The sequence below is a fragment of the Gorilla gorilla genome, chromosome 18 (assembly GCF_029281585.2).
Source record: "Gorilla gorilla gorilla isolate KB3781 chromosome 18, NHGRI_mGorGor1-v2.1_pri, whole genome shotgun sequence".
NCBI classification, from domain to species: Eukaryota; Metazoa; Chordata; class Mammalia; order Primates; family Hominidae; genus Gorilla; species Gorilla gorilla.
In genome coordinates this window covers 112546084-112690262 of record NC_073242.2, presented here as the reverse complement: position 1 = coordinate 112690262, position 144179 = coordinate 112546084, and the positions used below count along the sequence as shown (strand labels likewise).

General features: G+C 41.3%; 2 protein-coding genes across 4 annotated transcripts; one reads left to right on the top strand and one right to left on the bottom strand.

Annotated features, from left to right (window-relative positions):
* Nucleotides 1–10243: 10243 nt before the first annotated feature.
* On the top strand, nucleotides 10244–32466 carry MPHOSPH6 (M-phase phosphoprotein 6). 3 transcript variants are annotated; one of them, XM_004058059.5, is made up of 5 exons: nucleotides 10244–10919; nucleotides 16435–16547; nucleotides 29114–29204; nucleotides 31231–31325; nucleotides 31764–32466. In XM_004058059.5, the coding sequence occupies exons 1-5, from the start codon at nucleotides 10869–10871 to the stop codon at nucleotides 31894–31896; spliced, it is 483 nt and encodes a 160-aa protein (XP_004058107.1). In that variant the 5' UTR covers nucleotides 10244–10868; the 3' UTR covers nucleotides 31897–32466. The 3 variants fall into 3 exon arrangements, with proteins under 3 accessions (XP_004058107.1, XP_063556430.1, XP_055222737.1); XM_063700360.1 differs by lacking the exon at nucleotides 10244–10919 and adding an exon at nucleotides 10998–13111; XM_055366762.2 differs by lacking the exon at nucleotides 10244–10919 and adding an exon at nucleotides 13156–15977.
* Nucleotides 32467–78840: 46374 nt separating this feature from the next.
* On the bottom strand, nucleotides 78841–141975 carry HSD17B2 (hydroxysteroid 17-beta dehydrogenase 2). Its single transcript, XM_019012880.3, has 5 exons — nucleotides 141491–141975; nucleotides 109121–109333; nucleotides 106378–106563; nucleotides 86464–86601; nucleotides 78841–79292 (listed from the first exon to the last, which is right to left on the bottom strand). Exons 1-5 carry the CDS (start codon nucleotides 141753–141755, stop codon nucleotides 78931–78933), a joined length of 1164 nt encoding a protein of 387 aa, XP_018868425.2. The 5' UTR covers nucleotides 141756–141975; the 3' UTR covers nucleotides 78841–78930.
* Between the last annotated feature and the right edge of the window lie 2204 nt (nucleotides 141976–144179).

Here is a 144179-nt window from a genome sequence, read left to right as displayed (position 1 = left end):
TGAGAGTCTCTTCCCTACTCACAATATCAATTGTAATAATTACTTTAAATACCACAGTTCTTGATTTGCGATATATGCTTCCAACCTTTTACAAGTTTAAACAAATATAGATATCATTTTTATAATTTTTTTTTTTTGAGACAGAGTCTCACTCTGTCGCCCAGGCTGGAGTGCAGTGGCCCGATCTCCACTCACTGCAAGTTCTGCCTCCCAGATTCACATCATTCTCCTGCCTCAGCCACCAGAGTAGCTGGGACTACAGGCGCCCGCCACCACGCCCAGCTAATTTTCTGTATTTTTAGTAGAGACAGGGTTTCACTGTGTTAGCCAGGATGGTCTCGATCTCCTGACCTCATGATCCACCCGCCTCAGCCTCCCAAAGTGCTGGGATTACAGGCGTGAGCCACCGTGCCCAGCCTCATTTTTATAATTTTTAAAATAGAAATAAGCCATGTTATAGAATTTATTGCTACTTCCTCTTTCACTTAACATATCCTGCATATCTTTCATAATATGTTAGTAGGTGTAGATTTCTGCTGTTGACATAATCTAATATTAAATTTTAAATGATAAGGAGATAAATGATAAGATAAATGATGAAAACAGAAGGATCATTAAAAAGTGTTCTTTCATTGTTGCTTAGCTTTTAAGTGAGATGATGGCATTGGGATTATGTTTCGTTTTAAGTCCTTACCTTTTAGAGATATCTACTGGAATATTTACAGATAAATTACACGATGCCTAGGATTAGTTTCAAACTGAAAGAGGGGTGGAAAGAGGAAAACTTGGAAACATAAATAAAACAAGATCGGCCATAAATTGATAATTAAGCTGGCTAATGACCATGTAGGGATTAAAGTATTCTCTTCTTTGTACTTTTGAATATTTTTGAAATTTTCTATAGCAAAAAGATTTAACAGTTTCCCTCCTTAAAACTGATCTACTAAATGCCAAATAGCCATATCTTTAAACCACAGCAATTAATTCCTCCTGACTGGTTAGATAATAATTTAATCTACGAGACTAATCATTCCTAACACACATCCCCTAAGCAGCACAAACCAAATACAACTCAGCTTTCTTATAGTTTGAATGATGCTATAAAAATTCAAATGCAATAGCGAAACCATAGAAGCTGGTTACTGTATTTCACCAATGTTAAGTGAGCTATTTATCGACAAATGCAAATTATAAACTATTATAATTTTTTTTTAGAGTTAATGAAGTATTTTCCTTTTCCTCTTACATTGGAATTATTGCAGCTAGATGAAAAAAACAAAAACAGTTGTTTAGTCTAGGTACAGTCAAGAAATCAAGAAGATCACATGGAGTGTTCTGTTCACCCAGCTAGGAGGACACATACAACCTGGAGTGTGCTCACCAAAATTTTGCCATGCTGAAGCCAAAAGAAGTTCTTTGTTATGCCACTGGAGCAGAATAATGTTTTGAGTTTCATGTTTTACTCCATGCACACCTCAACACTTCCAGGAAGGTGGCCAGGGACTTTGTATGTCTTATCTCTGGGGCAGGAGAGGAGGTTTATAGGACATAGAGGGGAACTGCCTGAATCCTATAGCTCCTCTTGGCTTTTGTAAAAGTCTACACACACTGAAGAGGTCTGTCCCTGACACCCAGAGGCAGACAGGAGAGACAGTACTTTCTAGGGCAGCAAAAGGGAAGAATAAGTTTTTTCAATAATGGGTAGAGGTCAGCGTTCGGAAGATCCAGTGAGACAAAGAATCTTACAAGGCAAACAGTGTCTGTATTGTGCACCCAGCAATGTTGGATGCTAGACTTCCAGTCCTCTCGAAGATTTCTGACACCGAACGTGGACTGGAAGCAAGGGAGAAGCAGAATCTAAAAAGATTAAGGTGAATGGAAAATGGATATCTCTGCATTATCAGTGAGATAAGGACATAATTCATGATCAATGACAAGGAGATCTTCACCTATGATTTGGCATCATTTAAGACCCTGAACCCTTGGACTATGCTTGGGGCAGGACATCACTAATAAATATTTAAATTTAATTTCTGCCAGCCCATAAGTATAATTAGATGTTAGATTTAACTTTAAGTGGATTTAAAGAAAATAAAAATGTCCAATAGTACAGATCTTAGTTTGTGGTAGTTAATTCACACAGGCTACTCCATTAAAAATCCACCATGCCAATAAAGAGACTATAGAAGCAATCTACCTCCATTCTGTAATAACCATCCTTTACATCTTCACAGCTTTGTATTTGTAAGGTGTTTTCACACACGTTGTCTCATCTGATCCTCACAGTGTTCACAGGGTTCAGCGGCTCTTGAGCAGTTGAGAGTAGATGGGCAGGGATGAAATGGCTCAATGGAAGACAGGACTTTCTCAACTGGTCACTAGTCATTGCTTTTGCTCACTCGCTCTCTCACTCTCATGCTTGCTAGAAACAAGAGGAACCATTTATTCAACACTTCATTTAAAAACATCTGTGCAAAACTGTCACTTGTAAGATGGATTTTATGGAATCTATTGTCAAGGATGAATTCACTTCCTCAGGGGTCGCAATTTAGGCTGCCATCCAGTGGTGGTAGTTAAGTCTTGGCCAAATGTTACTCAGCAGAGAAATATTAATATAACAAAACAATTGTTTGTAGGTATATTTAAGAAGGAAAAACAATTATAGCACTTTGCAGTGCCTTCTTACTATAAGAAACAGATACTTTTCTTAAAACAATTCAACAGAAAAAAAAGTTCACTTAAAGAGCATTCTTTTAGTGCAAATTTTTGAAGCCAGAAGATTTAATGGAAGTTGCCTCTAAGGAATGGGAGTTGGGGAAGTGAAGTAGGTGAGACTTTCATTTTTCTAATTTGTACATTTCTTTATATATATATATATATATATACACACACACACACATATATATATCATAGTTTGGAAACTAATCTTTTTTAATCAAATGAATCTAATATCTAATTGGATTCTTTTCCTCTTTATCACATCATTGCTAACAAAATATCTACAAACATAAGAATTCCTTAATAACTTACAGGGCTTTAAAAAGAGAACTTTGATTCCTAATTATTCACTTTTGTCACAAAAACCCCTGCCCTGGTTTGTCCATGCTCTTTAGGCCAGCAATTTCTAACTATGGTAAGAACACCAGTGGGATAAAGGAGTCTTCAACATCAGCATCAGGATTAAGAATTCACTTTCCATCAACCTACGCCATCTGGTGAGTATGCAAAGTTTAATGCACCTGCCTTTGATTTTTCAGGCATATTCTCAGCATACAAGTAGTAATCCAGGAGAACAGTTTTTTGTTTCTATTTTAAAGTTGTAACAGGAAAAAATTGTCCGAAAGACAAAATGCATTTTTAAGTCTGCAAAACTTACTACAGGCTTTCATGGCTAGAAATCCTAGAACCAATATTCAAATTCAAGTCTTTCTATTTCTAAAGATTATGTTCTTTCCACTCCACCATACAACTTCCCCTAGAGATCATTTTCATAAATTTAGTTTTCTTTAAAACAGTAAATTGGATTTGCAGAGTTTTTTTCAGCCCCTGCTGCTGTGTGAAACAGAGAAAATGTCTCATTGTTAGGGTCAGCAGTGCCTGGGTACCACCAGAATGTGCCGGGATGATTTGTGTCCAGGTATATGTGATGGTATCCTTCTCCAAAAGGTGTGAGCACCTGCATGGCTTGAATTCGGCTTATGTGGAGCTCTCCAGTAGCCACAGAACAAACAAGCCTTCCCAGCACAACTAATAAAAGAAGAATTTAAAAAAAAAACTTACTATAAATAATAAATAAAATAACAAAACTTAAAGACATGTAATTGTCCTTATAAGAAAAATATTGGCTTTCTGTTTTTTAATGGTGGGAGGCATATTCTTAGAGTAGTAGAGGGATATAGGAAAGTGAGAGCAAGAGCCCTTGACTCAGTCCACAGGCCCAGCAGCCTTCTTTTCAGCTGGCATCGGCTTCTATAACCTGCTCTCTCCTTTTCTAGGAGTAAGGATCCGTTGTAGGTAAAGAGAAGACTGTTTGGCCTCTCCAGTCCTCTGATTTAAGACCTTTCTTTTGTTCCTTCTCATTAGTAAATACGAAAATTACTCCCTTTCCTTGGGAAAGTAACAACCCTATGTCAGCTGTGGCCAGGTTTCCAGTTATAACATATTCCCCTAACACTTCATTTCCATGTGCTTCCTCTTTCTGAGAACCTCCTCCATCCCTCCCAAATGTCTTCCAGGTTTAGACCTTTTGGCTTCATTTGCATGAATTGATTATGTTTTTTAAATTGTTTCTCTTCATAATCCCCATAGCAACTGGCTTCTTTAGAAATTTCCTCACAGGCCAAAGATATCATACCTTTTAACTGAAAATAACATTTTAAATAGAATTAGTACAGGAAAATAAGCTGTTTTTTTACCTCGTCCTTGACTTTTCATTTCTTTAATTTTCTTTGGTAAAATTAAAAATTAAAATAAAAAACCTGTCAACTCAGCTGGATGGAATTTGTTGGGTATTGTGGGGCCTGTAAGTTATTAAAGGATGTATATAATTTTTTAAATGCTGTCACCCATTTTACAGAGCAGGCAGTTTTTCACTTATTCATTCAATAAGTGTTTTTTTAGTATCTTAAGAACTGTGTTTAAAGCTGTGAAACATTTAAGGTGAGTATAAAACCCAGAATTGTCCTCCTGCACCTGGAATCGTTTTAGATAACAATAAAACGTAGTGTGTAATTAAACACTGAAACTATAAAACAGCCCTATCATCATTTTCAGTTGATGTAAGAAGAAGGTGAAATTTGAATCGGGCCCTGAGGAGTAGGATTTGAAAAGCTGAAAGAACACCAAAAACATTATTCCAGGCATCATTCCAGAAGAGAAGGCAGTATGAAATTTATATGAAGGATAAATATGGAATGTTTGGAGGGACAGTAAGTAGATCAACTTGGCTAGAGGAGAGTACGTTGAGACATATAAGACAGATGAAAAGCTAGAAGATAAGGTTAGAAGGCAGGTGTAGAAAGTCTTACCCATCAAGTCTCGACCTGGGTTTGGATTTTATCTCAAAGGTGATAGGATTAACTAGATAAAATGGAAGATTAATCTACAGGAAATTACGAAGTGTAATCTAAAAGAATCTTTAAAATGGCTTGAGGGTCAGGCTTTCTCCTTGTCTTCTGCTTTGTTCTTCCTTCCTCCATTTCCCTTCTCCACTTTTAGCCAGTGATCTTAAGAATCACACAGTTCTATTGTGCAATGTTTAAACGGTGTCACTCTACTGCTTAAAACAGTTCAATAGCCTTGCAGAAACTTTCAGATAAAATCCTACCAATTTAATACATGGCCTTTAAGATCTGGCCCTAACTTGCCTCCCCAGACTTGTCACCTATACAACAAGCATCACTTTAACCCTTTTCTATTGAACTTCACTCCTCCATGCCCCTTTCCATTTTTTTGTCTCACAAACCTGTAACTCATCTTGAGGTTTCGGCTTAGCTGTCACTTTCCCAAGGATGGATCTCAGAGCGTTTTAAATCCAGATTATGCTGCCTTCCACATCTTTCATCTCTATGACAGTACTTAGGATCCATATCGTTGTCTTGGGCATACCCATGGAGGGGGTGGTTTCCCTAGTACCTAACAAAGCACCAGAAACATAAGAGATGCCTTAACATTTTTGGTAAATAAAAGAATAAAAAATGAAGAAGGCAGAAGAAAAAATAGGAGCCTATGGCAATCAGACAGTCATAACATAGTAAGATTTAGGCATAAATTCTGGGATAGGCTTGCAGCAACGGAAAAGAAGGGATGGATGGAGGCACAGTAAAAAAGAAAGCTACGTGGAATGCTAACAAACCTCAATTCTGACTGAGCTGACATAATTTGGTATACATAATTAAAAGGTCCATCTAACTCTATATAGTTTCCAAATACTGGCTGATCATCAGAATCATCCAGAGAATCAGGAATGTTTTTGGTTTTGATGTGTTTTAATTTTTCATGATCTTTCTCATAACAACTTACTGATGTTTACGAATTACCTAGATGTCATATAAGGCCATTTCCAGCACTAATGTTCTGATTTAACCAAGACATCCATGAAAAGGTAATAAGTAACTGAAGGTAAGAGCAGAAGGAATGTCTTATACTACTACATTGTTAGGCTGGTTAACCTGGAGTAACAATTTGCATGTAACAGGCAGCCAAAAAAAAAAAAAATACTTGATGAATAAATCAGGGAAGCAGAAAGAGGGAGCACATTTTGCGAGATGGATTTGATGTTGGACATGAGTTCCGAACTGACACTCAACCATTTGTGTGTCCTTCCAGCTGTCTCAACAGAACTCTCATCCTGCTTTAAGTGGATATGTCCTTGGCATTGCTGTTGTGGGTAGTATAGTGACTATCTCTGAGGAACAGCACCCAATTTCTCTTTAAAGAATTACCCTCCCCCATTGTGTATAGTCTTCTTGAAATTGTAAATCAGGTCCTGCCCTCCCTTAGCTGAGACATAACAAAACTCTCTCCTTGATTTTGAAAACTTGAGTAAAGTGTCCAAAGAGCAGAGAAATCAATTGGTGCTCACCATTCTTGCTGTGTCATTAAGTTCCTTGGAATGCCCTGGTTTCTGTTCTTCTAACTTAGCCTTGTTATCAAGCCTTCTCAACACCTATGAACTACCCAGTATCCTTCTAAATCACCATTTTGTTTAACAAGTCTTTTCAATATCTGGTACCTACAAACAGACAAATGAACAAAAACTAATACTTAATATACCACCTTCATTGTCTCATTGCATAAAAGAGTTCCTTCCTGTGCTCACCCCAGATTCTCCTCCAGTTTCTGCACTAGGAAGGTATGCATAGCCATTGCAGTATTTAAAAAAAAAGAAAAAAGAAAAAATGCAAGCCACACATGTAATTTTATATTTTCTAGCAGCCACATTTCAAAAAGTAAACAGAAACAGATGAAATTAGTTTTAAGGCTATATTTTATTTAAACAAATATATCTTTATTATTAATATATAATATGAAAAAATATTGAGTTTTTTTTTTTAGTGTAAGTCTTTTGAAGTGTGGTATGTATTTTACACTTACAGAACATCTCAATGCAGATGCTAAGTTTTGAAAGGTTAAAGTGATATATGTTCCTTCCAAAACAATATAGCCTCATATACAGAAAAATAACTCACACTGTTACTTTTAACATTTAAATTGCTGGGCATGGTGGCTCAAGCCTATAATCCCAGCACATTGGGAGCCCAAGGCAGGCAGATTGCTTGAGGCCAGGAGTTCGAGACCAGCCTGGTCAACATGGTGAAACTCCATCTCTGCTAAAAATTCAAAAATTAGCTGGGTGTGGTGGTGGGTGCCTGTAATCCCAGCTACTCAGGAGGCTGAAGCATGAGAATTGCTTGAACCCGGGAGGCGAGGTTGCAGTGAGCCAAGATTGTACCACGACACTCCAGCCTGGGCGATAGAGCAAGACTCTGTCTCAAAATAATAATAATAATAATAATAATAATAATAATATAATAAAATTTAATTTAAATTAACTAAAATATTCAGTTCCTCAGTTGCACTAGCCCCATTTCAAGTGCTCACTAGTCACATATGACAAGCATCTATGTACTAGGCACCACAGCCTTAGATCTGCTGCAGGAGTGAAGAGTCACAGGGAACCTTTTCTTGATGGATATAGTAGTTGGCAGGAATTGGAGGCTTTCATACTTCCAACAAATTCCATTATGACAGGACTCAAAACTGTGTGAAGACCTATTTGAAACATTTCTTCCCTCAAAATGATGTTTCTTTGGCTGGGTAACTACAACAGGTTAACACATTATTGATTGTGAGATCTATCCTCTGTGCTCTGCAATTCAGGTGCATAGAAAGATCAAGGAATTATCTTGTCAGGTAGTTTTCAAAGTTAAAATTACACTATTACTTTTAAATCACTTCTCATTTATAACATGTTGAGGGGTGGGAAGAGACTTGGGGGATTCGTTTTAATTATAAGGATTTTCACCATCAAATAGAAAAATAGAATTTTGAGTGGCAGGTTGAAGAAGGTGAGCTTTATCTCTCAGACAATAACAGATATTGTAAATTTTAGAGTGAAATAATAACATAATAATGTCAATGTTTCAGAAAAACAAATCAGAACCCAGACTGGTACAACAGGGGTCCATAGAGAAGGTGTGGCGCTACCAGCATTCTTACATGATAGATATACGCTCTTATTTCGCCGGGAATGCTGTTTTCCTCTTCTGAAGCTGACAAGACATGTGTTCATCCTAGTTCAGTCGCCCCTTAGTTTCCCAAGTGCAGATGGCAGACTGAGTCACTTCTCCCTTCACCTCTACTCTCACAGCAGTTCTTTGAGAATCCCACAGAAAAACCAAATTTATAGAGACAGAAAGTAGTCGTGAGGAGCTGAGGAATTATTGTTTAATGGGAACAGAGTTTTCATTTTGCAAGATGAAGAGCCCTGTGGTGGTAAAAGCAGCATAACAATGTGAATGATTGGTGGGCCTTTTCCCTGATTAACTCCTCTCTACGATTAGGAAAGTCCTCATTTCCAGGCCAGAATGGTTTAGGTACCCTCGTTGTACCCTTTCATGACCCTCAAACTTTCCTTACCGGGCTCTCATCACAACTGTCATCTACAGCTAATTGTATGGTATATTAGTCTGCTAGGGTTACTATAAGAAAACACTACACACTGGGTGCCCTATACAGACTGGCTGTGATTTTCTCACAGTGCTGGAGGCTAGAGGTCTAAGATCAAGGTGCTGGCAGGTTTGGTTTCTCCTGAGACATTTTTTAAATTTTTTTTTTTTTTTTTTTTTTTTGGCTTTCAGATAGTCTTTCCTTTATGCAAACACAACCTTAGTGTCTGGGTCCAAATTTCCTCTTCTTATGACGACATCAGTCAGACTGGATTAGGGCTCACCCTAAGGGTCTTGTTTTAATCACCTCTTTAAAAGCACTGTCTCCAAATATATTCACATTCTGAGGCACTGGGAGTTGGAACTTCAACATATGAATTTTGGGGGATGCAATGTGGCTTATGATTAACCTCTACTGTTTCCACTTGTAAAACTTTTAACACGGACTTTGTCTTGTTCATATTTGAGGACGTTTACAGTTGCTGCTGTCTTCTGAGCACACTTTACCTCCAACTCTTCATACAACACGTTTTTCTCAACTTTCAAGCCTTAGCACCAACATCTGACAAGGGCCGTTCCAAACCACCTTGTCTAAAGTAACCCTAAACGTTACTCTGTCACATCACTGTTTTCTGTCTTTCACAGCAGTCGCCACTTACTTACGTCCAGAATATCAGCTTCAGGAAAGGTGGGGATACGTGTTTTTACACGCTATTATACCCCCGGCATCTCACACACAGTCACAAGTGAATGAGATTCTATAGCCACTTAGTACATTACAATGATTTTATTTACCCCTGGGAAAACCTAAACGGCTTTTAACATCCAAATCGGTGTTTGAATTTCAGCTCTAACATGGATTAGCTGTGTGAACACCAAGTGCCTTACCCACTCTGTGTCTCAGAATCCCTAACAACACGATGACAATACCTTCTTTCCGGTTCTTATGGGGATTAAGTGAACTAATTAGCCCTAAGGTGATCAGGTCAACAATCTGACGTAGAACTCATGGTATCAGCCGAGATGCTATTAGCTTGAGGGTGTTCCAAAGCGTCGGACCTGGGACTGGTTTTCCAAAACGTGTTTAGGTGGTACCCAGAGCATTAAACACCAGGGTAGGAACGCTACCCTATTTTCAGTGGTTTTTAAATTCTTTTTTGTTTTGTTGTTTTGTTTTTGAGACAAAGCCTCGCTCGGTAGCCCAGACTGGAGTCCAGTGGCGGGATCTCAGCTCCCTGCAGCCTCGACCTCCCGGGTTCCAGTGATTCTCCAGCCTCAGCCTCCCAAGTAGTGGAGACCACAGATCCATGCCACCACACCCAGCTATTTTTTTTGTATCTTTTGTACATTTTTTTGTATATTTTGTATATATTTTTTGTATGCATATTTTGTATAATTTTTTTTGTATATATATATATATATATATATTTGTTGTTTGTAGAGTTGGGGTCTCCCTATGTTGCCCCTCGCTATGGTCTTTTCAATTCTTTAGATCAAAACCAGGCCTTGTTCTCATTCATGTGTCTTTGGCACCCATCCCTGCCTCCATCCCTTGCCATTTCTTGAGATTCTTCTGTTTAGCAGAGATCACTCGGCCAGACACGCATCGGCAGCAGCCCGGGGATGAAGCCAGCCTGCCTGGGGCGGCCCCCGCCGCGCTCCCCCGGGACTCCGGGCTGCTGTGAGGAAAGCAGCAACTCGTGAGGTCCTGGTGAAGAGAAAACGACCTGGACCCTGCAAAGCGACCCAGAACAAAGGGAGCCCGCCACCCACGTTATGAAGACAAAACACGTGGGTAACACGGCCCAGGCGGATGGCAGGCGTGGCGGAAACCTCTCAGAGGCTGGCGAGGACTACTGAGTCTGGAGGGGGTCCCTGAGGAAGGGAGTCCCCGAGGGAGGATGGGCCTCCGAGGGGGCCAGGCCGACGGCCCGCGGCTCGGGGAAGGCAAGTTCCGGGTCGTCCTCTGACTTCGGCTTTTTTGCGGTCTGCCGCGCTCATTCCCGCGCCGCCACCCCGCGAGCTTACCCGAGCCTCTCAGTCAGCAGAGCACCCGCTGAGTGGCCGCGCCCGCGCGCAAGGGGCGGGGCGGGGCGGCGCGGCGCGGCGCGCACTACGCGAGGGACGCAGCTGCGCACGCGGCTCCGCGCATGTGCGGTGAGGCTCGCGTCCGGAGTGCGGCGCTGGGCGGAAGCTACCATGGCGGCCGAGCGCAAGACAAAGTTGTCCAAGAATCTGCTGCGCATGAAGGTGCGGGGACGCTGAGAGAGCCACGCCGGGCGGTAGGGGCATCCGGTCCTTCCAACCTGGCCGGGGCCGAGGCGGCGGGCGGACAAGGGACACCAGAGAGGCCTCAGAGGGCTTCCAGCTCTCGTGCTCATTCATTCACTTAGCATCTGCTCTGAACTGTTTACTGGGAACCAGCTTGCGAATTAGGCCGACTCTCTCAGGAGGCCCGCGGGCGAATGGGAGCTTGCGTACACAGAAGCAGTCAGGGTACAGCTTACCCAGTGCAGTAAGGGTAGAAGCGCTGGGGGCCTTGGGGACTCACCGAGCTTCTCGCAGGGTAGTGGTCTCTAGGTTACTGGGAGGGTGGAAGGCACAGCGCCTAAACTAGGAGAAACTGAGTTCAGAAGTCTGAGAGGCAAGAAAGAAAAAGAAAACCATGGAAATTTCCAAGAATTAGAGACAATTCAGTATGTCTGGAAGGCAAGTACTAAGAAATGGGGTTGCAGAGTAGGCAATGGTCACAACGTGCGGGGAATTTGAGGCCAGATTAAAGATATTTTCCTTTATTTTGTGAGCAATGGAAAGCTATTGACATGGGGAACAGTATCAAAAAAATGGCAAATATTTATAGTACTAGACAATGTTTGAAGTGGTTTGCGTATATTAACCTATGCAATTCACATAATGACACTTTGAGGTGACTACAGGCAGTAACTCTCTTTTTACAGCTAAGGCAACTGAAACAGAAATAAGTAACTTACCCAAAGTTACACAGCTAATAAGTAGTGCAGACAGGACGGGAATTCAGGCAGTCTGGCTCCAGAACCCTGGCTCTTTATTAATACTCTGTACTCTGTGGTGCCTGTCACTAAGCACTACTTCTAGAGAGTAGTAACCTGTTACATGTCATGTTTAAAGAGGTGGAATTTCCAAAAGAAGGAAGGAAGCATTCATAATGTTTTGAAAGATAGGCCATTCGCAGTGGCTCATGCCTGTAATCCCAGCACTTTGAGCGGCTGAGGTACACAAATCGCTTAAGCCCAGGTGTTTGAGACCATCCTGGGCAACATGGTGAAACCCCATCTCTACAAAAAATACAAAATATTAGCCAGGCCTAGTGGCACGCACCTTTAGTCCCAGCTACTTGGGAGGCTGAGGTGGGAGGATCACTTGAGCTTGGGAGATCAAGGCTGCAGTGAGCTGAGATGGTGCCACTGCACTCCAGCCTTGTCACACAGGGAGACCCTGTCTCAAAAAAAAAAAAAAAAAAAGAGAGAGAGAGTAAACATTATATGGGCAAGATGTGAATGGAGTTGAGCTAGGATGGAGTTAGAGATGAATGGGTGAATGAGGGTGGAGGACAAATTGCAGCATAACTTAGAGTTTGTCAAGCACTTTCATGCATATTAGCAAAATTTGAATCTTTACTGAACAGAGTTTGATTTTATGATTTGTAATAACATTCATTTCAGAGAAGTGGAGTGAATTGGCCAAGCAGATATTGGAAAGATTTTAGCAGTTGTTTTAGCTCTTGGAATAAGCCAGATGATGTACTGGGTGACTCAGGCTCAAACTAAATATCCGAGTTGCAACTAAGAAGGAAGAAATTAACTTAAAACAAATGTCCACCCCCACCAAATGGGGAGACTCAACTGGACGTTGGAAGCAAAGGAGAAGGAAAAAGATCACCCAGATTCTCTATTTGGTTTAGCAGCTTTGGTCATTGATAAGAAAAAACTTACTGGCAAGATAGCAGGAGACACTGTCTATACTGATAGAACAGAGTATACTGTGAGAAGGCATGGAGCAGCTGCACTTAGGGTGCCTTAACCAGAGCTAAGTCCTATATAGCGGTTGGGTCCCCAACCGCCAGGCCACGGACCAGCACCAGTCTATGACCTGTTAGGAACAGGCTGCACAGCAGGAAGTGAGCAGTGGGCAGGCAAGCGAGCGAAACTTCATCTGTATTTACAGCTGTTCCCCATAGCTTGCATTACCACCTGAGCTCCGCCTCCTGTCAGATCAGTGGCAGAATCCTAGATTCTCCTAGGATCAAAAACCCTACTGTGAACTGTGCATATGAGGGATCTACCTTGCACTCTACTTACGAGAATCTAATGCCTAATGATCTGTCATTGTCTCCCATCACACCCAGATGGGACTGTCTAGTTTCAGGAAAACAAGCTCAGGTCTTCCACTGATTCTGCATTATGGTGAGTTGTATAATTATTTCATGACATATTATAATATAATAATAGAAACAAAGTGCACAATAAATGTAATGCGCTTGAATCATCCCTAAACCATCTACCCTTCCCCTCTCCACCACCCGTGGAAAAATTGTCTTCCAGGAAGCCCATCCCTGGTGCCAAAAAGGTTGGGGGCCACTTTTTAGGCAAATATGAGAGGGTTGAGGATTTAATCCTGACTCACTTCAATGCCTCTGACTTGGTCAGCCATTGCAGGGTGATCCTAATGGGAAGCAGAAAAAGAAGGATGTGGATGGAAGGTCTTCCAGTATGGAATGGTTCTAGAGGGTGCTTATTTGTGATTTTGGCACTGTTAGACTCTCAGAACAGGGCTTGGCAAACTTTCTGTAAAGGACCATATAATAAATATTTTGGTCTTATGAGCCAGACAGTCTCTGTTACAACTGCTCAGCTCTGCCAGTGTTGTTCAAGACCGAATGACCATGGCTGTGTACCAGTAAAACTTTATCGATGACAACAGACATCTAGCCTGAGGACTGTATTGTGCTGATGCCTGCTCTGAGTCCTCACTAGTTTTGGAATGTGTTCTGAAATGCTCTAGAGTAGGAGAATCGAACTTGTACCTAAGTCTGGAGGTGCTTGATTCATATTCACAGGGAGTTCTGTGCTTTCTATGTGTACAGAACATATGTATATGGCTGTTGTATACCAAAAGAATAGGTACATGACTAAATGGGAGAAAAAAGGGCAGTTGGGCAGTATTGATGAGTTTTACCACGAGGAATATTAGTGATGAAATGAGGCATCTGCATTTAAAGAAAACCATCCCAGAAAGAGAGTCTGGAAAAATAAGACAGGTCTAGGTTCATTTACATTCAGAGAACTTTCATTGAGTGAGCTCTTTTGTGTACCAGGGGTACCAATGATCCAAGATGAACAAGAGTCCTGGTCTATTCAGAATCGTAGTCTTGGGAGACACCAAAGCAGCACGATGGTGAACAATATTCCAGTGTTGATGAGGCTGTCTTGAGAAGGTGTTTCTTTATAGGAGCAGACCTAGGAAGAGCCAAGCCAAATGCCAACCAGGAAGTCTTACCAAAGGACACACACTGTAGGCTTAAAAGAGTAAATATTTTGCCAAGCAGAAAATGGAAACATGTTAAGTCGCAAAGGCAAAAGGACTGGGAAGTATAGCGTGCACATTCCAGAAACTGCAGTTCTTTCCTGGGAGGAGGATGTACACACAGGTAAAATGGATGAGGACTGCAAAACACTAGTCTGCAAACTTGTTTTCTTTTACTTTTTATTTAAAATAGTGATAGATTCACAGGAAGTTGCAAAAAGTGTACAGGGATATCCCGTGCGTCCTTCATGCCACCTCCCCTAGCGGCAACATTTTACAACACTAAGATACGATAAAGAGCCAGGACGTTGACAGTGAGCTGACGCAGATTTCACCATTTTACATGCACTCACTTTGCGTGGACGTTTGCTGGGTCATATGGTAAGTGTATGTTTAGCTTGCTAAGAAACTGCCACGCTGTTTTCCACAGTGGCTGTACCATTTACTTTCCCACCAGCTATGTTTGAGTGATCAGTTTCTTCACATTCTCATCAGCACTTGATGTTATCACCGTCATGTGTTACTTAACACATGATTTAACAACAGGGATACATTCTGAAACATGCATTGTTAGGTGATTTCATCATTGTGAGAGCATCATAGGGTTCATCTACGCAAACCTGGATGGTATAGCCTACCACGCACTTAGGCTATATGGTACAGCCTGTTGTTCGTAGGCTGCAAACCTATACAGCATGCTACTGTACTGAATACTGTAGGCAGTTGTAACACAGTGGTATCTGTGTATCTAAACATATCTAGATATAGAAAAGGTACAATAAAAATGCAGCATTGTAATCTTATGGGACCACTGTTGTATATGGGTTCCATCGTCGACCAAACGTCATTTTGCAGCGCATGACTATTTTATTCGTGAACGTTAAGATTTTTTCATTTAACTTAGTAGTCATTTTTAAAGCGCTTATGCCTAAAAAGGCTTATGTTTGGAAAAGCTGGAATAGAAGGAGGAGAAATATGGGACCTGGGCCGAGCGCAGTGGCTCACACCTGTAATCCCAGCACTTTGGGAGGCCGAGGCAGGTGGATCACAAGGTCAGAAGTTTGAGACCAGCCTGGCCAAAATGGTGAACCCCCGTCTCTACTAAAAATAGAAAAATTAGCTGGGTGTGGTGGCAGGTGCGTAATCTCAGCTACTCGAGAAGCTGAGGCAGGAGAACCACTTGAACCTAGGAGGCAGAGGTTGCAGTGAGCTGAGATCGTGCCACTACACTCCAGCCTGGGCGACAGAGTGAGACTCTGTCTCAAAAAAAAAGAAAAAGAAAAAGAAATATCGGACCTGAATAAGGGAAAGAAATGGGGGATACATAGAAACCAGTGGAACCTGAAACCTAACTGCTAGGAGGCTTCTGGGTATTTTCTGATTTTATTTTCTCCAGTGTTGATATTTTATCATGTTGCTATGGTTAGCCTCTTAAGTTTGTTCACTTGTTCCCTGAAGAAATACAGGTATTTGTGCTAGTGAGAGACTGGCAGCAGGACTCTTATTTACTGCCATATTTTGAGTCAACTTTCTGCAGATTTGATAAGAGCAGCTCAAGAGTTTAGCAGCATTCAGAGGAAAAATAAAAACGAAGAGCAGACTTATAGACGTACCTTTGCTTCTGCCTACATTTATCGGGCTCTTACTGTGCTTCAGTCATCATATTGGGACAGATGAAGGAGATGACCCAGACACCCAGTCCTTAAGGTCTCCAGAAAAGATAGATGCTCAAAAAGTTAAGATGTGGTGAGTCTATTGGAGGGAGCCATGGAAGCATTTAGGACAGAGGCAATGATTTTACTGGCACTCACAGAAGTGTAGTAGCTTTACCTATGTCAGACGGGCGAGGAGTTGGCCAGGTGGAAGAGGATAAGAAGAGCATTTCAACCCCAGATCAGCAGGTGCCAAAGCCAGTGGGCTCTGTGGGTGAGCACAAGACCTTCGAATGTGGTGTCTTAGCCCTTAAGTTTTCCGAAGGAAATATACATTGTGCATTTTCTCATTCCCTGACACAACCCCTCATCGTCTAGTGTAAAGTTGGAAGGGTAGAGCTAAACCGTTTGATTACTTGCCCCAACCCTCAATCTTGAGATGGGTTCCATAGATAAATGAAGGAGAACAAGTAGAAGAAGCAAATTATTTGGGGTTTCCTCAGTTCTAAAATGGGAAAAGTTTCTGACATTGATTTTGTTTGTTTTCACAGTTTATGCAAAGGGGACTGGACTCAGAAACCAAGAAACAACTAGAAGAAGAAGAAAAGAAAATCATTAGTGAAGAGCACTGGTACTTGGATTTGCCAGAGCTTAAAGAGAAAGAGTAGGTTTATTAAAATTGATACTGTTGATGCTTGTGGCATTCAGAAGGAAACTCCTGGTAAATTTAACTCATCATTCCAGTGACATAAAACCCATGAAATAGTTTCTGTTCAGTTTATTGATTTAGTAGCACAACTAAAAAATATTAAACCTATAGAAGTTGTACATGGATTTATACATTTTTACTACTCCCCCTCCCAGCCACTATTTATCACATTGTCCTTTTTTACATTGAATGAAGGAACCTAGCCCACATATCTCTTGATAGTAACAGCAGACCTTTGGGGAAGCTGTAATTTTCTCTCTATCACCTTAAGTTCTAAAGATTAGGTGTGTACTTCAGGTCTCTCCAGTTTTGTTTCGGTTACAGAGTTCATTAGGTTGAGCATTTTAAGGCAGGTCAGGAGTTTTTGTTTCTTCTTTTATTGTTACCACTTGTAATACCATCCATTTTAGCTAACAGTTACTGAATCTATAGTGTGTACCAGGAACTGGGCTAAACACTTTACATCTGTAGTTATTGAATCTTCGTAGCAAACTTAGGAACTGCCTGCTATGATTCTGTCACTTTGTAGTTGAGGAACTGAGCTTAAGGGAGGGTAACTTGCCCAGCTTCACCCAGCTAGTCAGTGCTGAAGCTAGGGTAGACAGTTTCTGGCCCACCCCTAAGCTTGGCTGGTGCCTGATCAACAATTTTGAATGAAGGAGTGTTGGATTTATTTCATCCATTAATTTAGCTGAATCCTTCTGGAAGCTATTTTTCATTTTTCCCTGATACTTTCCTCACCTTAGTAAGTTCTGTTGTATGGTAGTTTTACTTAAACTTTGGTCAAATGACTGAAGATGCTGCTTACTGTCTTGAGGCACATTTATGTCTTTCCATTCTGTACCTGATGTTTGGGCTTTGATTTGTAATGTTATATTCCCCTGTTCATTTGGCTGACCTCTGGACATTGTTTGAAGGTTAGATACCCTTCTCTAAAGATAGAAAGTATGTCCCACCAGGAGGGATCGGGGGAAGGTACTTTTTTTCTCTACTTCTCAGAGGAAGCAAGATGTTGGTGAGGAGGGAGAAGATAATGCCAGGGGCAGGGTCACAGGGAGGAAGGGACCTTTGCTGCTGAGGAGCTATAATTTACTTTTATGCCTTAAGTTAACTTGCCAAAGTGTTCCTTCCAGTTGTTTTTTAAAGAGCAGGACTGTTTCTATCTTGTTTCCAGTATTTTTCCCCTAAGACAGCATATTATTCCCAGAAAATGACCTTTACATTTCTTTCTGGGAAGGTAAATAATACCTTTTTGCCATTACTCAGCATCCTGTTTATGTATAGGTGTGTATATCAGCTCAGGATGTTGGCAGGAGATGATGACACTCTCAGACTGAGGAGAGACTATCAAGGTGTGGGTGGGGCATAGGGGAGCCCCTCGGGGCAGTGCAGCACCTCCTAGCATGTGTAGTGGGAGTGATTACCACCTGAGCTTGCAGAGTCAAGGGGTGGGTGGGGAATAGCTGCTACCGAATCTGGAGATAAGTTGTGTAGAGAGAGCACCTTACAGGAGCTGCTACCTCCATTCACGGGTACGGCCAGCCCAAGGTCATCCTAGCAAGGGAGCCAGGTACCTGGCAGCAAAGGAGCCCTTCCGTGCATTACATTCAAGTCAGCCTCCCAGGCCAGAGAAACAGGTGAAGACGGGAAGTAGGTCTGGAGGGGTGAATGTATGACATGTCCTTGGTATACGTGTTGTATTGAGTTGTTGTTTTTAACACTCTAAATAGGGAGATCATGGAATGGATTGGTTGATTAAGCATATGGGCTCTGAAGTCAGGCAGACCTGGGTTTGATGCCCAGCTCCGCCACTTGTTTACCTGTCACCTTGGGTGAGTTACTTAACCTGTTTTGTGTCATTTGTGTATTGGGTATGATGATAGTACCTGTCCAGTACATTCCGAGAAGTAGATGAGGTAATATATGTAAAACAGTCAGCATAGCACCAGGCATAAAGCACAGTGATTGTCGCCACTGTGTGTATTTCCTTATATTTGAATATATGAAGTACACCCATTCCTTTCTACTCACTTATGTTTGTGTATCCTTTTTTGCTAGTGTTGTCTTAACTATTCTGTGAAGTTGGAGATTGCATGTGTCTGTGCTCTGAAAGTCTCGACTTTCCCATTTTTAATGTCAGCCGTATCAGTCTGTAATTCAGTGAAGATAATTAGGGCTATTCAGTGTTAACACTGCCTCACAGGGCACACTTTTAGCCAGTGGCTAGACTGTGTAGGGGAATGATGATCTAGCTGCTGTGCCTCAACTTGGAACAACTGAAGGGCTTTCCTGACTCCAGAGCTCTCATATGTGGCTGAGGCCTTAGTGTAGCCACATTGCCCATTATCTTCTCCCTCTGCCCAATCCTTCTTTCTCTGTTTTCCTAGAAGGGCATCTGCTGAACAACACTGCCTGCTAAGTTTTCTGCATATATGTCTGTCTCAGAGTCTGTTTCCAGGGAACCCGATATAGTGTGAATTCCTAGGAGTGAAATTTACCAGATCAAAGATTTTGCTATGTATTGCCTTATTGTTTTTTTCCCCAAGGATATGGTCCAGAATGAGTGTGCAAGTATAGGCAGTTTAATTACTCCTTTGCCGTAGCAAGTTGTTTAAGAAGTATTTTTGGCTATTGTGCGTCTTATGCTTGTGTTTTGTGGTCTATTTGGAGTCAGAAGCTATAGGGACCTGAAACTAACAAGTTAGCCTGCCACACTTTCACTGATGCTGGTGGAAGATAGGAACCTTCTGGGTCTGAGATGTAGGGGAGGGACAATAGCCTTTCCTTCCACCCATTTGAAATGCATTAGTTGGGGTCCCTGTAACAAAAGACAGATTAACAAGAGAAAGGTATACACTTTTATTTCACAAAAGTTTTAGGTGACACAGGAGCCTTCATAAGAAAATGAATACCGAAGAACTGGTTGAACCTGAGTGTTTTTATGTTAGGTTTGATGAAGAGTGGAAAGTTGTGAAGAAATATGATAGGACCAAGGGGTATGAGCGAAGAGTAATAAGCCAGGAGAAACTTAGCAAGTCTTTTGTTCAGATTCCTCTCTCTGTCCCTTCTTCTTCTGACATAAGGATGTTGCTTTCCTCTGAGTGTAGGGAGGGCACCTCTTATGTGAGGGTTTTATGACCTGCTTCGGGACGGTCAGAAAATCCTACCTGCACGTCATTTTTCAGATTCCTCCAGTGTAAAATTTTCAGTATGCCAAGATGCCATATTTTGGGGGTAGTGTGTCCTGAACACCATCAGAAACAAAGGACTTACTGCACAGCAAGCAGCACAAGCATCAAGTTTGCATCATTTCTCTTTTGTCCCCAACTCCTATGAGGGATGGCATGAAGTGGCCCAGGTGGATGCTGTGCATCCAGTGGATTTGCATCGTAACTGAGATCTCCTGAGCTTAGAAAACTGGAACCTTGGATAACGGACCACAAGCAGACTTGCCTTCGGCCCCAAGAGAGGCATCTGTATTATGCTGGACAGTAAGCAAATCTGCCCTTCGCTTTAGAGGAAGACTGTTTTTCAAGGCTGCTCGCTATGCAGATATCCTTGCAAAGATAGTCCAGAGCAACCGGGCAGTTAGTGCCTCACTCAAAAAATGTGCAGGAATGTGAGACCCACTGAGAAGGGTTTTCTAACTGGAGTTTTGCCATGGTATTTGTGGCTTTAGGCAAGTCCAGCTTTTTCTGAGCAGTAGTTTCTCATCTGCGAAATTTATGAAATAGATAATTTTGTGGGTGTGTTTTAGCCCGAAAATTATAGAACCTCATTAATGAAAATTGGATAATTAAAATACAAAAACAGATAAGTTTTGAAATATTTCACTTGCTTGCCAACTCTGTAATTAATTTTTCTAATTCTTAAAACCATGCATGTAGATACAAAACACCTGTGCCCCTTTTTATATTGAAGTTACGGTGTCAATGCAAACCCATGGGAAAAACCTCTGAGGGGCCAGTAGTCCTGCTCTGAATCCAGTCCTGACCTCTGGAGGTTGTCTTTCTCTGGGTCCCTCCTTTGCCTTAAGTGAAAGCTTTGATATATGGTGCTTTCCTGAGAGAGATGATTTACTTTGGAACTGAGGAGGTCTCATCAGCTGCTCCCTCTATAAGGAATAAGATTGGGCAATTGAGAGGGAATCCCAAGTTCGTAGAAAAAGCTGAACAGCAAGTTCTGTGCCCAAATTTAGATTCCCTCAGGGAGAGGCGGTTCTGAAGTAAGTGAGTTTCTGGCCAGACTAGAGGGCCAGTGAGAGAGGAACCAAAATCACAGTGGTTCTCAGAGTTTTGGAACTCAGAAGCTATTTGCATTTATAAAAATTACTTAGAACTCCTAGGCCGGGCACAGTGGCTCACACCTGTAATCCCAGCACTTTGGGAGGCCGAGGCAGGCGGATCACGACGTCAGGAGATCGAGACCATCATGGTTAACATGGTGAAACCCCGTCTCTACTAAAAATACAAAAAAAATTAGCCAGGCATGATGGCGTGCGCCTGTAGTCCCAGCTTCTCAGGAGGCTGAGGCAGGAGAATCACTGGAATCCAGGAGGCGGAGGTTGCCTTGAGCTGAGATCGCGCTACTGCACTCCACCCTGGGCAACAGAACGAGACTCCATCTCAAAAAAAAAAAATTTATTTAGAACACCTAAAGAGTGTTTTGTGTGATTTATATTTGTTAATATTTACTATGTAAGAAATTTTAAAAATTATTTAAATAACAAACTCATTACCTAACACATTTTTAATGAAAAATAACTTTTTCAAGACAAAAAATTTAATGAGAAGAGTGGCACTGTTTTCTGTTTTTGCAAATCTCTTTAACATTGTGGCATAATAGAAGACAGCTAGACTCTGAACGCCTGCAGTCAGCCTGTTAAAGCATGTAGTATTGGTTGAAGTATATAAAGAAAATCCCCCTCACAGAGGTGATACAGTTGAAAAGAGAGGAGTATCTCAATGGCCTTTTCAGATAATTCTTTGGTACAACTCCAAAACTCAATCAATAGTAGTTTCTTCAGAGTAAATTACAACATGGAATCTGAAAACACCAGTGAATTTTTCATGTCTTGGTCTGTCTTGTATTCCAAATAGATCTTTTACCTGTATATGATTTCTTAACATCCTGCATCTGTCATTTGGAAAATGAGTTGTATAGATTTTCCCAGTGTTAACTCATCTTGTTATACAATATCAAAAATCACATTCATTAGTATCACCGTGGGTTTCAACAGAAAAGTCTTTTAAGTGTTGGGAAGCTATCAAGCCCAAGATGACAGATAAAAGCTATTCGGAATTCTAACTTTTGCTTGAAAGCTTCAATTTTGTTATTGGCAATGAATAGCGTCAGTTGTTCCCCTTGAAGTGTCAGGTTCACTTTATTTATTTTCAAGAAAATGTCTGCCAAAGAACCCAAACCCGCAAAACCATAGTTACGGTGTGACATTGAAAAAAAGTGTCTAATTCATCTCTCAGTTCAGTCACACAAGAGCAGTTAGATTATTTGACTATGATGAAGTATCTTTTTTTTTTTTTTTTTTTTTTTTGAGACGGAGTCTCGCTCTGTCACCCAGGCTGGAGTGCAGTGGCGAGATCTCCGCTCACTGCAAACTCCACCTCCCGGGTTCACACCATTCTCCTGCCTCAGCCTCCAAAGTAGCTGGAACTACAGGCGCCCGCCACTATGCCCAGCCAATTTTTTTTTTTTTTTTTTTTGTATTTTTTTAGTAGAGACAGGGTTTCACCGTATTAGCCAGGATGGTCTCAATTTCCTGACCTCGTGATCCTCCTGCTTCGGCCTCCCAAAGTGCTGGGATTACAGGCGTGAGCCACCGCACCCGGCCAAGAAGTATCTTATATATATAGTTACAATTTCGTATACCGAATATTTTTTAAAGTAATTGAGGGCTAAGATTAACAGAAATAAATTTGTGCTGTGTCATCAAGAACATTCTAATGTGAAACTGGCATTTTTCTTTGAACTGTGAGGGCCTGGCAGTGAAGAATGTAACTACCAGGGTAGTCGGGTATCACTGCTGCTTTCACTCATGCTAAGATTCGTTTTACCCAGAGTTGCTTTTGCACGGTCTGCAAATGTCAACACAGTGAAAGATGACATCTTAATGTTATCATGCAAGTAACTCTGACCTCCTGCTACTACCCTGCATTGTCTCCATTCCAACTGCAGGGGCTTTATGTTTCTCAGGCCGGTTAGATTCCCTTCTCAGGGCCCCCACTTATGACGGGGACTTCAGGTGTTCTTCACCTGGGCATCCTCATATCTTGCTTCCTCACTGCCTCCTGGTCGTGGCTCAGATGTCACCCCCGACAAGAGGCCTATCCAGACCGCTCTTTTAAAAGACGCCTCTCCTCTAGTCTGCCCTCAGTATCTCCCCTTAAACTGTGTGCGGGTGTGGGTGTGTGGGTGGTGGTTGCATTCAGTGGAATGTACTTAAGTCTGCAGCTGTCTGTGTTTTGATAGTGCATGCATCTTTGTAACGCATACTCCTATCAAGGAAACATTTCCATCATCACGTAAAGATCATCCCTCTTTCTAGTCAGTCTCTCTCCTGCTCTGACGCAAGCACTGTTCTGATTTCTTAAACCATAGATTAATTTTGTCTGTTCTTGAACTTCATAAAAAGGGAATTGTGCAATATGTGCTTAACTGTGTCAGCAAAATGTTTTGGATATTCATCCTTGTTTTGGAACATCAGTAATTTGTTTCTGTTGGTAAGTGGTATTTCATTTTACAGATACACCACGGTATATCTATTCATTCTTCTATTAATGGACATTAATAGAGAAGTGTTATAAGACTTTCACTAAGGAGTATGAGAGTTCAACATTTGGAGTTAGATATCTTTTTAATTTTATTCTAGTGGCATCTCATTGTGGTTTTTAATTAGCATTTTCCTGATGACTAATAATGTTAAAGAACTCATGATTGGGTTGTTTCCAGTTTTTTATTTTTTTATTTTTATTTATTTATTTTTTTTGAAATGGAGTCTCGCTCTGTTGCTCAAGCTACAGTGCAGTGGCGCAACCTCGGCTCACTGCAGCCTGCTTCCCAGGTTCAAGCGGTTCTCCTGCCTCAGCCTCCCAAGTAGCTGGGATTACAGGTGTGCACCACCATGCCTGGCTAATTTTATTTTTAATAGAGACCATGTTGGCCAGGCTGGTCTTGAACTCCTGATCTCAGGTGATCGCTGGCCTCGGACACCCAAAGTGCTGGGATTACAGGTATGAGGCACCACACCCAGCCTGTTTTTTTACGCTTACGGATAAAGCTGGTATGACATTCATACTCAAGTTTTGTTTTGTTATGTTTTCATTTCTTTTGTAACTGTGGAATTGTACTTTAATAGAAATTTTCAGACTAGTTTGTTCTATGATTTTAAACTTTCACTAAGGAAGTGTGAGAGTCCAATATTTGGAGTTATGTATCTTTTTACTTTTAACTATTTTAGTGGCATCTTATTATGGTTTTTAATTTGCATTTTCCTGATGACATAATGTTGAAGAACTTCTTCCTTTTTGGCTATTTCCATATCTACCTTTGTGAAGTGCCTTTTCAAATATTTTGGCCATTTTAAAAATTGAGAAAGTTTTGTTTTTGTTTTGTTTTTTTAAATATTTTATATCACATATTTGTTCATCCCCCATCCAGCCATCAGTTTATTGTATTTTTGATGCAGTAAGTTGCAGACATCAGTATATTTCTTTCTGAAATATTACAGCATGCACATCATTAACTCAAGCTCAGTGTTTCTAGGGTTTTTTTGAGACAAAACTTACATACATCTGTGCATGTAGGAGTTATTTATGTTCTGAATACAAGTTCTTTGCCACATATATATATATAGTGAATATTTTCTTCTAGCCTGTTAATGTTGTCTTTTGATGAGTTTCTATTTTATCAGTTTTTTCTTTTATGGTTAATTCCTTATGACTCTTGTCTAATGAATCATTGGCTATGCCAAGATGGTAAGATATTTTCTGTTTTCTTCTAGAAATTTTGTAGTTTTAGTTCTGACATTTTTATCCATGGTTTGCCTCTAACTTTTTGTGTACAGCATGAGGTAGAAATCAAAGGACATGTCTTTCATAGATAACCTGTGATCCTATTAACTTTTTTTTTTTTTGAGACAGAGTGTCACTCTATCACCCAGGCTGGAGTGCAGTGGCGCGATCTTGGCTCACCGCAACCTCCACCTCCCGGGTTCAGGCGATTCTCCTGCCCCAGCCTCCTGAGTAGCTGAGATTACAGGCGCCGCCCCACCACACCCAGCTAATTTTTGTATTTTTAGTAGAGACACTGTTTCTCCGTGTTGGCCAGGCTGATCTTGAACTCCTGACCTCAAGTGATCTGCCCACCTTGGCCTCCCAAAGTGCTGGGATTACAGGCATGAGCCACTGCACCTATTAACATTTATTGAAAAAATTTTCTTTGCTTATTGCATTGTTTATCTCTAAGTATGTCATAGTTTTATATATCATAAATAGTTTTTTCAAACTTATTTGTTGTGTGTATGTATGGGGTGGAGGGGTGTGTAGAAATTGAAGGTTGTACGTTGACTTTGTATTCTGTAATGCTAAATTGACTCACTGACAAGTAATTTTTTTGCGGATTCCTTAACATTGTTTACATGCATAATTATGTCATCTGCAAAAAAAGACAGTTATACATTTTATCTCCTCTTGTTGATTTATTTCATGGCTAAGGACCCAATACAGTATTGAATAGAAACGACAAGAGTAGTCCTTGAATTGTTTCTGATCACAGTTGGGAAAGCATTTACTTTCTCTCTATTACACATGAAGTGCTGTTTTCGTCAATGCCCCTGATCAATGGTCAGAGATACTCCTTTATTTTCCTAGTTTGCTGAGGGTTTTCATCATAAATGATTTTGAATTTTGTCAAATAATTTCTTATGAGAAGGTCATGATTTTTATTTTGTTAATGTGTTGAAAACTATTGACTTTTGAATATCAGAAGAGCCTTGTATTTCTGACATACACTCTACTTGGTCTTCATGTGTAACATTTAAAATTTTTAAATTCAATTTGCTGACATTTTATTAATGATTTTCACATCTATATTTTAAAAAGATATTAGACTGTAGAGTTATTGTAATGTCTTTGGTTTTGGCCATAAAATGAGTTGGAAAGTGTTCCTACCTCCCCTTCTCAGTTCTTGGTTTGTGTAAAATTGAAATGATTTCTTCCTTAAATGCTTGGTGAAATTCACCAGTGAAGCCATCTGGATCTGAAGCTTTCTCTGTGAAAAGATTTTTAGTAATGAATTCCATTTATTTGATAGATATAGGACTAATCCAGTTTTTTTTGCAGTTATATAATTTATTTTTTTAATTGTTTTTCCCTTAATTACATAAGTTCTATTGGTGTTTTTTTGCAGTCTCTATTTCTTAATTCAGGCTTTCTGTTTGTTTCTTCATTGCATTCATGTTTTCATTTAAATCCTTGAATAAATTTACAGTAACTGTTCTAAAGTACATTTCTACTAATTTCATTTTCAATTGTTTTCTTCCTTTCTATGAGGGGATTACATTTTCTTGCTTCCTTGCATGTCTAGGAATTTTTTATTGTGTGCTGTACATTTATATGTATTACATTGCTGACTACCTGGATTTTGTTATTTTTCTTAATAGAGTGTTGAATTTTGTTTCATTAGGCAGTTGACTTACATGCCAATCAGCTTGATTTTGTTAGGGTGTGTTTTGTAGCTAAATTGTCTCTACTCCTAAGGTGTGGCCTTTCTACTAAATATCACAGAGTGTTTAGCTTGTTCTCTCCTCTCTGGCTAGGCAGAACTCAAACATTTCCTTGCTCTGTGCAAGCTCTGTTATTTCTTCAACATACACAAATTGCAGGGTAAATTTTTTTCCCCCAGGTATGGTAGGCTGGAAAATGGTCCCCCAGATAATATCTAGGTTTTCATCTCTGAAACCTGTGAGTGTTACCTTATGTGGCAAAATTTACATTGCTGGTATATGAGTAAATTACAGATCTTCAGATGAGAGATTATCCTGGATTATCTGGGTGGGCCCTAAATGTAATCACTTTTCCTTATAAGGAGGAGGTGAGGGAGATTTGACACACAGAAGGCCTTGTAACCGTGGAAGCTTCTGGAGGGATCCCAGGCCTACCAACATCTGGATTTTGTACAGAACTGTAGGAGCATAAATTTCTGTTGCTCTAAGCCACCAATTTTGTCAGCTTAAATTTGTTACAGCAGCCACAGGAAGCTAATGCAGCAGGTGTTCTCCCAGAAATCATCTCTCCAGCAGTTACTTTTTCCCCAAGTCTAAAGACTCATCCTGCACATGTGCAGCTTCGTGGTCAGCCAAAGATTCAAGGGAACCCAGTATGCAGGTCCTGAATTCCATGGTGTAGCTCCCTTTCAGTGGTATCCTCACCCAGATATTCCAGCCACCGCCATAACCCCAAATTTCAGTTTGTGCCTTTATTTTTTTCAACTAAAGCCCCAGTGAAAGAGTTTGTCTCTTAAGCTCAGCAAGACAGGGTTTTGTGTGAGTCCCCCACTCCCTGCTCCACAATCTGGAAATTGCCTCCAGGCAGAAAGCTCCGCATTCATGGGGCCCACTTCATTTGATTTTCTTCTCTCAGGCATCACAGTCATATGCTTGGACTTGTTCATTATCTGAAAATGGTCATTTTATATTTTGTCCTGTTTTATATAGTTATGGTGTGGGAAAGCTAGTTCCATACCAATTACTTCCCTACAGCTAGGGATGGAATAACCTGCTTTATTTCCATCCACTGTGTGATATAAATGTTTCATGTTTCATTCATTATTTGGCCCCTCTTTCTATAGACTGCAACCTCCAGGAGAGCAGAGGCTCCCTTTTTTTCTTTTTTTTTTGGAGGTGAGTGTTTCACGCTGTCACCCAGGCTGGAGTGCAGTGGCACAATCTTGACTCATTGCAACTTCCACTTTTGGGATGCGAGCAGTTCTCCTGCCTCAGCCACCTGAGTAACTGGGACTACAGGCATCCGCCACTGTGCCCAGCTGAGGCTCTTTTATTGGTGGCTGTTTCCGCAGTTTGATTTAATACACACAGTTTGGTTTAATAAGTGTTTGTTGCATGAGGGAATCTTTATGAGAATCAGAGCCTACTCCGGCAAACAAGCCTTAAAAGCCACATGTTTGCTTTCCTGCCATGCTTTAGGGTTTATGGCTAGGCTGGAGATAGATATGTCACCTTGGATTTACAGTCATGTGGTGGTGACTCAGCAGAGAAATTCTACTGGAGACAGAAACATCCTGGTCCAGGGAACGCAACCTGCCCCAATGCCATCAGTGGTGTCGTGCTCAGCCCCGTCAGCAGCAACAGTGGTTTTCCTAGGGTCATTCTCTAGCATGATTTTGGTTCTGGTGCAACCACCTAGCGACCGTTATTTCTGCCCATCTTCCAGTTCTGCCCCTTCAGCCTTCCCGGTGGTTCTGAGATGCCCAGTACAGCTGGCTCTTTGTATCACAGATTTTGATATCCACAAGGGGTCCTGGAACCAGTCCCCCTTGGAAATGAAGAGCCTACAGTGTTCTTACAGTAAATTCCTTCTCTGCTGAAGTCATCCAGGGTCAGCCTTTGGTGTTTATAGCTAAGAGCTCTGACTGATAACACTGTTAAAGCTGCCCAAGCCTCTGATTTCCCACTACTTCTCCTGGATTTGTAATAAGAATTTGGTGGGGGCCAAAATCTCAGAAGTCACCACTAAAGAACTTATCCATGTAACCAAAAAACCACCTGTTCCCCAAAAACTATTGAAATTTTTTGAAAAAAAATCTGTGTATAAGTGCACCACACAGCTCTGACCTGTGTTCAAGAATCAACGTAAATGCAAGTACAAAAAAGACTGGAAGGAAATATTCAAATATACTAATAGTCCTTTTTAACCTCTTGGTAAGGAACAGGCAGTTTATAAACTCACACTTTATTCTGCTTTCCAAATTACGTTCCTTAAAATGTGCTGCTGTGATAATTAGAGAATGGAATTTTTGAAATCCCTGAGAACGAAAGACAAAATATGCCAGAAACTTTAGTAAAATGATTTGGAGTAGTGTGTCATTGTATACTGTATGTGTATTTTTACATACATATATTTCCTTTCTGAAAAAGAATTGGAAAAAAAATATGGTGAGGGGATGTAAACACAAAAGAAACTTTGCTTCAACTTTGGCAAATTCAAGTTTATTGTCAATACTTTAGATCTTTATATTATGTAGATATTTATGCAAATTAAATGTGGTGTTTAAGAGAGGCTGTGCCTCCAGCCTGCTGCTCTTGTCTCCTAATGCCTTTGCTGACCAAGTTAATCAGATTTTATTTTTAACCCTAAGTTAGAAATCTTACTGTATTTTTACTTCATTCTACTGAGAACCATAGGATGATTTTTTTTTTATTCAAAGTGTTGGCTTTTGTTTGCTGTGCTTTATATACGGAGAAATGCTATTTTTATTTTCCCATTTAGGAGTTTCATAATAGAAGAGCAGAGTTTCTTACTATGTGAAGATCTTCTCTATGGAAGAATGTCATTCAGAGGATTTAATCCTGAGGTTGAGGTATTAAATATAATTGCTTCAAATTAAAAATTTTTCCAATTGAATTTTTTTCTGCTAATAATTGGGCTTAGGTGTTTCTCCACCAGGTACCATTTCTACTCATTATATAGAAAATAACAAGTCTTGAAATATCGCCATAGCTATTTAAAGAAATTGGAGGCATTGCAGTCTAGTTTTATGGTAGAGGTGAGTAGATAATTTCGTATAGCAGTGTACAGCCCTTGACAGAGCCACCGTAAATATTAAAATTTCAAGTTGTGTCTTTTACAGGAATGTCAAGATTTTATTCATATCATGCTATTATGAAAAGTTATTTTCTGGCACCTATACATGTATTTTTTCTAATGGAAAAATGTTACTTTAGAATTGTGTAATTTGACTTTTTAATGGACTGTTTTAATCCAAGCTTCTAAGTAGATTTTTAAATGAATCCTTTCGACAGTTTGTTTGAAAAATGAATATTTGCCTTATAACTGAGCTATTCATTAGAATTTTCCTGCTCCAGGATAGAGAAGCAGACCTTTATTTAACAAATATTCATTAGAACTCTGGCTCATATGTTAAAAGCCATCCTATCAAGTACTTGATGAACCAAATGGACACTTGAGATATAAATCTTTAGTTTGGTAAATATTACTTGAAGCCAGTGTTTCTTGCCCTTGGCAGTGTTAACATTTGGGGCCAGATAATTCTTTGTGGTGGTGGCTTTCCTAAGAGAATGATGAACCACATCCCTGTCCTCTGTTCTCTACCAACTAAATATCAGTAGCACACACACTCCCCACCTTCCAACCCAGTTGTGACAACCAAAAATGTTTCCAGACATTGCCACAGGTTCCCTGGTGGGGAAAATCATCCCCAGTTAAGAACCACTTCCCAGGAGCCACAGTTAACTAAGCCAATTGCCAGAGTTTATTGAAAGATTCTAGGTTAGTTTTCCTTTTCTTTTTTGGCAGAGTGGGAGGAGGCATGTGTGATAATTAAGGTGTTATATTAGAAGTGTTTGTTTTTAATATATGCTGGTCTCGCTTTGACTTGCTTTAATTAAGCTTCAGATTGAGAAGGAGAGGGGCTGGGCAGTGGGGTGAAGAGGGAAGAAAAAGGCAGGGATTATGAAGATGGGGTGTTCAAAGAGTAGGGTTTGGATAGGCGAGCATTCCAAAGTACGTCTGCTGCAATGGGAAAGGAGAGGTGCCACTGCCCGCAGAAATTGATGGGGGGCAGGGATGGGTGTTAGAAAATGGCCCTAATTACTGGATTCTGAAACACTGAATACACTCCCCCTAGGAAAAGGTTTTGAACTATTACCACTCTTTTAAGCCTTAGAAAAACTAGTTGAGACTGATTTCTCATCTTTTATTCCTTCTCCTCTTGCTAAAAAGAAGAGATTACACATTTTTAAAAAAAGAAAAAAAAAGGTCAGGATAATTATCATAAAAAGGTTTATGTGAAAGAGTTGGAGGAGAGACCCCGTGGTGCATGGATGTTACATGGGATGCATTATCCACTCTAAAGTTTAGGAGGGTAAGGCTGAGGTGCAGATTCCCTCCATTATACAGGGCCAGCCTTCCACTTCTCCCACCTCCTCCACCCACCACCACCACCACCAAGAGATGCATTTAAAATTATTATTGACGACTAGTGTTTCTTCCATTTGGCTTAAAGATGGGGTGGGGGAAGTTCAGAGAAAATCTGAAAGTTTATTATTTCTTCCCCCACTCACTGGAATGTGTCAGCAGTATGCCTGCTTTAAATATGAGTAACTAATACTAAGATTTATGATCTTAAATACACTTTAAATTCACACTAAGTATAATTCAGTGGGGCTTTGCCTTACTATTTTTTTGACTCAGAGCTTACTTCTCTTACACCATTGTGGTATCAAGTATTACAGAGAGTCCCTTATCAATTTTGACTAGTTCTCTAGATTATTTGACTTCAGTTTCTCTGCCTTCAGGTAAGTTTGACATCAGTTCCTTTCACAAGCGTTTTCTAGCCTGAAGGTCAGCACTGGTGTATTTTTCAGAAATTGATGCTTCAGATGAATGCTAAGCACAAAGCAGAAGAAGTTGAAGATGAAACAGTAGAGCTTGATGTGTCAGATGAAGAGATGGCTAGAAGGTAACCGTGCTGCGCAGCAGCTTTCTAATCTGGACCTAGCATTCATTGGCTCTCCCAGGAATGCTCCTCTTACCCCACAGTCCACGGCAGCTTTCAAGGGAGTCCCCCAGTAGGATGATGACTGTGATCGGCCTTCTCTTAATGGCCTACGGGGGCCGCAGACCTGTCTCAGGCTGCCAGTTGAGGGCCCATTTCCAGAGCTGCTGGAAATGTGTATTTTAAAATGTACATCTCTATTTATTTAGGTGCAAACACCAAAATGGCAAGGAATTTAATCACTCTTAGAGAAGTTCATAAATTGTTAAATCAGATGGTTTCTTTTAATGATAGTTTTCTTTTTCTTAATCTTTATTGCATATTTGGTCTGATATTCTTGACGAGGCTTGATCCCTACCTTTTTATTTGAAATTAAACGTGTGCTGCCTGTCCTCTTGACAGATATGAGACCTTGGTGGGGACAATTGGGAAAAAGTTTGCCAGAAAGAGAGACCATGCCAATTATGAAGAAGATGAAAATGGAGACATAACACCGATTAAAGCAAAGAAGATGTTCTTAAAGCCCCAGGATTAAGATGGATGCCTTAAGCGATGGCCCAGGGATGCTTGGTGCAAGTCAGCAGCGCATCTGGAGCTCATCCCAATGGTGTCTCTATAGTTATTAATACTGTAACGTTTACTTGTAAAGAGATTATCATTTTAGAAACATGCTGTTTTTGAAACAGATGTGTGATGGATGTTGTACATCCTTTGCTTCTTGGTATTCGTTCAGAGTGGATTTTTAGCCCCTGATCTACAAATGTACGTTGTTACAGGGCTGCTTCCTAAAGATTTTTTTTTACCTCAGGTTTCTCTTAATATAGTTCTCCAGTCACTGACCTTGAATTGACTCATATAAATTACTGCCAATGTTTAAATTGCCCTTGTGTTTATATTTATTATGTCAAGCCAATTCGTACGTACAATTTGGAATCAAATGTCATAAGAATTTATTATATAAATTTATCAAGAATAAAAATGCCTCTCCAGCCTTAAGTATTTACATGCTCCCAGGTCATTGTCAGTTTATGGTATTATGTTGTTTTATTTAAAGCATTGAATTAATAGAAAAAATTGCTCTGTAATAAAAATCTACTTTCACATACTTTTTATATTTTCTTGTACTTTCAAATAACAATTTTAGTCTAATTCAGTAATATAACTTTTTTCCAAATAGTAACTTTAAAAAACAGCCATTGATCAGAATATAGTGATGTATTAGGTTGAGCCATAAGAAATTGCCTTTTACAGGTCAAAAATAACCTTTAGTTTCTTACGGTATAACCCAATAGAATTTACCACTGACCAATGGTACCATCTCCTAGTCTGAACTCTATTCTAAATGCTAAGTACAGAAAGAAGCACATAGAATTAAGTGTGTGTATGTGTGTCTGTCTGTCTGGAGATAAGTACCTAGGACTTCTGAGAACTATTGATTTCATTTCGCTCCCAGGAAATGAATGAGGTACATGTCTCCTCTCTCCTCAAATCTCTGTAAGGAAGGTTTTATTGCTCTGTGACCTCAGTTCTCTGGTGAGTTATGAGAAAAGATAGGAATTTGAAGTTAATCTGGCCTTTTTTTTTTTTTTTTTTTTCATTGTGAGTATGAGAATGATGCACCTCCCAACTCTGGGAAGTAATGAGAAGTTCTTCCCAGTGCCTTACCAGCACCACAATCCATGGACTTACTACGTGTCTTATGTACCTGTCTGCACAGTACGACTTCTGATTGACAAACTCATTTCACCATAAAAGAAGTGGGGTAATGGGGGCTTATGCCTCTCCAGTGCACTGGTCTTAGCATATCCCCCATCACCCAGGAATAGCGGGCATAATAGGACGATGGAACGGTCTGCTGAAGACTCAGTTATGGCACTAGGTGGAATACAACTCCATCTGACAAATGTAACGTGTGCTTTGATTGAGTGACCACTCTGTGGGACTGTTCTTGGTCAGAATGCACGGTCTGGAATCAAGCAGAGGTAGATGGAGTGGTCCCACTCATGGGTGATTTGTTTCCTGCTTCTCTTGAGTTCCCAAGGGAGGAGTGCTCCCACTAGGGGACACAACAATGGCTCCATTGAGACAGGAATTGAGACTATGCAGTCATTTCAGCACTGAACCAACAGGCTGGAGTTTACTGTTTTGGCTGGTGCAAGTGATCCTGGCAACAAAGGGGCATTTATGTCGTTCCTACACAGTGGATGGTGAGAAAGGCATCTGGAACCCAAGGATTCTCTAGGGCATTTTTAGCACTTCCCATGTATGCCAGTAACTTCTAAGGGACAGCTATAACAGTCTCAAAGAGGGGAATGATTGAGGTCCTTTAGGCAATGATGTTTTGGTACACCCCACCCCGTATAAATCCTGAGAAGATGGAGCTCCAGTGGCGCAATCGGTTAGCGCGCAGTACTTATATAAATCCTGAGAAGCTGAGCTACTGGCTGAGGGAAGAGGAACCATGGGATGTGTAAGGAAAGAAGGAAATTTATTATTTCAGCCTTATGACTAGCCAGTTACAGAAACAAGTTACTGCAACTGTTACATGGAGGGTTGGCACTCCATATCAGTGAGTTCCAGATATGGACTTGACTAACCACAGAAAGTACTCAAAAAATAAAAATACAATAAAAAATAATATAAAGTACAATACAGTATGACAACTACATAGCATTGACATTGTATTAGGCATCATAAATCATCTAGAGGTAGTCTAAGGGATACAGGAGGATGCATGTAAGTTATATGCAAACATGCTGTCTAAGGTAAGGGGTTTGAGCATCTGTGGATTTTGGTATCTGCAGGAGGTCCTGGAACCAGTCCTTGGATACCCAGGGATGACTGTTTTCTTCTGCGTGTGTGTGTGTGTGTGTGTATGTGTGTGTACTAATTTCTTCTCTCACCTCCTTATTTTGTTTTCTTAGGGCGTTAATTTCGCTAATTTAGTCGTAGGGTAAGAATATTAGGTGGGTTTGTGATTAATTTTAGGTGTAATTAACTAATAGAATGTCTGCTGGGACTTTGTGTCTCCTCATTTTGGAGAAAGGGTGAGGGTATCTTGTACAAAGGATGTTTGCAGTGTATTCGGTAGAAACAGTTGTTTTCCTTGTTGCAGGAAGTTTAGGTTAGAAGTGTGTGGATGCTAAATGGCCGAAAGGGCAGGTTGTGGCAGATTCAAAGCTGTTGCTTCACAGAATCAAACTCAACCTCTGTATTCAGCTTTTAGTGCCGGGCTGGGACTGAGCAAACCCCGTGTCTCCTATGCAGCTGACTTAATTAGGATCAGCCAGTGGAGGCCCAGCTGGAGATGGCGAGGCTAGAGGAAGAAGACAGGATGTGTCCCTTCCCTCTGCTTCCTCTTCTTTTCCTATTTCTTTGTCACCCTCAAAACACCTGCACCCCAGCAGAGCCTGGTATTCCAGGAAGAGTTGTTAATATGAGTTTAGTCTTCCCAACACTTGCTGCAACAGCCTCGTAGCAACTCCTCAGAGACATCACCAGCACCAACCACCCTGTATTCATTCCGACATCTGTCCAGCGCCATGGCCACAGGGCTCCCCCACCCAACCCGGAGACACTGATATTAACAGAATAACAACTTAATGTCAGAGGTCTGAGTTTTGGCTCTTTGGGGCCCCTCCCAAGTTTCAAAAATTGAACAATTTCCCTCTCTTCCCTAGGAGTGGCAGCTTCCTGCATGATACCTCAGTGTTTTCCTTTTGCCTCGTTTAGTTCTATAATACCCAATTAACAATTCTTAATATTTAATTTCCTCTGTTAAAATAAGGGTGGCTTTTAATCTCCTGACTAGATTTTAACTGTTACTGACATCCTAAAGCAATAATATCTGAAATCATGGGTTTGCTAAGCTTAAAATGCTTATTTTTCTAATCTGCATTCAAGCGTATAATGATTAAAGTTGAAATGTTTATCTATCTACAACTTCCTGGAAGTTATCTCATGAATCCAGGAATTAGTATGCACTTTTTAAAAAACACTGCCTCTGTATTTTTTTTTTTAAGTTTGAGTCAACTTTTTTTTTTTTTTTTATACTTTAAGTTTTAGGGTACATGTGCACATTGTGCAGGTTAGTTACATATGTATACATATGCCATGCTGGTGCGCTGCACCCACTAAATCGTCATCTAGCATTAGGTATATCTCCCGATGCTATCCCTCCCCCCTCCTCCCACCCCACCACAGTCCCCAGAGTGTGATGTTCCCCTTCCTGTGTCCATGTGATCTCATTGTTCAATTCCCACCTATGAGTGAGAATATGCAGTGTTTGGTTTTTTGTTCTTGCGATAGTTTACTGAGAATGATGATTTCCAATTTCATCCATGTCCCTACAAAGGACATGAACTCATCATTTTTTATGGCTGCATAGTATTCCATGGTGTATATGTGCCACATTTTCTTAATCCAGTCTATCATTGTTGGACATTTGGGTTGGTTCCAAGTCTTTGCTATTGTGAATAATGCCGCAATAAACATACGTGTGCATGTGTCTTTATAGCAGCATGATTTATAGTCCTTTGGGTATATACCCAGTAATGGGATGGCTGGGTCAAATGGTGTTTCTAGTTCTAGATCCCTGAGGAATCGCCACACTGACTTCCACAATGGTTGAACTAGTTTACAGTCCCACCAACAGTGTAAAAGTGTTCCTATTTCTCCACATCCTCTCCAGCACCTGTTGTTTCCTGACTTTTTAATGATTGCCATTCTAACTGGTGTGAGATGGTATCTCATTGTGGTTTTGATTTGCATTTCTCTGATGGCCAGTGATGACGAGCATTTTTTCATGTGTTTCTTGGCTGCATAAATGTCTTCTTTTGAGAAGTGTCTGTTCATGTCCTTCGCCCACTTTTTGATAGGGTTGTTTGTTTTTTTCTTGTAAATTTGTTTGAGTTCATTGTAGATTCTGGATATTAGCCCTTTGTCAGATGAGTAGGTTGTGAAAATTTTCTCCCATTCTGTAGGTTGCCTGTTCACTCTGATGGTAGTTTCTTTTGCTGTGCAGAAGCTCTTTAGTTTAATTAGATCCCATTTGTCAATTTTGTCTTTTGTTGCCATTGCTTTTGGTGTTTTGGACATGAAGTCCTTGCCCATGCTTATGTCCTGAATGGTAATGCCTAGGTTTTCTTCTAGGGTTTTTATGGTTTTAGGTCTAACGTTTAAGTCTTTAATCCATCTTGAATTGATTTTTGTATAAGGTGTAAGGAAGGGATCCAGTTTCAGCTTTCTACATATGGCTAGGCAGTTTTCTCAGCACCATTTATTAAATAGGGAATCCTTTCCCCATTGCTTGTTTTTCTCAGGTTTGTCAAAGATCAGATAGTTGTAGGTATGCGGCGTTATTTCTGAGGGCTCTGTTCTGTTGCATTGGTCTATACCTCTGTTTTGGTACCAGTACCATGCTGTTTTGGTTACTGTAGCCTTGTAGTATAGTTTGAAGTCAGGTAGTGTGATGCCTCCAGCTTTGTTCTTTTGGCTTAGGATTACCTTGGTGATGCAGGCTCTTTTTTGGTTCCATATGAACTTGAAAGTAGTTTTTTCCAATTCTGTGAAGAAAGTCATTGGTAGCTTGATGGGGATGGCATTGAATCTGTAAGTTACCTTGGGCAGTATGGCCATTTTCACGATATTGATTCTTCCTACCCATGAGCATGGAATGTTCTTCCATTGGTTTGTATCCTTTTTTATTTCCTTGAGCAGTGTTTGTAGTTCTCCTTGAAGAGGTCCTTCACATCCCTTGTAAGTTGGATTCCTAGGCATTTTATTCTCTTTGAAGCAGTTGTGAATGGGAGTTCACTCACGATTTGGCTCTCTGTTTGTCTGTTGTTGGTGTATAAGAATGCTTGTGATTTTTGTACATTGATTTTGTATCCTGAGACTTTGCTGAAGTTGCTATCAGCTTAAGGAGATTTTGGGCTGAGACAATGGGGTTTTCTAGATATACAATCATGTCATCTGCAAACAGGGACAATTTGACTTCCTCTTTTCCTAATTGAATACCCTTTATTTCCTTCTCCTGCCTAATTGCCCTGGCCAGAACTTCCAACACTATGTTGAATAGGAGTGGTGAGAGAGGGCATCCCTGTCTTGTGCCAGTTTTCAAAGGGAATGCTTCCAGTTTTTGCCCATTCAGTATGATATTGGCTGTGGGTTTGTCATAGATAGCTCTTATTATTTTGAAATACGTCCCATCAATACCTAATTTATTGAGAATTTTTAGCATGAAGGGTTGTTGAATTTTGTCAAAGGCTTTTTCTGCATCTATTGAGATAATCATGTGGTTTTTGTCTTTGGCTCTGTTTATATGCTGGATTACATTTATTGATTTGCGTATATTGAACCAGCCTTGCATCCCAGGGATGAAGCCCACTTGATCATGGTGGATAAGCTTTTTGATGTCCTGCTGGATTTGTTTTGCCAGTATTTTATTGAGGATTTTTGCATCAATGTTCATCAAGGATATTGGTCTAAAATTCTCTTTTTTGGTTGTGTCTCTGCCCGGCTTTGGTATCAGGATGATGCTGGCCTCATAAAATGAGTTAGGGAGGATTCCCTCTTTCTATTGATTGGAATAGTTTCAGAAGGAATGGTACCAGTTCCTCCTTGTACCCTGGTAGAATTCGGCTGTGAATCCATCTGGTCCTGGACTCTTTTTGGTTGGTAAACTATTGATTATTGCCACAATTTCAGCTCCTGTTATTGGTCTATTCAGAGATTCAACTTCTTCCTGGTTTAGTCTTGGGAGAGTGTATGTGTCGAGGAATTTATCCATTTCTTCTAGATTTTCTAGTTTATTTGCGTAGAGGTGTTTGTAGTATTCTCTGATGGTAGTTTGTATTTCTGTGGGATCGGCGGTGATATCCCCTTTATCATTTTTTATTGTGTCTATTTGATTCTTCTCTCTTTTTTTCTTTATTAGTCTTGCTAGCGGTCTATCAATTTTGTTGATCCTTTCAAAAAACCAGCTCCTGGATTCATTAATTTTTTGAAGGGTTTTTTGTGTCTCTATTTCCTTCAGTTCTGCTCTGATTTTAGTTATTTCTTGCCTTCTGCTAGCTTTTGAATGTGTTTGCTCTTGCTTTTCTAGTTCTTTTAATTGTGATGTTAGGGTGTCGATTTTGGATCTTTCCTGCTTTCTCTTGTGGGCATTTAGTGCTATAAATTTCCCTCTACACACTGCTTTGAATGAGTCCCAGAGATTCTGGTATGTTGTGTCTTTGTTCTCGTTGGTTTCAAAGAACATCTTTATTTCTGCCTTCATTTCATTATGTACCCAGTAGTCATTCAGGAGCAGGATGTTCAGTTTCCATGTAGTTGAGCGGCTTTGAGTGAGATTCTTAATCCTGAGTTCTAGTTTGATTGCACTGTGGTCTGAGAGATAGTTTGTTATAATTTCTGTTCTTTTACATTTGCTGAGGAGAGCTTTACTTCCAAGTATGTGGTCAATTTTGAAATAGGTGTGGTGTGGTGCTGAAAAAAATGTATATTCTGTTGATTTGGGGTGGAGAGTTCTGTAGATGTCTATTAGGTCCGCTTGGTGCAGAGCTGAGTTCAATTCCTGGGTATCCTTGTTGACTTTCTGTCTCGTTGATCTGTCTAATGTTGACAGTGGGGTGTTAAAGTCTCCCATTATTAATGTGTGGGAGTCTAAGTCTCTTTGTAGGTCACTCAGGACTTGCTTTATGAATCTGGGTGCTCCTGTGTTGGGTGCATATATATTTAGGATAGTTAGCTCTTCTTGTTGAATTGATCCCTTTACCATTATGTAATGGCCTTCTTTGTCTCTTTTGATCTTTGTTGGTTTAAAGTCTGTTTTATCAGAGACTAGGATTGCAACCCCTGCCTTTTTTTGTTTTCCATTTGCTTGGTAGAGCTTCCTCCATCCTTTCATTTTGAGCCTATGTGAGTCTCTGCATGTGAGATGGGTTTCCTGAATACAGCACACTGATGGGTCTTGACTCTTTATCCAGTTTGCCAGTCTGTGTCTTTTAATTGGAGCATTTAGTCCATTTACATTTAAAGTTAATATTGTTATGTGTGAATTTGATCCTGTCATTATGATGTTAGCTGGTGATTTTGCTCATTAGTTGATGCAGTTTCTTCCTAGTCTCGATGGTCTTTACATTTTGGCTTGATTTTGCAGCAGCTGGTACCAGTTGTTCCTTTCCATGTTTAGTGCTGCCTTCAGGAGCTCTTGTAGGGCAGGCCTGGTGGTGACAAAATCTCTCAGCATTTGCTTGTCTGTAAAGTATTTTATTTCTCCCTCACTTATGAAGCTTAGTTTGGCTGGATATGAAATTCTGGGTTGAAAATTCTTTTCTTTAAGAATGTTGAATATTGGCCCCCACTCTCTTCTGGCTTGTAGGGTTTCTGTCGAGAGATCCGCTCACTGTTAGTCTGATGGGCTTCCCTTTGAGGGTAATCCGACCTTTCTCTCTGGCTGCCCTTAACATTTTTTCCTTCATTTCAACTTTGGTGAATCTGACAATTATGTGTCTTGGAGTTGCTCTTCTCGAGGAGTATCTTTGTGGCGTTCTCTGTATTTCCTGAATCTGAACGTTGGCCTGCCTTGCTAGATTGGGGAAGTTCTCCTGGATAATATCCTGCAGAATGTTTTCCAACTTGGTTCCATTCTCCCCATCACTTTCAGGTACACCAATCAGACGTAGATTTGGTCTTTTCACATAGTCCCATATTTCTTGGAGGCTTTGCTCATTTCTTTTTATTCTTTTTTCTCTAAACTTCCCTTCTCGCTTCATTTCATTCATTTCATCTTCCATTGCTGATACCCTTTCTTCCAGTTGATCACATCGGCTCCTGAGGCTTCTGCATTCTTCACGTAGTTCTCGAGCCTTGGTTTTCAGCTCCATCAGCTCCTTTAAGCACTTCTCTGTATTGGTTATTCTAGTTATACATTCTTCTAAATTTTTTTCAAAGTTTTCAACTCCTTTGCCTTTGGTTTGAATGTCCTCCCGTAGCTCAGAGTAATTTGATCGTCTGAAGCCTTCTTCTCTCAGCTCGTCAAAGTCATTCTCCATCCAGCTTTGTTCCGTTGCTGGTGAGGAACTGCGTTCCTTTGGAGGAGGAGAGGCGCTCTGCGTTTTAGAGTTTCCAGTTTTTCTGCTCTGTTTTTTCCCCATCTTTGTGGTTTTATTTACTTTTGGTCTTTGATGATGGTGATGTACAGATGGGTTTTTGGTGTGGATGTCCTTTCTGTTTGTTAGTTTTCCTTCTAACAGACAGGACCCTCAGCTGCAGATCTGTTGGAATACCCTGCAGTGTGAGGTGTCAGTGTGCCCCTGCTGGGGGGTGCCTCCCAGTAAGGCTGCTCGGGGGGTCAGGCATCAGGGACCCACTTGAGGAGGCAGTCTGCCCTTTCTCAGATCTCCAGCTGCGTGCTGGGAGAACCACTGCTCTCTTCAAAGCTGTCAGACAGGGACATTTAAGTCTGCAGAGGTTACTGCTGTCTTTTTGTTTGTCTGTGCCCTGCCCCCAGAGGTGGAGCCTACAGAGGCAGGCAGGCCTCCTTGAGCTGTGGTGGGCTCCACCCAGTTCGAGCTTTCCCGGCTGCTTTGTTTACCTAAGCAAGCCTGGGCAATGGCGGGCGCCCCTCCCCCAGCCTCGCTGCCGCCTTGCAGTTTGATCTCAGACTGCTGCGCTAGCAATCAGCGAGACTCCGTGGGCATAGGACCCTCCGAGCCAGGTGTGGGATATAGTCTCGTGGTGCGCCGTTTTTTAAGCCGGTCAGAAAAGCGCAATATTCGGGTGGGAGTGACCCGATTTTCCAGGTGCGTCCATCACCCCTTTCTTTGACTCAGAAAGGGAACTCCCTGACCCCTTGCGCTTCCCAAGTGAGGCAATGCCTCGCCCTGCTTCGGCTCACGCACGGTGCGCGCACCCACTGACCTGCTCCCACTGTCTGGCACTCCCTAGTGAGATGAACCCGGTACCTCAGATGGAAATGCAGAAATCACCTGTCTTCTGCGTCGCTCACGCTGGGAGCTGTAGACCGGAGCTGTTCCTATTCGGCCATCTTCGTTTGAGTCCACCTCTGTATTTTAATGCCCTTTGCCTTGGTTGCCAAGTCATCCCGTTCATCCCCTTAGTTGCCAAGTTACTGTCCTCTAGGGTAGGGCCCGTATCTTATTTCATTTGCTCCTGTGTCTAGCAAGGAATATGGCCTATATTGAAGCTTTTAGTAAATATTTCTTCAGTAAGTGAGTGAATGGCAGTTAGAATGATTTAGAAACTGGCTCACAAAGTCTATTTAAACTATAGTATTGAACAAAGACCAAAGGAGAAAAGCAAAGGCTATCGATTCTGAGCTTGCTATAGCAAAGGAGTCGGCCACCATCACTAGCGTTTGCGCAGAGACTCAAAGGCAGGCAGAGGAATGCAAAAGCTTTAAGACCCGCAGAAGAGAAGGCTCAGGTGTGCTCTGATTGGACTGTTGGTGTGAAGAAGCTGGAGGTAAGCTAACTACGTGCAGGGCACCCTGTGTGATAGGTAAGAGGTACATGTTTGACTTTCTCTAGTTGGTCCTAAGTTGAAAGCAAGGGCAAAATTAGGGAAACTGTCAGTTATTAAGTCCTGGCCATCTGGGGCCGATCGTTACAGAAATTATTTACCTTCCAAGATAGCAATCTGGCTTCCTGCAAGTGTGGTTTATATAGCAGATTGGATTCCTGGGTTGCTTACAGTAAATAGGAGTTGGTTTCTTGGGCAGGTTGCTGCAGGTGACAGGTCAACATTCTATTTTTATTTATGGTCTGCTCATTGTATATTCAGTTTCTCAGTCCTCAGGTTTATTTCTAATCATAACATGCAATGTTTGATCATGTCTGTATGGAAATGTGCACCCAACTTAATAGGAAAATGCCACCAGTGGGATCAGGAATGTTTGTGGCTCTAGCCGTGAGCAGAGGTGCCTACTCTGGAGGCAAGTACTTCAGCAGTTAACACCACAAAGACAAAGCCCACAGATCAAGGGAACTTTCACTATCCCAGATCTTGAGGGAAAAAACTGAACACCACATGGATATAAAATTCAGTTTAACAGATAACCATTGTTTCACGCCGACATACAACCATCCAATCACTGACATTCCCATTGGTTGATGAGCTTAATCCAAGTGGGCTTTCTGGGGAAAGAGAGATGATGTAGCTTTAATGGTAGATTCAAGAAAATCCCTAGAGACCTCTCACTTTTTAAGTTGTCTTTTATAAAGGTATCAGTTTCCCCCCTTGCCTGCTGAGACACATTTTCCCATTCTTGGCCTCAGAGAATACGCAGATGCCTTATTATCTGAGTCCAGGGTGTCTTGGCGGCCTCTTAAAGAGAGACTGGAGTCTGACCTCCCATAGAAATAGCCTTGCATAAGCAGTTTATTAAAATTATTTGATGGTTCTGTAAGTTCCTGCAGGGCTGTAAGCTCTACTGCAGAAGGTTTACATTTTAATTTTAATAATTATGGAAGCCATTAACCCAGAATCTTACCTTGTTCAGCTCTGTTTGGAAAAAAAAATCATTTGCGCAGAGAGGTCACTGCTTTTCAAACCAGCAGCTCAATGTTATATACCAGAGTTTCCTTCCAATATATTTTGCTTGTTTTTTTTGGATGGCTTTGTGTTTTCATTTTCCCCAGGGAAAAGATGCACTGGGTTTCAGGATACTCATGAAGTAAGAGTCCTGGACTCTTACTTCGTGCAAAGTTGGACTCATTCGTGCAAAGTTGCACTGATCTCTGTAAGATATATGTGATCTGGATGGTATCTCTTGCTAATATCTCTTTCATCAGCATTGTCTGGAGGGGGAGAGCAAGGGTGACCCTACATAATTGCAAAATTGCGGCAGGAACTAACAAGGCCATTGAGGTCATGAAGATGACAATCTGCCAAATATTAGCAGACTGCATGTTACTGTGACATCCCTCCCTCCTCTCCCAATCATTGCAGGTTATTACCTCCACCACTCTTCTCTGACCTCTGCTCGGATCCCTGTCCCTGATGGATAGTTCATCATGTATAACACCTGTATCAAACAAACGCTCTCCCTGAACCGAATCCTTCCTGCTTTCACCTCAGAGCTTCATTTAACCTCACTAGGATGGCCACAAGTCAAACAGAGAGAATGACGCAGGAACAGGTCTACAGTTCAAACCCTAGAGCAGGTTCTGTAGTCCATAGGAACAGAAAACGAGCTATGTCAGGAGGGTGAGGCACAAAGCCACACTTAGCTATCTGAGCTCCTATCAGGCATTCAGTCAAGAAGTTAGCAGATAATGACGGGAACAGGACATTATCTGCAGGAAAATAAAGCAAGGTGGAAGCAGCTGCTCCGATGGGTGCTCCCCAAAAGAGTAACCATTGTGACAGCCATGCAGTGGAGACCTGTCTGTAAATGCCAGGAACATTTGCAACATCATTCACCGTAACGATAATAATAGTAACAACTCAATAGTAAATACTGAGTTTTGACACTGGGCCAGGCACCGAATTATGGGCGGGGGATGTAAAGTATTGCCATCATTTTACCCATGAAGAAACAGAGGCACAGAGACATTTGGTACACCCAATGTCACACAGCTTTTAAGTGATAGAATCAGGATTTGAACCCAGATCAACTGATTACAAAGCCAGTGCTCTGTCTCTTATGTCATGCTGTTCCCGACCAAACCAAGGGTCGGGCTACTTATTCTCGCAGCCCAATAACGAGATGCAGATGAACTGGGAGAGAACCGAGTTTTTATTTCTGTAACCAGTTACAGGGAGAAGGCCTTGAAACTATCCCCAGACCAACTCAAAACTACAAAGTTTTCCAGAGCTTGTATACCTTCTAAGCTATATGTCTACATGTAAGTGTGCATTTGTGCATTCATCTAAAGACATAAGTGATTAACTTCTTTTCATCTATAACTAAGGTCTGAGTCTTGAAGCTCTTCCTCTGGAACCTCAGTAAATTTACTTAACCTAAATTGGTCCAGGTGCTGGGGTCAATACCTTTGTCTTGTCTCCTGCTAAATCATGGAGGTTTGCGGAGTTTCTTTAGTACCCAATAAGGCTTGTTTGTGGAGGCCTGGGGAGTTTCTTTGGACCCCCCAATAAAACTTATTTACTCCTAAACGGGTCCCGTTAAGAATTCCTTCATTATCCTGTCATGATTTAAGGCCCAGGAAAGGCCCAGGCAAAGCTCTTGATGGGCTTTTGTGACATTCCAGACTTTGCAGAAGGGCACTGACTCTCTCAGCTTTTAATATTTGATGGAACCACTCGCTCAGTGCTGAAACCGTTGTTATGGAAGCCTGCGTTAGTGAAACCTGGCCTGCCACAACGTGGTGAAGAAAGCAAAAGAAAATAACTGGGAAACAGGTATAAAACCTAGCCCCATAAAACGTTTTTTTGTTCGTTTGTTTTTTCCAAACAGAATCTTTCAGAATCCTATTGTTCTGGCAGGTATTTTTTAATATTTCCTTCTTACAAATTTCCTTTTTACAGATGATATTCGTTATATTGACATTAACAATCAATCTTAGACACAAGTGATTGTTTTTATAAATAGGATCTCCTCAATATTAGTGATCCTATATTAAGAAAGATAGTACATGTGAACCAATGGTAACCAAAAAGAATTTGAAAAGCAATAATTTAGTGGGAGCTCACTTGGAATATAACTGTATGTCATCATGTATTTATTTAAGTCATATTCTATGAAATATCCTGTTTGAAAGCAAGGACACCCTTTGGTTGCAACCCCAAGTTATTCATGCAGTACTTCATAAAAAAGAGGTGTTGGCTGGGCGCAGTGCCTGTAATCCCAACACTTTGGGAGGCCAAGGCAGGCAGATCACTTGAGATCAGGGGTTCGAGATCAGACTGGCCAACGTGGCGAAACCCTGTCTCTAGTAAAAATACGAGAATTAGCCAGAGCAAGATTCCATCGCATAAAAAATAAAAAAGTATGTGTTTAACAGATAATAGTGAATTGAATGAAAATATCATTCTATTTACCCAACCTCATATAAATGTTAAATGTTTCCAGTGAGTCTCTTCTGTAAATTCATTTAACAAATATTGGACTCCTCAGAGGTTTTGCATGTTTCACTGTTTCCCAAGGTAATCCTGTCTGACAGCATATATTCACAAACTCAACCTCTCCAGTTGTTCAAAGCTCAAGAGTAATGGAGTAGAATGTCAGTATTTTCCCTGGAGACCAGCGTTATGAAATTCGTGGTTTGGGATGTACCGCTCCCTTCTCGTTGAATCCTGGCACCAGACTCGATTCCCTTCTGACACGCAGAAGGCACGAGGCAGTTGAGGTGGTTTCTTCCCAGAAATTAACGCTACTGTTCATTTGATCTGATAAGATCTAGCTAGGGAAATTTCCAGGCAGAATGTTAAACATGACAGATTGCTTTCTCTGGCTTCCTATGGTAAAATACAAGATAGAAAGGAATTGTTTCATTTTTTAGCAGAATTTCAAGAAACATTGAGGCCCCACGGTGGTCTTTCTATACTAGCAATCAGAAAGTTCTCAAAGGCAGAAAATTCAAAGATCAAATCCAGCATGTTGTCAGCAAAATTTGGTCTAAGGATAAATATCGAGGTAAATCCTCAAATGAAGATGCAGCTGTTAAACCATTTTTTGAGATGTCAGAAAGATTTAAGAATGTGCCTCCTAGACCCTCCTTGCTACGTAAAAGAGATGTCATGAATCTTAAGGGCATTGTCATTAATTTGGGGGATAGTTTGTTATGCAGCAATACATAACTAAAACACCAACTTTTAAACGTTTGCCAATCTTATGTGTACAAGGTGTAGCATCTCAGTGTTACTTCATTTGCATTTATCTGACACTAATAAGCTTGAGAAGCTTTACATGAATCCCTGTGAACTCCCCCACCGCCAGAATTGAATGACAAAGTTTGGAGGGGAATAAAGTTTTTCTGAATTAGCTAAGATAATTCAGAGAAATAACAATAAATCAACAAAAGGGGATAAACTATAGTGCAGTTACTGCTGGAGAGAAATTTCAAGGGAAGAAAATAATTCCAGAATGTTAGGTTGCCCTCTGGCACTGGTGCACCTTATACAAGATAGTGGTAACATTGTACCTGCTTTCAAGAGAACACTCGTTCAATGGATTATGGCCTCTGTCTCCTTGATTCTAGGAAAATTGGTCTCTGGATTGTTTGAAAGTACAGCTCAAAATGGCCAAACGCACAAGTCTGAGGTTGCTTCTGTCATCACCAGCAAAAGTGGCAGCAGTACCTGAGAGCCTCCTACAGAAATCTAACAGGAAACCACAGGATCCTAAGTTTCCTTGGTGAAAGGAAGTGAGGTTGAAATCTAGCCTCATGATGAGGGAGCGAAAGCTGGGGTATTAAGGCTGGGGACGGCAGAGGGCTTAAAACACCTTTCTCCAGCCTGGGCAACATGGTGAAACCCCATCTCTACAAAAAGTACCAAAAAGTTAGCTAGGCATGGTGGTGCACACCTGTAGTCCCAGCTACCCGGGAGGCTGAGGTGAGCCTGGGAAGGTCGAGGCTGCAGTGAGCCGTGATTGAGCCACTGCACTCCAACCTGGACAAGAGTGAGACCCTGTGTCAAAACAAAAAAACCAAACAAAACAGAACATAACAAACAAACAAATAAAAAATATCCTCTAGCACTCATGGATTAGCAGCTAATCATTTTTAAATCTGAAATTGGATATTTCCAATATTTATACCTTGGAGCAGTAGAGCTAAACTAAGAAATGCCCGTGCTGGGGCCTGGCGCGGTGGCTCATGCCTGTAATCCCAGCACTTTGGGAGGCCGAGGCGGGTGGATCACAAGCTCAGGAGATCGAGACCATCCTGGCTAACACGGTGAAACCCTGTCTCTACTAAAAATACAAAAAATTAGCCGGGCGTGGTGGGCGCCTGTAGTCCCAGCTACTCAGGAGGCTGAAGCAGGAGAATGGCGTGAACCCGGGAGGCGGAGCTTGCAGTGAGCCGAGATTGCGCCACTGCACTCCAGCCTGGGCGACAGAGCGAGACTCTGTCTCAAGAAAAAGAAAAAAAAAAAAAGAAAGAAAGAAATGCCTGTGCTTACTTCGCTTCCCAGATAAAGAGATTACAAAAAAAAAAAAAAAAAAAAAACGAGAAAGCCACTACATATATACCAATAATTTCAAATGTGGGAGAAAGTAATAATTATGAAACTAGTAAGAGCTCTCTCTCGAATATGAATTATGCATATTGGAAACTCATTGGTTTTAATACATAAAGTGCCAGAATTAGTAGTCTTATTCCAAAAATTCTAATTCATATTAAATTAATTCTTAGAATAAAAATTCAAATACAAACTAACTCATTTTCCATTTCCTTGATGAAGAGTATTTTTATTCTTAAAAAGAAAAAGGAGAAGAGAAAGAAAAGGAAAAGAGGAGGAAGTATGGAAAGATTTTACTGAATTGAAAAGGAGCTAAGGAAGAAATGGGCTTCACGTTGAAGATTTTAACAGTAACCCTTTTGAAAATATCAGAAGCCGGGGGAGGTGGCTCACACCTGTAATCCCAGAACTTTGGGAGGCCGAGGCAGGTGGATCGCCTGAGTTTGGGAGTTTGAGACCAGCCTGACCAACATGGTGAAACCCCATCTCTACTAAAAATACAAAAATTAGCCGGGCATAGTGGCGCATGCCTGTAATCCCAGCTACTCGGGAGGCTGAGTCAGGAGAATCCCTTGAACCTGGGAGGCGGAGGTTGTGGTGAGCTGAGATCACGCCATTGCACTGCAGCCTGGGCAACAAGAGCAAAACTCCGTCTCAAAATAAATAAATAAAATAAAAATATCGGGACCAAATCTTTACCTTATAGGTCTCTTTTATCTTAAAGCTCTGTCAACTGGCAAAACAAATTATGTTGTTTTTAGTCAGCATTGAAGTATTTATTTTGCATGCAATAAGGTGCACCCATTTTAAGTCCCAGGTTTTATGAGTTTTGACAAATGCATTCACCTGTGTAGCTATTCCCATAATCAAGACATAGAATGTTTCCACAATCCCTGGATTTCCCTCTTGCCCCTCTGTTGCCAATTCCAGAGCCTCTATCCTAGGCACCCACTGATCTGCTTCTATTATATTATGTTAGCTTTGCCTATTGTAAAATTTCATATAAATGAAATCTTACAGTATGTAGTTTTTCTACCTGTCTTCTTTTACTCAGCATGATGTTTTCCTATTTATCCATGTTGTTGCATGTTTCTGGAATTTTACTCTTTTTATTGCTGATTAGTATTCTATACCACCACTGTACAAAATGTATTTTGTCCCTTTATCTGTTGATGGTCATTTGGTTGTTCCCAGTTTCCTTCTATTATAAATAAAATGGTATAGACATCTGTATATAAGCGCTTGTGAAAATATATTTTCATTTATCTTGGATTAGGATCTAGAAGTGCAATTCTTGGATCTTACGATGTGTACTTATTTGTATAAGAAACTAACTTTTCCAAAGCAAATATGGCCTCCTAGACTCCCATCCTCAATATATGAGAGTTCTGCTTGCTCCTCATCCTCATCAGCAATTGGTGTTGTCAGTTATATTTGATATTAGCTATTCCAGTTGTACTTCACAGTGGTTTAATTTGCATTTCCCTGGTGAACAATACTGTTGAATGAACATCTTATCCTACGCTCATTGACTATTCTGTATCTTCTGTTGTAAAGTGTCTGTTCAAATATTTGCCAATTTTAAAAAATCCAATTGTCTGCCTTCTTGTTAATTTTCAAGTATTATTTAAATATTTTGGATAGTTAAGTCTTTTCAGACATGTATTTCCAAAAATTTTTTCCCTAGATCATGGCTTGCCTTTTCATAATTGCAATGCTATCTCTCCAAAGGCAGAAAGTTTTAATTTGATGAAGCCTGATTTGTCAGGATTTTTTATGATGTATATTTTGTTTCTTATCTTTGCCCACCTCAAGGTTATGACAGTTTTCTTCTAAAAAGTGTATAGGTTTAACTTTTACATTTATGTCTATACTTTATTTAGAGTTTATTTTTGTTTATGGTATAAGTAAAGGGCTGAGATTCCTGGTTTTGTTTTGTTTTGTTTTCATACAAATGTTCAGTTTTGCTCTAGTGCTACTGGTTAAAACACCACACTTCTCCCTACTGATTATCCTTGGTACTGATTACACTGCTGTGGATTTATTTCTGGACACTCTATTGTGCTCCATTTATCCATATGTCCATTCTTACACTAATATTTACCGATCTTGATGACTGCAGCTTTATATTAAGTCTTGAACTACAGTAGTGTATTTATCCAACTTTGTCCTTTCTTTTCAAAATTGTTTTGAGTGCTCTAGGTAATTTACAATTTCATATACGTGTGTGTGTATGTGTATATATGCACACGTGTATATATATACACACACGTGTGCATATATACACATATATACATATATATGTACACACGCATGTGTATATATACACATATATACACAGAGTGATAACTTCTCATTATCACAAGGACAGCACCAAGCTATTCGTGAGAGAATCCACCTCCATGACACAAACACCCCCCACCAGGCCCAATCTCAAACACTGGAAATTACACGTCAACATGAGATTTGGAGGGGACAAATATCCAAACTATATCAGTGGCTGGGATCCAGAAAAGTGTTAATCAGTGGAGTAAGGTTTTTTTCCCTTGATTCAGGGAAATTGACACCTAGATTTTTAGAAATTAACAAATTTACAAGATTACTTTTATCTAATGTGACCCTGGCACCTGAGAATCTTTGGCACTGAAATCAGAAGCATTGTTGATTAGAAGTGAGGTTGAAATCTGCTTTGGTGGTGGAGGGCACAGGGATCAATAACAAGAATGGTACCAGTCTGGGATTGGATAGTCAATTGCTGAGCAGATGTCCTCACAGAAGTATTTTTGTGTAAGGTTGCGATGGCCTTTGTGCAAGGTCGTGGTTTTTGCAGAGTGTTTGTGATAGTTTTATCAGGCACTTAGTCAATGAAAACCCTCCCTTCATGACCTTTCCCAGTTCTGTCAGGATTTTCTTTCTTTTTTTTTTATTTTTTGAGACAGAGTCTTGCTCTGTTGCCCAGACTGGAGTGTAGTGGCATGATCGTGGCTCACTGCAACCTCCGCCTCCTGGGTTCAAGCAATTCTCCTGCCTCAGCCTCCACAGTAGCTGGGATTACAGGTGCGCACCCAGGCCCAGCTAATTTTTGTGTTTTTAGTAGAGATGGGGTTTCACCATGTTGGTCAGGCTGGTCTTGAACTCCTGACCTCATGATCCACCTGCCTCGGCCTCCCAAAGTTCTGGGAATACAGCGTGAGCCACCACGCTCGGCAGGATTTTCTTAACACAAGTGACTCCAATGATTCTGACAACTTTCACATTCCCCTCTTTTTATCAAGATATTTCTTTAATAGCATCGCTGATTGATCATCCTGTGGTTAGATTTTGATTTTCTCTTGGTGTTGGGATGGACCTTTCCTGGGTTTTTGGTATGATCCCACATTGGAGGGAGTGATTGGCAGTTAGGGGTCAGTGTCAAAACCCTTTAGCCACATTTGAGCAACAAGAAAGGTTTGAAGGAAGTGGTTCTCAGGCTAAGTGTATCTGGAGCCCACTATTAAGTTTAATTTTCTCTGTTCCACAGTCTTTTGCAATCACCTCAAAGTGCTGGGCCAGCAGTATTTTTTTAAGGAGGTGTACTTACACAAAAGTTTAACATGTAACAAATGCAAAGTTTAAAAAGAGAAAATACAAAATTAATAGTAATATGTACATGTTGGAGTGTGGTGGCACAATCACAGCTCACTGCAGCCTCCACCTTTGCGGGCTCACCTCAGCCTTCCAGGTAGTTGGGACTACAGGTGAACACCACCAGGCCCAGCTAACTTTTTTGTGTTTTTTGTAGAGACAGGGTTTCACCGTGTTATCCAGGCTGGAGAAGGGTGTTTTTAAGCCCTCTGCCATCCCCAGCCTTAATACCCCAGCTTTCTCTGCCTCATCATGAGGCTAGAAGATTTCAACCTCACTTTCTTTCACCAGCAAGACTTAAGATCCAGTGGTTTCCCGTTAGATTCCTGCTGGGTACTCTCAGATACTGCTGCCACTTTTGCTGGTGGTGACAGAAGCAACCTCAGACTTGTGCATTTGGCCATTTTGAGCTGTACTTTCGAAAAATCCAGAGGCCACATTTTCTAGAATCAAGGGGATAGAGGACATAATCTGTTGAACAAGTCTTCTCTTGAAAGCAGGTACAGTGTTGCCACTATCTTCTTTTGTAAGGTTCACCACTGCCAGCAGGCAACCTAACATTGTGGGATTATTTTCTTCCTTTGAAATTTCTTTCCAGCAGTGTCTGCACTATAGTTTATCCCCTGTTGCTGATTTCCTATTATTTCCCTGAATTATCCTGGCTAATTCAGAGGAACATTTTTCCCCTCCAAACTTTGTCATTCAGTTATAGGAGATGAGGGGAATTCACAGGGATTCATGGAAAGCTTCTTAAATTCATTAGCAGTCAGATAAAAGCAAATGAAGTAACATTGAGATCCCATACCTTGCACACATAAAATTGGCAAACATTTAAAAGTTGGTATTTTGGTTATGTATTGCTGCATAACAAACTACCCCCCAAATTAATGACAACATCAGGTATTCACCTAAGTAAATACCTTAAAATTAAATATATGGGTATTTTATCAATAACTCAGAAGATTTATTCAACCAACAATATTAAATTAGCCATATGTATGAGTTACACAAAAAAATACCCTTCTATCTTTCAGAGGGGCTTATAGTTTTATTTTATTCTATTTTTATTATTTTATTTTATTTTTTGAGATGGGATCTCTCTCTGTCACCCAGGCTGGAGTGCAGTGGCATGATCTTGGCTCACTGGCAGCCTCCGCCTCCTGGGTTTAAGTGATTCTCCTGCCTCAGCCTCCTGAATACCTGGGATTACAGGCATACACTACCACACCCAGCTAATTTTTGTATTTTCAGTAGAGACAGGGTTTCACCATGTTGGCCAGGCTGGTTTCAAACTCCTGACCTCAGGTGATCTGCCCACCTCAGCCTCCCAAAGTGCTGGGATTACAGGCATGAGCCACCGCATCCAGCCAGGGGCTTATAGTTTTATAACCTTACGTCAGCTAGCAGGGACAAATATAAAACTATCTGACCAGTAATTCCAGGCAAAAATGTATGTGGACAATTTTAAAGACATTTCTATTTTTTTAATCAATAATTTTAAAATCAGCTTATTCATTAAAGATTTGCTTCAGCCACATGAACTGAAAGCTATTTGGGTTAATTACTATATATTTTTAAAATTTTTAGGAACACTCATTTGTTTGAACCTATCTGAATAGAATTCCTTAAGGGATTTCTGGCCAACTACACCAGATTTTACCGTGTAAATACACATACAACATAATAAATGTACATATGCATAAACACACCTAAGTGTATGTAGGTACACATACACACACACAAGAATCTTAGAGCTCTTTAATTTTATCATTTTAGTCATGAAATAGTAATATAAACACACTAGTTTGTAAAAGATAATTGAATCAAAATTATATTTCTGACAAAATGGGACAAGTTCATATGGCCAAATTTTCATTGCCCTGATAGGTAATCTGATGAAGGCTGTGGACCAAATTTTTGAGTAAAGCAGCTTGCATAGCAGGTTGACTTCTTAAAAAGACATCTTTTTTTACCTTTTTATTCCTTCTTCTCAGTTTCAAATGAGTTTATAGTTAAATTATTAATGTTTGTATTAATATTTTAAGTAGGACTGCCTGAATTCTATAAAAAATAAAATTTCCTTGTGGCCTTGAATTTTTAGTAACAAATCTATCTTGTTTGCTCCTCTGGTTGTTTTTGACTAGTCAGTGCAGGTGAGGATGCAATTAAACAGGATGTTTTGCTTTTTCTGGCTCCTGTACAGCACACAAAGCAACTTTTATATCAAACAGCAATACCATGTATTATTACTCCAAGCTCAAGATTTTGACCAGTCTGATCTGAGAGCCTTTTAAGAATATTTATCCGGTTCTTTTTCTCTTAGACTATCAATCCTTCAATTAACAGTTCCATCACCCTAAGCAATTGTTAGTGAGGCAAACCCACATTTACATTTCCAAAAGGTATCTAGGTTGTTGGTTGCCATGGAGCTGTTAGAATTTGCGAATACATTAATATGGAATCCCTTTAAGACTTTTTAACAAAAATCGTGGTTGAAGTGCCATAAGCAGTGAGTTTTATCTCAACACCAGCAGAAAAGTCAACAGTTTCAAAGTAGGAGGGGGGAAAAAAAAGAAAGAACTTGGAAGGCTGAGGCAAGCGGATGGTTTGAGCTCAGAGTTTGAGACAAGACAGGGAATAGGGTGAAATCCCATCTCCACAAAAAATACAAAAGTTAGCCAGGTATGGCTGCACACACCTGTAGTCCTCTCTACTGGGGAGACTGAGGTGGGAGGATTGCTTGATCCTGGGAGGTCAAGGCTGCAGTGATATATGTTCATCACACCGCTCTACTCCAACCTGGGTGACGAAGTGAGACCTTGTCTCAAAAAAGCAAAAACAAACAAACAAAAACTTAGAACGTTCTACATGTTAAATGTAAAGTCAGTTTCTTTTTCCTCAGAGTTTCTGATTTGTGTGTCAGGGGGGTTACATAATAGGCATATATATGTATAGGCTACATAAGATATTTTGATACAGACATGCAATGCATGGTAATCACATCAGGGTAAATAGACTATCCAATACCTCAAATATTTATCCTTTCTTTGTGTTACAAACAATCCGAATATACTCTTTTAGTTATTTTTAAATGTACAATAAATTATTCTTGACTATAGATATCCTGTTGTACCATCAAATACTAGATCTCATTCATTCAAACTATATTCTTGCTGGCATTGACTATCCCCCTCCCACCACCACATTACACTTACCAGACTCGATAACCATCATCGTACTCTCTATCTCCATGAGTTTAATTGTTTTGTTTAGCAGCCACAAATAAGTGGGAACATGTAAAGTTTGCCTTTCTGTGCCTGGCTTATTTCACCTAACATAATGGCCTTCCAGTTCCATCCATGTTGTTGCAAATGACAGAATCCGATTCTTGTCTATTCTGATTCTTTTCTATGGCTGAATAGTACTCCATTGTGTACATGTATCATATTTTCTTTACCCATTTGTGTGTTGATGGACACTTAGGTTGCTTCCAAATCTTGGCTATTCTGACTCGTGCTTCAATAGTTATGGGATTGCAGATATCTCTTTGATATACTGATTTCATTTCTTTTGCATATATACCTAGCAGCTCTATTTTTAGTTTTTTTGAGGAATCTCCAAACTGTTCTCCATAGCGGTTGTACTAATTTACATTCCCACCAACAGTGTACAATGGTTCCCTTTTCTCTAAATCCTCACCAACATTTGTTATTGCCTGTCTTTTGGACAAAAATAATTTTAACTGGGATGAAATGATACCTCAATGTAGTTTTCATTTGCACTTCTCTGATGATCAATGAGGTTGAGTGCCTCTTTATATGTCTGTTTGCCATTTCTATAGCTTCTTTTGAGAAATTTCTATTCAGATCTTCTCCCCATTTTTAATCAAATTATCAGATTTTTTTCTATTGAGTTGTTTGAGCTCCTTATAAATTCTTGTTATTAATTCCTTGTCAAATGCGTAGTTTGCAAATTTTTTTTCATTCTGTTGGTTGTCTTTTCACTTGTTCATTGTATTCTTTGCTGTGCAGAAGCTTTTTCACTTGATGTGATTTGTCCATTTTTCTTTGATTTCCTGTGCTTATGGGGTATTGCTCAAGAAATCTTCGCCCAGTCCACTGTCTTGAAAGGTTTTTGTAAAGTTTTCTTGTAGTAGTTGTATAGTTTGAGGTCATGGTTTTAAGTATTTAATCCATTTTTATTTGATTTTTGTATATGTGGGAGACAGGAGTCTAGTTTCATTCTTCTGCATATAGATATCCAGTTTTCCTGGCACCGTTTATTGAAGAGATTGTTTTTTCCCCAATGTATGTTATTGGCATCTTTGTCAAAAATGAGCTCACTGTAGATGTACAGATTTATTTCTGGGTTCTCTAACCTGTTCCACTGGTCTGTGTGTCTGTTTTTATGCCAGTACTATGTTGTTTTGGTTACTGTAGCTCTGTAGTATAATTTGAAGAGAGATAATATGATTACTCCAGTTTGGTTCTTTTTACTCAGGATAGCTTTGGCTATTCTGAGTCTTGTGGTTCCATATACATTTTAGGATTTTTTTCGGTTTCTATGAAGAATGTCATTGGTATTTAGATAGAGATTGCATTGAATCTGTAGATTGCTCTGTGTACTATGGACTTTTTAACAACATTTATTCTTGCAATCCATGAACATGGAATAACTTTCTTTTTTTATCCTCTTTGATTTCTTTCATTGATGTTTTATAATTTTAATTGTAGATATGTTTCACTTCTTTGATTAGATTTATTCCTAGGTATTTAATTTTATTTGTAGCTATTATAAATGAGATTACTTTCTTGGTTTCCTTTTCAGATCATTTGTTCTTCACATACAGAAATACTACTAATTTTTTATGCGGATTTTGCATCCTGTACTTCTACTGAATTTATTGCTTCCAATAGTTTTTGTGTGGAATCTTTAGGTTTTTCCAAACATAAGATTATATCGTCTGTAAACAAGAATAATTTTTTTTCCAATTTGGATCCCCTTTATTTCTTTCTCCTGTCTGATTGCTCCAGCTGAAATTTCCAGTATTACGTTGAACAACAGTGATGAAAGTGGGCATCGTTGCGTTGCTCCAGATCTGAGGAAAGGCTTTCAGCTTTTCCCCGTTCAGTATGATACCAGCTGTGGATGTGTGATATATGGTTTTTATTGAGTTGAGGTATGTTTCTTCTGTACCCAGTTTTTTTGAGGGTTTTTATCAAAAAGGATGTTGAATTTTATCAAGTAGTTTTTCAGCATCAATTGTAATAGTCGTATGGTTTTTGTCCTTCATTCTGTTGATATAATGTATCATATTGATTGATTTGCATATGTTAAACAATCCTTGCTTCCCTGGGATAAATCCCACTTGGTCATGATAAATGATCTTTTTAATGTGTGGTTGAATTTGGTTTCCTAGTAGTTAGTCTAGAATTTTTGTATCAGTGTTCATCAGGGATATATTAGCTTGTAGTTTCTTTCTTTTTTTTTTTTCTTTTTTTTTGATATGTCTTTGTCTGGTTTTGGCATTACGGTAATACTGGCCTCACAGAAGGAGTTTGGAAGCATTCCCTGCTCCTCTATTTTTCACAATAATTTGAGTAGGGTTGGTAATAGTTCTTCTTTAAATATTTGGTAAAATTCTGCAGTGAAACCATCGGTTTCTGGGCTTTTTTTTTTTTTTTTTTTTTTTTTGCTGGTAGACTTTTTATTACGTCTTCAATCTCATTAGTTGTTATTGGTTTGTTCAGGTTAAGGAGTTCTTCATGGTTCAATCTCAGTAGGTTGTATGTGTCTAGGAATTTATCCATTTCTTCTAGGTTTTCTAATTTATTGACATACAATTGCTCATAGTAGCCTTTAATGTTGCTTTGAATTTCTGTGGTATCAGTTGTAACATCTCCATTTTCATCTCCCATTTTATTTATTTGGATCTTCTCTCTTTTTCCTTAGGTAATCAGGATAAAGTTTTGTCTATTTTGTTTATCTTTTCCAAAAACCAACTTTTTATTTCATTGATCTTTCGTAGTTTTTTTTCCTGTTTCAATTTTGTTTATTTCTACTCTGATCTTTATTATTTCTTTTTTTCTACCAATTTTGGGTTTAATTTGCTCTTGCTTTTCTAATTCTTTAAAAGGTTGTTTATTTGAAGTTTTTCTAGTTTTTTGATGTAGCCACTTATCAAAAGAAGCTATCACCTTCCCACTTAGTACTGCTTTCACTGTATCCGATAGGTTTTCGCATGTTGTGTTTCCATTTTAATTTGTTTCACCTTAGGCCTCTTACTAGCAATGGAACTCAATCCTTAAAACCAATAACCTTAAATTAAAGTACCCACTACAGACATTCAACTTCTCCAATATACTAGGTTTTTGTTTGTTTGTTTGTTTGTTTGTTCTTTTTTTTTGAGACAGAGTCTCGCTGTGTCGCCGAGGCTGGAGTGCAGTGGTGCGATCTTGGCTCACTGCAAGCTCCGCCTCCCGGGTTTACGCCGTTCTCCTGCCTCAGCCTCCCGAGTAGCTGGGATGACAGGCACCCGCCACCACGCCTGGCTAATTTTTTTGTGTTTTTAGTAGAGACAGTGTTTCACCGTGTTAGCCAGGATGGTCTTGATCTCCTGACCTCGTGATCCGCCCACCTCAGCCTCCCAAAGTGCTGGGATTACAGGTGGGAGCCACCACGCCCGGCCCAATATACTAGGTTTTTATTCAATCACAATTCACCATACAATTCACCCACTCAAGCCTATTCACAAGCCAAAATATGGGCTCACTTCTTCTAGACCTAATTTTACTAGAAAAGTGTATGCCAAAGACCATTTCACAAACCCAAGTTTCAGCCTCCATTACCATACTACTCAAAAAGTCCTAATTAAACTCTTTCTCTCTTTTTTATCCCATCCCTTCTAACCTACTCTTAATTAATCTATTACCCCAAGTAATTTCAATTGCAACATAAATACTAACAAATAATGATCAACCAGCAACTACCACCAATCAACACCCATAACTGTACAAGGCAGCCACACCCACAGAATCCTCATACAATAACCCCACTCCCTCACCCTCAAAAATCATTCAACTCTCTATGCTATTAAAATCAGTCATAATTACCACCCCATCATACTCAACTATTCACCGAACCAACACCAACTCTATTAATAACCCTAATAATAAGGCCCCTCAAATGTCAATATTTGACTCTCATGTTTCAGGGTATTCCCCAATAGCCATCGCCGCAGTATAACCAAAAACAACCATCATACTGCCCAAATAAATAAATAAATAAAAACTATTAACCCCACGAAAGCTCCACCAAAATTCAACACAATACCACAGTCCACAGCACCACTAATCATTAACCCTAGACCTCCATAAATAGGAGAAGGTTTTGAAGAAAAACCTACAAACCCTGTAATCAAAAGTACACTCAATAAAAATAATGCATATGCCATTATTCCCACATGGACTATAACCGTGACTAATGACATGAAAACTCATCATTGTACTTCAACTATAAGAACACTAATGATCAATACCAGCAAAACACACCCGCTAACAAAAATTATTAATTACTCATTTATTGATCTTCCCACACCATCTAACATTTCTACATGATGAAACTTTGGCTCACTTCTTGGTACCTGCCTAATTCTCCAGATCATTATGGGATTACTTTTGGCCACGCACTATACATCAGACACCTCAACTGCCTTCTCTTCAGTTGCCCATAATAGCCGAGATGTAAACTCCTGCTGGATGGTCTGCTATTTTCATGCTAATGGCCCTTCAATATTTTTCATCTGCCTCTTCTTACACATTGGCCGAGGCTTATACTACGGATCATTTATATTCCTAGGAACCTGAAATATTGGCATTATTCTCCTATTCACAACTATAGCAACAGCATTTATAGGATGTGTTCTCCCATGAGGCCAAATATTATTCTGAGGCACTGCAGTAATTACAAATCTACCATCAGCCATCCCATATATTGGAACTGACCTTATACAATGAATCTGAGGCGGATTCTCAGTTGACCAAGCCACCCTTACACGATTTTTGCCTTCCATTTCATCTTACCCTTCATCATTACAGCTCTAGCAACCATTCGCCTTTTATTTTTTCATAAAACAGGATCTAATAATCCTTCAGGGGTTTCATCAGACCCTGACAAAATCACTTTCCATCCCTACTATACAACCAAACATAATCTAGTTTTCATTTTTCTCTTCGTCTTTCTAATAACTCTAGCACTATTTTTGCCTGACCTTCTGAACGACCCAGATAATTACACTTTAGCCAACCCCCTCAACACCCCACCACACATTAAGCCAGAGTGATACTTTATGTTTGCATACGCAATCTTACGATCCATCCCTAACAAACTTGGAGGCGTACTGGCCCTTGTATTCTCCATTCCCATTCTAGCAGTTATTCCCATTCTTCACATGTCTAAACAACCAAGTATAGTATTCAGCCATTCAGTCAATGCCAGTTCTGAATGTTAGTCACTGACCTGTTTACACTCACATGAATCGGAGGGCAGCCAGTCGAATGCCCTTTTATTGCCATTGGAAACACAGCATCTATTATGTACTTCTCTACCATCCTCACACTCATACCACTCACTACCTTAACTGAAAATAAACTACTTAAATGAAAATGCCCTTGTAGTATAATTCAATACTCTGGTCTTGTAAACCAGAAATGGAGAATTCCCTCCCCAGGACACTCAGGGAAAAAGCATTCCCATTTCACTGTCCACACCCAAAGCTGAAATTCTAATTAAACTATTCCCTGAACTTTTCTCAGCACACACTTCAACTACCATGCCAGTCCTAATCAACTAGCACTAATACATTAGTGCTTTTATGTACTTCATGCATTACTGTTAGTCCCCATGGGTAATATATAGTACTATAATGGCTTATTTGTACATAGTACATTCATATATGAGAGTACATTATAAATCTAGTCCACATACATATAAGCACATGTTAACAATCCCTTAGCCAATTATTGCACATCTACTATTTTGAACTGTACAACAAAACCTAATCCATACGTATATTGACCCGTACTAAAAATCCTTAATATTACATAGTATATACATTCATTCATCGGACATAGCACAACTCAGTCAAGAAATCCCTCACCAACATGGATATCCCTTACCAAATTTTGGTCACTTAATCTACCAACCTCTGAGAAATCATCATCCCGCTCAGGAGTACTACTCCTCGCTCCAGGCCTATAACACTTGGGGGGTGACTGTTCTGAAACTATAGCTGGCACCTGGTTCTTATTTCAGAGCCATAGCATTAAGATCGCCCACATGTTCCCCTTAAATAAGACATTTCAATGGATTAGTGACTACCACCCTGTTAACCAATCACAGGAGCACTGTCATGCATTTGGTATTTTTAACTTTGGGAGATGCTATCACTCAGCATCACGGAAGGCCTTGTCTCCTCCGAATCCACTGTAGACAAACTCAGGTTTGATTCCTGCCGAATCAATTGTAGAAGCTGTTCCCCTAGTCCTGGGTAGATCCAGAAATTCTGTACAAGAGCCAGGGCCTGAAGTCAAGAACCTTAGGAATCTACCTGGTGCTCTATTCTAGTGTAGCTGAGCTGTCACCCAACCCTCAAGACAAAGCACTTCCCACTCTTCCCTCCCCTTTCTTTAAGCAGAGGGAGTGCCTCCCCATTGCCAGCACTACCCCAGGCCTGCTGCAAGTACTTACTGGCTACGGCTGATGTTCACTCAAGGCCCAAGTACTCTTTAGGAACATAAAAATAACCAAAAGTAAATTTACCACAGAAGACATGCCTTGCAGACAGATGTAAATTCTACAGAAACCAGAGTACTCAAACCAGAAGGGCACTTATCTTTAAGCCAGAAAAGACAAAAAGTCTTTTATCATCCCAGGAGTGTTTTAAGGTCCTTTATTAAGGCAGCCTTATCACCAAAGCAAATCCAAAATGAAGCCAAACACCTCTACCAAAAAGAGGGAGGCTTGGTATGAAAGAAGACACCAGGGCAAGAAAGGCCAGCCATAAAAGGCAAACCATGGAAGTGGAGCTCCAAGGACTCAAGTGACTGCTGAACACTAACTCCACGAATTGCCAATTCCTCCTTACAGTGATATTTCTTCAGGTTCCCCTTCCAACACCATTTATGTCAACCTAAATCACTAACAGAGAGAGCCTCTTTAAAATAAAATTATATTTATTTGGAAACAGGGCATTGCAATGGGAATGTATATGCCATAGTAAACTATTAAGTTGGTGCAAAACTAATGAAAAGCAGTGGCAAAAACCGCAATTACTTTTGCACCAACCTAATATGTGCATACTCAGGGAGGAAAAGGAAGATAGATGTTTTTAAAGGAAAAATCAAGAGGATTACATAATTCTTTTGAGATAATAATCCTTGGCTAAAAGGATCAATAACAATGGTGGTGCCAGTTCAGGACTGGACAGGTAGTTGCTGGGCAGATGTCCTCACAGCAGGTTTTGGGTTTTTGGTTGTTGTTGTTGTTTTTGTTTTGTTTTGTTGTTGTAAGATTGCAGTGGCCTTTGTGAAAGATTGTGGCTTTTGCAAAGTGTTTTGTGATTGTTTTTATCAGGCATTGATCCATGAGAACCTCCCTTCATGGCCTTTTACGGCTCCATTTGTCAGTTTTTTTGTTTTTTAACACAAGTGACTTTATGTTTATTAATTTATTTTGTTTTGTTTTATTTTTTGAGACAGGGTCTTGCTCTGTCACTCAGGCTTGAGTTCAGTGGCCCAGTCTTGGCTCACTGCAACCCTCCGCTTCACCGGTTCAAGTGATTCTCCCACCTTAGCCTCCAGAGTAGCTAGAATTACAGGCACACACCACCACGCCCAGATAAGTTTTGTATTTTTAGTAGAGATAGGTTTTCACCATATTGACCAGGCTGGCCTAGAAATCCTGAGTTCAAGCAATCCTCCTGCCTCACCCTCCCAAAGTGCTAGGATTACAGGCGTGAGCGGCAGCACCTGGCCATGTGACTTTATTTTTATACTGACAACTTCAACAGTGCTATCTTTACTGTAAAATTCTAATTTATCTATCTTCAATTACTCTTAAAGAATCCAATGATGCCTAGTTTACTCTTTATTTTCTTACTGAACACCAAACAGAAAAATAAAGAAATGAATGCAAAGGGAAGAAGACAGGAAGAAAGAAAAGAAGAAAGGGAGGGGGAGAGAGGTAATAATAGAATGAAACAGAAAGAAAGAAAGGAGGAAAGAGCCATCAGAAGGAACAAAGAGGTTCTCATCCCTATTTTACCCTCTCTGAATACCTGATCCACCAACTCATAGGTTGCCAGAGACTTAACTTTTTCTGGGAATAGCCCTCAAGCAATTACCAACCCAACTGATATCAAAACATCCCATCAGGTGGAGAAATTCGGAGATGTGTGTTTAATACCATTTCATAGGATTTTCCTAGTGATTAAGCTGCAGTTGCCCTCAGTGCTGGCCTGCTTGATAAGACAGCTTGTAAGACTGCTTTCTCTTCTCTTTACGCCCTTCCAAATTTCTCCTACACCACCAGACGAACTGCTGGCACGTGAATCCTCATCTCAAGGTCTACTTCTGGGGGATCTCAAATCAAGACAGCAACTCTGAACCAGACATTTGAATAATAGTTATTGGTAATGTAATAATGGATCGACAGGCAGATTAATAGATCGATAATAGCATGGGCAGATGGATGAAATAAATGGATAAATGGGGATAGATTATTAATATATAAATCAAGAAGAGAATCTTTGGAAAGGAGAAATATTAGAGACATTTTTATGTGGAAGTTCATATTAAGTAAATTCATGTTTTCTTACTGAATGCTTTAAAATTGCTTTCTTTAAAATTATCTTTGAAAATTTTAACACTATACAATAGTAGAAAAACTACTAGTATCATAAATTTCCATATATCCATCTTCTAGGCTTCAAAACTTATCTACTCATAGTCATCTTGTTACATTTCTACCTCCACCCACATATCCCACTCTGTATTATTTTAAATAAAATCACAGATGTCATACACTTTTATCTGAAAATATTTCACCATATATGTATAAAAAATAAGGACTCTTAAATAAAAATCACAGTATTATTATCACATCTCAAGTAATTAACAATTTCTTAATATCATAAAATATCCAATAAGTATTCAATTTTCAAATTGTCCAATTTATTTATTTTTTTCTTACAGTTTTTAAAAATCATGATCCAAACAAGTTCTCTACATTGTGGCTGGTTGATGTTTCTTTGAATTCTCTTTTAATCTGTGTATCTCTGCTCCATCTCTCTTTTTTTCTTGTAATGCAGTTCTTGAGTAATTACTTGATACATTTTAATTTAACAAAAACTTGGCCAAATCGAATGCAAATTACATTTTTGCTTCCTATGAGTCATGCAATTTATAACCCAGGGTGAAGCCAGTGCTTTGACTTTATTTCTTACTGTCTGAAGACTAATAGTGGAAACTGTTATTTATATTGTGGAAGGCATTCTTGAAATGTAAATGCTTGGAGGCTGTGGAAACAGACATATGTATATGAAAGTAAAATTAGGAATTCTCAGAAGCTGGATAATTAAAGAGAATGAGAAAGCCAGCAGTAAATGCCAAATTACTGTGCTTTATAAATCTGGAAATTGATCATGCCATTTCCCTGCTTAAAATACTTCTATGGGTTTCCATTACGTTGAAAAGACGCTCCAAACTCCTTATCCTGACCCTGTGTGATCCTGGCCTGTCTCCCCATCTGCAAGTTCTCCCTCTCCCTCACTACGCTACAGTCACATGGCCTTCTCTGTAAACCTTTGATCACATTGTGCACTTGTATTACAGGCCTGGGTAGCGTTGTTTCTAATTCTAAAAATGCCTGCTCACAATGGAGAACTAAAAAAGTGCAGGGTACTTCTCAAGTTTAAAAACATATAGCCAAATGTGATATATATATATGTATATATATATGTAAATACATATATAGTATATATATGTAAATACATATATAGTATATATATGTAAATACATATATAGTATATATATGTAAATACATATATACACACATATGTATATATGTAAATACATATATACACACATGTATATATGTAAATACATATATACACACATATGTATATATATGTAAATACATATATACACATATATGTATATATATGTAAATACATATATACACATATATATGTGTATATATATATATCACATTTTCTTTATCCACTCGATCGATGGACATTTGGGCTGGTTCTATATTTTTGTAATTGTGAATTGTGCTGCTGTAAACATGCGTGTGCAAGTGTCTTTCATACAACGACTTATTTGATTTGAAATTTTACAGAACCTACTAAGTGCTAGTTACTATGCTGGGAAGGTGGGGGGGATGGTCACAGCAATTAACTAGATGCATATATATACGTATATATGTGTGTATATATACGTATATATGTGTGTATATATATGTATATATTTGTATGTATGTATATATACACATATATGTATACATATCACATAGTATGTATGTATATATAAATTACATAGTGTGTGTATATATCATATATATGATATATATAGTGTGTATATATGTATATATAGTGTGTATATGCATATCACATACTGTGTGTATATATAGTGTGTGTATATATGTACATATATAGTGTGTGTGTATATATATCACACAATATGTGTATATATACATACATATACATATATATACACACACACTATGGAATACTACTCAGCCATAAAAAGAAACAAAATAATGGCATTTGCAGCAACCTGGATGGAGCTGGAGACCATTATTCTAAATGAAGTAACTCAGGAAGGGAAAACCAAACATTGTATGTTCTCACTTATAAGTGGGAGCTAAGCTATGAGGACACAAAGGCATAAGAATGATACACCCATTACCCGATGTGTAATATTTTATTCCTCACCCTCCTCTCACCTTTCCCCCGGACTTTAGGGACTCAGGGGAAAAGGTGGGAGGGAGGAGAGGAATAAAATATTACACGTTGAATAATGGGTGCGCCGAAATCTCCGAAATCACCACTGGAGAACTTATCCATATAACCAAACACCACCTGTTCCCCAAAAACTATCCAAATAAAAAATATAATAAAATAAAATTTCAAATCAACTTATTGGTCATGTCGGCCTCCTCACCGGCAGATGCTTGGACTACTAACTAATCTCCACACCTTCAACTCTACAATACCATCAAGTCTTCACTTTCCTTTATTTCATTCTCATTCAGGCCAAGTAAACTTAGCCTGGGGCCACATGTAGGATGACCTCCCAAACTAGCTGGGTCTTGGGAAACATGGAAGGGCTTACAGAAATAGTCTTGATTCCCTAAACCTAGGTACTATCTCCAAGGAGGTTACTGTCATAATGTTGGGAAGCTATGGGACAATGTGGTCACTCACTCGGCAAAGTGCCCATTCAGAAATTTCATCCTCTCAGCCGTAGGAATGTCAACCCACTAAAGAATCTGCAGGCATGGTAGACTGATTGCATTAGTGGCCCCAGTTATATATCTTTCACTGCATACATGCCCTTTGCCATGTGACTTTGCAGCTCCTGTCACTGAAGAGGCAGAGTGTCTCTTGACTTGCTTTGGACAATAGAATATGTTGATCATAGCAGGGTGCCAGCTCTGAGCCCAGACCCCACGGGGCCTTGTGTGCATCCACTGGTTGTCCCTCATGCCTCTGTCATTACCATGACCTAAGGCCCGGGCTGGACCTCTGGAGAATAAGAGCTATTAGAAGCAGAACTGAGTCATCCCAGTTGGTCCTGCTGAGGCCAACCTGCCTCAGTCAACAACCAGTCTACTCTATATATGCGAGTGAGCCCAGTCAAGATCAACAGAGCCACCTAGCCACATAACCCCACAGACCTGTGAGCAGACGGGGCTTCTTGTTGTGTGTTTGTTAGGAAGTAATAGTGTGTCAGTTGACAACCTAGTCAGCAGGACAAGAAAATTACATTGATTAAGTGCCTGTTACGTACTAGGCACTCTGAATGGGTGCTTTCAATATATTTTCACACTCAATCCTTTATCTATTGTAGATGAAAAGGTTTTGCAAACATTATTTGCCTACAACCCACAGTTAATACATAGCTCAGCCAGATCTGGACCTAAATCTATCACCAAAGCCCAGGCTTTTTTCTCTATTTAGGAAGATCTGCTGAGTACTCGTCAGAAGTGCTCTCTTAAGACAAAGTTGTTTGGCGTTTGAGGAAGTGTCCCCACACAAATGCACATGGACCCAGATCCTGTGGGTGTGACCTTATTTGGAAATAGGGTCTTTGCAAATATAATTAAGTTAAAACGAGGGAATACAGGAGTAGGGTGGGTGTTAATTCAGTGACTGGACACAGAAAGGGGAAATCTGGACATGAAGACACACAGACACAGAGGGAAGGATATGAAGTGAAATCAGAGGTGGAGGCCTAGTGCAGAGGTTCACACCTGTGATCCCAGGTCTTTGGGAGGCTGAGGCCAGCTGATCACCTGAGGCCACGAGTTCAAGATGATCCTGGCAAATATGACAAAACCCCATCTCTACTAAAAATACAAAAATTAGCCAGGCATCATCACACATGGCTGTAACCCCAGCTACTCAGGAGTCTGAGGCAGAGAATCACTTGAACCCGGGAGGCGGAGGCTGCAGTGGGCTGAGATTGCGCCACTGCACTCCAGTCTATGAGACAGAGTGAGACTCCATCAGAAAGAAAGAGATAAAGGAAAGAAAGAGAGAGAGAGAGGAAGGGAGGGAGGGAGGGAGGGAAGGAAGGAAGGAAGGAACGAAGGAAGGAAGGAAGGAAGGAAAGAAGGAAGGAAGGAAGGAAGGAAGGAAGGAAGGAAAGGGAGGTGGAGATTGGAGTGATGCTACCACAAGTCCGGGAACATCAAGGATGGCCAGCGTCCACTGCAGCTGGGTGGCAAGCAAGGATCCCGCCCTAGAGACTTTAGATGGCATGGCCCTACAGACACCTTGATTTCAGACTTCTAACCTTCAAAAATAAATTTCTGTTGTTTTAAACCACCAAGTCTGTGGTTCTTTATTACAGCAGCCCCGGGACATTAACAGAGTGTCTTCAAAACTAGTAGCTTTAACACTTCTTTTGCTTTTGTTTTTGTATTTGTTTTTTGTTTATTTGTTTTGTTTTGTTTTGTTTTGTTTTTGACAGTTACCAATGGTAAGAAATAGAAACCGTTGCAAAGAGGCAGAATAACAGAGTTGCTAAGAGCATGGTTCCGGCTCCGGAGATCTCTTAGGCTCAAATTTCAACTTCCCCACTTGCTAATTGTGTGATCTAAGGCAAGAGACACAATCTCTTTGTGCCTCAATTTTCCTCTCCATAAAATGGGACTGATGCAACAAATTGGATGAATCTCGAAGGAATCATGCTGAGTGAGAACTGCCAGTCCCATAAGCTCACGTGCTCAATCGATTCCATTAATATAATATTCCAGAATTGACACAATTTGAAAACTGGAGGACAGATTAGTGGTTGCCAGGGTTGGGGACACAGAAATGTGGTTGATATGACTATAAAAGGGCACCATGAGGGATGCTTGTAGTGATGGAAAGGTTCTGCATCTTGACTTTATCAGTGGCAATTTCCTGGATGTGAGACTGTGCTAGAGTTTTGCAAGATATTACCATCAGGGGAAACTGCGTCATGGGCACAAGGGATCTCTCTGTATTACATTTCATAACTGCATGCGATCTGCACTGATTTCAAAATAAATACGTTAACTTTTAGAAATGGAGCTAATAAGAGTATTCACTTTATAATTTGTGTTAGTTTGTATCCTGATGAGTGAATGAGTTAATACATGAAAAACAGGTTGGACAGGGCCCAGCAGAAGTGCTCATGGGTCTTTATCATTATCAGTTATTTTTCAGTACCACATCCTGTTTCAGAACCTTTTTCAGTCTTGCATCTTGAAATGTACCTGTGCATGTGACACCTGGACTCAGTCTCTACTTTCTCATTGCCATGAGGCAATCTGAGTAGATGGTCATTCATACAGGTGAGTCACAGGTTATGACAATTGTCTACAGGGCCCAGAGCCTTTTGAGTATCGTTTCATCCATGCAACTCTGGAAAGAAGGTGCTTTCCACACAGTGAGGAATCCAGCAGCTGTGTGTGGATGCTTGCAGCAACCAGTCAAGGGCATGTCAGCATGGGTCTGAGCACACTTGGTTCTCATGGTGTGAGATGCAGTCCTTTACTCTCAGGGATTATAGCATTATAATCAGGGATTGTAGAATACTCTCAGGGATTATAAAGTAACCATCAGCTGCATGTAGCCGTGAGACATTTCAAATGTGGCTGGTGCTGAATGACATATGCTGTAAAGTGTAAAATATACCCTAGATTTGGTTGAGTTAGTACAAAAATAAAGAAGCATGTAAAATGCTCAATAACTTTTTGGAGGATACTGCCTACTTCCCACAGCAGCCCATGGAATTACTGAGCACAGAGCTTTGCAGGCAGCACATGGCACGTGCCCTGTAAATGGTATTAGGAGTACTTAAGGCAGTCTTCCAAAGTTGGAAACACGGTTGTAGTTTGAGACATTCATTTTCTATCCACCCTTCTCTCTTCCCCTCCCCATTCCCAACCCCAGTGTCTGAGAAGTCTTTGTAATTTAGGAGTACCCATGTTACTGGGTGGCCAAACCCGAGGGGGCTGGTGTTATCTGAACTCAGCACTTGTTTATATTAGAGAACTAAGTCAAAATCTCCATTGGAGACACAGACCTTATACTATTGCTATCATGTCAGCACAGAGACCTGGAAGTTTTAAATTCCATGAAATCCTATGATTAATGATTCCCTCCTTTATAAACTTTTTATTGAAGTACAAATCATAGCGTAAGCCTCAATGAATTTTCACAAAGCGAGCATGCTTGTGTAACCAACGTCTGTACTTAAAACAAAACCAGAACATGGCCAGCCTTCCTGAGGCCCCCTCAAGTCCTCATCTAGTGAAGATTCCCCTCCACCCAAAATAACTACTATCCTGACATTTATTTATTTATTTATTTGAGGTGGAGTCTCGCTCTGTCACCCAGGCTGGAGTTCAGTGGCTCAATCTCGGCTCACTGCAACCTCCACCTCCTGAGTTCAAGCAATTCTCCTGCCTCAGCCTCCCATGTAGCTGGGATTACAGGTGCCTACCACCATGCCTGGCTAATTTTAGTATTTTTAGTAGAGTCGGGGTTTCACCATGTTCGTCAGGCTGGCTTCGAACTCCTGACCTCAGGTGATCCCCCCACCTTGGCCTCCCAAAGTGCTGGGATTACAGATGTGAACATGAATTAGGTTTTTCTTTTTTAAAAATGTATATGAATGCTTGGGGTTAAAGCAGAACTCCCTTCTTTTATAACAGTGTGGGCCAGGTGGGTAGAGGGGATGACTAGGGCTTGGCTTGGCCTTTGGCTGAGCAGCCAGGAGTCGCAGGGCAGAAACACTGGAGCTCCCGCTGGGGTAAGTGGGATGTATCATGTACGAAATAGTGAAGTTATGAAAAGCTTCATCCCTTAGCGTCTATTTTGGCTGGTATGAGTGTAGCTACACCAACTTTTTAAAAAATTAGTTTTAGCACAGTATATCTTTTTAAAAATGTTTTTACCTTCAATCTTGGGATGTTTCTCTTGGGGACACTCGCTTGTTTTCACTTTCATGGTGGACATTGACCCTCAGAAGTTTGAGGAAAGTGCATTCCTGTTCACTACAAAGTGAGTTCTGGGAAGGGGGGTGGTGTTGTCTCTGTTCTGACCTTCTCCAGCTTCTCACCCAGTGCTGCTGCTTTATGATTTACCAAAGTGGGGCTGCCTCCCATCTTTCACCAAGCCAGGAATCTCACTCTCAGTTACAATGAAGCAGAAGTCACAGGACACAACGATATAGAGATGGGTCAGGATGTTGCACTCTCCTTTTACCGCACAGCAATTATGATGCCAGGTGTTACTGGCTCTGCCTCCTTGCGCTTTTCTTGTGCTTTTCTTCAACCGCCCTTTCACAGCTGTCCTGAGAGGGAGAATGTTCTGTCCCTTTTATCATTTTAATCAGGATAGAAAGAAAAGATTCATGATGACACTGAATTAGTGTACTTTTACCTTATTTGAAACACTGATGAGGCATCTTTTCTCCAATTTTTCAAAACCTATAAATGCCGACAGTAATTTTCAAACAGGAAAATTTGACAATTTCAACAATGCATTATTACAAGAAATAACATCTCCACAAAAGGCATTTACACGCCACTTATATCTTCTCCCTTCCTGCAGATGAACATGCCTTTATTGGAAGGGGCACACAGACTTTGGAAATTTGTTACACTTAGTTCCAGGAGGTTTCATGATCCTTCTCAGGAGGAAAGACTTTCTGACACCTCCCAGTAGATTGCAGTAAGGCTTGGCACATAGTAGGTGCCAATGGATGCCTTGGAATGAATGGAGGATGATTTCTTCTCCTCCTGAGTCCCAATCTTCCCATTTTTCTTCAATAATAGTCCCATTTACTGGGTGAATAGGCCATACATCTCTACAAGGTCACTAGCAGCACCCAGTGTAACTAAGAATAAATCTTGCATCTCCTGATATGGTTTGGCTGTGTCTCCACCCAAATCTCATCTTGAATTGTAGCTCCCATAATTCCCACGTGTTGTGGGAAAGACCCAGTGGGGCATAATTGAATCATAGTGGTAGTTTCCCTCATACTGTTCTCATGGTAGTGAATAAGTTTCACAAGATCTGATGGTTTTATCAGCGGTTTCCCCTTTTGCTTGGATTTCATTCTCTCTTCTTGCCCGTCGCCTTGTAAGACATCCCTTTGCTCTTCCTTCATCTTCTGCCATGATTGTGAGGCCTCCCCAGCCATGTGGAACTGTGAGTTCATTAACCCTTTTTACTTTATAAATTACTCAGTCTCGGGTATGTTTTTATTAGCCGCATGACCAATACACCTTCCAAGCTCCTCACCCATTTAACGTCAACCCTCTACACCTTAATTAAAATAACCCATCAGCATGTGAGATAAAGGGCTCTGAAACCATGCAGTTTATGTATGAAATCCTGACTTAGAAAGAGAAAGTGAACTTCCATCTAGGATAGAAAAGACAGAGCTTCCTTTGACCTTTCACCACTCTTCAATGAGAACTGATGCTTCTCTTGGTGTTTCCTGGTGGCTAAGTTGGAGCTCTGAGTGAGTCATCAGAAATAGCCTCGGCCAGCCATGAAAGAAGCTGTCTGGAACATCTAAACCCTGTTGTCATCAAGAGCTGGATGGCAAATCAGTTTCCTTTCTCACACAAATTGTCATCAACTGCTGGTGGCTGGGTGGTGCACAATGCTGAAAGAGTCGGAGGCCATATCTAGGCTTGGTGGAAAACTGTTTCCTGGTCACTTAGCACTCTCTACCTTGGTAATTGTTATGAAAAAATTAACCAAAATTTGGAACCAAGGCAAAAAATACATGTGTAGTGTTTTTAGTATCATGTAAACAATGCCAGAACATTGTCTAAAAGCCCACGTAAGGGCAACCTGACTCTCTGAGAAAATGTGACTTTGCTTGCTGTGCAACTTATATAATGGTCCAGTTCTTTAAAGGTAGATATTAACTTGGAGAAAACTAATAGAGTGCCAATTACTTTTCAATTTTTTAAATTTCTTTATTTAAGTTCCAGGGTACATGTGCAGGATGTGTGGGTTTGTTACATAGGTAAACATGTGCCATGGTGGTTTGCTGCACCTATCAACCCATCACCTAGGTATTAAGCCCAGCATGCATTAGCTATTTTTCCTAATCCTCTCTCTTCCACAACCCTGCCTCCCGGCAGGCCCCAGTGTGTGTCATTACCTCCCTGTGTCCATGTGTTCTCATTGTTCAGCTCCCACTCATAAGTGAGAAAATGTGGTGTTTCGTTATCTGTTCCTTTGTTAGTTTGCTGAGGGTGATGGAGTGCCTGTTACTTTTATCCCATAGAGATGCAAATAATGTCTGACCAGGATAGAGCCTAAACCCAGATGATAAGTACATTGCTCCATAGAACCGTAATCTGTTCTTTAGTTTTATATCTGATTTAGCAATCTAATTCTACCATAATTTTTTAAAGGACACTCTATTTTATATAACAGCTTCTCATCTCCTCTCTGAGACCAGCTTTGCCATCCTGCTGGTTATCTCATTAATGAGTTAAATAAAACTTTGATGTCTGCTCATCGTATGTTTGTATGAGATTTTAACATTTTCTGAAAATTATTTCTTGACCCTGTGGAAAGAGGAGGGAGGTAGCATGAAAGTCATGAATTTTCCCTTCCTGGCCTGGGGTCCAGTGGAGGAGAGGGGCCTGAGGATGTGGCCTACACAGGCTTGCACTGTGGACCTCTTCCCAGGCCCTCCATGCTAGGGAGCCAACCCTGTAGAAAGAAATGCACGTGTATGATCAGTGCCTGCTTGGACCACCCAGTTATCTACTGATCAGAAAGATCATGTTGCCTTTCAAAATCATTTAGTGACCTGCTGAAACTTTACCACCATTGTATAAGGAAATGATGTAATGCTTCAAGCCCAGCTCAAAGAAGTAAGCTTAAATAGAACTTTACATAGTCCAAAGCCTTCTCCGCATCACAACATCTTTCCTAATGCTTTCTGCTCATGTTTTAGTTTTTCTCCCATCATTACTATAGCACCCTATAATTAGCCATATGAATAACAACTTACTGTGTGCCTTCTAGAGCCTCACCCTTCATGTTGATATTCCATTCCCTAAGAGGGTCATATGTTTCTTCATATGTCCAAGTCCTGGAGCTAAAACGCTGGCAGAGGCAGGATGTAGACCTTATGTCTTCTATGGTTGGAAGAAAATAGCTGCTTCCCATCAAGATCTCACATCTGGGCAATGACCCCCAAGTAGGAAAGTAAGTGGATACTGCACAGCCATACCCCCTCCAAAATATCCAGCATCATAATGGCAATGGCGTGTACTGGCCTAGCTCTCATACAATTTTCAGGCCTGTTTTGCAACTCATCTTAGATATTCAACATGGAAATGTGTGCTTTTTGTTCGTCAGTGAAAATTTCTTGCCTGAGCATTTAAGCCTTACCAAAAAACCCTACCCAGGCCGAGAACAGCATGTTTCTATTTAGAACCTTCTCTGTGTAGAATTAGTTCACCTCTGACAGTCAGGAGACAGAGCACAGGGCAATGCTAAAGAGAGGGGTGATGTTGTGTCCAGCAATGAATCATTACCTGTAATCAAAATAGGAGAAAGAACAGAAAATGGAGCTAAACAAAAATCTCTCTATAATAAAATTCTCTGGGCAATTACCTGGTGGCGAGAACATCTTCACGCAGATGGAATTACCTGAGAGGAACAAATAATTTGCAACAAATGCCTGGAGTTTCCTTGATCTTCCTGATTCCCATGGTAGTTTGGGAGTCTCACTTTAGTCATCTCTATATTTTGCAATATGGTAGATAAGTTTTACTGCCTTACTGTGCTAGACACAATGTACATTATGCTGTTATCCTAGCGGAGCATGAGTCCAATAATCTAGGATTGCCAGTGGTCAGCTAAAATCTTTGATTTCCACCTTGAGGCTTGGTAAGGATTTTAATTCATCTTGTTCCAGAGGGACTGTGTTCATAGACTTTGGGGATGAGATCCCAAAATAAATTTTAACAGAAAAGTTGCTTTTCTGTGGGAGAGGGTCACTAAACGGTGATATCATTTACCCTAACCACTTTCTCTCTTTTCATGTTTAGTCTCATCACTTTCGTTCTCCCCTAGGACATTGAAACATTGTCCATTTTCTCTGTTAAGCATTATTTTATTCCTCATTCTTTACTAAATCTATTTCAAGAGTGTATATTTGTCAGAAATTAACTTTGTTGCAAAAAAATAGAAGTTCAGCTAGAAATAGTTCAAAGAAAATGTATTCATTCACACAATTTGGAAATCTATCCAAACGGTAGGTCTGCAGGTATGGCTACATCAAGGGGCTCAAACTATCTCATTAGATCTGGGTTTTTCTTCATTGTTCTGCTCCATTTTCCTTTCTCCTGGCTTAATTCTCTAACAGATTCTCTCTCCTTGGTGGGCTCTAGAAGCTTCACTTGTTACCGTGGAAAGTACAGTACAGCAGCTGCTCATTTCTCCCAGTTCCCATTAATAATCTTCCTACCAAAAATCTTTGATTGGCCCTTCCTGGATCACATGCCCACCATGAACTAATCACTGGAGCCAAGGATATAGGTTGGTTGGTCAGCCTGGGTTACAGCCTGTGGTCGTTGGGGTGGGGGTCCCTTGAATGACAGTCTCACCAAAATCCCAAAAGGAAGGAAGGCAGGACAGGCAAGAGAGTAAGCAACTTTACCCTACAAACATATTGAGGTCTCCCTATCTTGAGCCTTCACATCTGTCCCCAATTTCTCTCTTCCTTTTCCTTCTATTTCTTGATGTGGAATTCTGAGCTGGCTATTGTACTGGGATTCAGAAACACCCATCCAGTTCTGCCATGTCCACCAATGATCTTGGAGATCTCAGAAGGAGATATTGGCCTACAAGACAAATCAGTAGAGAAACACTTTATTTTGAGCCCCTCCAGAGCAGGTGTGTTCAGGAGTTCTAAACCCCTGCATGGAGCATTATATGTAGGCTGGACTAGAGACTTTTACTGGGCAGGAGTTACAACCACACCATCAGAGCTGTTTGCATGGAATTTCTCTTTCTCCAAATTATACCATCCAGACATCCAGAATGTCATTCCAGAACGTGGTCTTTATCACTAGTATAATGAAACTGATGAAATTTAATGTTCTATTCCAATACTATAATAGAATTTATTTGTAGGCCTTTTATCGGCTCCCTGTGTAATAAAAGAAATCAGATTTCACTGGATGCTTTTCCTAACTTATCCTGGGTCTGCTGTGAGGATGGTCCATTTTCCTGCTGGCAGCGCTGGGAAAACAGAGAAAGGGAAGAGAAAATGAGGGTAGATGGGTTTTGCCCATGATGCTGTATAGCCAGGTATTAAAGGCACCTTGCATCCTACCCTTGAGCAGAACAGCAGGACTGGGGAAGGGGAAATTCTTTTAGCCAGGAGTCCTGTTGCTGAACCACCGTTTCATCATGCTTTCCCCCAGGAATACAATGCATTGTTGATGTACGGAGGGCTTCACTCTGCCCTTGGCTCTTACTGGTTTCTTACAGTAAATCAGGGATATCAATTACTGTGTAGACATGGTCAAGGCAGGAAGGTATTTTGTATGTAACACTTGTCTCTTTTGTTTTCTGATAAATTGTATGTATTGCTCTAAAGTGAAGTATATTTGAACCTTTATTAATGCATTCAGGCATCCTTGTCTCTTCTGCTTTAAAACAGATACATTTGAAGCTAAATTCAAGATTCTCTTCCCTCCGCCTTCTCTTCTCCTTGCTCTTTTCCTCAGGGTCTAGATTTGTCGGGACTGGTGTATTCTCCTGGCATTTGGGGAAACAGCATTTGTCTTATCTTCCAGTTGAGATTTCTCATCCTCACTTTGGCCCAGGTTCAAGGCTGCCCACGCAGCGGCCTCTGCTATGGTGTTCCCCGACCCACATGCTGGCACCCTGATTCTTCCAAGCTCTTTTCCCTACTCTCCTAAGGAGCTCCAGTTGACTTTTCCCAGATCTCCTCACTCCCACCCAAAGCCAAAGGAGTCATGATGGGGGCTAAGGTCTGAATGTTTGTGTCCCAAAAAAATTAATATGTTAAAACCTAATCCCCTTAAGAGGTGGGCCCTTTGGGAGGTTCTGCCTTCATGAAAGAGATTAGTGCCCTTATCAAAGCGATCCCAGAGATATCCTTCACCTGTTCCACCATCTGAGGACACAAGGAGAAGATGAAAGTCTATGAATCAGGAAGCAGGCCCTTACCAGACACCAAATCTGCCAGTGTCTTGATCTTGGACTCCCTGAGAACGGTGAGAAATAAATCTCTGCTGTTTAGAAGCTATCCTGTCTATGGTGTTTTGTTACAGCAGCCCAAATGGACTCTGACAATGGGGGTGGCATGAGAGGTTGTCAATCTTTCTCTTGTTAAATAGACCACCATGTGGTTTATTTTGCTCCCAGGTAACCCCAAAAATCATGTGGAAGCCCTTCTTCAGGGAACCCAATATGAGCTTCTCTGATCTGGGGTTCTCAGACCCATGGGGGTGTCTATTCAGCATCTTCTCCTGATGGCTTACAGAGTTTTCAACTCTTGGGAAGCTGCAGAAGAGAATAGATGCCACGCTCTCATGTCAGCTCTCTTGATGTCTCTCACAAGAGTCTTCCCTGCTTCTTCTGTAGCCTGAGCACATACCCAACAGCCTGCTCACTCCATGGCTTGGAGGAGTGGTTCTCAAATGTGGGTGTGCATCACCTGGAGATCTCCTTACAACACAGGTTGCTGGCTCCAATCCTGTTTCTGATTCAGTAGCTGTGGTCAGTAGGACAATGGTCTTCGATATGATTGGGGCCTATGTCCCCACCCAAATTTTATGTCAAATTGTAATCTCCAATGTTGGAGGTGGGGGCTAGTGGAAAGTGATTTGATTATGGGGATGGATGTCCCCTTTGGTGCTGTTTTAGTGATAGTGAGTGAGTTATTGTGAGGTGTGGTTGTTTAAAAGTGTGTAGTACCTCCCCGCCACTCTCTCTTCCTCCTGCTCTGGCCATGTGAAGATGTGCCCGCTTCCCCTTCACCTTCTGCCATAATTGTAAGTTTCCTGAGGCCTCCCTATCCATGCTTCCTGTACAGCCTGTGGAACTGTGAGCCAATGAAACCTCTTTTCTTTATAAGTTACCCGGTCTCTGGTATTTCTTTATAGCAGTGAACAAATGGACTAATACAGTCCTTAACAATGATAATAGTGCACGAGTCCTCAAAGCCTGTGAATCCGTTATCTTATGTGGCAAAAAGGACTTTGCAGTTGTGATTAAACTGAGGATCTTGACATTGGGAGATTTCCACTGGACTATCTGGGGAAGCCCAATATAATCAGGAGGGCCTTATGAGCGGGAGGCAGGAGAGTCTATCAGAAAAGATGTGACAATGGAAGAGGAGATTGGAGTGGTGCTGCCATAAGCAAAGGAATGCAGGCCTTTGGATGCTGCAAAAAGCAACAGATGGAGTCTTCCCTGGAGTCTCCAGAATGAACACAGGTCTGCTGACCACTTGATTTTAGCATTGCAAGACCCGTTTCAGAATTCTGACCTCCAGAACTGAAAGGTCATGCCTTTATGCTGCTTTAAACTACTACATACATGGTAATTTGTTACAGCAGCCATAGGTATGTAATACAGAATTGGGGTGGCTCCTGAGAATCTGCATTTCTAATAGAGTCTCAGGCGATGCTAATGCTTCAGGTCCAGGGATCACTCTTTGAGGACTGTTGGCTTTTAGGGAAGCACACCATCCTCAGTGCTCTTCCAAACTTTGGACTATAAGCTAAATAAATCGCTTGTTCTCTCAACAACACTGGAATCATGCAAATAGAAGTGTTGGCTTCAACAACACTTATCCCCAGAAAGTGCCTACTAGGGAAATCAACACTTAGACTGATTTTTTTTTTTCTTTCCATTCTGCTCTGAAGCAATGTGGAGAGCCACTGGGCTGTCAGTTTGACTAGCCATTAAAAATATATCGTGTTAGTATTTTATAAATGTTTATCTTGCTATATGGTTATTTATTATTTTCTCTAGGAGAAAATTGCAGAGCACTGTCATAGTATATACTTTCACGAAATCGCCAAGGAAAATAGAAAAAGAGCCTCCACGTTCTAGAAAGGAAATGGAACAGAGAGGTTTGCAATGAGCAAGATATTCTGATTCCCTTTATGTACGCTCTGCTCACCAGCTCCTCCCCTTTTGCCATACCCAACTGACCTTGGCCATACCTCTATAATTATCTCACGTTGCTCCCTTCCACTAAGCTCTTCCGGGTAATGATACTGGCTTTTCCATCCCAGTATGCTCAGATGAGGGTAACATAGTAACAGTGCTGGTTACTATGGGCACTAAACCAGTCAGCCACATTCCCTAGATCTGCCAAGAGGTCTCCAGGGTTCTGCTTGAGATAGGACACCTTATCCTATTGTCTCCAGTGCTCCTGGTAGAGAAAAAAAAGAGGAAGGAAGAGAACAAAGCCCTGATGATTTACCGTGAATCCAATACCTTGGGTGCAGTAGTCACGGAATATCAATGCACAGTGAGGAAGACTTGCAGGATCCATTGGACTGTTGCCCTTGCCATTTCTGCCTCCTCCTTTCCTTCCCTCTCTCTTTCTCCTTGTCTCTCTCTTTCTCTTCCTCTTCTCTTGGCAGGCAGTGGAGTCCAACTCAGGATTTGAATTCTGGCCCTGCCTTTTGCTAGAGTGTGACAAGAAATCTCTCTGATTATATTATGTAGGGGCAAAGATACCCACCTCAATTCTCTGATGAGAACTAGATGAAAGAATACCTGTAATGTATCTGGTGCATAGTAGGAACTCAATTAACATTCTCCATGAGGCTGTTGCTATTCTCCAGCCTTCTCACTACAAAGTACTATTCAATCAATGAATTTCACAGAGAATACAGAGTGGGAAACAACTTTAATGAGAAACCCAGTTTCCCTTTCATTTCAAGACTATGACATTCCCACTTCTTTGAGGGCTTCCATTGCCTAGGTGGCCTTTTTCTTATAGTTAGGCATTCTTAGAGCTCTGGGCATGGGCTTGTCTTGGCCAAAATGTCTTTTAGCAAAGTAATCATATATGCCAATAGGCAAATAGTGAGCAAGGCAGATCCACAAGTAAGCGCCTTTCCCTGGCGTGTAATAGGCAAAAGGGCTCTTCGCCGAGATAGCATGCTGGATGTCCCGCAGCACCGGAGAGAAGTCCTTGCTGGCTAACGAGTTGATCAATATGAGGAAATTCCGCTGTGCTAAGATGTAGTCCTGGCCGTAGTCTTCCTGTACCTCAGCGGGGAGGTGGTCCAGAATGTCCTTCTCCAGCTTTTCCCACTTGTCACTGGTGCCTGCGATTTCTGGGGTGAAAGGAAAGGGAAGAGTCAGATCCTGGGAAGGCCAAGGAAGTCAGGGAGCAGGTGCTTGTCTCTGTTGGGAAAGATGGCCCTTTGCAAATGACTTTTATTTATTTATTTATTTATTTTTTTATTTTTGGGATACAGAGTCTTTCTCTGTCTCTCAGGCTTAAGTGCAGTGGTGTGATCTCAGCTCACTGCAACCTCTGCCTCCAGAGTTGAAGTGATTCTCTTGCCTCAGCCTCCCGAGTAGCTGGGATTACAGGCATCACCAACATGCCAGGCTAATTTTTGTATTTTTAGTAGACACGGGGTTTTGCCATGTTGGCCAGGCTGGTCTTGAACTCCTGACCTCAAGTGATCCACTTGCCTCGGCCTCCCAAAGTGCTGAGATTTCAGGCGTGAGCCACCACGCCTGGCCTGCAAATGCCTTTTAAAATGTGTGCTTTATAATGGCATTTATTATCATTTCTAAACCTACATACAGAAAAGTGCACACGTAATTGGATTTTTCCAAACTGATAGCCCATGTGACTAGCAAACAGATCAAGAACAAAACAAGCCTGGGCACCGTGGCTCATACCTGTAATCTCAGCACTTTGGGAGGCCCAGGAAGGGGAATCGCTTGAGCCTAGGAGTTCAAGATCAGCCTGGGCAACATAGCGAGATCCCATCTCTAAAATATATATATGTGTGTGTGTGTGTGCGTGTGTGTGTGTATATATACACACATATATAATGTGTGTATATATACACACACACATATATATATACACACACACATATATATATAATGTGTGTATATATATACACACATTATATATGTGTGTATATATATACACACACACACATATATATGTGTATATATATATATATACACACACACACACATACACACACATATACATAGACATAGACATAGACATAGACATAGACATAGACATAGACATAGACATAGACATAGACATATACACAGAAATTTAGCTGGGCACAATGGTGCTTATCTCTAGTCCCAGCTATTCGGGAGACTGAAGTAGGAGGACCCCTCGAGCCCACGAGTTGGAGGATGCAGTGAGCTATTATATGACTGCACCACTGCACTCTAGCCTGGGCAACAGAGCTACACTCCAATTTTAAGAAAAGAAAAAGGGAAAAAAAGAAAAAAAAGAAAAACAAAACAGAACAGGACCAGCCTTAAAATCTCTCCTTTCAGCCCACTTCTCAGTAACCATTTTCCTGATTAATAGGACAGATTCATCTTGGCTGGTTTTGAACATTTATACAAATGGAATCATATGAATAGCACTCATTGTTTAGCATCAGCTTCTTTATTCAACAGTATATTTGTGACATTCATCCATGCACTGTGTGTTGATTCTCCTTTCAGCGTAGTATTCCGTTGCATAAAAATGCCAAGAATTATTTATCCACTATACTGTGATGGGCACTGTGCTTATTTTCAACTGGGCCTTTACAAATGCTGCTGCCACAGACACTCATCTTTTGGTGACTATTACATATATAATATATCATGTAATGTCTACAATATAATATATACTGTATATAATATAGTATATATACACTCATATAAGCATACACACGTATAATTTTTTAAGATATAGAAGTAATGCCTATCAATTAAATGTAGGATTTTAGGCTGGGCATGGTGGCTCATGCCTGCAATCCCAGCACTTTAGGAGGCCCAGGTAGGTGGATCACGTGAGGTCAGGAGTTCAAGACCAGCCTAGCCAACATGGTGAAACCCTGTCTCTACTAAAAAATACAAAAATTAGCTGGGCATGGTGGTGGGTGCCTGGAATCCCAGCTACTTGGGAGGCTGAAGCAGGGAGAATTGCTTGAACCCGGGAGGCAGAGGTTACAGTGAGCTGAGATCGCACCACTGCGCTCCAGCCTGGGTGAGAGAGTGAGACTCTATCTCAATAAATAAATAAATATATAAATAAATACAAGATTTTAAATATTTAATCTACTTAATAGATATAATTTTCATTTATGTTTTTAAAAATATATGAAGTGTAATTTTAATATAATTCACACATATATTTAAATTTTAATACACAAACTACATGCAATTAAGTATAAATATATTTTTAAAATAAAGACAATACCTGCTTATCATATAAAATTAAATAATTTATTTACTTTAAAATGTAGCAGCTCTGCCTCCTCATTATATAAAGTGAATAATAAGGAGATGTGCGTATTTTTAAAATTAATCTCCTCTAAGGTAACTAACAGTTTTGTGTGCCCTTCTACATTCCTTCCTTGTTCATACAAACATACATACACGTAGAAGAATTTGGTTTAATTTTTTTTACCAGGAAATAACAAAAACAAAAAGGATCATACTATGGTATTTATATTTTCCATGAATTTATTTTGGCTTAGTAATAAATCACAGACCTCCCTTCTTGTCAATGTCTATGGATTAAACCAGAGCAACAGAATTTCCCATTGAACAGCTTTTAGCCAATCACTTCCCTGTCCAATGACCTTCCAGTTGTTCCTATAGGTTTCAGCATTTCAGGCACTGCTGCAGTAAATCGACTTTCACCACCTATTCGTTTTTACTTTGGCTTTATCTCTGTAGGCAAGAGTCCTCAAAGTACAGCCTGGTCGAAGGCACATTAATTTTGAATTTTAATAGCTACTGCCAGATTACTTTCCAAAAAGCTTGTGGTCTCCCACGCTCCCTCCTGCAAAGTGCTTGGTTGTTCAGATAGCTGTGGGGATGAGCCCTTGCTAGCCTGGGTGACTCCTGGATATCAGGACTGCGGAGAAGAAGGGATCCTCACTTGGAAATGTAGGCCAGTGAAATCCAATTATACTTATGGAAATGCAAACGGAGTTTCAATTGCTCCTTTCTTTTCAGGAAGGCACACACCGTGCTTAAAGAAATGATTATCATGACAATTACTCTGGAGGTTTCTAGGTCCTGAAAAACATGTTTTCGTGAGCTACTATTCCTCCTCCTACCTCTCCCCTGTCCCTGTCTTCGTAGGCTGGGGGTTCCTTTTTCTTTCCACCTCATTCTTCTTTAAACACCTCATGGAATTTCTGGCCACTCTTGTGGGTATCCTATCCAGAGTCCCCAAAGCTGTCTTTGTGAGTGACAAAGCCATCAGCCTTTTGCCATCAGTCCGTCATCATCTCCCACTTTTGACAAACTCTCCCTACCCAGCCATCCCATGCCACTTTGGTGCTGCACACAATGAAGTTATTGATATGACCTGTATCAAAATCCCATCTCTGCCTCCTATCAGCTCTATGGCTTTGGAACTTCCTTAACTTCTCTGAGCCTACATTTTCTCACTGCAAGATGGGGCTATTATGATGCCTACTTCACAGGTGAGGATTAAGGGAGATAATGCACATAAAGCACTTAAAATCTGCTAATCTAGCATGCAGTATGATTTAGCTATCTTTATTTCAGGGCACCAGAAAAATCTGGAACGGCACTTAGAATGTCTTCAGAAGCTCCTTGTCTATGTCCCTAAAGATTCCTTTTCTTGCCCCTACCTTCAAATAAATATAAGTATGAAGTGTCATTCTCCAAACATGAGTTCTCAGCCTTCTGCTCTTGGGCTTCTTGCCTTCAGAGAGCTCATCAAATAGCTTTAAACTGGGGGGCAGCCTGATATAAAAGGAAGAACCCAGGCACTGCATCTCAGGGTCTGATCTCAAATTTTCCACCATCACGGTGTACGTGGGGTACCAGATCCCCACCCAAGGGCATGTTATCCACCCCAGCTCAGCACCATCACCTGGAGAATAATGTCAATGAAACCTGCTCCTCAGAGTTGTGGTGATTGGAGTATACATAGAAAGGGTGGAGGTATAAATTGGAGCAACATTTTAGAAAACAGGTTGGTATGATTCAGTAAAGCTGAAGACAGGAAAACTCTATGATCTAGTCATTCTTTCAGAGGCATTTGAACCAGAGTAACTCCATCTTGAACAGGGGCTGGGTAAAATGAGAATGAGACCTGCTGGGCTGCATTCCCTGGAGGTTAAGCATTCTTAATCACAGGATTAGATAGGAGGTTGGCAGGATTGGTATCACAACATACAAGTCATAGTAACTCTGCTGATAAAACAGGATGTGGTAAAGCAGCCAGCCAAAACCCACCAAAATCGAGATGGCAACAACAGTGACCTCTGGTCATCCTCACTGCTCATTATATGCTACTTATAATGCATTAGCATGCTAAAAGACACTTCCACCAGCACCAGGACAGTTTATAAATGCCATGGCAATGTCCAGAAGTTGCTCCGTATGGTCTAAAAGGGGGAGGAACCCACAGTTCCGGGCCATCCCTCCCACTTTCCCAGAAAACTCATGAATAATCCACTCCTTGTCTAGAATATAATCAAGAAGTAACTATAAGTATACTCAGTCAAGCAGTCCATGCTGCTGCTCTGCCTAAGAAGTAGGCATTCTTTTATTCCTTTACTTTCTTAATAAACTTGCTTTCACTTTACTCTACAGACTCACCCCAAATTCTTTCTCACACAAGATCCAAAAACCCTCTCTTGGGATCTGGATCAGGAGCCCTTTTTGGTAACAGTTTCACTCTGTAGCATGTGTCATGGGGAAAATTCAAGCACACAAAAACCAAAGTACATGTACCAGAAAGTTCATAGCTGCATTGTTCATACTTGTTCAAACTAGAAGGGACTCAAACATCCCATCAACAGTAGAAAATCATGGCATATTCACAGAATACTGCACAGCAATGAAATGAGTGGACTACAGATACACACAGTGCAGATAAATTGTCTAATCAGAATATTGAGTGAAAGAAGCCAGATACAAAAGGATACATACATATTGATTCCATTCAAAGTGCAAAAGCAGTTAAAGTCAAATGCTATTAATTGGGCTGGATGTGACTCTACAAAGAAAAGCAAATAAATGATCATTACAAAAAGTAAGAGGTAATTACCTATTGGGAGGTTGGAGAGGGCTGTGATGGTAGAGGATCATATAGGGGCTTCTGGGTGTTGGTAATGTTTTATTTTTTGATCTGGGTGTTAAGTACAAGAGTGTTTATAATAATTTGTTGAACCATGTGTGTATAATGCTTTTTTCTGTTTATATATTTCTCGATTTTAAAAAATAAGATCAACATCAGTAAAGAATGTATGGTAAGTGGGTGAGAACAGCTCTCCAGAACTATTATGCATAGCAATTATACTGAATCTCCAAAATCATAACCTAACTGCAGGATTGCTCTCTCGTCTAAATGGAATTTTACATCTGTGTGTTGGAATTCTCTTTGGGCTGTGTCACCAAACCCTCAATCCTCCTGCCAGATTCAAAATCAAATTCACCATTTCCCTCTTCTACCAGCTCTCAAGCAGCTTCCCTCTCTTTGTATCCCAGTCTCTCAGTCCAACCAGCACATTTGGCTTCACCTCTGACCCATGTCTCTTCTCCATCTCCTCTCCTCAATTCTCCTCCCAACCCAGGGAGTCCCCAAGTTGGAAACCCATCTCAAGACTTCATCTTCTCTGCATTTCTATCGCCCTGGTCCTGCCTGTCATCGTGGTGACCCATATCCCTTTCTCTGGGTCTCTGTCCCTTTCTCTGAGTCTTGCACCCCCTCTGCAACCTTAGGAGGTTCTCAGCTATCAAGTGTTTCAAGCCAAAATTTCAATATTTCTGTACAGATTTTATCTTTTTGCATTTGGGATAACATTCAAACCTTTAGGGTTTGTTCTTTAGTGCGTTTAGCAATACCTCCCAGTCTGTGGTCTTTTATTAGACATACTTTTTACATCTTCACTTGAATCATCGATTAAATGTTTGATGGCCCACAACTGAAGACTGAGCCTTGGGGTAGGCTGCCTCTTCCCAGAGTTCAGATATGCAGGGAGGGGAGTGGAGAGAATGGCCGTCTCCTCTTGGGATGGAGGGGAAGTGGGTCATATTCTTCAGAGGGAAGGAGAAAAATATTGTTTCTGAAATATAAAGAAGCTGGGGAAGGAAACCTTCTTGGCCAATGGCAACAAAAGACTAATAAGTGTTACTCTGAGTATCTGCTCAAACTTTTAGATGAAAATAAGCTCTCAAGCTAAATAAAGAAACCTAGTATGAAACTAATGGATTATACATTGTTAAACAGGTTTGGGTGGGGCAATGAAAATAATCAAAATTGGTGAGAGTCAGTTAGGGACCGTTTTTGAGCTGTGTTCCCACAGACCAAATACAACTCTACCATCAAGGGAGGGAGTGTGTGTCCTAGAAAGGTCCCGCTCAGAGCAGGCACCAGGGGACCAGGGTTCTAACCCATTGTGGCCTCTGCTTGCTGATGACTTATGAGCCAAAGCAATTCCTTTGTGAAAGGAAGCAGGGGTGAAGCCATACATGGAGAGCATGGCACTTAGAAGAGGCCCATGCGACCCAAGCCCTGCTGGGTGGACACTGAGAGCTGGAGAACTCTGGATGCATGACAACCCCTTCCCAACCCCCTGCACTAAGAGACTTAACGAAAGTCCAGCACAGTATCTAGCAGCATAAGGCCCTGTCCCTTGGATAACACCAGCCCCTCCCTAAAATGCCTGCCTAAGAAGGCTCAACCTTGCCAGAAAATTTTACTATTTGTTCTATCCAAGACATCCCTGAGAGGTCCCTGACTTCCCTTTCCTGAAATACTTACTAAAAAAGAACTTTAAATTGTAAATATATAGCTCTTGCAATGCAGAAGCATTTCTCTCCAGGATCTGAGAGCCATTCCTTTGGAACTGAATCATCAAGAAGGATCAGACCTCTGTTTCTCTGTCTCTGTGGGAAGACAGACTCTGGACTTCTTTAATTGCCAGCTGGCAGACACAGCTGGCCCCTCTGCATGGACACTGATGGACCCTTGTACTTTTTCACTAATCTGACTTACTGAGCCATGCTTTCCCCCTCCCTCATTCTCCTTTTAAAATGTTTAAAACACCTTTGTACAAATCAGAATGGAGCTTAGCTCTTTCCCCTACTGTCAGCAGTTACTGAATCAAACCTGTTTTCACCACTTTAACTGATCTCTGGCTGTGCTCATCTTTGACAACAATGAGGGGTTCAATGTGTGCTCTGTCAGACCAAGAGGACCTTCGGGGTTCCTTCCAGGATGAACATCACAGGTTCTTGGGCTCAGAAACCTACTTGTTAGGAAGCCTCCAGGTTGGATGGAAGCAACTTTAATTCCCCACTTGGAAAGCTCCAGTCTCATAACTGATGAGAACATGGTCACAGCCGCCTTTGATGAGCCATAAGATGCCAGCCTTTCCATTGGGGCCCCTCCTATGGGAATAATGGGAGAAAAAGAAGCAAAGTTAGAAATGTTCACTTGTTCATCCAATAAATATTTAATCAGTGTCTACTGTATGTAGGAACTGGTATCAGTGACTTGGGCAGACAAAGGCAGGCAAGGCCCCCTGAGCCCAGGTGAGCAATGTTCTTGCTCATTCCCACAGTGTAGCTTCATTTGCTTCTGCCTTCTTTGGCTCCCCTATTGCAGCTGGTATGATGACAAACCAAGTTGAAGGCTCAATCTTGTCCAACTCCTAAGCAAAATGTAATTTAGGGCTGGCCGCGGTGGCTCATGCCTGTAATCCCAACACTGTGGGAAGCCAAGGTGGGCAGATCACCTGAGGTCAGGAGTTTGAGACCAACCTGGCCAACATGGTGAAGCTCCGTCTCTACTAAAAACACAAAAATTAGCCAGGCGTGGTGGCGCATGCCTGTAATCCCAGCTACTCATGAGGCTGAGACATAAGAATCGCTTGGACCCCAGGGGGCAGAGGTTGCAGTGAGCTGGGATCACGCCACTGCACTCCAGCCTTTCGAAAGAGTGAAACTCCGTCTCAAAAAAAAAAAAAAAGAAAAAAAAAAAAAAAAACAATGTAGTTTAGGTAAGATGAAGAGCACCTACCGACCAGGCCCTGATCTTCTAGCCTGACCAACATACCTTCTGAGGTTCCTGGTAAACATATCTTTTTGTGGGGAGGAGGGTCCACTATTCAACCCACTACATCACCTATAATCGAACAGATTGTGCTCAGTACTTGTTGCAACGAGGAATAACATACATCCTGGGAAATGGTGGGGCATCTCTTTAAGAGGGTGTGAGAAAGGACTTATTCTAGGGCTAGAGCAGATGCTCTGTATCCCACCTAAATCATATTTAGCTTAGAAGCTGGTGAGATTGAGCCTTAAACTGAGTTTGTCACTGGACCAGCTGTAAGGAAGTAATGGAAGGCAAGATCAAAGGAAGCCAAGAAAGGGAGTGATCCACTTGGAATAAGAGTCTCTGAAGATGTCACTGAGGCAAGGATCTCTAGGAAAGGCCATCCTGGATTAGGATGGGCCCTAAATCTAATTAATGATGGGTGTCCTTATCAGAGACAGAAAAAGAGAAGGCACAAGGGAGAAGGCCACATGAAGATGGAAGCAGAGATTTGGGTTATGTTGCCCAAGCCAAGGCACACCTAGGGCCACCAATAGCTGAAAGAGGCAAGGACAGATTCTTTCCCAGAGCCTTGAGAAGGAGCACAGCCCTGCTAACACTTGGTTTAGACATCTGGCCTCCAGAACTACGAAAGAAAAAATTTCTGATGTTTTAAGCCACTCCGTTTGTGGTGATTTGTGACAGCAGCCCCAGAATATGAATTGAGGTGCATTCCTGGTGGTCTTCAGCAGGAAGACACTGATGTTATGAAGGAGCAAAGACAGTAGGGCTCACAGTGCCTCATGAAGTCTCATACGAAAACTAGACCCATAACAACAGGGCTCCCAGGCTTGGCAAAGATTTCCCAAGTCAAAGAAGCATCCACTGGGTGAATGGATAAGCAAACTGTGGTCCAGCCATATGATGGAACACAACTCAGCCATAAAAGGGAATGAACTTGATACATGTAACAATATGGATGTCTCAAAACAATTATGGGCAGTGAGAGAGCCAAACACAAAAGGGTATGTACTCTTTGGTATAATTCCCTTCATGTAAAGTTCAACAAATGCAAATTAATCTCTAGTAAAACAGATCAGTGGTTACCTGAAGGGTGGGGGTGCTATGAACATTGTGCCCACCCCCATCAAAATTCGTATTTTGAAGCCCTAACCCCTAGTGTGATGGTATTTGGAGATGCGGCCTTTGGAAGGTAATTAATTCCTGAGGGTGGAGCCCTCATGATGAGAGGGATTAGTGCCCTTTTAAGAAGAGACACCAGTGAGCTTATTTATTCTTTCTCTCAGACAATTGGTGAGCTAGTAATTTATTGTCTCTCAGACAATTGAAGAGCTAGTAAATTCCTCTTCCATTTTTGGTTTAAGCTAACTTGGGGTTTGGCCCTGTCACTTAAAACAAAAGGTCCCAAGGCTTAACTGATATAATTTTAACACAATGTCTGGCATCAAGCAGACTCTCATTAAACTGGTTAATCTTGCTGCAGATGGCTAGCGGATTTTTATGTAAGTGATTTATAGTTTCATGAAATCTTAGTGTTTGAAATCCAACTCCTTTCTATTACTAATAAGGGAGGCCAAAGAAGTTACAGCAACTTGTTCAAAATCACAGTGTGGGCTGTGTGGCAATCCCAGTTCGTGGGGTTAGCCAGAGTTCTCACTTCTCCATGACCTTTATAGATGTTGAAGGTTGGTCAGATAGAAGACAAACAGGTTAGCAGAGGAGCCAAGACTGACTGCATTCAAATCCTAGCTCTACCATTGATTAGCCACCTGTTATCAGGATAGTCACTTTATATTTGGTCTCTGCCTTTTTATCTGTAAATTAATAATGATAGTACATGCATCATAGGATCGTTGCGAAAGTTAAATTAGTAATATATTAGAATAGTGCCTGGCACAAAGTAGCTCCATATAAGGGCTTTCTACCATTAGTGCTACTCAGGCTTTTCAAAATAATATCTCAATAGCCCAAAAGGCTCCATATGTTCACGGTTTCTTAGAGTAATAAGTGCACCTGCTTCAGAATCTCCAGCAGCCATTGTTTATTATGTAGATTACTAAGAGCCACCCTGGACCCACTGAATCAGAATCTGCACTTAATACTTACTCAAGTAATCTTTTGAATATTAAACCTTGAACATTAGAGTTTTGTCACATATTTGTGCACATGAGCTTTTGTGATAATGCACTGCCTTATGGGTAAGCGCTATGGTTTGAATGTGTCCCTCCAAAAGCGTATGTTGAAACTTAATCCCCAATGCAACAGTGTTAGGAGGTGGGGTGTACCAAGAGGTGATTAGGCCTTGAGGATGGGGTGAATGGATTAATGCCATTATCTTGAGAGTGGGGTCATCATAAAAAGGGGAGTTTGGCCCCCTTTCGCTCTCTTTCTCTTTCTCCCTCTCTCTTGCCCTTCCACCTTCTGCTGTGGAACAACACAGCAAGAAGACCCTCACAAGATGCCACCCCTTTGATCTTGGACTTTCCAGCCTCTAGAACCAAGAGCCAATCAATTGCTGTTCATTATAAATTACCCAGTCTGCAGTATTCTGTTATAGCAACACAAAACAGACTAAGACATGACATATGAAGTTTGTTGAGAGTAGATCATATACCACATTGACAATCTAAACAAAAAGCATGCTTTGAATCAAACATTTAAGACTCATTTGTCTTTTGCATTAATTTGAACCCTGCAAGAACTGCCAATATTAGACCGTGTCTTACCTAAGAAATGGCAGTATTGTATGGTTCAACCTCATCGATCCAGTCTTGCCGTTAATGTTTAAGATGATGTAAGATGAAATAAATATAGGTGTCCAAAGTTGCTGATTAAGAGCCGCTGTGTCTTAAGGCTTTTTGACGTTATGTAACCCTTCATTGTCTGTCCAGTTACAGCCTCTAATTTTTTAATTTAACTTTTAATTTTCTCAAGGTAAAAACACTTAATGTGAATTCTACTTTTTTAACAGATTTTTTTAAGTGTGCTATACAGCTTTGTTAACTATTGGCACAATGTTGTATAGCAGATCTATGTAACTTATTTCTCTTGCATTACTCAGACACTTTGAATAACCTAATATTAGGTAACTTAAGAGAACACACCTTGTTATGGACTTAATGTTTGTGTTTCCCAAAAATTCCTATCTCAAAGCCCTAATCCTCAGGATAGCTGTATTTGGAAATGAGGACTCTAAAAAAGTAAAGTTAAATGAGATCAGAAAGATGAGGCCCTTGATCCAACAGAATTAGTGTCCTTATAAGAAGAAACACCAGACACCTCACACTCTCTCCTTGAACATGCACCAAGGAAGGGCTATGTGAGGACACAGCAAGAAGGTAGTTGTGTGTAAACCAGGAAGAGAGCCCTCACCAGAAAACCAACCATGCTGGCATGCTGATCTGGGACTTCTAAACTGCATAACTGTGAGAAAATAAATTTGTGTTGTTTAGGCCACACGATTTGTGATATTTTATTGTGGCAGTCTGAGCAGACTGACATACGTAGTCAACAACAAGACCTGCCTTAATCAATAATGTACAGAACTATGGACTCTTTCCACTCTTCCTAGACCTAGACTGCACCCTTTCTATCCTTACTTAGCATAGGCATGAAAAATCATCCCCTCTTCTAAGTCATATTCCCCCGAATGCCTCTGTGAACTATTCAGTCAATTTGTTCCCTGGGCTGTGTTCCCTTACCTGGCAGGGGAATAAATTCAGCATTCACGTTGTTGATTATTCTGGTGGTCATTTTATTTCCTTTACATTGTGATATATTGTTGACAGTAGGCTAAAAATAAGGGACTTGAAGTTACCATTCTGAAGCTTACAAAAGAATTGTGGAGACCCTCTCTCTCCCCACTATATGTGTACTTAGCATCATGTTTTCAAGGTTCATTCATGTTGTAGCGTGTATCAGTACTTCACTCTTTGTAAAGCTGAAAAATATTCCTTTATATGGATATGCCACATTTTATTTATCCAGTGATCCCTTTATGTATTCTTAAGTTGTTTCTACCTTTGGCTATTGTGAATAATGTTGCTATGCCCATCTATGTATGAGTGAGTTTTTGTTTGAACACCTCTTTTCTATCTCTTACATATACACCCAGGAGTAGAATTGCTAGGTCACACAGTAATTCTAAGTTTAACTTACTGAGGAACTGCCAAATGTTTTCCACATCTGCTGAACCATTTTATATTTCTACCAGTAGTATAAGAGGGTTCCAATTTCTCCACATTCTCTCCAACATGTGTTTTTTCTGTGTGTTTTTTTTTTATTATAGCCATGTTAGGGTGTATATTATATTATGGTGGTTTTTCATTACGGCCATTTTAGGGGGTATGTTATCTTATTGAGGTTTTGATTTCCAGCAATTGTGTATTTAGAAGCCCTCCGGTGATTCTGATGCAGCTAAAGCTTGAAAATGTGGTCCGGGGATTAGTACCGCCAACATCACTCAGGAACTAGTTATAGACATGCAGAATCTTAGGCTCCACCCAGACCAACCCAGTCAGATTCTGCCTTTTAGCAAGATCTCCAAGTGATACCCACATATGTCAGTGTTGAGAAGCAATGGAGTAAGAGACAGCCCTAAATTGCCAACACTTCCTGATTACCATTTAAACAGACCAGAGTTAGGGTTTTTTTTTTATGCCCCTCCTTGTCTGACATGTTCTTGCTTAACAGCCTGGAAAAGTAGAAAGCACATAGTACTTGGAGTAAAACAGACCCTGGTTCATATCCTGACTTTATCACTTACCAGTTACACAAACTTGGGTTACAGAGTGCTTGATCTAGAAAATTAATTAATATCTGCATTCTGTGGATGTTAGAATGAATTGACTATAGGCATGTAAATCTCTCACACAACCCAGCATGAGGAGGTTCACTCAGTCTTGCTCTACCCACTTTCCCCCTTGTCCCACAATATCCCTACAGAGTGTCAGGGAAGAAAATCTCAGCCTAGGCTTCCCATCTTGCCACTGAGCAGCTGAGAGACTGGCTGAATGACTTGCCAAATGATTCTTTTAAGGCAGCTGGCTCAGCAAGGAAAAGTCCAGGAATGATCCCACAGTCTGGACTGAGACAGAACTCAAGGCTGAAACTGTGAACTCTTCTAGATCTTTTAATTTGTAGACTTGTAAGAATCTCTAAGATTGCTTGCTTTGGTATAAAGTAATTCTGAAGTATTTTAAATAGCTTGGGACGGCGTCAGTAGCTCACGCCTATGACCCCAATACATTGGGAGGCCAAGACAAGAGGATTGTTTGAGGCCAGGAGTTCAAGACCGTCCTAGGCAACAAAGTGAGATCCCATGTCAAAAATAAATTAGCAGATGTGATGGCATGTACCCATATTCCCAGCTACTCAGGAGACTGAAGTGGGAGGATCGCTTGAGCCCAGGAGTTCAAGGTTATAGAGGGCTACAATCGTGCCACTGCACTCCAACCTGGGCAACAGAGGGAGACCTGTTTTAGAGGGGTTTATCTTCAACTCTTCTTATTCAAGCATAGCATGCAATTATACACAGGTGTTTACTCTGCAATTTCTGGAGGAAAACTGGCCCGAAAAAGGTTTTGGGCCTCAAACAGAAAAATTTTCCAACTGTCTTTGGACGATTAGAATTGTTTCCCACTTCCTCTAATTCTAGGTAAAAAAATAAAAAAATAATAATAATAAAAAGAACAGTTTGATGTGGCAGGCAACTGTGATTACTCTCTCTCCGTTAAGAGGTCCCTTTTACTTGGATACTTCCTATATACCAGTAACTGTGCTAAGCACTCAAAACCCATGGTTCATTTAAATCTGCAGCCAAGATCAGAGGTTTTCAACTGGGGGTGATTTTGCACCCCAAAGATCATGGGAAATATCTGAAGATGTGTCACAATTAGGGGTGGGTGCTACTATTATCTAGTGGGTCAAGGACACATATGCTGTTAAACACCCCATAATGCACAGGACAGTGCCCTTACAGAAAGAATTCTCCCCACCAAAATGCCAGTAGTGCCAAGGTTGAGAAATATTGCCCTGGACTCAGGTGCTACATGACCCTCATTTGAAGATAGAGACATGACAAGTAAGGTGACCTGACCCAGGTCACCCAGCTAGTAACCAAAGAGCAAGATTTAAGCCACAATGACACAAAATCTCTGAGGCCTGGGTCATTTTAGAAGGTCTGTTTTCAAGCATAGCATGCAATTGCACACAAGTGTTTATGCGAACATTTCTGAAGAGGAAAACTGGCGATTTTAGGCCTCAAAGAGAAAGATTTTCCAACTGCTCTTTGTACCATCAGAGTTGCCTCCCATGCCTCTGATCCTTGGTTAAATATTTATCCAACTGCCTTGCTGGGATTTGGGTTAAAGAGCTATGCTATTTATGTGGGAGGGATAATCAACATGTTATTACAATGGGGAAAAGTCTCCTGTAGTAGACATGGTCAAATCTGGAAGGAGTTACCTGTTGGGGTCATCTCCTCAGGAGCTAGTAAGTGACGGGGCAGAGGATGAAGGGTAATTCGGTGTCACTGTCAGAGGTGGTGATACCAGCAGCTGGCAGATTAAGAAGCTGCAAGCATACAGACTGTCAGCTGCTGCCCCAGATCCTCATGATGGGATGGTTTTTGGGTCGCTAATGCTACTGGACCATTCACTGCATGCCAAGCACAAGACTGATGCTTAAACATGTGTTATTTCATCTCATCTCTCCATGGACCCCAGAAGAAGCAATTACTATTATCCTTATCTTAAAATGAGGAGGCTGCAACTCAGAGGTTCAGAACTGTTCCCAAGGTCACGCAGTTGTCATTGGTAGAGACCGGATTAAAACCCGGGCAGTCTGTCTTCATTCTGCTTGCCTGGCATCCTAGAAGACTCTTACCTGTATTCCTACATGATGTCTCTTACTCTTTCCCTTTCATGTTCCTTTCTTTAGGGATGGAAGATGTAGGAGGGAAGGACACCGGAGGGAAGGACATGGTTGACTCTAGATTGCATTTCTTAGAGAAGAACTTAAAGAAGTAATGTTTCTCCCCATCCCACTCCTGGAACTTCCCACCCGTAGGAGTGTATTTAGAAGACATGGGTTATGTTGACTTTATTTCCACACAAGAATGGGAGTTAGGCTGGAACAAGCATCTAACAGTGGAGCTAGTAGAAAGCAAAAAATGGTCAGTAAGGTACCACTGGGAAGAGCATCTGAGACTCTTTGACTTAGTGTTTGATGTGGTGGTAACATATGTTTAAACTGAGTCACCAGGGAAGGAGGTGGCTTGGTGAGTCAGAATATGAAACTAAAGTTCAAGTTCAGGTTCTAGCTTACAGGCCAGTCACTGAACCCTTCTGACCTTGGTTTTTATAATTGCAAAATGAGAATAGCAACATTACATAGGTTATTGGGGTCATATACCTGAGAGCCTTCAACAAATGCCTGAAATGTAATGGATCCTTCATAATAACTCTTAATGTTTATTAGGTGTCTACTATATGCCAAGCACTGTTCTGAGTGTTTTAACATCAGCTCTAAATGCATTTAATGGTCACAACTGTCATAGGAGGTAGATTCTAGTATTATCCTCAGGAACCTCATTTTTAAAAATGAAAACACTAAAGTGTAGAGGGTTTAAGTGACTTTCCCAAGGACACAGAAAGTGATAGAAATAATAGCTAATGCTTACATAAAATTTATAGTGTCCACACAAAAGCTTGTACAAAAAATATTCAGAGAAGCATTATTCATAATAGTCAAAAGTTGGAAAGAACCTAAATGTCCATCAACTGATGAATGGATTTTTAAAATGTGGTTATATTCATATGCATATTCAAAAAGCTGCAAAGAAACCTATTGAAGAGGACATTTTGGGAGTTTGAACTTTCAGACAAACATCCTTTTAAGCAATGTGTACATTCCAACTCTGGCTACCTGTGCCCAAATGAGAGGCACATGGAACTTCTCACTGAGGCTGGACAAGCAGGTAGAAGGTCAGGAGAAGGTGTGGAAATTCTGCCTGATAGAGACAGCAAGGAGGATAAGAAGTGGCCAGTGGGCACAGGGAACTGAGCAGTCTTTAACGGAAAACAAAGGAGCCAAACTTTAATGGGTTAATGAGGTTGCCAAGAAGTAGAGGCTGCAAGTCACCTAACTTTTGAAGGAGCTCAGGGAAAAAGGGGTAAAGAAGCTCTTACTGTTCAGCTCCCACTTACAAGTGAGGACATGCGGTATTTGGTTTTCTGTTCCTGCGTTAGGTTGCTGAGGATAATGGCTTCCAGCTCCATCCGTGTCCCTGCAAAGGATATGATCTCATTCCTTTTTATGCCTGTGTAGTATTCCATGCTGCATATGTACCACATTTTCTTTATCTAATCTATCATCGATGGGCAATTGGGTTGATTCCGTGTCTTTGCTATTGTGAATAGTGCTGCAATGGAACACACATGTACCCCAGAACTTAAAATAAAAGCTGAAATTAATTTAAAAAATAAAGAAGTGCGGGGCAGTGTCCATTAATAAAAATAGTAATAACTCATAACCTTCAGGGAAGATATACTACACATAAGCAGCTATGCTAAGAACTTTGTGAGAATTATTTTATTTAAGCCTCAGAATGCTCCTATGTGGTCATATTTCCTCTGCTTATTTGTCCACTCTTGTTGCCTCCACTTTACAGGGACAAAAGTGGAGCTTAGAGAGGCTATAGGACCTCGGGTTTTCCAGGAGTGTCACCCAACCAGGAAGTGAAGAGGAGAGCCCCACCCTCCTGGCTGCCAGCCCAGCTCAAAGAGAAAAGTATTGAGAGTATGGGGAGGAATCATCCTTAGAGCATAGCCTGGGGTAGAATGAAAGGCCCAGGGAGAGAGAAGGAGTTAGTGGGGAGGAAGAAGGAGGAAAGGTTGAAGAGGAGAATGAGTGACAACAGAAGGAGAGAGGAGAAGTTAGGGAAGTTCATGCGGGACAGCTTCAGTTTGCTTCTGAGAGTTTCAGAGAGGGAGGGAATAGAGCAGACAAATAAACAGCAAACACAATTTGCAATAATTTTTTCTTCTATTCTGCACACCTCTTGCCTTCCAAGGAGGGCAGATCCAATGGAAGTGTTTAGTTTATTGAGCAGCTAAGAGTAGGTGGATGTGATATGAACGTGCTGGTTATGGGGGAAGGAAGGAGAGGGAAAGATGAGGAAAGAAACCAGGGAGATTTGGGAGCCAGGAAGGACAGGGAGGGGGAAGTAACCAGAGGTGAGGTGGCTGGCAACTGAAGACCTTCGGAAGGAGGAAAAACAAAAAAAAAAAAAAAACAAAACAAAAACAACAACAACCACAAAAATCTGAAGGGAATTTGCATTAAATAGCGCTTTGTGATATATGGAATCTCTAGTAAAATCTGTTTGATTGGCTCTGCCTTTTTGGAATGCAATAAAGTGCTAAGCGTTCCTTCAACATGGTGTAAAGAATGAGGAGAAAGTGTTCATGGAGACCTGAATTACATGAGATTGGGAGGAATGAAGTTTAAATTTGAGGAGAAAAAAGAAAAATGTTTGGAATCGGTAATTAAGTGCATGTGATTTGTTATAAATTGGAGCTCGTTTAAAGTCAAACCAGACACATTATTTTCCCACAGCTGCTGTAACAAATTACTACAAACCTAGTGGCTTAAACATTACAAATTTATTAGCTTATGATAAAATCAAGGAGTCAGCAGGGTCATGCTCCTTCTGGAGGCTCTAGGGGAGAACTAGTTCCCTTGACTTTTCCAGCTTCTAGAAGCCACCTGCATTCCTTGGTTTCTGGCCCCTTCCTCTATCTTCAAAGCCAGCTAGGTACCATCTTCCAGTTTCTCTCTGACTCTGACCCTCATGCCTCTTTCTTGTAAGGACCCTTGTGATTGCATCAGATTCATCCAGAATATCCAGGATAACCTCCTCATCTCAAGATCCTTCACTCAATCACATGTGCACAGTACCATTTGCCACGTGAGGTAACAGGCTCACAGGTTGCAGACAATGGGACGTGTATGTTTCTGGGGACCCATTATTCTGCCTCCCAGACCAGCTGCCTACTCACAGCAGCCTGAGATAGTTTCTTCAGGGTTATTTACTCTGCAGCGATGAATAACTGGAACAGTCATCAATTCCAGCTCAGTTTTTCCTGGCTGGTGCAAAGTTCCATGATAAATCTATGCCACCAAAATTCTTGTCACTCAGAAGGTGACAGAGGTGCCAGACTCAAGACAATCTGGTGGGTCAGGGCAACCACGTGCTTCTTCTGGAGCCCTTATTAGTGACTGACTGCTTCTCTCCCTCCATGCACCTTGCTTCAAAACGAAAATAACAGCAATGAACTCCCAGATAAGCATGTTTCCAAAGTTAGTATTACATTAATTTTGCCAAAGATATATCAACAAGTCAGCATCACATTGGATGTTAATTTCTGTGGATTTGTTGGTTATATATTGCCTTTTACACATACTTTGACTTTTCTAATCCTTGTGTTACATTCTAGCTTTTTCTTTTCTGGCTCAAAATCTTTTCTATTGTTTCACAAAACTCTCCAGTAAGTGCCAGAGAGCCCCTCACTGTGTTCTCTGCTGAATTCCCCTGTCCCTTATCAATTACAGTGTTATGGACTGAATTGCTCCCCCCACCACCCAGAAAAGTTTATATGTGGCAGTACTAACCTCCAGTATCTTGGAACGTGACTGCATTTGAAGATAGAACCTTTAAAAAGATGATAATGGTTAAACGGGATTGTAACAGTGGTGCCCTAATTCAGTATGACTGCCATTCTTATAAGAAGAGGAAGAAACACCAGGGGTGCAACAGACAGAGAGATGACCATGTGAGGACACAGCAAAAATGTGGTCATCTGAAAGCCGAGGAGAGAGAGCTCAGGAGAAACCAACCCTGCCGACACCTTGGTCTTTGACTTCCAGCCTCCAGAACTGTGAGAAAAGAAATTTCTGTTTTCTGAAGACATCTTGTCTGTGGTATTTTCTTATGGTAGCCCTAGCAAACTAACACAGAGGAAAATCGATCATTTCAGAGCTTTGTTTCTTTTTTTTAATTTTTAATATTTTGTGGGAACATAGTTGGTGTATATATTTATGTGCTACATGAGATGTTTTGATACAAGCATGCAATACATAATAATCACATCAGGGCAAATGGAGTCTCCATCACCTTAAGCATTTATCCTTTGTGTTGCACACAATCCAGTTATGCTCTTTTAGTTATTTTTAAATGTACAATTAAATTATTATTGACTATTGTCACTCTGTTGTGCTATCAAATACTACATCTTATTCATTCGTTCTATTTTTTGTACCCATTAACCATTCCTACTGCCCCCTCCTTAGTCCTCTCCACTACTCTTCCCAGCCTCTGGTAACCATCCTTCTACTCTATCTCCATGAGTTCAATTGTTTTAATTTTTAGCTCCCACAAATAAATGAGAACACGTGAAGTTTGTCTTTATGCTCATTATGTTATTTCACTTAACATAATGACTTCCAGTTCCATCCATGTTATTGCAAATGACAATATCTCATTCTTTTACATGGCTGAATAGTACTCCATTGTGTGTATATGTACCACATTTTCTTTATCCACTCATCTGTTGATGGACACTTAGGTTACTTCCAAATCTTGGCTGTAGTGAACAGTGCTGCAACACACATAGGACTGCAGATATCTCTTTGATATACTGATTTCCCTTCTTTTGGGTACATATCTAGCAGTGGAATTGCTGGATAATATGTTGGCTCTGTTTTTAGAGCTGTTCTCCATAGCAATTGTACCAATTTACATCCCCATGAACAGTGTACAAGGGTTCTCTTTCTCCACATCCTTACCAGGATTTGTTATTGCCTGACTTTTGGATGAAAGCCATTTTACCTGGGGTGAGATCATATCTCACTGTAGTTTTGATTTGCATTTCTCTGATGATCAGTGATATTGAGCACATTTTCATATGCTTGTTTGCTATTTGTATGTCTTATCTTCTTTTGAGAAATGCCTATTCAGATCTTTTGTACATTTTAAATGAGATTATTTGATTTTTTCCTGTAGAGTTGTTTGAGCTCCTTATATTTTCTGGTTATTAAGTCTTTGTCAAATGGCTAGTTTGCATGTATTTTCTCCCATTCTGTGGGTTGTCTCTTCACTTTGTTGATTGTACCCTTTGCTGTGCAGAAGCTTTTTAACTTGATGTGATCTCATTTGCCTGTGCTTGTTGGGTGTTACTCAAGAAATCTTTGCCAATTCCAATGTCCTGGAGAGTTTCCCTAATGTTTTCTTATAGTACAATAGTTTCACAGTTTGAGGTCTTAGATTTAAGTATTGAATCCATTTTGATTTGATTTTTTTATATGGTAAGAGACAGGGATCTAGTTTCATTCTTCTGCATATGGATATCCAGTTTGTTTTTTCTTTCTTTTCTTTTCTTTTCTTCCTTCCTTCATTTCTTTCTTTCTTTCTTTTCTTTCTTTCTTCTTTCTTTCTTTCTTTTGAAACAGGGTCTCACTCTGTCATCCAGGCTGGAGTGCAATGGTGTGATCACAGTTCGCTGCAGCCTCTATCTCCCTGAGCTCAAGTGATCCACCCACTTCAGCCTCCTGAGTAGCTAGGACTACAGGCACATGCCACCATGCCTGGCTAATTTTTTGTATTTTTTGTAGAGACATGGTTTTGCCATGTTGCCCAGGCTGGTTTTGAACTCCTGGACTCAAGCAATCTACCTGACCTCCCTGTGTGCTGGGATTACAGGCATGAGCCACAGCACCTGGCTGAGTTTTCTCAGCACCATTTATTGAATAGACTGTCCTTTCCCTGGTGTATGTTATTGCATTTGTTGAAAATGAGTTCACCATAGATGTGTAGATTTATTTCTGGGTTCTCTATCCTGTTCTCTTGGTCTATATGTCTGTTTTCATGCCAGTACCATGCTGTTTTGCTTACTATGGCTCTGTAGTATAATCTGAAGTCAGGTAATGTGATTCCTCCAGTTTTGTTCTTTCTGCTCAGGATATCTTTGGCTCTTCTGAGTCTTTTGTGGTTCCATATAAATTTCAGGATTTCTTTTTCTATTTCTGTGAAGAATGTCATTGGTATTTGGATATGGATTGCATTGAATCTATAGATTTCCTTGAATAGTATGGACGTTTTAACAATATTGATTTTTCCAACCTATGGACGTGGAATATCTTTCAATTTTTTGTGTCCTCTTCAATTTCTTTCATCAATATTATATAATTTTCATTGTAGAGATCTTTCACTTCTCTGGTTAGGTTAATTCCCAGGTATTTCATTTTATTTGTAGCTATTGTAAATGAGATTACTTTCTTGACTTCTCTTTCTGATTGTTTGCTATTGGCATACTAATGCCTGTAATCCCAGCCTTTTGGGAGGCTGAGGCAGGCGGATCACAAAGTCAAGAGATCGAGACCATCCTGGCCAACATTATGAAACCCTGTCTCTACTAAAAACACACACAAAAAAATAGCTGGGCATGGTGGCGCACACCTGTAGTCCCAGCTACTCGGGAGGCTGAGGCAGAGGAATCACCTGAATCCAGGAGGTGGAGACTGCAGTGAGCCGAGATCACGCCACTGTACTCCAGCCTGGCAACAGAGCGAGACTCTGTCTAAAATAAAAAGAAATACATGCTACTGATTTTTGTATGTTGATTTTGTATCCTGCAACTTGACTGAATTTGTTTATCAGTTTTAATTGTTTTTGGTGGAGTCTTTAGTTTATTCCAAATATAAGATCATATCATCTGCAAACAAGGATAATTCAACTTCTACCTTTCCAACTTGAATGCTCTTTATTTCTTTCTTTTGTCTGCTTGCACTAGCCAGGATTTCCAGTATTATGTGGAATAACAGTGGTGAAAGTGGGCATCCTTGTCGTGTTCTAGATCTTAGAGGAAAGGATTTCAGTTTGTTCCCATTCAGCATGACACTAGCTATAGGTCTATTGTATATGGCTCTTATTACGTTGAGATGTGTTCCTTCTATACACAGTTTTTTTTAAATTGAGGGTTTTTATCATAAAGGGATGTTGAATTTTATCAGATGCTTTTCTTAGCATCAATTGAAATGATCATATGGTTTTGTCCTTCATTCTGTTGAGATTATGTATCACACTGATTGATTTGTGTAAATGTTGAACAATCCCTGGATCCATAGGATAAATCCCACTTAGTCATGATAAATGATCTTTGTAATGCACTGTTGAATTCAGTTTACTAGTATTTTGTTAAGGATTTTTACATCAACGTTCATGAGGTATATTGGCCTGTAGTTTTCTTTCTTTTTTTTTTTTTTTGACATGTATTTTCTGGTTTTGCTATCAGAATGATATAGGCCTCATAGGATGAGTTTGGAAGTATTCCCTCCACCATTATTTTTCAGAATACTCGAGTAGAATCGGTATTAGTTCTTCTTTAAAAGTTTGGTAAAATTCAGCAGTGAAGCCATGAGGTCCCAGCCTTTTCTTTGCTTGCAGACTTTTTACTACTGCTTCGAACTCGTTACTTGTTATTGATCCGTTCAGGTTTTGGATTCCTTCATGGTTCAATCTTGGTAGGCTCTCTGTAAGAATTTATCCATCTCTTCTAGGTTCTCCAATTTATTGGTATATACTTAGTTACTCATAGTAGCCTCTAATGATCTTTTGAGTTTCTGTGGTATTGGTTGTAATGTCTCCTTTGTCATCTCTGATTTTTATTGGGTCTTCTCTCTTGTTCTTAGTCTTGTTCTTAGTGTCATTAAAAGTTTGTCAATTTTGTTTATCTTTTCCAGAAACCAACTTTTCATTTTGTTGATCTTTTGTATTGTCTTCTTCTTTTCAATTTTATTTATTTCTGCTCTAATATTTATGATTTCTTTTCTTCTACTAATTTTGAGGTTGGTTTGCTCTTGCTTTTCTAGTTTTTTTGAGATGCATCACTAGGTTTTTTACTTGAAGTGTTTCTACTTTTTTAATGTAGGCACTTATAGCTGGTAGCCAGCTTCCCTCTTAGTACTACTTTCACCACATCCCATGGGTTTTGGTATGTTTGATTTCCTTTATCATTTGAGAAATTTTTAAATTTCCTTCTTAATTTTTTTCATTGACCTACTGGTCACTCAGGAATATATTGTTTAATTTCCATGTGCTTGTATAGTTTCCAAAATTCCTCTTATCTTTTATTTCTAGTTTTGGTCCTTTGTGGTCAGAGAAGATACTTGATATTATTTCATTTTTTAAAATGTTTTAAGGCTTGTTTTGTGGCCTAACATATGGTCTATCCTTGAGAACGATCCATGCGCTCAGGAGAAGAATGCATATTCTGCAGCCTTTGGATGAAGTGTACTGTAAATAACAATTAGGTCCATTTGGTCTACAGTGCAGATTAAGTTTGATGTTTCTTTGTTGATTTTCTGCCTGGATGATCTATCCAAAGCTGAAAGTGGAGTATTGAAGCCTCCAGCTACTAATGTATTGAGGTCTATCTCTCTGTTTAGTTCTAATAATGTTTCCTTTATACATCTGGGTGCTCTGGTGTTGGATGCATGTGTATTTATAATGGTTATATCCTCATGCTGAATGAACACCTTTATGACTATATAATGACCTTCTTTGTCTCTTTTTATGGTTTTGATCTTGAAATCTATTTTGCCTGATGTAAGTATAGCTACTCCTGATCTTTTTGGTTCCCATTTGCATGAAATATCTTTTTCCTATCTTGAGAGCGCTTTGTTTCTGTCTTTACACAAACTCCCGGCCCTGTTGAGTACATATGCCTCCCATCTCTTCTGATATAGTTACTTGATTTCTTGTTACTGTTTTAGTAGCTTTATAAAGTGCCTTGGGTGGTTTCTGAGTCCTATAAATAAACTCATTTCTAGAGTTTCTCCGGGACATGAAGATTCAAAACTGGATGTGATGAACGAAAACTTCATACATCTTGGTGAGTGGGTGGGAGAAAGAAGAGAGAGGCATGGGGAAAAACAAATCCAAGACGACTCAAAGATCTGAAACTCAAAAGACTAGGGCAGAAAGAAGTCAGGGTCCAGTTACAATGTTCTGCCTATGGCTAGCCAGTTACCTCAGCATCATTTATTGAATAGGGAATCCTTACCCCCATTGCTTGTTTTTTTCAGGAATATTAGAATTGCTTGTTTTTTCGAAGATTAGATAGTTGTAGGTGTATTGTTTTATTTCTGGGTTCTCTATTCTGTTCCATTGATCTTTGTATCTTCTTTTGTACAGGACCATGCTGTTTTGCTTACAGGTAGCCCTGTAGTATAGTTTGAATTCAGGTAGTGTGATGCCTCCAGCTTTGTTCTTTTTGATTAGTGGTGCCTTGACTATTCATGTTCTTTTTTGGTTCCATATTAATTTTTAAATCTTTTTTTCTAGTTCTGTGAAGAACCTCAATGGTAGTTTAATAGGAATAGCATTGAATCTATAAATTGCTTTGGGCAGAGTGGCCATTTTAACTATATTGATTCTTCTTATCCATGAACATGAGATTTTTTCCATTTGTTTGTGTCATCTCCAATTTCTTTGAGCAGTGTTTTGTAGTCTTCCTTGTAGAGATCTTTCACCTCCCTAGTTAGCTGTGTTGCTAGGCATTCTGGAGGGCTAACAGCAAGTTTTGTTTCAGATGGGTTAACTTGGTGATGATCTTAAGAAAATAGATGGACATAGCTGGGTGTAATGAATTTGCACAACCAGAGGGTGAGAATAAGAGTGAGATATGCCCAGAACTTTGGGAGGCCGAGGCGGGCAGATCACGAGGTCGGGAGATCGAGATCATCCTGGCTAACACGGTGAAATCCCGTCTCTACTAAAAATACAAAAAAATTAGCTGGGTGTGGTGGGGGCGTCTGTAGTCTCAGCTACTAGGGAGGCTGAGGCAGGAGAATGGCGTGAACCCGGGAGGCGGAGCTTGCAGTGAGCCGAGATCACGCCACTGCACTCCAGCCTGGGCAACAGAGTGAGACTCCCTCTCAAAAAAAAAAAAAGTAATAATAATAATAATAAAAGAGTGAGATATGTTATTTATTTTAACATTCAGAGTTTCCCTTCAGTGAAAATACATGACAACAGAGTAAGAAGTTCTGGCTTGGAAAGAGCTTTAGAGGCCAAGTTGAAGATATGTGGAAGGTTATGCTCGGTATTGTGAGTTATTTTTTGAGAGAGCGTCTCACTCTCTCACCCAGGCTAGAGTACAGTGGCATGAACACAGCTTACTGCAGTCTTAACCTCCCAGGCTCAACTGATTCACCTCAGCCTCCTGAATAGCTGGGACTACAGGCACATGCCACAATGCCTGGTTTGTTTGTTTTTTTCTTAATTTTTTTGTACAGACGAGGTCTCACTATGTTGCCCAGGCTGGTATCAAACTCCTGGGCTCAAGTAATCCTCCTGCCTTGGCCTTCCAAAGTTCTGGAGTTACATCCTTGAGCCACCGCACCTGGCCTTGTACTGTAAGCTCTTCACTTACCCGTTCATTAATCCATTTTCCATTTTTCACTCGTTCATACACTTGCATTTCTTCATTGATTAACTGAGCTGCTGGTGCATGCCAGACACTGGGCCTACAGCACATACTCCACATTTTGGCAATAACTAAAGTGAACTCATATGAGTGAAGGTGTTGCTCAAAGTTGAGAACAGAGAAAAAAGAGAAACCTCCTTGTCAATGTGCCAAGGAGGAGGCAGTACTCTGTTATTTCAGTAAATATTTATTATATAAGTGAGGCAAAGAGTCTGTGAGACTTTCCCAGAAGTACCAGACTATTCCAGGGAAATGAGAAAGGTGAGGCTTCCACACAGGCCAAAATTGTAAAGGCTAAGTTCAGAACAAAGATTAGGAAAATACTGCTGTGTGTTTTCTCAGGATTCATTTGCTTTGGCAAGGTAGCAGGAAATTGGAACTACTTTATGGTTCTCACACAGCTAAAATATAATACTCATTGCTCCTAACCATCCTAGAGGACACTTCGTCTCCCCCAACTCTTTCTCTCTCTCTCTCTCTCCCTACCTTCTTCTTTGTTTATGCCTCAGGCCAACCAAGACTAGTCAAAGACACATAGCAGTTAGTTTTAAGAAAGTTACTGAGTTAAAGCCAGGAAAGGGAATGTGATGGACAACAATATTTGTCTAGAAAATGCGAAGAACCCCCTCCCTGACCAAATCATTCTAGAACTGATATTCATGTTACCAAAAAAAGCACAAAACACAAAAGTCAAGCAAACAAACAAAAACAGCATAGTCATACCCTTTATTTTAAGAAATTTTACTTAGAATTAATTGATCCAACAGTGAAGAGTGGTACTCCTCTATTTGAAGGCAGGATCCTAGAATCCAGAGCCCATCCCTTTGGCTTCCCTCTCACCTCTGCAGTGACCCAGTGACCCAAAAGTCAGGTCGATGGATCTTCCCTAAACTGAACAAGAGCCCAAGGAACCCCAGTTTGAAAATGTCTGTCCCAGAAAAGAGGGCATGCTATGACACGCATGGGCATTTTTTATGAAAAGGCAAGACTGTTCAGCCCTTGACTCAAGTTGTGTACTATTTGTTCCTGGAAACAGAGAGAGACAAACTATCCAGTGTCATCACATCCTGACCTAGCTGGATTGAGGCTGCTCAACACTGGGGACAGTCTTCGGGTTAACAATAGCAGGCAGCTTTTGTTTGATGGCACGAACAGAGGGAAGGTATTGCCTACTCAGCTTACAGGGAACTGAACACAGTGCATTAAATTGACGAAGTGTTGAAAACAGGTTGCCTGAAACGCTGACATTATTTGTAATGTGAGATTTCCTGTACAAATCTACCAACCCTGTGTGTTGGCAGTCACATTATAAAGACATATAAGAACCCTAAATCCCCAGTAACAAATGGATGAGTTAGAAGGCAGATAAGAGTTTCTACATGAAAGAATTTGAAAGAAGAGAAAGGTTTTATTGTGTTAAGACCAACAGGGTATATACAATTTGACTAATCCTGACCCAACCCTGCCTTTGCATGCCCTGCATTTTTGTTCGCCCACAAAGAATGCCATGAGCCATGTCTTGTGATGGGCACCCCATGACCATGTGTGAAAATGCTGACTCACCTCCCATGCTGCTGACATTCACCAGCCTCCCTTTGGATTTTCTAAGAAGAGGCAAAAATGTCTTTGTGACCTCCACAGTTCCAAAGAAGTTCACGGCCATGCATTGTTTGTAGTCAGTCATAAGAAGAAGCTCCCCATCAGTTGGAAAGCCAAGCACCCCAGCATTGTTGATCACAGCCCACAGTCCTGGAGGCAGAAAACCATAATGAGTGAGTGTCTGAAAGAGGAAGTGAATAACACAACCTGCAATACCTGGAAGACCATGCAAGAGGTGTTACGTGTGAGCCAGGTCTCCTGGGGGATTAGAGTCTGCCACTGGACAAAGGCAAGAGTCTTAGGGAAAGGGAGTGGGAGTGGGAGGGGAATTCCTGTAACAGGAAGCTAGATGTGCAGAGATGTAAAGTAGAATATTCTGTTCCAGAAACTCTTCAGAATTTACTAAGTGAACCAGCAGGTATTGCAAATTAAGGGTTTGGCAGGAGCCATTATCCTGAAAGGACCTCTAATCCTTGTTAAGATGCTTAGACAGGGAACCACTGATAGGGAACCAACAAACCACTGATAAAACAAATTCCCCATCACAGGCATGCCACATGGGAGGACCCCAACACGTGGAGGCTCTGTATGTCTAAAGGTTTTTAGGAGATGGATGGCACTGTAGAATGTGAATGCTGTGAAGATTAGTCTCTGGAAAGTAATGGGGAAGGAAAGATGGGTTGCAAGGAGGGCATTGGGATAGCCGAGGTGGAAGAAGGTGAGGGTCTGTGCTAAGTCGTAGTGCTATGCAGTGGTAGGAAGGGGCTGGAAGGTAACTATCCAGGAGGTGGAATTGACAGGACTTGGATCAGTAGGATACAGGCATTGAGGATAAGCTGAGGGTCTCAGTGACCCGCAGGTTGCTGGCTTGAATGACTGGTTAGGTGGTAGAGCCAGTGTCTGAGCTGTGGGATGCAGGAGAGCAAACCGATTTGCAGAATGGCAGCAGGGGGAAAAAAACAACATTTGACATGTTGAAGTTGAAGCCTCTGGAGTATAAGGGAAGATGTCTGATAGATAACTTTGTATACGTAGAGAAGAAGGATTAGGTTGGTAATATAGTAATAGATTTGGGAGTTATTGATATAAACCAGTGTTTCTTGGCCCTGCGCTAACATTAGCATCACATTGGGAGCTTTATAAACTAATGATACCTGGGATCCCATCCTAGGGACTGATTAATTGGGTTTGGGGGATCTGTTCAGTCACACAGGGCCTGGTGCTTCAGAAGAGTCCTGCACGTGGTTTCAGTCTCTGCTGTCACCATCTAACATTCCTAATAATTTTCCGAAATCAAGCTAGGGGCCCCATGTTTTCATTTTGCATTGGGTCTGCCAAGTTACATAGCCCATCCTGGAGCCCAGCATGGGTAATTTTCTAATGATTCTAATGTGCAGTTGGATTGAGAACTCTCAGTATACGGAGAAAACAGCATGGCCCAGGACACATGGAGTGCGAAGTCTGCGGATGCAACCCTCAGAAGCATTTGTATTTGTGGGGAGACAGAGGCAAAGTTTCATCCAGGAGAAGTGGAAAGAAAGATTGGAGAGCTAGGAGAGCAATGGGGGCTGGGGACCCCAAAGCCAAGGAGGAGAATATAAACAACATGCTTAAATACTGCAGGGAAGTTAGAAACTGGGTCTTCCAGCAATCCCATTACCGGGTATACATCCAAAGGAATATAAACCATTCTATTACAAAGATACATTCATACATAGATTCGTTGCAGCCCTAGTCACAAAAGCAAAGACATGGAATCAACCGAAATGCCCATCAATGATAGACTGGATAAAGAAAATGTGGTACATATACACCATGGAATACTATGCAGCCATTAAAAAGAATGAGATCATATCCTTTGCAGGGACATGGGTGGAGCTGGAAGCCATTATCCTCAGCAAACTAAAGCAGGAACAGGAAACCAAACACCACACATTCTCACTTATAAGTGGGGGCTGAACAGTGAGAACACATGGACGCATGGTGGGGAACAACCCACACTTGGGCCTGGTGGAGGGAGGGGAGGTAGAGCATCAGGAATAATAGCTAATGAATCCTGGGCTCAGTACTTACAGGATGGCTGGATCTGTGCAGCAAACCACCATGGCACATGCTTACCTATGTAACAAACCAGCACATCGTGCACATGTAACCCAGAATTTAAAATAAAAGTTGAAAACAAAAAAAAACTGGGTCTTCAGGATAATTCTGATTAGCTTTGCCAGATCAGTTAGGGAGGCAGAGTGAGAGCCAACGTCAAATTGAAGGTGAGGAAGAGAATCAGAGAGCTACAGGGTTCCGTGGAGCTTAGCCATGAAGGAAAGAGAAGAGGAAGGGTAATGGGTAAAGAAGGACAGTGACCATGAAGGTATTTTTTTTCGAAGCTGGGGACTCTAATGCATGTTGCTATTGCGGACAGAAAAGCAATGAGCTGGGGCTGGAGGAATTATTCATGGGAGAGTGACTGAGAAGTTGGAGAGAATGAGATTGAGGTTTCTGTAAGTTCTGTGTGGATGGGCCCATGTCTGAGTTACTCCGAAGGTCTTCGTGTTGATAGAGGCCCTCACACATGGTAGGGGTTCAGCACAGGTGTGCTCCAGGGCAAACAGTGCCCAGAGTGGAGTGGGGGGCATGTTCAGCCTAAGCCGGAACAAGAGCTGGGCATTCAGGAGGAGGGTAAAGGCACTGAGGGTGCTGGCGGCAGTACCTCTGTCCTGCAGCATTGCTGCAACCTTGCTGTAAGCATCTTTTATCTGCACTGGCTTCGTGATGTCCATTTGGAGCACCGAGAGGCGCTGAGAGCAGGTTCTTCGCAATTCCTCAGCACCTGGGCCATTTTCATTCAAAACTCCTGCAAATACCGTGAAGCCCAGCTCATCCAGATACTTGCACAAAGCATGGCCAAGCCCGCAATCACCACCTGCATAGGGTCAGGGGAATAGGGAGTGAGATCAAACCAGAGTGACAGGAGAAAATATTTAACAAGGAAAACATATTACGTTGTTTACAATTCTCCATGCTCTCTGAAGAGAGGGGTTCCTGAGGAAGTTTCTTTATGTGCTAAGTGGGGAGGTGGGAGGAGAAGCCAAGCCAGATAGATACATTTCCCCATATAAAGGAAGGGGCATAATATAGAATTAGGGGTTGTGAGTGGGCATAGGTGGAAAGAGAAAGGCTTGGGGGAAGGGTAGTCCAGGAGTGGCTGGTGGCCAAAGTAATTGGGAAGGAAAACCAAGGCATCTAATGGAAGTAGTTTCAGTAATCTATAATGTGTAGTGTTTGATGTAACTTCACTCACTCTGTAAAACCTTCAGTCAAACATTCATTACAAACTCATACTTTGGACTCGGTTTTGCCTTATGGAGACACAGGGCAATAACAGAGGCTGCCCATGGGGGCCAGTTCATGCCGGATTATAAAAAGTTCATGGCCACCTGTGTTTCTCACCCTCCTGGGCCTTTTTCCCTATCCATGGTCTGCCCTGAGCCATGGAATAGACGTCAAGCCTAAAAAGAAAGTTACAACAGAAACCAGATAGAAAGCCCTAATTGCATTGCTCTGTGAAAACAGAGACTAATGTAATACACAAAGTATGACTTAAGCTTCTCAGAATTTGAGATGGGAGTATACCCAACCCAGCCAAGAGGGTATTAGGGACCCAGGAAAAAGTGTTTTATACCCACAAGTGCAAAACGTTGATGTCTGAAATTCATAAGTTGAACATAACATGAACATTAAATCACCCTTTGAGCTACATACACCATAATAAACATATAACAGTTAACGTCTCTCTCGTTTTAGTAAGAAAGTATTTCATATTGCCTGTGTCATGTGATCTTCCTTGGACTCCTGCAGGGATCTCTTGTTGGTAGTCAGACATGCCCGCCAAGAATTGGGAAATAAGGAAAATCAGAGTACATGCAGAGAAGCAACTCAAAGATCAGTATGTGAGTGGGCAGGAAAGAGATCTCGCTTCCAAGCTAACAACAGGGGCCTGAAATCTACTGTCTGCAAAGAGAGGGCAGGTGTTCACATACACTATTGATAAACATGTGCAGGACTAAAATTCACCAGTGTGAATTGGCCTATCTTTTGACCCAAAAAGTCTCAGTATTTATCCTAGAGAAATACTTGCAGGCACATAAATGATGTTCTTTACAACACTGTATAAAAGCAAAAGAAGGAATTAACTTAAATGTCCATGAATAGGAGAATGGGTACCTAAATTACGGTACACAAAATGGAATACAACAAAGCAGTTTTAAAGATGGAATACACCTATTGACAATGACATGGCTATTGCTCCAAGATGCTTTGTTAAGTGAAATAAAATAATTTGCAGTATAATAATAATTAATAAAATCCAATTTAATGCAAAAAAGAAGGAGAGTTGATGCTATAAATAGCGAGGTGTGGAAATGTAAAAAAATAAAATAAAATAAAAAAGAATTTGGAAGGAGAGATTCCCTAAGTTTTCCTTAGGAGGACAGGCAGAATGGAGGGTGGACCTTATCTTGTAATGTTTACCATTTTTGCTGCAAAAAAGTACTTATTTTTCTTCTGTAATTTCTTTTTTTAAAGGCTATGCTAATTAGAATGGAGACTGGTCAGTCCTCTAAGTGTAGAAAAAGGTGGAAGAGAGAGAGATCCTAGCATGGTTGGCATCTGCGAACACTGCCAGAGAGAGAATGATAGTCATGGCAAAAGGTGTGTGTACTCCTGTCCTTCTGACACCACCATTATGAGATGAATGCCTCTGGTTGCCATCACTGATTGCATTTAACATTTGCTCCATCTCCTTCCTTCTTATGTCTCCATGTATGTCAGTGCCCAGCAAATAGCTCTTGAGTGTAAGTGGTTTCCTCCCTGGGGCTGGCCAGAGGAGGAGATGGTACCAACTGAAACACATGCAAGTGTCTGGACCATGTGATAGACACCTGTCTTAGTGTAAATTAATGCATTAGAATTCTGGTACTAATATATAATATATGTGTATAACCATTTTGTGAGCCCAGTTCCTGAAGAAATGGACCTGTTGCTGGACAAATCCAGCTTCTGGATCCACAGTGCTGAGGCCAGATGCTGGACACTGGCAAGTTCACCAGACTGCAGACCAATGCTGTGTGTGCTCTCCCTGGAATCCCCTAAATACCAGTAGTGGTCAAGTCTGTCTTATAAAATTATTCCCCAAATGTCTACAGTAGAAATTATCCTTCCTATCTTACAGATGAGGAAACTGAAAACAAGAGATGCCAAGATCACACAGATGGTAGGAATCGACCTGGACTCTATTGGATCCTAAATCCAAGTTCATGAGTCACTGTCGTACTGGACCAGCCACCTTCTCCTTCATCTGTGTCATCAGAGAAGGGAGGTTTGGGCAAGCTAATCCCAGGATGATCCTCTTGTGGTCTGTAAGAAAGGGTATGAATTAACCTGAAAATAACTAACTTTGAACCAGGTTGGAGTTAAAAGTATCTAGAGCCTGGTTATACACACCCTGCTGGGTGAGGCCAAGTGTTTCGTGGACAGCCTTTCCCATTTTGTGATGTACCATACCTTATGCTTCTGCCTTATTATTGGCACAGCTAGATATATGGGGGCCATGGATTTTAAAGCCCCCAGTTACCCCTAGAGGCTTGTGTGATATCAGGATGCCCAGCGTGTTCCTTCTGCACAGAGAAGAAAACTGTTCTGCAGTGCAGAGACGAACACCATGACCTTGACTCTACGGAGCACATAAACAGTCAATCAGGGTATCTGCTGCTCTCTAGAGAGCTAAGAGAAGGGGAAAGGGGTCATCCACCCACTTAGAGCTGCTGACCATGAAGGCATGCAAACTGTCACCTGTATCCAAATCTGAAGTCCATCATCTGCTCCCCAAATCCACCTGAGAATCATGAACTTTGCACTTTCCAATCCTTCCTTTGGCCTTGCATCCCACAAACACTTTGATGTGTTCAACACTGTGTGCCTCCACACAAGATGCTGAGAGCTTCCCAGCTTCCCCTTCCCCACAGGGGTCCACAAGGTTATAATTGTCCTGTGTAACTCCACCTCTTGTCTGGGGCTGATTGGAGCAGAGTCAACCAGCTTTTCTCTTTCAGAAATGTGGAATTGTGGCTGCAAGATCCAAAGCAGTGTCCGATACTGTCTGACCAAAGAGGTCATTAAACTCAATAGCAAATGGGGGGACTGGGTGGCTGTCTTCCTTCATGCACATGGAGATATGGGCTAAGTCCTCTTGAAGAGTAACAAGAGGTAAAGCTACAAATAAGAGCAGAGTCTGAGGTCAGATGTTGTCCACAGACATAGACGAGCATGTTCTTGGCTCATGATAGCTTTCCAGTCTCTGGTAAACCTCAAGTGATCTCTTCCCCATGTATGCTTTAAGAAATTCCACATCCTCGTAATAATCCCTCTTCTTTCTCGAGTTAGTTTTAGTATCTTTCCTGAACATCTTTTTCACTTACTGCAGACACTAGAACTAGTTATCTTTGCTTTGGAAAACAGTCCTCAAAAGGTTAAACATAATGTCACCAGACGACCTAGCAATTCTGCTCCTAGGCGTGTACCCAAGATAAATGAAAATATATATTTACACAAAAACCTGTGCACAAATGTTCATAGCAGCATTATTCATAACAACAGAAAAAAAGAAACTAACCAAACATCCATCAACTAATGAATGGATAAAAAATATGGTATACCCAACAGTGAGATATTATTAAGCCATAGAAAGGAATGAAGTTTCTATGCTTGCTGCAGCATGAACATTGAAACCATTACGCTGAGTGAAAGAAGCCAGCGTGGCAGGTAAAGGGATGAGAGCAAGGAGGAGACATTGTGATCTTGACTCCTTTTCCTTTGAGTAGAGGATAATTTGTCACATTTTGGAAGGCAGTGCCTTTGAGCAGCTTCATGAGCCTAGGATCTGACTCTCTTAGGAAAGTTCCTTGGAAGAGCCTACAGGTGACAACAGTGTTGAACTTTAGGCAAGCCCTGTGATACTGGAAAATTGCAAAGGTTAAGAAATGTCCCCACCCTTTTGTGTTCTGGGAAACAGCTCACTGCAAAGAACTCCCTTCCCCATATGACTTAGATGAGACTCATAAGTGCCCCCACTTGTTTACCTATGACAAGGCCAGACCCAGAGCCTCCAAACTCCCTTTCTTTGTTTTTGTGGTTAGTTGAACTGCCTGTTTCCACTGGTCGGTCGGAACAAAGTGTTCGTTAACCTAACTTTGGTGTAGAGTCTCTCCTTTCCCCAGGTCCTGGCCCACCCTCAGCCTGAGCCAGCAGACAACTCCTCTTTACAGACCTTCCTGATCAGCCCTCAACCACTGTCTGATTGTGTCACTCTGATCATCCCAGCCCCCAACACCCACTTCGTTCTAACCTTGTTTATGCCTCTTTAGCAAAGCAAAACATTTACTGCCTCATCTTGAGACACTTGCAGATTAAGTGGTCAGAACATTCCCTCTACTGCAATAATCCTTTTGAATAAAGTCTCTCCTAACTACATCTGAGTTTTTTTTCATTTGGCAGTAAATTAATGAAGCCAAAGATCACGGGAGACAATCTGCTTGTGTTTACCCATGAGGCAGTGTGGCATAGGCAAATGGGTGCGAGTCTAGCCCTGCTATTCCTGTCTGTGTAACCCTAGAGAGCCTTTCTAGTTACTCTCTGCCTCTGCTTCCTTACCTGTAAAATGGGCTAAATAATGGTACCTGTGTCAGTTAATATTTGTGAAGTGCCTAATAGAGCCTATTCCAAACAATTACTACATCAGTCTTTTTAAAAAATAAAACTGTGTCTTTATTTTAATTTTCAGATGTTTCCACTCGCAATATTGGTAAATGTAGAGTTTGCCTCTACTGACTGTCAGCTGAACATCTTGGTTAAGACTCAGACTGCCTGATTCTTCTCTTCCACTTACAAGCCTTGGGAAAGTCACATATAACCATGTGGAACCTCCACTTCCTCACATGGAAGGTAGGATTATCATAACACCCCCTCCTAGACTGGCATGGGCAGTCAACAAGACAGGATTTCGCACTGGCCCAGCGTGTTGTGAATGGCTGTCATCAGTATCGTGGCTGTAACCGTGAAGTCATTTCTGACTTATGATGTTAGAGATCAGGCTGTGTTGGCCTGGTGTCTATGAAGTCCTGAGGCAGCTCAGGGGTCAGAGGGTCTTGAAAAAGTCTGTGGCTAAGGAATCACTCCTTGAGGAGAGGGGAAAATAATTGTATACTCCGGAAACCTGGCGACAAAGCCAGGGCTTTCGTGAGAAGTTGGAAGTGTTTCATAAGAGTTACCCAACAGTGGTGTTTGAAAAAAAGCACACCAAGTATGGATTGCATGTTTACCAAGTTCCAGCTGGTTCACATGCATTTACTCATTGAATCCTCTCAATCACCCTGGGGGGTAAGTAATGTTACCATCACCCATTTACAGAGGAGTAAACTGAGGCACAGAAGGATTAAGTCATTCAGCTAAGACACGGCAGAGGTAGTTTGGAGCCAGGCACAGATTAGGATATAAACAACTGGGGTATAAAATATTCAAATCCTCCAAAGCACAAGGCTTAGCCCATAGTGGATGCTCAATAAAAAGCACATGTTGGATGAATAAGCATTGAAGAGGGCACTAGAATATTTGTGCCTTACAAACTGAGAGAGGGTCCTTTGTCACTAGTGCTGAGGGCACCTGACTCATAGTAAGTGCTCAACAGGGCAGAGAAAATGCTGAGGTTGGTGTTAAACTATGTCATTTGGGATCATTCTATCTCTAGCAGCCTGGAAACCCATCAACTTGGAACAGGCAGTGACTACTAGAGACCCATTTGTACAAGATTGGAGTGAATTTGAAATAGCAGTTAATTCTAAAAATGTTAATAAAGACTCAGTTTATGTGCAAAAGGGAAATAATGTGAATCACCTTGAATTTGAGGGTATTAGGAATTGTGAAATGTAGTTGCAAAGAGTATTTATGCTACTGCCACATGGGGGCACCATATTAGCTGGTGAACGGAAACACCCCATCATTTGTTGGTTCAAGTCTTAAATTGGGCACGTTGTGAATAACGCGTGTTTGGGAGTTCTTCAGGCCAGGCCTCTTGAATAAAACGCATCCACCCTGTAAATACAGGACTGAGTGATGGGATGCATGTGCCCTGGAACACAAGCACTGTCCTTTGGAAGCTACATTCAGAAAGAAGGAAGATGGGGGATAAATTTACAAACCTGTAAATGTTTTTTAGTCATTAATAAAACATCATACAAGAAATAAAAGCTCACAGTCAATACTGAGATCAATAAAAGAAGGTATTCTCCATAATCTCACCATATTGCATAACTCTCATAATGTTCATGTTCTTTTTCTTCTAGTCTTTTTTCCTACATATCGTTCTTTAACAGTTATAGCACACATACAATTTGACAGCTGATTTTTAAATTACTATTATATAGACCAGTTTTACGTATTTCTACATAGTCTTCAAAGCCATAATTTTTCATTACTATAGATAAAATCGTCCCTATTAAAATACAGCCAAGAGAAATGATAACCTGGATTCTGGAGCTGGGAGACCTGGGTTCAAATCCCAGCTCTGTCACTTAACAGCTGTGTGACTTTGGCTGTCACTTAACCTCTCTGTGCCCCAGTTTCCCCATCTTTAAAATGGAGTGACAGTAGGACCTGGGTCATAGAGTTGTTAGAAGGATTAAATAATTTGATATATTAAAGTAATTGGAACAAGGTCTGGCACAAAGCCACTGCTCTCCAGATGTTTATTAAATAAATAGAAACTTTTTTTTTTTTTTTGACAGAGTCTCACTCTGTCACCCAGGCTTGAGTGCAGTGGCACAGTCTTGGCTTACTGCAACCTCTGCCTCCTGGGTTCAAGCAGTTCTTTGCCTCAGCCTCCCAAGTAGCTGGGATTACATGCACCTGCCACCATGCCCAGCTCATTTTTGTATTTTTAATAGAGACGGGGTTTCACCATCTTGGCCAGGCTGGTCTTGAACTCCTGATCTCATGATCTACCTGCCTCAGTCTTCCAAAGTGCTGGGATTACAGGTGTCAGTCACCACGCCTGGCCCATAAATGGAAACTTTTTTAAAAAAACCGACACTACACTACTCCTTTCATTGGCTCCCTCCAGTTTCTGGAACCAAAAAGGTTTTCAGTTCAGTTCTCTCAGAAGGTCCTCACCGCTATTCTAGCCACAGCGATGAATCAGCCAAAGATCACAGCTCTGCTTTATGCGTCCTTGCCCCTAAAGCTCCTCCGAGTGCTCCCTTTGCCAATGATGTCTTCAACCACCAGCAGCTTAAGGGGGAGGTGCTTACGGGGTTGGTATCTTCAGAGGCACCAAGACCCTTTCTCATAGTGGAATCTCACTTCTTATGGTAGAACGGAAAAACACAAGTTGAAGATCTACTATGTATCAGTAAAAGGATGTGATCTGAATAGGCATTTCATTTGTCCCACACAATGAATTTTGCAAAAATTCGAACAAAGACTCAGAATCGGGAGATTGTACCTGAAAACCCAGATCAATGGTTTCTCTTGATTAACCAGGAGATGAGTCAGCATTCCCACAAGGGACCCATCAGCTGAGGCTGAGGACCTCCGGGGCTCCCCCTCTGATGGGGTATGCACTCGTAGGAACAAGGTTCACTGATCAAGAGCTCTCACACACTCAAACATTCCCATCACCAGCTTCCCTCTGTAATGCAGCCTACCCTGACCTCATAGCCTTTTGAGTTGGAGATCCCTGACATACAGTTTCCCACTTACAAAGGTCATCTGAATCAAAGCTGTTTATCTGGTAGAAAGCCTGTGGGAAACTAGTGGGAAGTGGACTTTCCCCACCCTTTTGTTTAAGACTTAGGCAATCCATCAGATTGCCACCCTCATGTTGACATTGCCTGTTCCCCATAAAATAGATTAAGGTATAATAAAACGTTAGATAAATACAACAAAACTCTAGCATACTTAGGACTGCCCTGAGGTCAAAATAAAAGCTCAACTCTTAATCCAGGAAGAGCAAATACTTGACCTCCCTCCTCCTTTGCCCTCAGCATTCTTAAAGGATAACAGTTGTCGGGTGAGGAGGCCTTGGGAAATAGCTAGATTTTTCATGTCAATTTTTTTAATGGAAACAAATGCATTTTTCTTGGAACATAACCTTTATGAAGAATTCTCCCATATTCTTGTGATTCCTGTGTTAAGATGAGCAACTGAAATGCCCGGGAAATTAAATACTTGCCCAATGCTACACAACGGGAATGTGGTAGAGTCAGCCGTGAAACCCAGATTTGCTCCTTGCAAAACACATTCCTGTACTGTCCTGGTGCCACTTTTAACTTCTGACACATCTTCCTACCTGTCTTCACCTTCATTCTTTTGTTCCCTCATTCATTCAGATATCGTTGTGTTAGGTCCTAAAAACACCCACCCACAAAAGACAAATACTCCCTGGCTTCATGACGCATACTGATTAGGAAAGAGGTTCTCACTCCTCAGTCCCACTACAATCTAAAAAAAAGTCAATGCCCATCCCCAGAGACTCCCATTTAATTGGCCTGGATGGGGTTGGTATCCACTGGCAACAGTTTCTGAGATCTCTTCAGGAGATTCCAAACTTCAGCCAGGATTGAGAGCCACCAGTGCAGGAAAGTGATTCTCAACCACAGACAATTCTGTCCCCTGGGGAATATCTGGCAATGTCTGGAAACATTTTTGGTTGTCACAACACAGACTACTATTGAGGCCAGGGATGCTTCTCAACATCTGCCAGCCAACATCCATCCTCAAATATCAACAGTGCCAAGGCTGAGAAACCCTGGTCTAGAGAGAAGATGCACATTGGATAAATAATTACAATATTGGTGAATGTTATTAATAGGAAAGTTCTAGGAATATAAGTCATAGTTTACTTTTATAGAGAACTCCAGTTTCCTCCTTAAGGGAACACTCATTGGAAAATAATACAGGCAGGAAAGAGAAGAAACTAGGTGATCTCCATCAGGGTACGGACTCTCTTGGGCTGCCTGGTTCACTGTTCCAGACCCCACAGCCACTGAGCGACTGTAGTAAATATTTACCGAATGACAGAATGAACAATTGAGTAAATGAAGAAGTATCACAGTCCAGGCACAACCCATCACCTTCTCACAGTTTCATGTTCTTGCCCTGTACTCGCTCCCTGGACCCATTCATCACCCTCCCTGAGCCCCGCCATCTGTCTACAGTGCCTAAAAATCAGATTTTTTCTTTTAAATGACCTTCATTTTTTAATAGGAACATAACTTAGGAAAGGTTTCTCGATTCTATATTCACAAAGGAAACTGAAATGTACAGATGACTGTAATTCAGCATTCAACTAAGACCTGGTCACCGTGAAAATTCGCATTACCCTTAGGGCACATGTGAACCAACACAAAGCTGATGTGGGAATGGGTGGGGTAGGTGAGCCCTAATGACTTTTGCCCATGTAAGGGGACTAAGTCCAAAAAGTTTGAGAGCCTTATGTTTATATATGTTATCTCACTTTATGCTTGCAACCTAAGGTAAGATGCACATTTTTTAAAAAAACAGATTTTATTTTTTAGAGCAAATTTAGATTTACAAAAAAATCAGAAAGCTAGTACCGAGAGTTCCCAAATACTTTGCATACAGTTTCCCTATTATTAACATCTCATGGCTGGGTGCGGTAGCTCGCACCTGTAATTCCAGAACTTTGGGAGGCTGAGGCAGGAGAATCGCTTGAGCCCAGGAGTTTGAGACTAGCCTGGGTAACAAAGGGAGACCCTGCCTCTACAAATAATTTAAAAATTAGCCAGGTGTGCTGGCATACGCCCCTGGCCCCAGCTACTCAGGAGGCTGAGGTGGGAGAATCACCTGAGCCCAGGAAGTTGAGGCTGCAGTGAGCATGCTCATACTGCTGCACTCCAGCCTAGGCGACAGAGCAAAACCCTATCTCAAAAAAAAAAAAAAAAATTAACAACAACAATCTTACATTAGTATGATGTAGTTACATATTCTACAATTAATGACCCGATATTGATACATTATTATTAAGTAAATTCTATACTTTATTCAGATTGCGTTACTTTTACCTAATGTCCTTTTTCTGCTGTAGGATCCTGTTCAGGACGTTGTGTTACATTTAGTGATCCTGTCTGCTTAGACTCCTGTGGGCTATGACAGGTTCTCAGACCTGACATAGTTGACATAATTGATAGTTTGACGGAGTGCTCATCAGGGATTTTGTAGAATGCCTCTCTATTTGAATTTGTCTGATGCTTTTCTCCTGATTAGACTGGGATTATAGGTTTGGGGGAAGAAGATCACAGAGGTAAAATGCCATTTCATCACATCACATCACATTAAGGGTACATAGCACCCATGTGACTTAAGACTGCTGCTGATGTTGACCTGGAAGATGTTGACCTGGTTGAAGTAGTGTTCATCAGTTTTCTCCATTGCACAGTTGCTTTTTCCCCTTCCCAAGCTGTACGCTTTGAAAGGAAGCCGTTGTGCACAGGCCACACTTAAAAACTGGGGAGTTAGGCTGGGCGCGGTGGCTCACGCCTGTAATCCCAGCACTTTGGGAGGCCGAAGTGAGTGGATCACGAGGTCAGGAGATCGAGAGCATCCTGGCCAACATGGTGAAACCCCGTCTCTACTAAAAATACAAAAAGTAGCCGGGCATGTTGGTGCGCGCCTGTAGTTCCAGCTATTCAGGAGGCTGAGGCAGGAGAATCGCTTGAACCCAGGAGGCGGAGCTTGCAGTGAGCCGAGATTGCGCCACTGCACTCCAGCCTGGTGACAGAGGGGGACTCTCTCTCAAAAAAAAAAAAAAAAGAAAAAAGAAAAGAGAAAGTGGGGAGTTATGCTCTTCCTTCTTTAGGGTGGAATAGCTCTATAAATTATTTGGAATTCTGCACAGGAGATTTATCTCTTCTCCCTCGCTTTTTAATTAGTTCAATCACTTATTTATATCAGTTTGGACTCATGAGTATTGATTTTATACTTTGGTTTATGGCTTACTACTTTATTGTGTTGCTCTAACTCTTCCAGCTTTGGCTATTTAGAGCTTCCAGTTGGCTCCCATAAAAGTGTTCATTTTTTCCCATTTTACAGGTGAGGAAACCAAGCTTCAGAAAGAATATAAAAAGTTTCCAGCCTCACTCAAGTAAAAAAGCAGAGGTGCAATTTGAACCCTATGTCCATAAGATTCTAAGGCACCTGTTTTTTTGTTTGGTTGGTTGTTTTTGTTTGTTTCTTTGTATTTCCTGTCTAACACATTCTCTCTGAATATAGTCAACTTCCGTGAATCAATGACTAGTGTATATTTCACCTATCACTGTGAATAGGCAATAGCATTTTTGAGGTTACCAATCTGCTATGTATTATACATTATAGAGAAACTTAATCAGCACCAAGGTTAAGAAACAACATCACCAGCTCTCCAGAGATCTCCCTTGTATCTCCTTTCAGTTGTCCCCACCCCTCACAGGTTACCACGATCCTGACTTACAACAGCATAGATCCGTTTTACCTGATTTTTGTTTTAAATAAATGGAAATAGGTATCGGTCCTCTTTGTGGCTGGCTTCTTTTGTTCATTCTCCTATGTTTTCCTGTGGCTTGGTTAATAGAAATTTTTTGTAAATGTTCCAACCATGTATTTCACAAGAATTGCTACAAGTAAAGTAACACTTGTAAAAACACGTTAAGCAACTACATAAAAAGTAAATTTACTTAAGATTAGCATAACACAAAAAAGAGAAAACTAACCAGAGATACAACTAAATTGCCCCACTATCCCAAGGTCCCTTTTATCATTATCTAAGGTTTTATCTAAGTAGGGCAGCCTTACTAATGTCCCTTTTTTTCATGGGAAAGATGCTTGCTGGCTGACAGGATGTCATTCTTGCCAACACATGACCAAAAACTCACTCAGCCGCTTCCAAAATATAATGGTACAAGATGCAACTTGCCAAACTTGAATAAAATCCAAGATGTCTGTGATTTACAGTTTTCTATTTTCTGTTTCATTGCTAATTACCACCATTGACCTAGTTCTTTGCAACAGAGATGACAAACCCTTGGTACCCGGGCCAGCTTACACTTCTCATTCCACCATGGACACTATTCAATCAAATCACCTCTCCCTTAGAATCTACTCACTCCAGTACTCCTCACCAATCACAGAGGAAACCAATTCGCTACCCTCACTCACACCAGAGCATTGTGTTATTTTCTAGTTGGATCCACGCTTCTATTGCATGGTTTTCCAGTTGAATCCAGACTTCTCATTTCTGCTCCATTCTTACCACATCTCTCCCCAGCTCATGAACCTGCTCTGACACCCACTTGTCTGATAGATAATGGATACAGTACGCTGTCTGGATGTCAATAACTTCTATCATTTGCCCACTGTGGGGGAGTTTTCTACATTTCCCAACCTTAGGACATACCTTCTATTCTACTTGGGCTGATTTCTTAATCATCTCACATATGTGCTGCTTACTCCATCCTGTGTGTTCCTGCCTATTCATTACCTCACTCTTTCAATAGCTCTTTGTTGAGCATGTGCCATGTACTCTTCTACATCATGGGGACATGGCAACATATAAAACCATCCAAGTCCCCATCCCATGGAGCTTAGCTTGTAGGGGGTCATGGGAGACATTCAATAAGCAAATGTATTGGCGTCAGGTGGGAATGGGTGTTTGCAACAGAATAGTGACTGGGTGCCAGGATGCCATGTTCTGGGACAGCAACTCTGAGTGGGTAGCAGCTGAACCGCTATCCCAGGGAAGGGTGCACCAGGCACAGGGCAGAGCAGGTGCAAAGGCTCTCAGACAGGAACATAATTCTCAGTCAAACAGCAGAGAGGCCATTTTAACCAGAGCAGAACAAGCAAAGAGAATAAAAGGAGCTAAATTACAGCAGTAGTTCAAGGCCAGTCCATGTGGCCTTTAAGTCAGTGATTTTCAGTTCCCCCCCAGGGAACATTTGACAATGTCTGGAGACATTTTTGATTGTAAAAATGGGGATGGGCTACTGACATCTGGTGAGGCCAGGGAGCTGCTAAACATCCCAAAATGCATAGAACAGACCCCACCAAAAAGAACCATCTGGCCTCAAATGCTAAGAGAGCCGAGATTGAGAAAGTCTGCTTTCAGCCATGGGGAAGACCATGAGTTTTATTGTAAAATGTGACGAGAGATATCATCAGAAAGTTTTGAACCAAGGTGTGACTTGAGTTGACTTAGGTTTTAAAAAAAAATAGAAATATTTCTATTGGACAACACCCTTCCCTTTCTGCTAAAGACACTAGTGGGGAAAGAGGAAAAAATGACATCTCAAAGAGATGAAGTGGGAGTGGGGAGAGAAAGCAACATTTCTGGAGGTTAGAAAATCAAGTTGGTGGAAATGGCTAAGTGGTATGTTAAGGACAGGGCAGGGCTGAGCCCGGTGGCTCACACCTGTAATCCCAGCACTTTAGGAGGCTGAGGCAGGTGGATAACTTGAGGTCAGGAGTTTGAGGCCGGCCTGGGTAACATGGTGAAACCCATGTCTACTAAAAATTCAAAAATTAGCCAGCTGTGGTGGCACACACCTGTAGTCCCAGCTACTCGGGAGGCTGAAGCAGGAGAATCGCTTGAACCTGGGAGGCGGAAGTTGCAGTGAGCCAAGATCACACCACTACACTCCAGCCTGGGTGACACAGCGAGACTCTGTCTCAAAAAAAAAGTTAGATTTAAAAAAGAATGGAGCAGTCTAATATTTACAATGTCTGTGATGACAGAGGAGCCCTGAATTTTCTGGAAAGCATATTACTTTCATCTGATCTATGTGCGTGGCTTTTCTTTCTTTTTTTCTTTTTTTTTTTTCGATATGTGGGTTAAGGTTAAGTGATTAAGGAGAAAGGGCTCTTACATGTTTGAACTGATAGCAGAGTAAAGAATGAGAGATGAGAGTTCATCTTCACTAGAAATCACAGCCAGAGGTGACTTGGAGAAAGACAAGCTTGGGAATTTGTAAACATGCTGTTGAAGGCATGGATAGACCTGCCTTAGGTCATCATGTAAGGACTCCAGCGCATGATCTCTTGACTTAATGAGCATGGTGACTTTAAGTGATATCTGAATCACTTTGATTATCAGGAACAACTGCTTATTAAATAAAACTGATAATGAACTTCTATCTATGGTTATGCGTTCTATGTTAGAACTTCTTTACATAATACAAGAGGGAGATGCTCTACCAGTCCAGTACCATCCATGTCCCGTGTTGTTTGAGCTCCCCAGCAGCAACACAAGATGAAGCTTTCTTTCCACGGACAGCAGCACACAAAGTCTTCTCTGTGCACGGTCTCAGAGTTGATAGAACATCTTTAGAGGTCAACCACAACCAAAGAATTTAATCAATTCACTCAGCTTCTCTCTGCCCCCCATGCTGGGCTGGGTGCTACAGGTACAATGGTGACCAAGATGGACACAGTTCTTGGCCTCAAGGTCTTACAGTCTAGTGGAGAACTCAGAGTCCATGGCTAGCTCTATGAACTTTCCCCAATCCTGCTAAACTTATCATTGGTTATGTTGGTATTTTTTATCTTAGTTTTCAATCTCTGCTACTTTAAAAATAAATAAATAAATAATAAAAAATAAATAAAAATTAAAACTCGGGAGAATGAAAAATGATGATATTTCAATCTTCTCTTTTCATTTCTGTAGACTCTGCAGGGGTGTATCAATTGTAGTTTGCTTGGGATGTGCGCCTCTTCCAAATCTTCTCTACCTGTAAGACTTTTGGTTTGGCTTTTTCCCCTGCAGTCTAGGTGACTCTGATCACCAATTCCCTGATGTACGTGGGCTCCTTCTGTTGACTTCTGCATTTGCCATGCAGCCAAAGCCTGTGCTACCAGAAAAAAAAGTTCTTAGCAACTTTTAGCTAATAAGTGCTATAGTTGGAATGTGTTCCCCAAATTTCATGTGTAGTAAACTTAATCCCCAAATTCATATGTTGATGGCATTGAGAGGTGGAGCCTTTGGGAGGTAATTAGGACTAGATAAGGTCATAATGGGGCCCCCAAGAGGGGGCTGGTGGCTTTATAAGAAGAGGAAGAGAGACCTAAGCTGGCATGCTCTTGCCCTCTTGCTATATGATGCCCTCCACCATGTTATGATGCAGAAAGAAAGAGCAATTCCAGTACCATGCTCTTCGGTTTTTCAGCTTCCAGAAATGTGAGTGAATAAATTTCTGCTGTTTTAAGGCACCCAGTCTGTTATACTTTTTTACAGCAGTTCCAGAAGACCAATAAAGTGAACTACCCCTCTCCTACTACAGGTGATCTTCAGTAGACTGCCCAACACTGCCCAAGCTAAGAGAAAGGATATTTTTCCCTGGATTGTGAGTTTTGAGCATAAAAAAATAGAGAGATGGGCAAGACCTAGATTCAGGGCCCAGCTTTGTCATTTACTCTCCTAGCGGGACTAGGAAAAGCTAGTTCAAGGGAAATGCATGCCCAGGGTCTAGCCTTCTCTAGAGAGTTTCTGAGCAGGTAGAAAACCTCAAGGGATGCTCCCTGAAGGAGACTCATGCTATGAGCAAACTAGAACTCACTGACCATTCCATTCAGAGGACCCTCTCACTAGAAACATTTGGATACATGACAGTTCGCTTGCTCTGACCAAGGAGGAACAGCTGCCCACACTCAATTCCCTGGATCTAAGAGACAGTCAGACAACATCTTTGTTAAATTCATTATTTGCAAAGGCCTGGGCAGAAGACCAAAACAGAAAAAGAGGTAAGAGGATCCAGGCGTAGCTTCTCAATTTTTGGCAAACCAGAATGCCCACCCAAACAACAGAGAGGGGCACAGCCTCCCCAGTCCCACAGCCCACCAAGGAAGGACCTGGGATTGCTCATTTTTCCAGGGATCAACCCCTATAAGAATAGTCTCAGCAAACTACCTACAAGACTGTCATCAAATCTCGGATACAACTTGATTCCTGGTCATACACCACACAGACGTTATTTCCTGAGCACCTATGATGTGGTTGGCTCTGTATAAGGCACTGACGGCACAGTGTGATCCTATCCTTGGTGATGGTGAGCCCTTGATAGAGACCTGCACCAGGTGCCAAGGGCACATGAAGAAGCATCCAAAGCCCATGGGGTCTGGTAGAGAGCAGGGAAGATTACACAGTTAAGCAAACTCTCAAAAGTAGTATCCCCATTTTACAGATTAGTAATCTGAGGCTCTGAGATGTTAATTATCTGACCCAGGTCACACACCAAGCAGCCGGCAGAGCTGAGAAGCTGCAACTAACGATTCCAAAGTCCGTCCTCTTTTTTTCTTTTTTTATTTTACTTTAAGTTCCGGGATACATGTGCAGAACTTACAGGTTTGTTACATAGCTGTATGTGTGGCATGGTGGTTTGCTGCACCTATCAACTCGTCACCCTAGTGTTAAGCCCTGCATGCATTAGCTGTTTGTCCTGATACTTTCCCTCCCCTCACCCTCACCCCCACCCCAATAGGCCCTGATGTGTGCTGTTACTCTCTCTGTGTCCATATGTTCTCATAGTTCAGTTTCCACTTATGAGTGAGAACATGCGGTACTTGGTTTTCTGTTCCTGTGTTAGTTTGCTGAGGATGACGGCTTCCAACTTCATCCATGTCTCTGCAAGGGGCATTATCTCATTCCTTTTTAGTCCATGGTCTTTTTGCCCTGCTAGATAATCTCTCTAAACCTGGCGGGAAGGCACTTGCCTGCCTAGCAGTCTTCGTTTGCTCATGCATTCATTCATGCATGCACGCATTTCTTCAACACATGTTTATTAAGCATCTACTGCATACCAGGAGCCGTACGCAATGCTATCATTACAGAATTGAATGAAATAGTCAAGATAGTCTAGTGGGACTATGACACAGATATTTACTAGATAAATATTCAATTTCAAGGTGAGAAAAGTTCTATGAAAGTAACAAATAGGATATGAAGATTGAGAAATACACCTGGAGACTTAAAGCCTGGCGAACAGAGAATACCTGTTCAAGAAGTTAATATTTAAGCTAGTAGTTATCAGTTGGCAGGGATTTTGTCCTCATGAGGCATTTGGCATTGTCTAGAGACGTTTTTTCTTATCACAACTGGGGAGCAGATTATTGTGTCATCCAGTGAGTAGAAACTAAACATCCTATAATGTACAGAAAAGCTCCAACGACAAAGAAATTTTCCAGCCCCAAATGTCAATAGTGCCAAGATTTAAAAACAAAAACAAAAACAAAACAAAAGCATGACTACAAGCAGTTAATTGTCATGTCTTAGACTAAGACATGAAGGTGAAGAAGAAGCCAGCCTGTAAAGGGTGGAGGAAAAAGCATTCCAGGTGAAAAGAACAGTAAATGGAAAGACTTTAGAGCTTGGTGCTTCAAGCTAACTAGCAGGGGAGAGAGGTGTGGGATCTGGGGGCTCAGATTCCACAGGGCCTTCTGGTCTTGGGCAAAAGTTTGGGTTTGAATTCTCTACAACAGAAAGCCTTTGATGGGTCTTAAGCCAGAAAAAGACACTCAACCTACTCTGCAGAGAACAACTTAAAGAGACAAAAGTGGAATCCCAGAGGCCAGGGAGTAGCCCTAGAACAAATGACGGTAGCTTTGACTACATCAGAAGCAGGGGAGGTGACGAGCCGTGGACATATCTAGGTGCACTTGGAAAGTAATAGCCTCAGCACTGAGAACGAATTGTATATGGGTGGGCAGGGGAGAAGATGGGCAGAGAAATGAGAATGAAGGGGAGCTCTTGGGATTCTGGTCTCTACAGAATGCTGGGTAGTGCAGCTCACCAAGATGGGGAACCCTGAGCAAGGGCCAGGTAGGGAAGGGTCCCAAATCAAGAACTCAGTTTCAAGCATATAAAGCCCAAGACATCCAGTGGAACTGAGTACATAAGGTGTTGGAGAGAGAAATTGTTTATACAAGATTTTGAGCTGTGGTTCATTCGTAAAGTAGGGCTGGCTATCCATTAGCTTCACCTGGGACGGAGGCTCTCTGAAGAAACACCAATGCCCAGGCACATGCCTTAGATCAGGTAAACTTGAGCTCTGGGAGTGGGTGCCCAAGCATCATTATTTTTTAAAAGCCCCAAGGTGATTCTGACACACAGTGACAGTTGATATCCACCGGATTCAAGAAGCTGTCGCGAGGTGGAGACCTTCTCTGTATGCATGCAGCCCCACTATGGGGTTGAGAAGTCTCACCTTTGTGCCTTACCAAAGGAACTGTCTCTAGTTTGTGTCTATTTAAAAATTCCATCTCTGCTGCTTCAGTGGTTGGCTGAAGTCTATCTGTCAAAACAATGAACTGCTTGTAGTCTTGGGTGTTCTTGTATTACCTGCAGTTCCAGACCTTTTGTTCCAAGACTCTCTTGTTTATGGCAATGTCAGTCTCCTGATAAAGCCCCAGGGCTGTTTCCTCTCTTTCATTCTTTGGGAGCCAGAATGTTTGCAATCTCTTTTGTGAACTTTCTTTCCAAAATGCTCACAGCATCTTCTGACACCTTGTACTCAAAGCAGGAGATACATTCAGACCTGGCCTATTCTTCAAGGTGCAGTTAAATCTCCATTCCCTTTATTATTATGGGGCACCCATCATGTGACTTGCTTTGTACCTGGCACTTGGGGAAACCATGATCCACATCAATGACATGACCCGTCATCTAGGACAAAGTATCTCAACTTCAGAGCTACTGACATTTGAGGTCAGGTAATTTTTTTGTGGTAGGGGCTGTCCTTTCCATTATAGAATGTTCAGTGGCATCCTGGCCTCAACACTCAATACCTGTAGCATGTTGTCACTCCCCCCTACCCTATAGGTTTTGACAACCAAAAATATCTCCAGAATTGCCAGATATTCCCCTAGGTAACCAAATTGCTCCCAGTAAAGAACAATTGCTTGAGAGGGAAGAGTATATTAAATAAATAGTCACAGAGAATGCTGATAAAGAATATGAAAGGGTCATAAACAGGAGAGATGTAATTGAACAGAAACATATAAGCTCAACATGGGACTACCTGTTCCAGCCCAGAAAGTAGCCAGGATTATTTTCATCGTAATGCGTTCTCTGGTTACTTTATTGTCCTTTGTCTTCTTTGATTTCCTACAGCAGCATTCACTGTTTGTGTACTATGCAGCCAGGCACAACACTAAGCATTTGGCATGCTCATTTCATTTTATTCTCATAACTATTCTACTGACTACAAGCAGTACATTGTCACATCTTATACAACTGCCCTATAACCAACACTGGCACCACAAACAATTGAAGATTTCCTATATAAGTAAATTGCCTTTCTAACCAATAACATGTCATATTAGTCTTGCAAACTAGAACAAAAGCTGCGATGTCTATAGTGTCCACTTTTTCTTTATCTCTTAAGCAACAGCCTCCTAGTTCATCAGTTATCACAATCCTTTTTGTACTATTAATGTCTCTTCTTCAGGTCCTTCCTTCTGGATCTCCAAATCACTCCCCAAATTTCTATCTTCCACCAAATTTTTTCTTTTGATCTTCATGTTCCCTGTAGCTAATTCACCATCTTCTCCTTCCCTTTTCCACCAAAATTCTCAAATTTTCAGAGTTGCTCACTAACACCATCTCCTTGCTGCCTTTGCACTGGGACTCCTTCCTCTACCCTTTCCTGAAAGAATTCTCTCTAATCGGTATCCCCAAGGCAGTGAAAGCAGAGCTATCAGCTCATCTCATTTACTCTCTCCTCCATACTGGATGTTGTTTGTAACTATTTTCCTTGGAACCCTACACCACCCAGGTCTCCCTTCCACCTCTTATTCTATAGGTATGAGCGGACCCCACCGCCCAGTGCCCTGTCCTAATCTCTGTCTACTCTCATCTCTCAGATATCTTTTTAGGTTTCAGAGCTTCATTTGTCCTACCTATGTGGAAGATTAACCTAATTTTATCTTCCATCTTGGGCTGTTTCTTGGATTTTAGCCTCATTTCTCCAATTTAATTTGGACACCACCACCTGAATACAACCTTGGCATGTCAAATTCAACATGTCTCAAACAAAAGATATTATATTTTTCGCAAAGTCAGCTCCTCTTCCTCAGCCTCGCAATGCCTATGGTTTCTCTTCATTGTAAAAATCACCCTCAGACCCTCAGAATCATTCTCTACGTTCCTTTGTCTATGCATTCATTCCTTGAGCCTGTTGTGGACACCATGTTTTTCACTGGGGCCATAGTGCCTCCCTGCATGGAGCTCATGGTCCATCTGGAAATCCAGGCAGTCAAAAGAAGAATCAGAAAGGGCATTGATGAGAGCCATGATAGGGAGAGTCCAACGTGCAGTGGGTCTCTCCTTCTCTTCTCTGCCTAGGTCCAATAAGACAGCAAGTCCTACAGGGCTTCCTTCATAAAGTCCCTCCAGTTGGCTGCTTGCTCTTCCAACTCATGGCCTCTACCCCAGTCTCCTACATGCTCTTGCCTCTTCTCACTTCTGCCTACTTCTCTGAACTCTCACACATTATACTGTCCTGCAATATACTGGCTTCTTGCCTACCTGCTCCTCTATACTGCAAGTTGATTCAATGTCATGAACGCATACTATTTGCCACTGTATTCCCAGTACCAGGCACAGAGTTGCTCAATAAGTGTTGGTGAAATAACGAATGAATGGATTCTAATCCCCTTTCCACACTGCTAATCAGAGTTCTTTTTTAAAACCCTCCTATACCATTGTCTTCTTCTCTAGCTCTTCCCTAAACTTCATTCTTTACCAACATACCAGGTAGGTTCTGAAGTAGTAATCTAGAGGTAGCCAGGTAACAACCCCCGGGCATGACTGGGAATATTTGGAAAACAGTGACAAGCTTCATGAGCACAGAGCACTTATGATTGCTCACTGGAGAAGTGCCAACAATGCTAATGGAGGGAGATCAGGAAGTTCCTGGCTGTTCAGTCTTTAATGTTCTCTGGTGCTATGGGGTAAGGAGTTCTCTTTCTTAAGGAATGAAAGTCAGCTTTGCCATAAGATTCTGTGTCTGAATGTGGAAGGTACTTGGGTCAGCTGAGCAGGTCTGAAAAAGATGGCAGCCAATGCCCCTTTCCCTTAAGGGGAGCACACTTGCCATCTACCTGTCTGCACTGCTTATATTATCTCCTTGAGCTAAAAGACCTGCATTTGAATTCCAGCACTGCCAATTACTTATTTGTCACTTGGCCTTACTTATGTAAACTCTTGAAAAACCTCAATTTCTTCATCATTGAGTGGGGTTAATAATAAAAACCATTTCATCAGTATCTGGACCATGGTCACTCTAGAATAGGGTATTGAGTATACCGTGTACATTGGCTCCTCTTGTGTACACTTAAAGATTTTCATAATTTTTTTTCCATCTGCTCACTGCAACATCTAACTCCCAGGTTCAAGCGATCCTCCTGGCTCAGCCTCCCTAAGTAGCTGGGATTACAGGTGCCCACCACCATGCCCATCTAATTTTTGTATTTTTGGTAGATATGGGGTTTCACCATGTTGCTCAGTCTAGTGTTGAACTCCCGGGCTCAAGTGATCTGCCTGTCTCAGCCTCCCAAAGTGCTAGGATTACAGGCGTGAGCCACCGTGCCTGGCCCATAATATTTTTTTAAATTATCTTATAAGGTGTTTGTGAGAATTAAATGAAATTAGGCATGGAAAGTGCTCCTTGCAGTGTCTGACACATAGGAACCCTCTGATACAAGGTGGCTCTCAATAACACAGTCACACCACTATCCTGGCTGTGAGGGTTTTGTGGCACCGAGATCATCTTATCCGTTCATTGGTTTGTTGTGCTATGTCTTCCTCCGCTAGAATTAAGCTTCATGAGGCAGGGCCTTATTCTGTTTTTGCTCCACACTGTATCTCGAGTGTGCATAGTAGGCAATTGGTACTGAAAACATGAGCTGTGAAAACAACCAGCTTCGGCCCCAGCCACGGCTCACATCAATCACACATCCTGCTCCCAGTCAGCACCCTTCGCTCCCCACCTAAGAGGTAATGCCCTGCCTCATAGAGAGATGGGGACTCAGGAGGAAATGCAACAGGTGAACAGTTTGCCTAGAGCAAAGGTCTTCACAATCCAGCACCTCCCAAAGACTCTCTGCAACAGAAGAACCAAAAAGACAGCTCAGGGTAAATTATCAGGACTGAGAAGAATCAGGAGAGAAAACCCAAGAGGCTAGAGTGGTCCCAGCAGAAGCTCTCAAAGAGGTCAGAGCTTAAAAGGCCATGAACCAAAGTTAGACAGCACAGAGCCAAGGGTCTCAACACTGGAGAAGCATCTGTCAGTGAAAACTGGGATTAAGCTGAGACCTGCAAAGCAAGTCTGCTACAAAAAGAGGGCTTGCTAGCCAAGAAACAGTCAGAGTGCAAAAGAACAAAGGAGCAGGGCAATATTGTATGAGGCTGATGAGGCACATTAATGAATGGCCCAGAAGGCAGAACTCTCATCGCCTATATTCCTTTTGTCTCCTTTGCCAAGGGGATTACTGAACTGGAAAAGATAGAAAATAGGTAAAAATCATTATATTTTATAAAGCAGCTACTATGTATCAGGCAGCAATATATATTCACAATCTTGCTTAATAATTAGAAGAGATATCAATCATGATTCCACTTTATATGTGAAAAAAATTAACCTCATAGAGGTGAAGCAGCTTTCTCATGAGTGCAGAACTAGTGAGTAGTCTAATATCTTCATTTAGATACTGTATATCTTAAGAGGGAAGCTTAAGATGGATGGGGGGCTCACTGGGGGTAAACAGCCCAGTGCTGACCCCATTTAAGTTCACAGTCAAACCTCCCTGGACCATTTTCATACCAGCTGCAGTTTGCAGTTTAGACACAGCATCCGCTATTCAGAGAGAGTCGATTTTCTTTTCTTTTTTCTCTTTCTTTTTTTTTTTTGGACAGAGTTTTACTCTGTCACCCAAGCTGGAGTGCAGTGGTGTGATCTCAGCTCACTGCAACCTCTGCCTCTCATGTTCAAGCGATTTTCCTGTCTCAGCCTCCTGAGTAGAGTAGCCGGGATTACACGTGCACACCACCATGCCCTGATAATTTTTTATTTTTAGTAGAGATTGGGTTTCGCCCTGTTGGCCAGGCTGGTCTCGAACTCCTGACCTCAGGTGATCTGCCCACCTTGGCCTCCCAAAGTGCTGAGATTACAAGCGTGAGCCACCATGCCCAGCCAGAAGTGTTGGTTTTCTGAACCTAGTGTGACAGGGGAACACTTCTTCCCCACTTCCTATGCTGTCCGCAGTATGGAGGGATATCTTTCAGTGTGACGCTCCTGGCCCCTCTGGCTCCTCTACACTCCTCCCCCCAGGGAGGTAGAGCAAAGTATCTGATTGGTGAGTTTCGCAGAAAGAATTGGACATGAACATTTTGCCTGGTGCAAAGGTCTTTTCTCTCTCTAGCAGGAGAACCAAATGAGAACTCAGAGGAAATGATCAGGACTGAGAAGGAGAGGAGAAAATCCAAGATGCCAGACCCTCACGTGGACCCTGTCCTCTCTTCCTTCCAACCTCGCAGCCTATAAACACCTGTGCTAAGCCCAGCTGCCCAGTCCAGGCCCCATCTGTGGGTGAGGCCTGAGACTTTTCGACCTTGCCTTGGCTGAGCACCATTATTACCACATGCCTAAGACCCGTGCTCCAATGCATCTATCAGGAATAAAGCTGATGTCTTAAGCCCCCTGTCTCATTTCTCCATTGGTTCAGAATTCAGGGGAAATTCTGTTTAGGGACTGACCCCACCAAACAAAGCAACAGCATCTGGTGAAGAACCCTGCATTTGTTCTGATTTAATTTCACCTCATTTAGTTCCAGTTGGGTTTGTATTGCTCATACCAACATGGTATGTGATATTAACTCTGAGTCAACAGCTCAGAGGAATGTCAAGAAAGAAACTGGAAATGGTTCAGAGGAGGCTAAATAGAATGATGAACGTTCTGGAAACTAGGCCATGGGAGGAATGGTAAAAGAAATGAGAAGATTTAGTTCAAAGAAGATTTGACTCTGATATGATGCAGTCCACATGTTTCAAGGGCAATCATGCAAAATAATACTTTAATTAGATTATGTGACTTCCAAGAGCAGAGTTAACTTCAAGGGAAGAATATTTCGCTCATTATAAGGAAGATATTTACAACCATTAGCATTGTATAAAAATGAAATAACTTCCACCAATAGGGGGTCAACTCCCTGTCACTGGGATTATTCAAAACCCCAATGGATGAAATGGGATGATCCTGAAAATGGTGTTCAGGTGTTGGGAAATGGTTGGGTCTGAAACAAAGTTTATCTATATGATTTTTATAAACCCTAAAGTGGCTGAATGAGCTGTTCTTCGCTCCTCACCCCTTTCCCCCCAATATCACAAGTGACCTGAAACAAGGAGGGCAGGCCAGGGGAGACCCCTTGCATGTGGCCAGATCCTGCCTGGGGAGCCCCAGTCCCCACATCGCCCTTGCTAATGGGAGGGAACATGGAAGCCTCAAAGCTCTATGTGCTCCACTAGGGAAAAGCTTGGCCCAAGAGGAACTTCTTTCTCCCCTCATCCTTCCTTGAAGGAGTCTGTGATAGCCTGAGTAAGAAGACAGAGGCCCTGACAGCAAAGTAGCCCACAGAAATGATGTCAAGAGATGCAACTGCATAAGCAAGAGAAAAGTTTCTTCTCTGCCTGCTCCTCTCTGCAGGAACCAGAGCAGAAGTTGAAAGCTAACATTTGGCCACAAGAATGTGTTCTGTTTGATCTATGGGACTGTTTAAAATATAAGAAAGAGACCAGATGCAGTGGCTTACACCTGTAATCCCAGCACTTTGGGAGGCCGAGGCAGGTGGATTAGCTGAGGTCAGGAGTTCGAGACCAGCCTGGCCAACATGGTGAAAGCCCATCTCTACTAAAAATACAAAATTAGCTGAGCATGGTGGTGGGTGCCTATAATCCCAGCTACTTGGGAAGCTGAGGCAGGAGAATTGCTTGAACCCAGGAGGAGGAGGTTGCAGTGAGCCGAGATTGTGCCATTGCACTCCAGCCTGGGTAACAAGACCAAAACTCCTTCTCAAAAAATAATAAACAAATAAAATAAAATATAAGAAAGAAATCATTGCCAACTTGTTTTAAATGGGAGATTTCACACACAAAGATCCACAATTTTCTATTTCCCCTTAAATACCACAAAAATGGCAAAGTGGCAATAATTGACTGGAAGTAGGAAGCAGCTGCCTTCTCTAGTCACGAGGTATGTGCTCCACTTTGCATGGAACTTAGCACCCTCCACCAAGTTTTAGACACTGAGGCCAAGTGCAATAGCTCTGGCTCATGCCTGTCATCCCAGCACTTTGGGAGGCCGGGCGTGGTGGCTCACGCCTGTCATCCCAGCACTGTGGGAGGCTGGGCGTGGTGGCTCATGCCTGTAATCCCAGCACTTTGGGAGGCTGAGGTGGGAAGATCACTTGAGGTCAGGGGTTCAAGCCCAGCCTGGTCAAAATGGCATAACCCCCTCTCTACTAAAAAATACAAAAATTAGCTAGGCATGGTTGTGGGCCCCTGTAATCCCACCTACTCGGGAGGCTGAGGCAAGGAGAATTGCTTGAACCTGGAAGGCAGAGATTGCAGTGAACGAAGATCGCACCACTGCACTCCAGCCTGGGCGACAGAGCGAGACTCTGTGCATAAAAAATTTAAAAAAAAAAAAGAAAAGAAAAGAAAGGGAAAAGGATCACAAGAGGAGATTGTAATTTTTTTAAAAAACATGCCAAATTTAAAGTTTCAGGCTAAAATTCTGGAAATATGAGTCAGGAGCTCATAAGAATGTCAGGTATACAAAACCACGATTTGCCAATCCTCTCACAGAGGAGATAATTGATACCACAGGAGCAGGTATGACTTTGCTGCTGGGTAGAGAATGCAGCCATATAAGAAGCTGGGGTAAAGACAGAGTCAGAGATTACCTTGGAGGAAGTGTAGGAAGAACCCGGAAGAGTCAAAGGACAAAGAAGCATGGAAATGCAGTTCCTGCAAGGCTAACGAGGCCATGAAAAGAAAGAAGGATGGTCGGCAGTGCTGGAGCAGAAGTCAAGCTCTGGTGATTAGAAGGACACCAGTGACACTTAGAGAGCAGTTTCAGCAGCCTGGTGGAAGCCAGTGGATGTTCTATTTGTGCCACATCCTGGGTAAGCAGGAGCACGCTTAAAACCAAATCAGCACAAAGCCTTGTCCAGGGCAAGTCAACAATTAAGTCACTACAGAACAATGGAGCTTCCAACAGCTCAGCCATGTCACTCTGCCCTTTTTATGCAAATGACCCCAGCAAAAAGAACAGCAAAGGTAAGTACCTAAGTGAGTGGGCAGATTGGGACAATCCTATTGTGTCCAACTAATGACCATGAAAAGGAGAGGACGTTTCACCGACATAGTTGGTTCCCTCACTGTGCATTCGCTCATTAACATTGTGTTAGGCCTAACGTGCTGAGAGACTGAGAAGAGGCACATGGTCATAAAAAGAGACCTGGTTCCTGCCTTCAAGCCGCTTGCAGTATGGTTGGCATGGATTTCCATGCAGTCAGAATACTCCCCAATCAAAACACTCCATCTATAATGCCTGATACAATCATTGTTCAAACTTTCACAAAATTACCCTGGTTAACAATACCTTTTTTATGCTTCCCTGTAGTAGGTAAAGGTAAAACTTAAACCGCATGATAAGTGGGGACATTTGTTCATGTAAAAATCATCTGGTAGACTGAATTATAGACTCACTAAGGGCCATCCTTTCAACATCCACCATCACTTTGTTGCTCATGCTTCTCCAGCATCTATCTACAAATCTAACCAAGTTCTATTTCATTATTTCCAATTTCCAGTGACACTTCACTTGAACTACCCTTCACTGCTCTCAGACTCAGTTCTGAAGTCAAGCTTAGCACATGGCATCTCTCAAATCCTCACCCTCTGCAAACATCCCTAGCCCTGTGTATGGTACTCTTATTTCATCGTCCCTCATAAGCATCTTCTACACCCAATCAATTGCCAAGCTCTGTATTAAGCAGAGTCATGGGCACATAACAGATGTTCAATATTTACTTGTTGATTGAATGGACACATTTTATATCCTGGGTAACCTTTGTGGTCTAATACCAACTATGGATCTAACACTTCTAATGACAGTGGTTAAGAGGACGGCTTTTGGTGAGAGATGGATCTGATCTGGGTTTAGTCCAATCTTGGCTACTTAGTAGCTCAGTGACTTTGGACACATTTCCTTGTTTACAAATGTAGTGTTGTGAGAATCAAATATAAAATGCATGTAAAGGTTAGAGGACAGAGATGTTATTTCTCTTAGTCTCTTAGTCCACTGTCAATGTTTATCCATCTAAATAATCTAACATGAAATCCAAAGGAGTCCAAACCCCAAGATGATACCCATGGTATTCAACTTGAGAACCTTATTTGGACTGTTCAGTAATTGCAAGAAGGGATGATCAGTCACCTGAGACACTTTCTTGTGAGCATAAATTATTTTCACTGAAAACAGATCTTACTTCTCCTCCTGGATCCGTTCTCCAATATATCCAGTTTTGAAATTTTCAATTAAAAATTATCTAATGCAGCAAGCTTTATTGAGTGCTAGCTGTATTCATTGTAGCTGCTTAACCAATTAGGCTGGAATACCTTCTCACTTTCCCCCTAGAAAACTAATTTTAGCTTCTTAACGAGGTCCCTCTTTTTTTGTCAAGCTTTCCCCAGCTCCACACACAAGACCTGTGTCTGCCTGGGATCCTCTTTGGGAATGAACCTGGAGGTTTCTTATGTGCCCCATCACATAGCCACAGTTGGGTGTGGCCATGTCTTCCCCAGTGGTCCATGAAGCCCTGAGGTGTCTGCTCTGTACACAGTAGATGCTGAATCAGTACTCAATATTTGAGATGACTGGAGGGGGCAGGATGAAAGGCCAGAGGATAGAAACTTGAAGTTACCTGTGCATCTCCTGCCAAGCTCAGAGGGTAGGCTGAGAAGGACAACGCGTAACCTCAGAAGAGGGGGAAGGAACTCCAGTGAATGCGTGTCCAAGATGAAGGAAAAGTAGGAATTTTGATCCCATCACTTGACAGTAATTGCATGGTCTTAAAATTTTCTTCCCCCTTTGCTTCTGGAAAATGCATGGCACATACTGGGCCCTCAATGAATATTTACTGAGTGAATACATGAATGCTTCTTCTCTCTGTTTGTCAACGTTTTCTTTTGTTCTTTTTGTTCCTTCATGTTCTTCCTAACTACTCAAGCTTTCCCTTCACCACCCCAATACAGTCATTCTCTCTCTCTCTCTCTCTCTCTCTCTCTCTCTCTCTCATCTGCTAACTCCATCTATAGTAGTATAACATATGCAGGGGTGTGTGTGTGTTTGTGCGTGTGTGTGTGTGTGTGTGTGTGTATTATTTTCCATTTACAGAGGAGAAAACAGAGTCCCAGAATCCAAAACCGAGCACCAAAGTTTACACAGCTGTCCACACAGCTAGTAATAAAGATGCAGCAAATAAGATCCTACGCCCCCAGAATCCTCCCACTGTTGTATGCATCAATCCATGGTGCACTTTGACTCCCAGCAGCCAGCACCTGCGATTCTTTCCCCAAAGGGCCAGAACCCACTTTGCCAGCCAGTGTCCACATGGTGCCAGAAGTGCATGGAATTAAGTCTCCCCTCCTGCCCACAACCAAGGGGGAACAGGGGTGACTGCCCTTAACTAATGATTGACTGGTGTGAAGGCATAAAGACTGCAGCTCTCTAGTCTCCAATTGGCACAGCTCTGATGAGTGATCCACACCACCCCATGTCCGCCCAGGGTGATCAAGCCCAAGTGACCTTCAGAGGACTTCTCAATGTCGCACCCTTACCTGGCTTCTTCCTTTTCCCTGCCCATCTTCTCTGGAAACCCTCCTAATAAATCTTTCCCACAAATCCTCACAGAAAGCACTGCCTCTGGGGACCTAGCCTAAGGCAAGGTAGATGCAGGATTCAAACCCAAGCCTGTGTGTCTTCAAAGTTTTTTCCCACTACGTTGTGGTTGAGATGTTATTACAATTGTGTTGGTCTGCTCTTTGTTCATTTTACAGTTATACATTTAAAATGCATCATACAACCCTGTCTCTACTAAAAATACAAAAATTAGCCCAATGTGGTAGCACATGCCTGTAATCCCAGCTACTTGAGAGGCTGAGGCAGGAGAATCACTTGAACCCGGGAGGCAGAGGTTGCAGTGAGCTGAGATCATGCCACTGCACTCCAGCCTGGGCAACAGATTGAGACCCCATCTCAAAAAATAAAATAAAATAAAATAAAATAAAATGCATCACACATACATTTTAAAAATTTGAATAGCCGCTGTGGTTTCAGGTATCTTGAAGACAAATATGTATTCAAACACTCTATGCTTGCTTACTTTTTCTTACTATAATTATATTGTCTCTGAGGCAACAGACTTTTGAACATCTTAGCAAAATGAAATAAAGGGCTCAAAGGGGAGAAAAAAGTTATTTTTTTAAAACTTGTCTTTGTAATTGCCTCTCACCTGGGTCCAAAATTAAATACAAACTAAAAGGAGCTTTAGCTGTTTTGTGTTCTCTTTTAAGTATTTTTATTGTATGAGTAATGTAATCACACCAGAGAAATTTGAAATCCAGGGGAGAAAATAACACGCAAATACTCTAATCCAACCATTAACCAACTATTTCCTTTATAAACTATTTCCTTTCATTTACAAACTATTTCCAGTACACTAATCCAACCATATACAAACTATTTCTTCCAGCTGTTATCACAGCTTTTTGCCCAGCCCGGGAATCTATGCATTTGACGTGGCTGTAGACTTGTTCCAACCCTGGGGTTTCCTGTGTGTTTTCCTTTGGCCCAAGCAGTTTTCCGTGTAACACAGTCCTTGTGGCTGTCATTTTTAATGGTTGCACATTGTTATACCCAGAGGATGTACCATATATTATCACCCTTTTTGTTGCTTTTGATATTTAATATTATTCTTAATTAAATAATAAGATTGTGTTGAATGTGCCATTTTGGTTTTGCTTCTACTCTTTTTTTCGTATTTCAGATTATGTCTTTAAAGTAAATTTCCAAGACTTGAATTATCAGATAAAGGAACCATATGTATGGTTTTGATGTACACTGCCACATTTTTCTTCAGTCCTGCCCCACCAAAATGCATGCTAATCTATGTTATCATAAGCCAATCTGGAACAAAGGTTATTCCAAACTCAGCGTGGCTTCTTCATTCTTTAAAGAGTTCTGGTCTAACAAAATGAATTCATTTTAAATTTCTCGATTTCATACAAAGGTCTTGAAGCCTTGTCTAGAATGATATGAGCACATAGCATTCCTCATAAAAATGACAGAGAACTTGAAAATAACAAAGAACGTGAAAGTGACATTTCAGTCATCCTTAAATATATGTAGTGCTCATCTTAATTCTAAGCTTTCTTCATTGCCATAAGCATTTCATGCAGGGATTAGTCCTTGAGCTTGAGTTGCCTAATTGATTCAATCATCCTCACTCAACATTAAACGCACGCACGGCACCTTTCAGTGGCTGATGTGGGCTCACTGAGTTGGGTGCATATTTTGTGAGCATTAATTAACACCTGCATCTTGAAATGCAGAGGATAAAGAATGTTGACAAAATAAACAAGCAAGAAGGGAGTCCCATTTTCTCAGCTACCCTGTGGTTTGCCTGAGCTCATCCTAAGGTTTCATAACAGAACAGGACACAGAACAGGAAAATTGAGACTCTCTTACAAATTTCACCGATAAGCCATTTGAGAATTCTAATAAAAAAGTGGAAAACCCAGCCAGACTCCCAGATACATGATTCCAGGTGATATCAGACATTCTTGCAGATAAACATCCCATTGACTGAATTTTCTCCCTTTAAACTTTCAAAAATTAATTTAAAGAAGCTTGTTTTCTGTGGCTTGTCTAACCCCAACAAACACCAATTTGCATTTTGTTTCAAGAAAGCATTTTACTTTAACCCAATAACAAAGTCTGTTTCTCTGCAAAATTGTCAAGCCCCAGATTTTCTCCCAACCACATCCCCATCCCATTCTTGCCTTCACCCTGAGGATCATGGTCAGAGGGGTGATGGTCTCCCCCAAATGATTCCACAGCTGATTTTTTTTTTATTTGGCAGGGCTTTCTGGGTTAGGATAACGCTGGATAATCCTAATTACAGCCCTATCCAAGCTTAAACTCCGTAACCAAACAAAAATTTTACAATTCAAAGAAATTTAATTTGGCCTCACACTTGCAGTGGGGAAACACACACACACACACACACAGACACACACACAGAAGGGAAAAACTGGCAGCTCAGCTAACAGGCAACTGAATATTGGACACGATGCCAAGTTGGTCCAATTAAGAAACATTAGAGGTCTAATGAGGAGCAGTTCAGACAGGACACAAGCTTCTTGACAGCAGCCAAGCAAACTGCAAAGTCTGCAGCCCAGGTGAGTGAATGCCTTCAATATTTCAAAACAGCAAGGGACAAGTAGAACTTGGCTTGTAAGCGTTCTTGCATACCTAGGGAAGAAGAGTCCAGATGGAGAACCTGGCCAAACATTGATGTCAGAACAAAAGTCCATTTAAGCCTAAAAAACAATCTGTGGGACATTCTTGGGTACAATAGAACACATGAAGTATTGCCATTTTGCCTATTAATATTTATTCCTGGGAAATTAACAAAATCATTGTCCGGGTGCACTTCATCCTCTCCTTCCCTCCCACTACCAGCCCCTTCAAATGCACCTCCTGGAAAAAATGGAACGAAAACGGTGTCATGAAAAATACTTGGGTGAGGGCTTTCATTTACTCCATGCCAGGTATTTTATTTTTAAGCCAGATTTGACAAAGTCCTGCTAAGGCAAAGCAAGTTTCAGATCATACCCTCAGTGAAAATTGTAGCACCGTCTGCTTACCTGTCACCAGGACTGCCTTCTGATCCACAGGTAACAATTCTTGGCCAGATAAGTAAGTATACATGAGGAAACATGACACCGAGAAGAGGATCAAGCCCCAAAAAGGGGACAGGATGAGCAGGCAGACTGCACAGAGGCCTGCCAGGCAGACCATCCAGCTCCACAGCTGCCCCGAGCTCTTCTTGTATTTGCAAAATACTGTCCCACATAGTACTGTGGGGACAGCCAGGCAGATCCATGCTGTGTCCGAGAAGAAAGTGCTCATTCTCAGTGACTTGCTGCACCTTCAAGTGCTCAGGGCCAGTGAGTCTAGCGGGCAAAGGCTGGCTGGAGGCAGCCTGAGTTATGCGAACAGAGAGTCAAGAAGGGAGGGGAGAAAGCAGCCCCAGCCCCTTTCGACTGAGCATAGATTAAGCATAATCATATTCCCAGCGGGTAATTTAAACCAGTGTGCACTTCAACATAAATACCAAGGCACTTCCTATTTGACCGCTCTCCCCCCTCCCCACCCCCTGCATACACAACACATGCACATACTCACCCACAAACACACACCTTCTATTTTTTTTTAATGACAGTCCACCTCTGGAGCGATGACTAATTGGATAATAATTGACAGAATTTGAACTGCACGGAGAATAACAGGAAGATCCTCTAGCTCACAGGAAAATACTGTCTTCTTCAAGAGCCTGCAGTATGTCTGGGTGCTGAGTCCTTTTTCTGACTCGGGAGTGAGTGAGAGTGTGTGTGTGTGTGCGTGTGTGTGCATGCATGCATATAAATATAAGCAATCGATGAAGTTTGGAAAATAGATTCTGTAAGGGAAGGCACCTCTGATCTGGTCCATAGCTTCAGGACTCCTACAAATCCCAACTGAGGCAGGCTGAAGGGTTGGATGGAGAGGGATATGAAAGTAGAGGAAGATATTCCTTGGTAGAGGAAAGTGCTTTGGTCTTGCCTGAGTGGAAACATGCCAGGGAGAGATAATAATGACAATTAACTAATAGCAGCTAATATCTATTGGTAGTTTTTTGTGGCAGAGGCTGTGTATAGCTGCTTATTTGTTCTTTCTCTTATTTGTTCTATTCTATGCCAGCCTCCATTCACTGGGACTCCTCTCATTCTCCTTGAATACAATATCCTTATGAAGTTGATTCTAGTATTATAGTAATTTTACAGGTGAGGAAACCAGGGCACAGAGAGGGTAAGAGACTTAGTCAAGATCACACAGCAGTGGAGTCTTGCAGCCTGATCTCAGAGCTTTATGCCCCTAAGCATTCTATTCCACTGCCTGCTTTAGGCAAAAAAAAATTTAAAAAAATTAGTGCATTATGTGCTAGATCTTTCCTACTTTCACCCCATTTCAACCTTATAAAACTGTTTGAGGTGGGTGTTATTATTATGGTCAGTTTACAGAGAGAAAAACTGAGGCTGGGAAAAAATAAATCCCTTACTCACAAGTGGCTTAAAAGCCAGCACTCTGCAACTACAGCACCAACTAACCGTGCTGAGCCAGAGAGGGGTTACTGCACCTGGGCTCAGGGCATGCCCCATGTGGGCCACATGCCTGGCTGGAGGGAGGCGAGGTTGTGATAAAGGCTGGACTTTGGCATAGCTGGAGAGAAACATTCTCTATTTGAGGTCAGTTTCCCTGTATTCAAATCTAATCTTAACTCCACTACTTATTAATTACATAGTCTTGGGAGAGTCACTTCACCTCCCTAGATCTTCATTCCTTTGGCTATAAAATAATATCATATCCTGCCTGGAACAGTAGAAGGAACCTCATAAATGCTAGTGATTCATGTTTTTTAAACAGGAGGAGAATGAAGAATAAGAGGAAGTCGTGTAAAACAAAGTGTCCAGTGGAGTATAGACTTGTCTCAAAACACGTGCTGGAGTTAAATGAGGGGCAGGAGGAGGAAGGGAGAGGATGCCTTTTGTGGATGATGTTGGGGAGGCAGGACTCGGGAAGGAAGGGACCCAGCAGCGTATCCCCTGTAAAGGGAGGTGAGGCAGAGCCCACCTGGGCTCAAAGCCAACTCAAGACCCAAGGGAGAAGGGGTGGGAAGCAGTGTCTTGTGAACCATTACTGTGCTGTGGGACTGTGGGGTTGGACAACAAGGCAGTTATGAGGGTCTACGTGGAGTAATGGCAACTGTTGTCTGCCCTCCCAGCCACATGGACATTTGAGTCAGGGAGACATTACCAGCTCCAGGCCAGGAAGCTTAGGGACAGGGATCTGGAATTGTCTTTGGCTAGCCCTGAACTCTCCCTCCCTCCACAGACCCCAATTCCTTCCTGGGTGCCATCTGAGCCACGGGGCACCTCTCACAATCCTTGTGGCCTCACCAGCCCAGAGCATCCTGGCAGTTAGCTCCGGTCGAAAAACAGCTTCCAGGTGGGGAGACAGGACTAGTTATGGTTCTTCGCTGAGAGTCTTGGCATTTGGTCAGTGGCTCCCACATTTGGGCTGGGCCAAACACCTGCGCAGGCTTCCTGCCAAGTGCACGCCCACTTGAGAGGAGGTGCCGTTTCTCCTGGAGGCAGCCCTTGCGAGTTCCCAGACCTACTCTGTCCTGGGGCTCCCAAGGGGAGGGCAAAATCTATGAGCAAAAGCCACCCTCAGGCCACACAGAAGTCCCATGAAGGATACTCCCTGAGCCCTGATGGTGAAGGGGCTGAACAG

Bases quoted from the DNA above. Each gene is read 5' to 3' on its own strand.
- HSD17B2 (XM_019012880.3), bottom strand. From the start codon at position 141,755: ATGAGCACTTTCTTCTCGGACACAGCATGGATCTGCCTGGCTGTCCCC. The intron at 109,334-141,490 runs GTAAGCAGACGG...GACCCTATGCAG, and splicing joins GAAGGCAGTCCTGGTGACAG to GTGGTGATTGCGGGCTTGGC. The intron at 79,293-86,463 runs GTAGGTTTCTGA...CTTTCACCCCAG, and splicing joins ACCTGGAGGCTTCCTAACAA to AAATCGCAGGCACCAGTGAC.
- MPHOSPH6 (XM_004058059.5), top strand. From the start codon at position 10,869: ATGGCGGCCGAGCGCAAGACAAAGTTGTCCAAGAATCTGCTGCGCATG. The intron at 10,920-16,434 runs GTGCGGGGACGC...TTGTTTTCACAG, and splicing joins AGAATCTGCTGCGCATGAAG to TTTATGCAAAGGGGACTGGA. The intron at 29,205-31,230 runs GTATTAAATATA...TGTATTTTTCAG, and splicing joins GATTTAATCCTGAGGTTGAG to AAATTGATGCTTCAGATGAA.